At 41.4% G+C, this 144,179-nt stretch overlaps 4 protein-coding genes across 5 annotated transcripts; 2 read left to right on the forward strand and 2 right to left on the reverse strand.

Moving 5' to 3' along the window:
• Positions 1-824: 824 nt before the first annotated feature.
• Positions 825-1,982, forward strand: LOC115217809. Its single transcript, XM_029787492.1, has one exon. The coding sequence runs from the start codon at positions 825-827 to the stop codon at positions 1,980-1,982; it is 1,158 nt and encodes a 385-aa protein (XP_029643352.1).
• A 618-nt stretch (positions 1,983-2,600) lies between these two features.
• On the forward strand, positions 2,601-10,807 carry LOC115217810. Its single transcript, XM_029787493.1, has 2 exons — positions 2,601-3,408; positions 10,701-10,807. The coding sequence occupies exons 1-2, from the start codon at positions 2,601-2,603 to the stop codon at positions 10,805-10,807; spliced, it is 915 nt and encodes a 304-aa protein (XP_029643353.1).
• Positions 10,808-12,810: 2,003 nt separating this feature from the next.
• Positions 12,811-118,341, reverse strand: LOC115218053 (peptidyl-glycine alpha-amidating monooxygenase B). 2 transcript variants are annotated; one of them, XM_029787814.2, is made up of 23 exons: positions 118,195-118,341; positions 107,592-107,846; positions 102,430-102,484; positions 94,279-94,366; positions 90,487-90,572; positions 85,816-85,893; positions 76,697-76,748; positions 74,204-74,271; positions 69,707-69,787; positions 65,866-65,939; positions 59,986-60,036; positions 58,066-58,118; positions 54,462-54,739; positions 50,093-50,219; positions 46,638-46,748; positions 39,639-39,711; positions 37,777-37,916; positions 34,725-34,807; positions 27,513-27,710; positions 24,524-24,636; positions 20,270-20,384; positions 19,186-19,374; positions 12,811-13,099 (listed from the first exon to the last, which is right to left on the reverse strand). In XM_029787814.2, the coding sequence occupies exons 2-23, from the start codon at positions 107,787-107,789 to the stop codon at positions 12,912-12,914; spliced, it is 2,499 nt and encodes an 832-aa protein (XP_029643674.1). In that variant the 5' UTR covers positions 107,790-107,846; positions 118,195-118,341; the 3' UTR covers positions 12,811-12,911. The 2 variants fall into 2 exon arrangements, with proteins under 2 accessions (XP_029643674.1, XP_029643675.1); XM_029787815.2 differs by having other exon boundaries at positions 118,191-118,280.
• Positions 118,342-124,580: 6,239 nt separating this feature from the next.
• LOC115218131 (cytochrome c oxidase assembly factor 5) lies at positions 124,581-136,353 on the reverse strand. The gene is made up of 3 exons (XM_029787928.2): positions 136,209-136,353; positions 127,674-127,792; positions 124,581-124,780 (listed from the first exon to the last, which is right to left on the reverse strand). Exons 2-3 carry the CDS (start codon positions 127,785-127,787, stop codon positions 124,634-124,636), a joined length of 261 nt encoding a protein of 86 aa, XP_029643788.1. The 5' UTR covers positions 127,788-127,792; positions 136,209-136,353; the 3' UTR covers positions 124,581-124,633.
• Between the last annotated feature and the right edge of the window lie 7,826 nt (positions 136,354-144,179).

Genomic DNA, 144,179 nt, shown 5'->3' on the forward strand with positions numbered 1-144,179 from the left:
TGTAAATAAATTCCTTTCTTAAAAATTTCAATTCATTTTCTTTTTCAATTTACCTTTCTATACACTTTACACAAATATTTGATTAAACAACTAAAACACTTGCCATTTCGAACATGTACGTAAACTACTTCCATTCTTACAAATCTAACTTTATTTTCTTGCTTTTAACTCAACTTTCAATACACTTTACACACTCTGTCACTATACTTGCATAAACAATTTCTTTCAGCTGCAAATATTTCTTTCTTTTCCTTCCATGGTCAACATTTTTCCACATTTCATTCACAGTGTCTTGTGTTCTATCTTTAAGTAATTTTCACCCTTTCTTTTTCACATAAAATGCCACCGAAAAAGAGAAGTCGCCTCAGCCGCCATACTGCAGCAGCAGCGGCACAAAAGGCGATTATCGCAAACGAGTCCTCCGACAAAAACGCTTTCAGACTTTCACAGAGCACCTTACGTTCAGAGCAATCACGAGCTGCTGAAAATTTACAACAGCGCAACGCACGCCTAGCAAAAATGGCTTCATACGATGCTGCTTCCAGGGCTTCAGAGGGTCTGGAAACAATGTCGAAGCGCATGGCCATAAAGGCTGCTGCTGTTGCTGCTGCACAAAGGGCTTCAGAGGACCCACAACAAAGGGCCACTCAACTGGCTACTGCTGCTTCAACATTTTCAACACTTCTACATTCCAGCGGAACAGTCGACGGCGCGAGGCTACCTGCAGTCTGACGAGTCCAAGCAGCCCTTACTGGCATCTACGAGCTTTCAAGTATGAGCCCAACTTCAATTACTTGATGCACGCTGACATAAATATTGGGGAAATGTGCTTCAATTGCCAATTCTGCAATGCTAAAAAGTGGGCTGGGGAACCACCTGCGATGTGCTGCTTAAACGGTAAGGTCAGCTTGCCCCCTCTTCGGGAGCTGCCAGACCCTTTGAAGGAATTACTTACTGGTTCCACCTCAAGGTCATCAAAATTCCTTCAACTCATCAGGAAGTACAATTGTGCATTTCAGATGACTTCTTTCGGGGCTAACGTTGTCAGAGAAACTGGTTGGATGCCTACTTTCAAGGTCCAGGGCCAGGTGTACCACCATATTGGGTCACTCCAGCCACTACAAAATTGCAAACCTTTGTTCCTTCAAATTTATTTCATTTCAAATTACAATAGGCAACTTGATGTGCATTTCGGCGTAATTCCACAACCTGCAAACACTGACGCTGACAATTTCGACAGAGACGTGCTGCTCAGTCTGCAAAACATGCTTCATGAGCACAACAGCTACATTCACAGTTTCAAATACGCCTTGGAAACAGCCCCTTCACCAACATTCACCATTGTCATCGATGCTGACAAAAGACCTTCTGGGGAGCACGCACGCCGATATAACGCCCCTTCGTGCAATGAAGTGGCCATAGTTCCCCATGGTGAACAGCACAATAAGCGAGACATAGTTCTTCAAAGTCGCGACAGTGGTCTTCAGCGTATTAATGAGACGCATCAGTCATATGATGCCCTGCAGTATCCCCTTCTTTTTACGTATGGAGAAGACGGGTACCATTTCGGCATTCCTCACCACAAACCAAACGAGCCCTCGGCTGCGACATCTAAAACTGTTTCATGTATGGCTTTTTACTCATACCGCTTCATGACAAGGCATAATAATTTCAACCCCCTGCACAGATCACGGCAACTGTTTCACCAGTTTGCAGTTGACATGGCTGCAAAGATGGAGTCCGAGAGACTGGGCTTCATCAAATTGAATCAGAAGCAGCTGCGCTCAGACTCCTACATCCATTTGCGTGATGGCATCAGGAATGACACTGACGCCCGCAATATCGGCAAAATGTGCATTCTCCCCTCAACCTATACAGGGGGCCCACGGTACATGCACGAGCGAACACAAGACACTATGACTTATGTTCGGCATTATGGGCGACCCGATTTATTCATTACCTTTACATGTAACCCAAAGTAGGTTGAGGTAACGCGAGAACTTTTCCCAGGGCAGTAGTACTGTCATCGCCATGATATTATTGCAAGGGTTTTCAGGTAGAAACTGGCTAAGCTCATTAATTTAAAAGGGCAGGTTTTTGGGCCTGTTAACTGTCACATGTATACTGTTGAGTGGCAGAAAAGAGGGTTGCCACACGCGCACGTTTTGCTTTGGTTGCTCAACAAAATAGACCCAACAGTTCTTGATGATCTCATTGCAGCAGAAATTCCGGACCCAACTGTTGACCGGCAGCTGTACGACATTGTGAAGGCACACATGGTACATGGTCCGTGCAGTACTGGTTTTCAAAAGTTCTCCTCATGCCACAAAGACCACGTGTGCACTAAACGGTACCCAAAGAGGTTCGTGGACGAGACCCAGACCGGCCGCGACGGATACCCACTGTACAGAAGAAGGCACCCTGACAATGGTGGATTCACTATGACGTTACGGGGTCATCAAGTGGATAATAGGTGGGTAGTACCGTACTGTCCATTTCTGATGAAAACTTTTAACGCTCACATAAATGTGGAGTTCTGTCATTCAGTCAAGTCTATAAAGTATATATGTAAATATGTTAACAAGGGTTCTGACACTACCATGTTTGGCCTTCAAAAGGACAATAGCATGAACGAGGTGTCACAGTACTTGGCAGGTCGGTACATAAGCAATGGTGAAGCTTTTTGGCGGATATTCGGGTTTCCACTTCACCAAAGGCACCCCGCCATCATACAACTAGCGGTTCATTTGGAAAATGGCCAGCGAACTTACTTTACTGAACAGACTGCAGCTGAATTGGCAGCAAATCCAAATCAAACAACTTTGACCGGTTTCTTTAGGCTTTGCCAACTTGATACATTTGCTAAAACACTTTTATACCCTCAGGTCCCGTCCTACTACGTGTGGTCAAACAACAATTGGGTGCGTAGGAAGTCGGGTCAGGATGTTGAAGGACATCCTGGTGTCAAGTTTAACAGTTGTCTAGGAAGAGTCTACACTGTACCTCCAAACCAACATGAGTGTTTTCACCTGCGCCTTCTCCTCCATGAGGTTTTAGGCCCACAAAGTTTTCAGGACATCAGAACTGTTGATGGTGTATTATGTGATACTTTCCGCGAAACCTGTTTTCAGCGTCGACTTTTGGAGGATGATTCACAATGGGGCGCCACTATGGCGGAGGGTGTTTCGTTAAAATCTCCTAAAAAAATCAGATCGCTTTTCGCTATTCTACTACTATGGTGTGACTTGGTTGATCCCGCCTGTTTATGGCTTACCTACAAAGATTATATGTCTGAAGATTTCCTGCGTCACGCTCAATCGCTACATCCATCAATGGAGGTCGGGTACACTGACCTCAATTACAACAGGGCGCTGCTTGAAATCAAAGATACTGTACTTGATATGGGCGGTAGTGCCTTGCTGGTCTATGGCCTACCTTCAACAAACCGGGAAGGCACAAACACTCTGTCTTCACATTTGCTGCGTGAGACATGTTTTAATGTTGACGAGCTTGCCGAGTACATAGCCGACAATGAGCCAAAGCTCCTTCCAGAACAGAAGTTCGCTTACAACTCCGTTGTTAATTCAGTCTGGGCCAAAGCTGGGGGATTTTTTTCCTGGACACTCCTGGGGGCACTGGGAAAACTTTTGTCAACAAATTAGTATTGGCTGAGATTAGGTGAACACAAGGCATTGCCCTAGCTGTGGCATCATCTGGAATTGCGGCTACTTTGTTGCCAGGCGGCAGGACAGCTCACTCCACTTTCAAGCTCCTGCTTGACTTAGCGAAGACTGAGACACCAACTTGCAACATCAGTAACAGCTCCGGTCAGGCAGAAATCTTCAGACGATGCAAGCTTATCGTTTGGGATGAATGCACGATGGCCCACAGAGGTGCTCAGAGACATCAAACACTCTTCAGCTCCCATGGGAGGCATAACACTTCTTCTTTCAGGGGACTTCCGACAAACACTTCCCGTTATTCCCATGGGACTAGAGCTGATGTAGTAAGTGCGTGTCTTAAGTCATCCACATTGTGGCCACTGGTGAAGACTCTCAAACTTCACACCAATATGCGTGCTCATATGCGACGTGATATCACATCAGTAGCATTTTCTCACACCCTCCTAGCACTTGGTGAAGGCAAAATACCAGGGGATGAAAATGGTAATATTGCCATCGATTCCATTTGTACCATTGTTAAACGCCTTCTGATCTCAGAGATGCAGTGTTCCCAGATCTACAAGCTAATTATCAGAATATGGATTGGATTGGCCAAAGGGCTATTCTGGCCCCGAGGAATAAAACTATTCACCATATTAATGATGAAATGCTAAATCTCATTCCTGGGGATGTCTATGTATATAAGTCTATCGATACAACTCCTGACCCAGAGGACGTCATCAACTATCCAATAGAGGTACTCAATTCCTTTGAGCCCCCCGGACTACCACCACACATTCTCAAACTTAAAGTTGGTGCCCCTATAATGCTCATTAGAAATTTGGTTCCCCCAAAACAATGCAATGGCACATGTTTGATCGTTAAGTCCTTATCTCCCAATCTGATTGAGGCCACCATTATCACAGGGTGCGGTCGAGGCAACGTTGTGCTCATACCTAGGATGCATCTTTTCCCATCAGGAGCAGACCTACCGTTCATATTTCGGAGGTCCCAGTTCCCAGTAAGGCCGTTTCGCAATGTCAATTAAGAAAGCGCAGGGTCAAACACTGTCTGTGGCGGGAATACATTTGAGAGAGCCATGTTTCTCTCATGGTCAGCTTTATGTTGGCTGCTCGCGTGTCGGCAGCAACAGTGATGCTTTCGCATTCATTCCACAACGAAAAGCATTATGTACAAGGAGGTTTTATAGGATTACTACGTTTCATCATTTTCGAACACGTTAATATTTCACTTACATACGACTCTCTTTTATGATGGCATTTACATTTTTAGGCATTTCATGACATTAATTCACACTTGACCAACACTTGTCCTTCGCTCACCTCTATTTCTATCCATTCATCATCAAACCACCAGCCTCATCTTCTATATCCAATGTACATGACACATCTACCCCCTACATCTACACTCTCACTGTTAAAGTTTACATAAGCGACAACACGATCGTTATACAACAACAAATTTAATCATAACGCCCATCAATGAAAACATCTCCACCATTGTGTTGTGATTCATCTATTCAGCACCACTACAGTCTTGCCGGTCTGACATATGGTGAGTAGATGCTATTGTTCTATATTTTATAAATTACCCATATTTACTTACCCATGCTTCATTCCCCTCTTGCCTACATAGGGCATCTATTCTCTTTTAACACAGCATGAAGTTTTGTAACAGCACATCCGCTGCCGTTCGTGGAAAACGAAGAGATCCTATTCACCTGCGAACGTTTTACACCGCCTTCCATGACTATCAAATTCTTACAATTATGAGAACAATAACATGGCTCTTTTCAAGGCAACCTCACATTCAATTCTTACACCATTCTACGAGGGGGTAGGAACCCTTTTACACGGCTTTCTATACACTTACAAATACATTCATTCGCCGTAAACTTATATCAATATTTGCCTGAATAATCATCATAATTCAGTGCAATCATTAACAGTACTTTCAAGCAATTCAGCCCCGAGCATCGCCGGGCAATTCTGCTAGTATATATATATATATATATATATATATATATATATCAATAATAATAAAGGGTAAAATTAATTAATTAGTAATTAATAATTCCACCAAGTAGTGTTCAGCATATCAAATGGACCATTTACGGTAAACTTAAACATTACTTTTTATAATTAGGAGTATAATTATAATTAGGGTTCAGCAAAAAAATTTGCTTTGCCACATACTCTTAGAAATAGCAGCCAAAGAATTTAGCTATTTCTTCTACAATAAGAAGAATCTCCCAGACAACGTATACTCAAAAACAATTCATGTAGGCATAGAGGAAAAAATAACGAAAATTCACCCGGCATTTGATTACTTGTGGATGCGTTTCGGAGTTAGATAGATACGGAGATGCAAGAATTACATCTTCATTATACCATTCTCTTCATCAGCACAAAGATTTCAAGATTTTAAATTAGAGAGCACTGAAAAAATTGAACATACCTATCTGATTTAAGTAACATCAGACAAACTATTTTCAACATCCAGTACCAACAAATTCAAAACATATGAATGAGGCTTCATATTCTCCCTCACCCACCCACGTGTGTTGTCGAGCAACAAATTCCTACAGTAAAAAACTGTAGTTTATTATCAGGGAGAGAATTATATTATCAATAATAATACTTGGTGGAATTATTAATTACTAATTAATTAATTTTACCCTTTGTATATATATATACATATATAGCATTTTATGTTTATCAATTTGTTTTGCAAGATTCCTGATGTGAAATTGTGTGTTTTAACAGATATTGTTGTATTTTTTTTTTGCCAAATAAACACACGCACTTTTTTCTTTTCTTCTTTTATTTATTTGTTTGTCACTTGACTGCAGCCATGCTGGAGCACCACCTTTAGTTGAACAATTCGACCCCAGGACTTATTCTTTGTAAGCCTAGTACTTATTCTATCGGTAAACCGCTAAGTTATGGGGTCGTAAACACACCAACATCGGTTATCAAGCGATTGTGGGGGGACAAACATACACACACACACATATACGATGGACTTCCATCTACCAAATCCACTCACAAGACTTTGGTTGGCCTGAGGCTATAGTAGAAGACACTTGCTCAAGGTGCCACACAGTGGGACTGAACCCGGAGTTATGTGGTTGGTAAGCTACTTACCACTCCTGTGCCTATATATTCGTTCTTTACTTGTTTATTACTGTTCTTATTTTATTATTTTAACCCATGTCCATGAATGGAGTAAGTGGAGCAGGAACACACACGAAAGCAAAATGTGTCACTGAAGAGGTCACAGATGTGTGACAAAAGATTTCCAAACAATGGACATAAATTAAATTAATAAAATAACATAGTAATAAATGAGTGAAGAATAAAATATATAGTGTGTGTGTTTATTTGGCAAAAAAAAAGACCATCCCAAAATACAACATAGCATTTTAATTATATCTCTATATATATATAAACGACAAAATGTTTGTGTGTGTGCATGTCCTTTATACAAATCCACAATTTTTCAGTTAGAGGGTCATACTTTCTATGGTCATTCAAAACCGCCCAAGAGTGGTCGTGCACATCTTTACATTTCCCCAGTCACCCTGCAAAGCCATTAAAAAATCAATAGAAGTGACTTTTTTGTGAATTTTCTATCCAAATCCCAATCAAAATGCCCGAAACTTGATACACCAATTGAATGCCAGCTAGCTGTATGTGATTGGTTGGAGATTTGGACAGTACTCACGTATATATGTGCACGCACGCAGCTGTATATGCATGCACTAGCACTATGGCCTGGCTTTGCCGAGTCATAGTGCTAGTTCCAAATTAAGAATTTGAGACTTCAGATATAAGTGTGATATGTTGAATTATTTAAGGCAAAGCTATTATAAAATAGCACTGCCCTAATCTTTTATTGTTAAACATGTATTTTTTCTCTCAACACTACATATCAATGAGTTAACTCTCCAGCAGTCCTCAGGTGACAATTTCTTGTTAAACGTTAGTAGAGTCAGGACAGAGTTAGCATATTTGTTTCTTTTGCTCCAAATTTTCTCTAGTTTCCTCTTTTATTCTTCTAATATCTAACAGAAGATGGTACTCAAATGTTATTGATCAAGGCATTGTGATAAACGTTCAAGCAAAACTACACAAGAATAGATTAATGGTCAATAAAAGTCAGAAATTGTTTCATGAGGATTTGTATGCATAAAATATCTGTTACCCATATGAATATTGTTAGGTAAAGTTCTTTAGGTATATGAGATTATATTTGGCTCATAATTTTTTTAATGTTTTTAGATATTGGAATTTTTGCACTTTTAAAAATGTTAATTGAAAATATTGAATTTAAAGACATTTAAAAAAATAACATATATATATAACATTTAAATAATGAGGGAGATAAATTGAATATTAATTTAATTAATATCAATTTAAAACCAGTAGCCTAGCATATAGAAAATTTTTTTTAAATCAGCGAAAATTTCAATACATGTGTATATTAAGGGTGTATATTAGGTGGATAGCCATATGCTAGAAGAAGATCACATAATCTAACTACAAAGAAAGAATGTTCTCCAGAGAAAATTCAGCGAAAACTAGAACATAGGCAGGCAAGACCGATGAAAATTATACAAAAATCAAGAATTAATTGTATAATTTTCATCTGTCTTGCCCACCTATGTTCTGGCGTTTGCTGAATTTTCTCTGGAGAACATTCTTTCTTTGTAGTTAGATTATGTGATCTTCTTCTAGCATATGGCTATCCACCTAGTGGTGTTTTAGCCATTTACATATATATATAACAATTGCAGCGTGGAAGGTGTTTATAAGCCATTTAAGAAACACACAAAAGCCGTTCGATTCACTCCAACATTTAAGTTTAATTTGTCAATTTGACAAATTAAACTTAAAACTTAAATGTTGGAGTGAATCGAACGGCTTTTGTATGTTTCTTAAATGGCTTATAAACACCTTCCACGCTGCAATTGTTTTCGTTTCAGCACACGATCTCAGATCAAATTACTTGCTATGCGAGTACATCTCCGTATCATATATATATATATATATATATATATATAATCAAAATAAGCAACAAGTATATCCAAAGTAGAGTAGTACAATTGTTTCATGCTACTTCATTTTATTAAACACTGTAAGTATTACATCAGTTTTAAAATGTTGAGCAATACTTAATGTTTAATAAAATGAAGTAGCATGAAACAATTGTACTACACTACCTTGGATATCCTTGTTGCTTATTATGATTATAATCACCCCATTTGATTTATATCGATAATACCATACCATATTCATCTGAATCTAAATATACATATTGCAGTTTGATAGTTAGATATATAAATTAGGACTTCATCATAGTCATAGTTTAACGTCCGCTTTCCATGCTGGCATGGGTTGGACGGTTTGACAGGGCTGGTAAGCCAGTAGGCTGCACCAGGCACCAATCTGATCTGGCAAAGTTTCTTCAGCTGGATGCCCTTCCTAACTTATATCTAAATAATCATAGCAACGATAATAATGTCCATAATCGGTACAGGGCTTCAATTGGGGGGGGGGAGGATATTGATTAAGACTGACTCAAGTTTTGTTATCATACCTAGAAGGTGAAGTTGACTCTGGCAGTATTCAAAATCAGAACAGAGGCATGACTAAATATTGGGTTGTCCGGAAAGTTTGTGCCGATTTATAGTACCTTACCATTCAACTTATTTTAGAACATGGTTGAGTCCATAAAATAGGATTTGACTACACCTCCATTTAAAGTACAGTTTAAGCTATCTTTTCGTGGAAGAAGTTTATGTTCCTATAACCTGTGTTAATTCTGTAACCCTTTAATATGGAAAATAAGAAAGTTCCTTTTTGGCACTTGATGCTTTGGGAACCAGCTCGGCTGGGATGTGTTACCCCCACCCTCCATATTCACCAGATATTTCTTTGGATTTCCACTTACCAGGTCTCTGCAGAATAGTCTTAATGGTAAAAATTTCAATTCATTGGATGACTTAAAAAGATAACTTGATGAATTCTTTGCCATGAAACCACCTCAATTCTGGGAAGAGTGTATTTTCAAGTTAAAGGAAAGATGGAGACGCATTGTGCAACAAAATGGTTCATATTTGGTTGATTAAAAATGTAATGGCAAGTATTTATTGACCTTTTTATCTCCTTTCAAAATCGGCATGAATTTTCCGGACAACCAAATCCATGTTTTGTCTCTCCTAACAGAACTGGCTCCACCAATATTGCCAATGCACAGCCCTATCAATAATAATAATAATAGTAACAAATTTTGGCCCAAACCAGCAATTTTGGGGGAAGGGGGAATTACATTGGCCCCAGTTTTCAAATAGTATTTATTTTATCAACTTTGAAAGGATGAAAGTCAGTTCTGCCAGCTCACAGCCTTAGCGTGATCATTACCAGCGTCACCTTACTGGCACTCGAGCCCCGTGCTAGTAGGGTATTAAGAGCACCATCCGAGCGTGATCGTTGCCAGAGTGGCTAACTGGCTTCCGTGCCGGTGGCACATAAAAGACACCATTCGAGCATGATCGTTACCAATGTCGCCTTACTGGCACCTGTGCCGGTGGCATGTGTAAAAGATTCGAACGAGGTCATTGCCAGTACTGCCTGACTGGCCCCATGCCAGTGGCATGTAAAAGGCCACCATTCAAGCGTGATCGTTACCAACATCACCTTACAGGTACCTGTGCCAGTGGCGGAGCCTGGTGCAGCCATCTGGTTCGCCAGCCCTCTGTCAAACCATCCAATCCATGCTAGCATGGAAAGCGGACGTTAAATGATGATGATGATGATATTAATAAAATAATATCTAACTTAAGCACAGGGTTACAATTTTGATAGGAGAGGTTAGTCAAATTAAACCAAACCCAGTTCTTAACTAGTATTTTATTTTACCAATCCCAGGAGGATGAAGTGTAATGGGTGCCAGGTCATAATTTGAACTCAGAACAAAGCTCTCCAATGCTTTAATGATTCTACCAATCCACAGGCATTGTGATTTCTAATATAGGAACAAAGCCACAAATTGACTCTTCAGTTTGTCTTAATGGCAGAATTGGTTCTACCAATATTACTGATGTACAGCTCTATCAGTAATAATAACAATAATATTACTTTGGCACAAGGCCAGCAAGTTCAGGGAAGGGGGCTGATTTCATTGACCCCAGTGTTTAACTGGTACTCACCCTGAAAGAATGAAAGGCCAAATCAACCACAGTGGAACTAAACTCAGAACATGAAGACACACTAAATACTTATTTCTTTACTACCCACAAGGGGCTAAATACAGAGGGGACAAACAAGGACAGACAAACGGATTAAGTCGATTCCATCGACCCCAGTGCGTAACTGGTACTTATTTAATCGACCCCGAAAGGATGAAAGGCAAAGTCGACCTTGGCGGAATTTGAACTCAGAACGTAACCGCAGACAAAATACCTATTTCTTTACTGCCCACAAGGGGCTAAACACAGAGAGGACAAACAAGGACAGACAAACGGATTAAGTCGATTATACCAACCCCAGTGCGAAACTGGTACTTATTTAATTGACCCCGAAAGGATGAAAGGCAAAGTCGACCTCAGAATGTAACGGCAGGCGAAATACTGCTAAGCCTTTTGCCCAGCATGCTAACAATTCCGCCAGTTTATCAATAATGATAATATTGGTTTCTAAACTGAATTATATGAGCCTCAGTACATGGCTGGTACTTTATTCTATTGATCCCCAGAAGGTTAAAAAAATAAAAAGCAGAAAAATTAATATTTATAAAACTGATTTCTAACATAGGCACATAGCCCGTAATTAGGGTCAGAAAATGTAGTCAATTAAAACCAGCCCCAGTACTTGAGTGGTATTTATTATTTTATCAAGCTGAGGAGAAAGAAACAAAGATGGCCTTGATGGGATTTGAACTTAGAGCATAAAGAACCAGAAAATCAATAACAACATTGATAGTTTCTTACCATAGCTCTGATTACATGGATTTACAGGGGAAGAGGAAACAGGAATTTGTGTATTTCATGTATTTCCCAAGGATACTTACAACGTCAGTAACATGGCTCCAAGTTGGAATCAAAACTAGATTTGTCAAGAACTTATAGATGTTTTCGATCTAGTTTGGATTCTTTGCCATCAAATTTGAATTCTTTGCAACCAAATTTGAATTCTTTGCCACCAAATTTGAATTCTTTGCAATCAAATTTGAATTTTTCAATTGGTGCTCAAGCCTTGAAAAAAAAAAGAGTTAAACTACATCAGCCGTAAGGGAATACATGTCTATCTTATCTAACTCGTCCAGTAGAGCCCACCAATTGATATCTGAAAAGTTCGATGAAATAACTCATGAACACTGCCATAGCTTCTACCAAAAGATGTTCTTTTACGACGACCAGTCGGAACGAGGGGAGATAATAGGAAAAGAATCATTCGTATATTATCTCCCCTTGTTCAGACTGGTCGACGACGTAAATATGTTGAAGCATCTTTTGGTAGAAGCTATGGCAGTGTTCATGAGTTATTTCATCAAACTTTTCAGATATCAATTGGTGGGCTCTACTGGACGAGTTAGATAAGATAGACATGTATTCCCTTACGGGTGATGTAGTTTAACTCTTTATTTTTTTTTTCAAGGCTTGAGCAACAATTGAAAAATTCAAATTTGATTGCAAAGAATCCAAACTAGATCAAAAACATCTATATTTGTTACATTATGGCACACAGTAATAGTAATTTCTTACATGGACAAAGGTTACATGTTTGAGGGAATATAACAGTCAATTATATCAATCCCTGTCTTTGACTGAATAATAATAATAATAATAATAACGGTTTCAAATTTTGCCATAAGGGCAGCACTTTTGGGGGAGGGATGAGTTGATTACATTGGTCCCAGTGTTCAACAGGGACTTATTTTATTGACTCCAATAATGATAATAATAATAATAAATGTTGATACTAATAATAATAATAAATGTTGATACTACTACTAATAATAATAGTAATAATAAATGTTTACTAATAATAATAGTAATAAAAAATGTTGATAAAATAATGATTCTTTAAAGAGGAATGAGAATAAATAGTAAAATTTGCTCAACTTTTAAAAATATTGTTTTTCAAATGTCCACAGTTCTCAGTACATATGTTTTTTATTAATTGCTTTTTTTTTTAAATATTTACTTAGTGTCCATAGCGTCAATCAAGTCTTCCTTGTAATTCTGTAGTCGTCTTCATCATCTGAATTATTCAATGGGTCAATCTCATGGTCACTGTCCTCAGTATTTAAAGGGTTGAAGCCTTTGTGTCGGTCAATCAGAAGGTTACCAAAAAAAGACCTGTGTTGATGACCAGCCATGCTTCGCCTGTAGTCGCAACATTTTAACTTGCCTACAAAAGAGAGAAAAAGAAAAAACATTGTCATTGACCAGTCGTTTATATTTCAGATAAGCATAACTTAAAATATCATCATTATTGTTTGACCATGGTCGAGTCAATGGAATTTATTATATTACGCCAGACTTCACGGTCCATCATAGCACTACGGAGGTCCTGTTGCTGGATGCCTGTATCCCTTGAGACGACATCAGAGTAGGAGAGTGTGCACCCTCTGGTATCGCGAGCAGATAGCTTCCAGAGGAGAAGAGTAGAAATTACCTCGTTTTCAGCTCTACAACAATGTCCAGCAAACTGGACTCTTCTACCTTTCACAAGAGATGATACAGGTGGTAATTTCCCATATATTTGTACTTTGGTTGGATGACGCTTCCATGAGAGATTTTGAGCTCTCATAAGGAGGTGAGTGTAAGTTCCATCCAACCGCCTCTCAAGCTTCTTTGATAACGTCCACGTTTCTGAGCCATATAGTAGAATTTACAATCTCTTGAACAAGCATAACACAAGCAGGCCAGGGTTGAGGAAACACCCATGACTGTTGAGTGTTACATAATGGATATTACAAATATTGCAATCTTACAGCTAGAAAAATCAACCTCCCCCCCCCCCACTACGTATATATTTTCAAAGACCTATTGGGGCAAGTGAAATCAAAATTGAACCAAATCCTATGACTGGCACCCAGCCGTTGCAGTGCTGCTGGACTGACTCCTGTGCAGGTAGCAAGTAAAGAAACACCGTTTCGACCCTGTGCTTGAGGAGACCTATTGAGTCAAGTACATCAACATCAAAAATCAATGGAAATTGTAGTTGTGATCCCTGTGCCTGTGGCATGTAAAAAGCACCATTTGAATGTGGCCAATGCCAGTGCCGCTTTGACTGGCTTCCGTGACGGTGGCACGTAAAAAGCACCAAGTGATCGTGGCCTTTTGCAGCCTCCCCTGGCACCTGTGCCGGTGGCATGTAAAAAGCACCATCTGTATGTGGCCGATGCCAGCGCAGCCTTGGCTGGCTTCCGTGCTGGTGGCACGTAAAAAGCACCAACTGATCGTGGAATTTTGCAGCCTCCCCTGGCACCTGTGCCGGTGGCATGTAAAAAGCACCCACTACACTCACGGAGTGGTTGGTGTTAGGAAGGGTATCCAGCTGTAGAAACACTGCCAGATCAGACTGGAGCCTGGCAGCCTCCTGGCTTCCCAGACCCCGGTCGAACTGTCCAACCCATGCTAGCACGGAAAACGGACATTAAATGATGATGATGATGATTCAACTTGTCTCATCTTACTCTCTGCATCCCATACTGCGTTGCTGCAGCCATCTTCCCTTTCATTGAACTACAAAGTTTTCTTTGGCAGAGTCTGCCAGGTCCAGCCTACACATACACAAATAGGGGTAAGGCAAGCCCCGATATTCTAATTAACCCACAAGTGTGTCCTTGAGTGGTGCTATTACTCCAGGTCAGAATAGACCTGGGATCAATAGTGGCTAAGAAAGGGTTCCACACTCCTCAATACCCTGGTACTCCTAAACAAGGACCCCACTTCTGGATGCAGTTTCCTGTCATACCCTGAACATGCATGGACACATACACACTCAAACATAAATACATGCCTACATTCATACATGTGTGGGATGGGGATAAGAGAAAGAAATCAACTAGCTGACACACACACTCCAAATACAATCTATAAGCAAGACTAAAAATATACAAGATTTTTCTCAAGTCCATAATATGAATTTGTTTCTTGTTATCATCATTTAACATCCATTATCCATGCTGACATGGGTTGACCAGAGCTGGCAAACTGCACCAGACTCCATATACATAAATATATATATATATATATATATACTAGCAGTATTGCCCGGCTTTACAAAATGGTCACATTTAATTCAAAGCGTTAAGAATGTTATGAAAACAATTGGTATGTGTTCACAAAGTCCAAATGATTAATACCAAAAAACCCTCCAGGCTACATCCCGAAAATTCATTTCTTTGCCAAATTTCTACAATGTTTATGGCGATTCGTTTTTATATCTTGATTTTTTAAATTTTTCATGCAATTTACGCACGCTTGCACGCGTGGTGAACACAGTTCACGTCAAACAGCTGACTGAGTAAAGTTCACTATTCAATGCATGGGATAAGGCCTAAACAAACACATTATCGATTTTTGCACTTGCGAGATGAATTTCGGAACAGAAATAGTGCAGTTCAATTTTCATTCGCCTAAACTTTAAGTGACCCAATTTTGGTGGTTCTACGATTTGTTGGCTAGGAGGAGATGTGCCGGGAAGTTAAACACACAGACACACACACAAGTTGAGTTTTATATATATAGATATATGCAGTTTGTTCAAACTATTCAGCATTATCGGCCTCACAGTAGTTCCTTGCCTGATGAACAACACTGCAGTAGTGACTTGGTGATCGTCCACTGTAGTAGTGGCAGTTCTCTCTCAGCTGTTATCCACATCCAAAACAATATCAAGGTAATTCTTTCAATAATTTTTTTAAAAAAAGAGAAAAGAAAACAAGAAAAAACTTGAAAAATCTAAAATCAATTGTTTTAAATGTTTTTGTTTGCTTAGAGTTGATCTACGATCAAAAACACTCCAACCATGACCAGCCCGTCTATCACTCAGTCATAATGTATTAAGAAATACATTGTGTTGGTTTTCAGAAACTTTTTCTTTATGATACATTGGACAGCGAAATATATAATTACTGGTACTGCAACATTTCTCATTTAAAGTGAAACGTTATCAAAATAATCTGTTGTACATCCCTTTTAGATCCATGTCTCTGAGGTATATTTAGTTTTTCTGAAGACCAGTGACAGGTGATGTAAGCAAGCCTTGGCTGCTATTCACAGCAGATTGAGCATCTTTATAATGAATGCAGCTATATAGTGAAGGATGAAATTATATTCAAATATCACATTTTTTAACCCTTTTGTTACCAACCCGGCAGGAACCAGCTCTGGCTCTGAGTACAAATGTCTTGTTTTCACAAGTTTTGAATTAAAATCTTCCACCAAACCTTAGTCACAATTTATGTTGCTAATACTAGCTTAATGATAACTAAGTTATTTTACTAAATTCTTTGTTATATTTAAAGTAATTGAAAGAAACACAGAGCATCTCAAAATAAATACAGTAACGAAAGGGTTAAAAATAGGTATAGTTTTTTTCTTTGGTAGCCTTGTGGGTAAAGGTGCTTTATAAGCAGAGGCATATGTTGAGGTGAAGGGTTTCAATCTCTGCCAAGTATTATAAAAGAGTTTTATTAAATATTTACATGTTTTCTATCTAGTTAGATAGGAGGGGAAAAAGAAGGGGGGGTAATTTTTACTTGGATTTAATGGTTCAGTGAAAGAGACTGATAAAATAAGGACCAGCCTTGAAAAAATTAATTCCAGGGATCGATTCATTTAACTAAAACCTTCAAGAAGGTGCCCCAGGTCAGCCCCACTCAAACAACTGCAAAAAACAAAAAAAAAAAACCCTTCAGTGCATGCCAGGGACAAGATTGAACTCTGTATCAGGATGCTTCTATATTGCTTGCTATTGTCTCTACCCACAAGACCATTGAGACAACAGCAATGGCTGGTTTGAAAATGATGTATTTAAACCTATCAGACTAATGTAATCAATAACCAATCATTAGAATAGATTTAAATATCTCATATTTTGTATAAGTAGTATTACTGGCCTAGTGGATAAGGGTGTCTGGTGACAGACAAGACAATGGGGTAGATGGAGGTTTCAGTCTCAGGTAGGGATTAGTGATATGATCTTATTTAGTTTTATTAGAGATGTGTTAAAGGATGGGGGGGGGGGCACAGTCAGTATAGGCTATGGGCCAAGATTGATCCTTTGTCCAAGGGGTATATGTGTTGCTTTGTTTGTATGTCTTTACCCACAGGACCATTGAGGTAATAGCTAGTTTGAAAATGATATATTTAAAATTTATATAGCTATTTGATGTGGTGGTGTTCATGGTTTTCTGTGACTTTAGTAATATTTGAGGGGAGAATATGAAATGCTCCAGAACACAACATGCTACCTGATTCAGGAATTGATCTCACAGCCTTAATGATTATAAGCTGAACACCCTAACCACAAGGCTGTGCACTTTCATGGCAAAGTCAGTAGTATGATGGGTTGATTTCCATTTATATCCTGGGTTCAAGTCCAGCTTAGCTTTTCATTCTTCTGGGGTCAATAAAATAAAGTATGGGCCGTGACTGCTGAGGACATCCATAAGCTCGCAAGGAATGAATCCAGTATAATCCGATGGATGTTTAATGTCAGCGTGCATACTCGACAGAGTGTAAGTACCTTGAGAAAAGTTGGACCTAAGAAGCATCAGATTTGGTGTGCAAGAGAGACGACTGTGCTAGTATGGTCATGTGGCAAGAATGGATGAGGATAGCTGTGTGAAAAAGTGCCGCACCCTAGCGGTTGAGGGAACTTGTGGAAGAGGTAGACCCAAGAAGACCTGGAATGAAGTGGTGAAGCACGACCTTCAAACATTGGGCCTCACCAAGGAAATGACTAGTGACTGAGACTTTTGGAAATATGCTGTGCTTGAGAAGACCCGGCAAGCCAACTGAGACCATAACCTGTGGCCTATGCCAGGGGTGTAACCAGCCCACTTATGCGTACCCTTCCTTCATTGGACACTAAACTCTGCTTGTGAAGACTTGTTGAGGCAAGTGAAATCAAATTCGATGACTGCCATCCGTGCTAGTGGAGTGCGAAGAGCATCATCCAATGAGAGGATACATGACTGGAACTCTGAGTGCACAGTTAATATACTTTATGTACAGAGCAATAAATATTCAAACTAGAAAAAAAAATTAGAAACCCCAGTCCTTCCAAAGTGCCTTGGATTGCAGGACAGCCCACTGTACTTACCTTGGATCATAGGGCAACCTGCTGTGCTTGAAGAGACCTATTGAGTCAAGTACATCAACATCAAAAACTCAAATGGAAATTGTAGATGTAATACCTGTGCCGGTGGCACGTAAAAGGCACCATCCGAACGTGACTGATGCCAGTGCCACCTTGACTGGCTTCTGTACCAGTGGCACATGACCTGCTGTGCTTGAGGAGACCTATTGAGTCAAGTACATAAATATCAAATGGAAATTGTAGTTGTGATACCTGTGCCGGTGGCATGTAAAATGCACCATCCATACGTGGCCGATGCTAGCGCCACCTTGACTGGCTTCTGTGCTAGTGGCACGTAAAAAGCACCAACCGATTGTGGCCGTTGCCAGCCTCCCCTGGCACATAAGGAGCACCCACTACACTCACGGAGTGGTTGGCATTAGGAAGGGCATCCAGCTGTAGAAACACTGCCAGATTAGACTGAAGCCTGGTGCAGCCTCCTGGCATCCCAGACCCCGGTCGAACCGTCCAACCCATGCTAGCATGGAAAAACGGACGTTAAACGAGGATGATGATGATGATGGAGTAAAAATATTAGTCAGTGCCAAATGTAGGAGACAACTGAAAATGTGCTTGTACCTTTTCCTGATTTTGTTAGAAAATAAAATTCCACTAACTTGCTTAGTGAATAGTAAAGAAATAGCGAAGTAAATATACAGAAATGCTTAATTAACCCTTTCGTTACTAACCCGGCTGAAACTGGCTCTGGCTCTGAGGTACAAATGTTTTGTTTTCATAAGTTTTGAATTAAAATCTTCCACCAAACCTTAGTCACAATTTATGTTGCTAATACTAGCTTAATGATAACTAAGTTATTTTACTAAATTCTTTGTTATATTTAAAGTAATTGGAAGAAACACAGAGCATCTCAAAACAAATACAGTAACAAAAGGGTATGGAGTAGAATAAAACACTAGTTTAGAAATGAATCATTTCATAGAGATGAAATACAAGTGAGTCTTTAGATGGTTACTTGACCTGCAAGAAATAGCAAACGGTTTGGAGGCTTTTGATCATAGGTGTGCTCTATCAGGGATTGATTTGGGACAAAACAAAAAACAAGATTATTCTTTATAGAAGAGATAATTTCACGAGGGTCTAACAAAGATGTAAAGTCTCACCTGCATGATAGTAACGCACGAAAACAGTTATGAGTACGATGAAAAACATAGGGGCAACTAAGAGGCTACCAACGATGACCGAAGCCTTGAAATTTGAATCGGAGGTACTTTCCAGCCCGTTGTCAAGCAGTGGAACATTTTCAGCAGTCACCATAGGCTGAGGGATTTCATTCTTTTTAGACAAATATTCTACAAATAAAGTTTTCAAAAATAAAATAAACATTTATAGAAACGTTTATCCATGCATGTATATGCATGGTATACACACATGCACACAAACATACATTTATTCATTTGTTCCAACCAGACAGAAGGTAAGTGTTATCTGTATATATATAAGGCAGGGTGTGTGTGTGTATGTGTGTAAGGATGCAAGTTGCTGCCTGATTGACCCTCATGCCAGTGGCATGTGACAAGCACCCACTACACTCTTGGAGTGGTTGGCATTAGGAAGGGCATCCAGCTGTAGAAACTTTGCCAGATCAGACTGGAGCCTAGTGCGGCCTCTTGGCTTGCCAGTCCTCAGTCAAACCGTCCAACCCATGCCAGCATGGAAAGCAGACATTAAAATGTGATGATATTCTGTTGTGTCTGGGGAGAGTCATTTTCTTTTTGTGCCTTATTATGTAACACACTCACTGGTAAAATTTCCACTTTTTTCTTATTTTTATTGTCCTAAACATTTTCGTTGCATCTTGCAACCTTTTCAATAGTTTTGACTCTGTCCGTTATTTACACCGAGTTCCCTTTTGTTTGTGTGTGTGTGCCCATGCATGCATGTACGTATGTATGTATGTGTGTGTTTGCATGTGTATGTATGTATATATGTGTGTGTATGCATATGTATGTATGTGTGTGCACCTGTATGTACGTATCCTGCACATTTATGTGCTTGCATGTCCGTGTTTGTGTATTTTCTATGTATATGTGTATGAGCATGTGTTTGTATATGTATGCACGTCTGTCTCCTTGTGTGTGCATGTCTGTGTGTGTGTGTGTGTGTGTCATGCAACTATGTACCATGCTTGTACGTATGGATGTGCATCTTTATATGTGTTGATGATGATGATGAAAATGTTCATACCAGAAATATTGGGAGTTGTCATCTGTAGCTTCCAGACTGTTTTCGCCAATAAGTCGCCTACATATACAGCATGGTTCTTATTATCAACACTGATATCGTGAGGAAAGCCTAGACCCTGCAAAAAACAAGAGGATAAATGAAACATAAAAACATTTCGATTGCATTGTCATTTATGTGAATTACCAAACTAATTAACTGTCTCTAATTAAAGAAATGCAACATTAATTGCTTGTTCTGCTGATGTAGGTATCTTTTCAGTTTGAGTAGAGAAATTTTAGAGCTTTATCACAGCAAGCATAACAGTTCTAGAGACTCATGTGATTTTCATTGGAGTCCTGATATACCAGTCATCAAATCTAAGTAGAGATTTCAAACTTAAAACCTTCAAAGCCACAGTCGACCAATTCTACTATATGGCTCAGAAACCTGGACATTATCAAAGAAGCTTGAGAGGCGGTTGGATGGAACTTACACTCACCTCCTTATGAGAGCTCAAAATCTTGTGTGTAAGTGTCATCCAACCAAAGTACAAATATATGGGAAATTACCACCTGTATCATCTCTTGTGAAAGGTAGAAGAGTCCAGTTTGCTGGACATTGTTGTAGAGCTGAAAACGAGGTAACTTCTACTCTTCTCCTCTGGAAGCCATCTGCTCGCAATACCAGAGGGCGCACACTCTCCTACCCTGATGTAATCTCCAGGGATACAGGCATCCAGCAACAGGACCTCTGTAATGCTATGATGCACTGTGAAGTCTGGCGTAACAGTAAATTCCATTGTCTCAACCATGGTCGAACAATGATAATAATATACCGATATACCATACTTGTAAGGACTTCATATTCAAAACAGTTACATACAGTCCAGTGTGCATACAAGCATCCGTTCATCATCGGCAACAGTAATAATTGTTGTCATCATCACCTCTCTCTCTCAGCTGTGTTTAAATTCTATTTTCTCATGCAAGCATGCATTGCTCAGATCTGTCAGAAACCATATCTCAATGTTGATAATGATGGTGGTAGTGATAAAGATGATGATGATAATAATGATGTAGATAATGGCACTAATGATAAGGTTGATGCTGATAATAATGAGGTACAAATGAGTTAAGTTTAATTCTCAACCACATAGCTTTGGTTTCAATCCCACAGTGCCCCTGGGAGCTCCTCTATGCTGATGACCTTGTTCTAAATGCTGAGTCACTATCAGAACTAGAGGAGGAGTTTCAAGTGTGGAAACAAGGATTAGAATTGAAGGGCCTTAGAGTCAACCTAGCTAAAACCAAAGTCCTAATAAGTAGAAAGGCAGGCAAACCACAAATCCCTGCTCGATCTATAGAAAAGGTGTAGGTAGGAACTCTTTAAGATGTACCCAATGTAAGCTATGGCCACATAAGAGGTGCAGCAATATCAAAGGAAGGCTAACTGGGAAGATAGTTTTTGTGTGAAGCAGATGCACAGGGGCAATAAACACTGCAAATGTGCAGAGAACAACTTCCGCCACATTCCAGGGAGAAAACTAGAAGTAATTGATAGCTTCCGTTACCTAGGTGACCAAGTCAGTAGGGGGGGAGGGTGCTCTGAAAGTGTAGCTGCTAGAATAAGAATAACTTGGGCAAAGTTCAGAGAGCTCTTACATCTGCTGGTGACAAAGGGCCTGTTGCTCAGTAAAAGGTAGAGTGTATTACGCATGTGTATGAACAGCCATGCTACATGGTAGTGAAACAAGGGGCCGTGACTGCTGAGGACATGCGTAAGCTCACAAAGAATGAAGCCAGTATGCTCTGCTGGATGTGTAATGTCAGTGTGCATACTCGACAGAGTGTAAGTACCTTGAGAGAAAAGTTGGACCTAAGAAGCCTCAGATGTGGTGTGCAAGAGAGACAACTGCACTGGTATGGCCATGCAGCGAGAATGGATATGGATAGCTGTGTGAAAAAGTGCCACACCCTAGCAATTGAGGGAACCTGTAGAAGAGGTAGACTCAGGAAGACCTGGGATGAGGTGGTGAAGCATGACCTTTGAACATTGGGCCTCACCGAGGCAATGATTAGTGGCCGAGACCTTTGGAAATATGCTGTGCTTGAGAAGACTTGGCAAGCCAACTGAGACCAGAACCTTGTGGCCTATGCCAGGGGTGTAACCAGCCCACTTATGCGTACCTTTCCTTCATTGGACACTAAACTCTGCTTGCGAAGACCTGTTGAGGCAAGTGAAATCGAAACCAAAATCAAATTCGATGACTGGCATCTGTGCTAGTGGAGCACTAAGAGTACCATCTGAGTGTGATCGTTGCCAGAGCAGCAAACTGGCTTCCCTGCCGGTGGCATGTAAAAGCACCATCCAAGCGTGATTGTTACCTGCGTCGCCTTCCTGGCACTTGTGCTGGTGACACATGAAAAAACATTTGAGCGAGGTCGTTGCCAGTGCTGTTGGAAGGCTCCTGTGCAGGTGGCACATAAAAAGCACCATTTGAGCAGGGCCATTGCCAATACCGCCTGACTGGCCCCTGTGCCGGTGGCATGCCAAAGCACCTACTGCTCTCTCGGAGTGGTTGGCGTTAGGAAAGGCATCCAGCTGTAGAAACACTGCCAGATCAGATTCGAGCCTGGTGCAGCCATCTGATTCGCCAGTCCTCAGTCAAAATCGCCCAACCCATGCTAGCATGGAAAGCAGACATTAAACGATGCTGATGATGACAAAATGAACAACCTGCTATAAAAAATCCTGCCTCAACTATTTCTCCTGTCTAACCATTTTGCTGAGACCCCCTTCGGTCATGACTGACCATGGGATTACACCTAGAAGGTTACCCTCCCAGGCACAAGTCCGGGCAAGATTGTTTATGGAAGACCAGCAGTTGCCCATGCATACCGGCCTCCCCTCTCCGCGCCACTGATGTTATCCAAGGGAAAGGCAAAGACCAATACAGTTTGGCACCAGTAACGCCGCAACTGATTTCTACAGCTGAGTGAACTGGAGCAACGTGAAATAAAGTGTCTTGCTCAAGAACACAACGCGCAGCCCAGTCCGAGAATCAAACTCACAACCTCACAATCGTAAGCTCGATGCTCTAACTACTGAGCCATGTGCCTTCACTATATATATATATGGAGGAGGCCCCCTTTGGTCATGACCGACCACGGGATTGCACCTAGAAAGTTACCCTCTAAGGCACAAGTCCGGGCAAGCTTGTTTATGGAAGACCAGTGGTCGCCCATGCATACCAGCCTCCCCTCTCCACGCCACCAGTGTTAACCGAGGGAAAGGCAAAGGGGCCGATACAGCTTGGCACCTGTGACGTCGCAACTCATTTCTGGAGCAATGTGAAATAAAGTGTCTTGCTCAAGAACACAATATGCAGTCTGGTCCGAGAATCGAACTCACGATTGTAAGCTCAACACTCTAACCACTGAACCATGTGCCTTCACTAACCATTTCTAGTATGGAAAACACATGAAACAAATGAAAGAATGGCGATGTAGGTGATGACTGATAGTGTTGCTGATGATGATGGCACAGGTAGAGAAAACAAGGAAACATTCTTTTTAACTAACACTAGCAGTATTGCCTGGCATTGCTCGGGTTTGTTTCGACCCTTTAGAATAGAAATTTTTGAAAAGGAAAAATTTTGCATTATGTAGCTCATTATTCTCTTTAAGTGATCATTTTTCTGGTTGAAATACACCGAAAAATGGCAACACAGCAGTCAAAAAATCGTAAAAAATAGGGATTTTCATAGAAAAAAAGCACCTTTTTGATGTAAATAATTTTTGGTGTTAACATGGTCCGATTTGAATTTTCTCTCCTACGGAAGGAAGAGCAAGCCTTCTTCTATCATACTCTCGATTTTGGCCAACTTCCGCTGCAGGGTCTCGGAGGAGATAGTGTTAGTTGAAGGCTACCAAACCTGCCATACACTGGCAACTTTAGCTTTATATATATATATATATATGTACGGTCAGCACACACATTGCATGCAACTGTTTTGTACGCATAAATGCTTGTGGCGTCACTACAGTGGATTTCTCCGACGTGAAAATTGAAGTTATGGCTCAAAATTATTTACCACTATTCACGGGTGCCTCAGAGGAAAATAATTTGATGAAAATACAGCTATGGTCGTGACAAATGTCCTCCTAAAATTTGAGCGACATGTGTGCTAATTTCTGGATGTGCATAAACTACAATCACGTACACACACACAGATCCTGCCTTATATATATACAGATTATCAAAACCAATACAAACCTTTGGACAGTTCCATGAGGATAGCAATATGCCTGTTTTTATGTCAATGGCAAACACTTTACAAGGTTTCTTGGTGTGGTTTCGTGGACCATTCACAGCAAATAAAATTCCACCTGTAATAAATATAATCTCACAAATAAGGTGCAAATCATAACATATCTAAACAGTTTAAAAGGATCTCGAAAGTTTTATTGAAAAACTAAGTCGATATAAATACATTCTACACTGAGCTGTATACTATTGTAGATGTTTTCGATCTAGTTTGGATTCTTTGCCTTCAAATTCGAATTCTTTGCAATCAAATTTGAATTTTTCAATTGGTGCTCAAGCCTTGGGGAAAAAAAAGAGGTAAACTACATCAGCCGTAAGGGAATGCATGTCTATCTTATCTAACTCGTCCAGTAGAGCCCGCCAATTGATATCTGAAAAGTTCGATGAAATAACTTATGAACACTGCGATAGCTTCTGCAAAAAGATGCTTCAACATATTTACGTCGTCGACCGGTCTGAACAAGGGGAGATAATAAACGAATGAGTCTTTTTCTATTATCTCCCCTTGTTCAGACCGGTCGTTGTGTAACAGAACATCTTTTGTTAGAAGCTATCGCAGTGTTCACGAATTATTTCATCGAACTTTTCAGATATCAATTGGTGGAACGAGTTAGATAAGATAGACTTGTATTCCCTTACGGCTGATGTAGTTTAACTCTTTTTTTTCCCCAAGGCTTGCGGAAATTGTAGTTGTGATACCAGTGCTGGTGGCACGTAAAAAGAACCATCCGAACGTGGCCATTGCCAGCGCCGCGACTGGTTTCCGTGCCGGTGGCACGTAAAAACCTCCCACTACACTCATGGAGTGGTTGGCATTAGGAAGGGCATCCAGCTGTAGAAACACTACCAATCCAGACTGGGGCCTGGTGCAACCTCTTGGCTTCCCAGACCTCGGTTGAACCGTCCAAACCCATGCTAGCATGGAAAACGGACGTTAAACAATGATGACGATCTTTTCAGTATTGATAACAAAGGATCAAACTGGTAGATTAGTGAAGTTCTTTGAATATCATCATCATTGTTTCCATATTATTCTTTGTCCTCCCATAAAGCCACAGTTGAACCAATTCTACTATATGGCTCAGAAACCTGGACATTATCAAAGAAGATTGAGAGGCAGTTGGATGGAACTTACACTCGCCTCCTTATGAGAGCTCAAAATCTCTCGTGGAAGCGTCATCCAACCAAAGTACAAATATATGAGAAATTACCACTTGTATCATCTCTTGTGAAGATCTGATGATAATATCTATTGCAGCTCTGTGCTTTCTGAGTCCATATCCCACCTCCTGTTGCCAGAAATGGTGACACTTTTATCTGACAACCTGACCAGGAGAAAGAAAACTGAGAAATTGCATGCAACTACAACAGTCTAGCAATTTGTGAGGGAAGAGTAATGTCAAATATGAAGCAACTATCAACTAGCATAAAGGGAGAGGGCTTTCATGTGTGTGTGTGTGTGCATGGGCAGTCTGCGAATTTGCAGAGAAAGTGTGTGAGTGTTTGATCCCCATCACCACTTGACAACTAGTGTTGGTGTTTTTAGGTCTCTGTTGCCTGACTGGCCCCTGTGCCGTGGCACGTAAAAGGGCACCATTCGAGCATGATCGTTACCAACGTCGCTTCACTGGCACCTGTGCCGGTGTAGCATGTGTAAAAAGATTCGAGTGAGGTCATTGCCAGTAATGCCTGACTGGCCCCCGTGCCGGTGGCACTTAAAAGGGCACCATTCGAGCGTGATCGTTACCAACGTCGCCTTACTGGCACCTGTGCAGGTGGCATGTGTAAAACGATTCGAGCGTGGTCATTGCCAGTACCGCCTGACCGGCCTCGTGCTGGTGGCACGTAAAAGTACCCACTACATTCTCGGAGTGGTTGGCGTTAAGAAGAGCATCCAGCTGTAGAAACTCTGCCAGATCAAGATTGGAGCCTGGTGCGGCCGTCTGGTTCGCCAGCCCTCAGTCAAAATCGTCCAACCCATGCTAGCATGGAAAGCGGACGTTAAACGGTGATGATCATGATGATAATTTAGCAGTTCAGCAAAAATGACCAACAGAATAAGTATCAAGCTTTAAGGGAAAAAAAAAATCAAAAGAATAGTGGGGTCAATCTGTTTAAGTAAAATAATATCTGTCTCAGCATGGCTGCAGTTTAAGAAGTGAAACAAGTAAAAAGAAAAGATAAAATGTTTATTTCTGATAGATTTGAACTCAGAACCATGAAGTAGCACATAGAAATATATAGTATTCACCTGAATACTCTTATGTCTTTCATTTAAGTCATTTTAATTATTGCAATGTTAATTATTTTGACACTTGCCTTCTTGAAATTGCATCACAATTTTTAAAAGTGTTCACATCTAAATTAAAATTTCCTTCATAATTTCATGCACAAACTTTTGATGAAATTAAATTTCAGACACCAATTTCATAAGAAAAATTTAATTATTTTAAGAAATTCATCAAAATTCTTTAGATATTTCGTTTTTTGATTTGGTTTGCAAGATTCTTTATATGAGTTCATGTGTTGAAGCATATTCTGTTGTGTCTGGGGAGAGTCATTTTCTTTTTATGCCTTATGATTTAACACACTCACTGGTAAAATTTCCATTTTTTTCTTATTTTAATTGTCCTAAAATTTTCGTTGCATCTTGCAACCTTTTCAATAGTTTGGAAAATGCAATGAAAATTTTATGACAATAAAAATAAGAAATATGTGGAAATTTTACTGGTGAGTGTGTTACATATTAAGGCACAAAGAGAAAATGACTCTCCCCAGACACAATAGAATCTTTATATATTATTTACCAAATTAATTAAAACACCCAGATTGAATTGTGTCTCAATAGAAATATTCACAAGCTTTCAATTAAGTAAATATTATGTTCTCTTTTATGCAGTGAGTTTTGTATAAATGTTAAAAAGAAAATTTTTCTTACCGTGCTGATAGCAATAGTCAACGGAATATATTACATAGCCAAACTCTTTCAGATGTATTTGCTTATAGAATTTTCCACTTAAATCAAAGCATTGTATACGTCCATTTCCTCTGTCACTAGCACAAACCAATCCTTTATCTTCAGCAACGGTTACAGAATGAACAATGAAGAATACATATGGTGCTGGGAAGCCATCAGCTGAACAAATAGAAACAATATTCAGATGAAAAGATATGCCATTTCTATTCCATAAAAGCAAACCAAACTCTCTAATAGTGACCTAATTCATCTATTATATAAAATCCATTCTGTCTGTCTGTGTGTGTCTTCTAGGATCTCGGGCATTCTCCATCCAATTGCGCTCAAATTTGATATGTAGATACCGACGGTATCAGGGGTGTATAAGTCTTGAAAAAATTACAAAAATCAATTCCAGGTGAGAATGCGATCAATAAAGCCATGGGAACGTGCATTTGTACGTTCTCTACCTGTAAATCATACATATTAGATCTTCCCAGTACAGTCAAATGTCAAGAAAATACCCTAAATCTCACAATTGTTTATATTTACCATCCTGCCCAAATTTAAGACAGCAGGTTGTCTTAAGTGTAGGTGATTTGAAGGAAATTTGGCTGCTATTTCTAACTGATCCAGTGACCGTGCTCTCTCTGTAAACCTGCAAGTTACTATCATTTGCCATTAGCTCAGTGTTTCTCAACCTTTTTATCCTTGTATAACCCTTAAAATAAATTACGTCTCAAGGAACCCCTGCACAAAAAAAATATATACTATATCTTTCTCATACTATTTTCCTTGTAGTTCACGAGGTAAATATCATAAATATATCTACTAGCAGCTAAGCCCTGTTTCACCTGGTCTGTTTGGATGATGTGGCTGTGATCGTTTTCGGTTAGGCATATGTGAATGAAAATTAAGTTCAGACCTGTACATGGTAGCTAGACCTGGTAGAAATAGCAGCCAAATCTCCCTCAAAACTCCCAACTGTCTTAATCCGACAATTCTGCCTATTATGTAGTTTTAATGAGAAACTTTAACTAAAGATTAAGATTATTAACCCCACAAAGAGGTGAAATAAGAGAGCGAAAGTTTTGGCTGACTGTCATCCTGTACTCCCTTTGCTGCCAGCGAAATGGTATATGCCAGCTGTGTGAGTAACTGGTTGTTTTAATGGTGGAACAAACGGGAATTCCATTAGAAATAGTTTTAATCGATTTTCTCAGCATGGGTTGGACGATTTTGACTGAGGGCTGGCGAACCAGATGGCTGCACCAGGCCTCAATCTTGATCTGGCAGTTTCTACAGCTGGATGCCCTTCCTAATGCCAACCACTCCGAGAGTGTAGTGGGTGCTTTTTACGTGCCACCGGCATGGGGGCCAGTCAGGCGGTAGTGGCAACGACCTCACTCGAATCTTTTTACACATGCCACTGGCACAGGTGCCAGTAAGGCGATGTTGGTAACGATCACGCTCGAATGGTGCTCTTGGCACCCTACTAGCATGGGCACATGTACCAGTAAGGCGACGCTGGTAATGATCACACTCGAATGGTGCCTTTTTATGTGCCACTGGTACAGAAACCAGTTAGCCGCTCTATCAACAATCACCCTCGTATGGTGCTCTTTGCACCCCGCTAGCACAGATGCCAGTCGTCGAATTTGATTTTGATTTCACTTGCCTCAACAGATCTTCGCAATCAGAGTTTAGTGACCAAAGAAGGAGAAGGTATGCATAAGCGGGCTGGTTACGCTCCTGGCATAGGCCACAGGTTAGGGTCTCATTAAAGTTTCTGAGGCTCAAAATGAAAGTAGTTTTGTAAATGTTACATATATGAGCTTGCCATAAGAGAAACCCAGGGAATGTAAGGCAGAGTCTTTGAGAACTTTGTATTATACTTATGTGGGAAGGACATACTGAAATGCAGTTTCCTTGATATACGTATTTGTGCTACTGAAGAAGACTGGGTTGCCATCTCCCCAGTGCAAATTGTTTCAAAGACCTCTCTTCATGAAAGCAATTCAAAACTGGTGTAAAGTATCTAAGTTACAGGATAATACTTGTATCTTAACCTAGTGGTTAGAGTATAAGGGGTCACAATCATACAGTCATGAGCTTGATTCCTAGACCAGGTAATGCATTGTATTCTTGAGTATGGCACTTTATTTTACAACACTTCAGTTTATTCAACTGAAGGGCATACCAGTTAGATAGTGTAGCTCTCTCTCTCTACAGTTGTTACATCTTGAATATTCTGCTACGTCAAAAGTGAGGATGCCAAGAAATTGTCTATGCCTGCAGTTTTCTACAACCCCCACTTGCTTTATACTTGTGCTTTCGTCCCAGTGGCACATAAAAGGGCACCATTCGAGTGTAATCATTACCAGCATCGCCTTACTGGCACTTGTGCCTGTGCTAGTAGGGTGCCAAGAGCACCATCCAAGTGTGATCGTTGCCAGAGCAAACAACTGGCTTCCATGCCGGTGGCATGTAAAAGGGCATCATTTGTGCGTGATCGTTACCAACGTTGCCTTACTGGCACTTGTGCCGGTGGCATGTGTAAAAAGATTCGAGTGGGGTCATTGCCAGTACCGCCTGACTGGCCCCCGTGCCGTGGCACATAAAATGGCACCATTCGAGTGTGATCGTTACCAACGTAGCCTTACTGGCACCTGTGTTGGTGGTATGTGTAAAAAGATTCGAGCGAGGTCATTGCCAGTACCGCCTGACTGGCCCCCGTGCCGGTGGCATGTAAAAAGCACCCACTACACTCTTAGAGTGGTTGGCGTTAGGATAGGCATCCCGCTGTAGAATCTCTGCCAGATCAAGATTGGAGCCTTGTGCAGCTGTTTGGTTTGCCAGCCCTCAGTCAAAATCATCTAACCTATGCTAGCATGGAAAGCAGACATTAAACGATGATGATGATGATGAATGTAAACAAAAAATTATGAACAAAGAAACAAATTATACATTAATACCTATTTTTGTAAGCAGTTGTATTCATAAAAATTTATGTGAAGAGAGCAGAAATTGAAAGAAGAGTAAGCGAAAAGGACAGAAAGGAAGCGAAAGATGTTTGTACGTCTATATGAAATGGGTGTGTGTGTGTGTGAAAGTGAGAAAGAGAGATAGAGTGAGTGAAGGTGTGTGTCATGATGATTGATGTCTTTTAAGGTACACACACATATAAAAAATGTGATGTCATGGTATAAAATTTTTATGATAGTTGATTTGTGGAAAAGATTATAATGTTAAATTTTTGAAATACAAATATGTGAATGGAAATTAAGTGTTTAATTTGTAGCCGAAAAAGTACTGAATCAAAATCTGTAACTTGGTTTTGGAATGCTTGTGGAATATATATATAAATATCGTGTACATTAAAACACATTAAGAGGCTTAAAGAATTCTTAAAACACATTAAGAGGCGAAAGAATTCTCAAAAGAATTTATCCCTAATTAGTGGTTTGAGTTTTCTACTGCTCTTTCTAGCACAAGGCTTTCCTATTTGGAAGCCTCTTAATGTGCTTTAATGTACATGATATTTTTATGTGAATAATATATAGTCTATTGACTAATTTTTTTTGTGCTAGGCCACTGGTAATAATAATTTCTATAATTCTTATTACCCTAATATTATTTATATATATGTATATACGACAGACATCTTTCAAACTGAAAGTATTATCTCACATTACAATAGAGATGTAATACTGAAATAATGTAAGATTTAAGAGATTGCTCTGGGCTCGCATTAGGCAAGAAGTCTGCGTTGGCTGGGTCATGCCCTCCGTCGTCAACCAGGAGAATTCATCTATGAAGCAATTGCCCCAGTTCCCCTTCAGGGTTGGCGAAAGGGATGTGGTGGACAACGAAAAACTTGGCTGATGACAGTCAAGGCTGATCTGGAACCCAACCTAGGCCCCCATATCTATGGCGTTCACTGCTGGAATAAGGAGTGGTTGGAGATCATGCGGTCGTTAATCTCAAATTGCCAGGCCTGCTCAGGGTTTGTGAGAGATGCAGCATTGAGGACGAATGAAGCCAGCTCAACCACCCCGGGTGAATACTGTCTCAAGTCAAGTCAAGAAATTTCCACTGCATAGACCTTGGCTTTTGTATTTGACACCTGTTGGTTTAAGTATTTTATTTCGATTTTATGTCTATCTGCATGTATATATGTCTGTATGAGCCAACGAGGGAGACCTCTATAGCCAGACCTTGTAGAAATAGCAGCCAAATATCCCTCAAAACACCCTACAGTCTTAATCCAATAATTCTGCCTATTATGTAGTTTGAATCAGAAACTGTAACTAAGCGTTAAGATTGTTAACCCCCAAATTTTACGCATTTTAATAGCAATCAAATTTTTTCTCTTTTTTGCTTAATTAAAACAGTTGCTTTTTTTGTTGTAGTTTCTCATGTCAGCTGTAAAGGTAAAGAGGGTTAACTTGGATGGTGTTAAGCAGTGGAGATGTTCGGTGATTGTATGTGGTGGTTACTTTTGACTGTTTCTTCTCGATAAGGATAATTGATTGATAACGAATTTTAACAGAAAATATATGATGAAAGACCGAGACCTCTGAGATATGCTGTGACTGTGAAGACCCAACAAATGAAGTGAGTCTATGGCTCACAGGATGGCCTACTCGTAGAGTGACCTGCTGGATCGTAGAGTGACCTGCTGTTCTTGAGGAGACCTATTGAGTCAAGTACGTTAATACCAACATCAAAATGAAAATCAAATGGAAATTGTAGTTAAGATACCTGTGCCAGTGACACGTTAAAAGCACCGTCTGAACGTGGCAGATGCCAGATAAAAATCAAATGGAAATTGTAGTTAAGACACCTGTGCCAGTGACACGTAAAAAGCACCATCCAAACATGGTAGTTGCAAGGGCTGCCCGCCTGGCGTCCGTGTCGGTGACACGTAAAAGCACCAACTAATCGTGACTTTTTGCCAGCCTCCTCTGGCCTGTACCAGTGACCCGTAAAAAGCACCCACTACACTCATGGAGTGGTTGGCGTTAGGAAGGGTATCCAGCTGTAGAAACACTGCCAGATCAGACTGGAGCCTGGTGCAGCCTCCTGGCTTCCCAGACCCCAGTCAAACCATCCAACCCATGCTAGCATGGAAAACGGATGTTAAACGATGATGATGATGATATACAACTTCAAGTGGAATCGGACATCATAAGAGAGACACAGAGAGGAAAGAAGAGAGAGCATAGTGACGGTTTTGCCTGACTGTCATCCTGCACTCCTCTTGTTGCTAGCAAAATGGTATGTGGCTTTTAATGGCAAAAAGATTATAAAATAGTGATTTTCACTTTGAAACTCACAATTTTGAAAATCTTTTTAGATTTCGGAATGCCCTGCTCTCTCATGTATCCATGTTTAAAATTTCAGCGTGATTGGATGAACAATACTCTAGTTATAAGTGCACTAACAGACAGACAGACAGAATGGATTTTATATATTAGAAGACATATATAATATATACCATATTTTAACATGTATAAGGAACCCCACAATTTTGGGGGCTTCAAATTTGGAAAAATGGTTTTGTAAGGGATTATAATACTATCATGGTATAAGAAACTCCCATATTTTTTAAACCTAATTTTTGACAAAAAAGGGTTTCTTATACATGTTAAAATACAGTATATTCTTCCTAATACAACCATGTTAGCTATTGTATGGATAAAGTTCATTTTTTTAATACTAATTCAGAAATACTACATTATTGTTTGTTGGGGTTTTTCAGAAAACTGTTTGTAATTGTTCTCATTATGACTGAGAGTATGTGCCCCAGGAGAGCATTTCATGTACTAAATACAAATGTGATGGGGTTTCACTTATGGAGAAGGGAGCAGGGTTTAAGTTAAGATCTGAAAAACAAGAAGTAAAGGCAATAACCCGGAAAAGAACAGCCAAAGGAAATTTTTGGAAAATAAAAACAATGCTGATGGGAGTGGATCATCATCATCATCGTTTAATGTCCGTTTTCCGTGCTAGCATGGGTTGGACGGTTCGACCGGGATCTGAGAAGCCAGGAAGCTGCACCAGGCTCTAGTCTGATCTGGCAGTGTTTCTACAGCTGGATGCCCTTCCTAATGCCAACCACTCTATGAGTGTAGTGGGTGCTTTTACGTGCCACTGGCACAAGGGCCAGGGGAGGCTGGCAGTGGCCACAATCGGTTGGTGCTTTTTACGTGTCACTGGCACAGAAGCCAGTCAAGGCGGCGCTGGCATCGGCCACATTCGGATGGTGCTTTTTACGTGCCACCAGTACAGATATCACAACTACAATTTCTATTTGATATTTATTTTGATGTTGATGATAGGTCTCCTCAAGCACAGCAGGTCATTCTGCAATCCAAGGTACTTTGGATGGGCTGGGGCTATGCGAAAACTGGTGCAGGAAGCAGCCATGAACTCACATTATTTGTTGGGTCTTTGCAGTCACAACATATCTCCAGAGATCTCGGACTTGGATCTGCTATTTAAAGCCAACTGGTGAAAGCCAGACACTTGTAAAATTGTAGTCATGGCTGGTGCTGGTGCCATGCCACTGGCACTCAAGCCAGTGGCATGTAAAAAGCACCTTTCGAGTATTGGACCTCACGGAGGCAATGTGCTTGACGCTGGTGTTGCATAACTAGCACCTTTCGAGCATTGGGTCTCACAGAGGCAATTCGGTCAATGCTGGTGTTATGTAACTGGTACTTGTGCTGGTGGCATGTAGAATGCAGTGCTTGTGTAGAAGGCCCATCAAGCCAAGTGAAATCGTAGTCATGGCAGATACTGGTGTTACATAATTGGCACATAAAAGCACTCATTACACTTTTGGAGTGGTTGGCATTAGGAAGGGCATCCAGCTGTAGAAACACTGCCAGATCAGACTGGAGCCTGGTGCAGCCTCCTGGCTTCTCAGACCCCAGTCGAACCGTCCAACCCATGCCAACATGGACAACAGATGTTAAATGATGATGATCTCTCTCAATAAAGCCACATTATCCAACCCATGCTAGCATGGAAAGCGGACGTTAAACGATGATGATGATGATGATAGAAATTTGCTCAAACTCAGAAATAATTGCAGTTAAGAAAAGTAGGCATAAAAAGAGTTGAATTTCAAGACAAACTACAGCGGTCATTTGTAAACAGGGGCTGGATATAATATTTAATACTCACATTGTAGAGCTGAATCACTGTGACCCCACTCATCAAGGAACATACCTTCTTTTGAGAATTTCATTATTCTTGAATTGCAATAGCTGTAAAAACAGAAAAATTAATCGTTTCACATAGTGATTGTGATGAAAAATTTAAACAGAGGTGGGGATAGGGCTAAAGATCGGATATAAAAGACTGCTATTGGACACATCCCACAGAATATAAGTAGGATTTTGGCAGTACAGTTAATTTACTCTTTTACTTGTTTCAGTCATTTGACTGTGGCCATGCTGGAGCACTGCCTTTACTCGAGCAAATCAACCCCAGGACTTATTCTTTGTAAGCCTAGTACTTATTCTATCGGTCTCTTTTGCCAAACCGCTAAATTACAGGGACCTAAACACGCTAACATCGGTTGTCAAGCGATGTTGGAGGGACAAACACAGACACACAAACATACACATATATATACATAAATATGTATACATGACAGGCTTCTTTCAGTTTCCATCTACCAAATCCACTCACAAGGCTTTGGTCGGCCCGAGGCTATAGTAGAAGACACTTGCCCAAGGTGCCACGCAGTGGGACTGAACACGGAACCATGTGGTTGGTGAGCAACCTACTTACCACAAAGCCACTCCTATGCCTACACTTCATCACTAACTTGACACTGACTAGGTATTCTGTTTGTCTTTAATACAAATTTTACCAGCCGAATGACACAATACACCTCCCGTATTGGCAATTGAACCCATAACCTCACAATCAAGAGTCTCACAGTCGGTAACTATGACAAACAACTTCACCATAATTCTATAATGTGTATCACACTCTTAGGTGCCTTTAGCAGAGTTCATTCTTTCCAACAATTCTGGCCAGCTCAGAAGATACTTCCACCCTTCCTCCGATCACTATATAATGAAAAAAAAATGTATTTTTGATATTTTGTTTTAATTGTCATCTTTTCTTTATCTCGATTCATCTTCTTCACTTTATGTACTCATTCATCATCATCATCATCATTTAACGTCCGTTTTCCATGCTGGCATGGGTTGGACAGTTTGACCGGGGTCTGGGAAGCCAGATGGCTGCACAAGGCTCCAGTCTGATCTGGCAGTGTTTCTACAGCTGGATGCCCTTCCTAATGCCAACCACTCCGAGAGTGTAGTGGGTGCTTTTTACATGCCACCGGCATGGGGTCCAGTCATGCGCTACTGGCAATGACCTCGCTCGAATCTTTTTACACATGCCACCGGCACACGTGCCAGTAAGGTGATGTTGGTAACGATCATGCTCAAATGGTGCCCTTTTATGTGCCACTGGCACGGAAGCCAGTCAAATAATAATTCGGTATACTGTGTCCTAGTGCTGCAAGTCTAGAAGTAGCACAACCAACTACTTTGTGTGGAATGCGTTACAATATGTTGTCGTTAAAGACAATGTCTGATGGTGCAGCAAACAAAGTCTGTATACCAGATATTCTAGGAAAGGATTTGTACAAAATGTTCGAAAGTAGTCTCCTTCCATCTTCTCTGAATAAGCATAAAATCCAAGAGTAGAATCAAATGAACAGGCTCTGTAGACAACGACAGAGAATCAAACATGACCAAATTTTTTATAATACTAAGCTAGATCATTGCTAGTGCCACTGGACTGGCTCCTGTGCAGGTGGCACATGAAAAGCACCATTTGAGCGTGGCCGTTGCCAGTACCGCCTGACTGGCCCTCGTGCCGGTGGCATGTAAAAGCACCTACTACACTCTCAGAGTGGTTGGCGTTAGGAAGGGCATCCAACTGTAGAAACTCTGCCAGATCAGATTGGAGTCTGGTGCAGCCATCTGGTTCGCCAGACCTCAGTCAAATTGTCCAACCCATGCTAGCATGGAAAGCAGATGTTAAACAGTGATGCTGATGATGAAGCTACCGGTCAAAAGACCAACAACTCCTATGCTGTATAACTAACAAATATTACAGTAACTTGTTTAACCCTTTCGTTACTGTATTTCTGTTAAGATGCTCTGTGTTTCTTTCAATTAATTTTAAATATAACAAAGAATTTAGTAAAATAACTTAGTTATCATTCAGCTAGTGTTAGCAACATAAGTTGAGACTAAGGTTTGGTGGAAGATTTTAATTCTAAACTTATGAAAACAAGACATTTGTACTCAGAGCCTGAGGCGGTTTTAGCCGGGTTGGTATCAAAAGGGTTAATGCTAACAAATTCCATAGTGTATATAAGTGTGTTGTAAAATTAAGATTTTGACACTGTGTTATTGCCACTTCCCCACACTTACAGAAGCATCTTCAACATATTCCCTCAATTACAAGATCCCTCATTTCCTGAGTGGCTATGGATGTTTGTTATCAGAGGTTTATTTTTCTTCCTCCCCATCAAGAAAGATGAAAGGTCAATTCCTCTCTCAGAACAATGCATTCAGTAAAGGCTATTGTTCACAAATATCTTGGGTCATACATATCATCATCTGAATAAGATTTTCTAACTGGAAAGTGTATGGCCTGGTCAGCCTGTAATGATATGCATAAGATCTGGTCATCAAATCTGTTGGACAGGCACTTGTTTATATACTGAAAGCTACAGACGAACCAATTCTACTAAATGGCTCAGAAACCTGGACGTTATCAAAGAAGCTTGAAAGGCAGTTGGATGGAACTTACACTCATTATTAGAGCTCAAAATCTCTCGTGGAAGCATCATCCAACCAAAGTACAAATATATGGGAAATTATTACCTGTATCATCTCTTGTGAAAGGTAGAAGAGTCCAGTTTGCTGGACATTGCTGTAGAGCTGAAAACGAGGTAATTTCTACTCTTCTCCCCTGGAAGCCATCTGCTCCTACCCTGATGTAACCTCCTGGGATACAGGCATCCAGCAACAGAACCTCCGTAATGCTATGATGGACCATGAAGTCTGGCGTAACATAGTAAACTCCATTATATCGACCACGGTCGAACAATGAATGAAATTGTTCACAACTGTATCTAATACTTCAAAAGAAACACAAGATGACAAATACGTGAAGAGAAATGATGCAGAGAAAAACTTACCCATCTGCTACAAAGAACTGACCATCAGACATAACAGCAACACTTGAGGGTTGACAGAAATGCTGTTTATCATTACCAGGACGGAAGCGTTCTCCTAATTCTAAGTCAAGCTTTCTCTCTCCAGCAGAGAAACGGAAAACCTCAAAGTGAAAAAAAGTTCCATTGAAAATTAAAACTAGTTAAACTAGAAAGAGTTTCTGCATGAAAGGAAAACTGCAAAAATATTAACACAAAGTATTGTTATTTAATGTCAGTAGTTTATTAATATTTGATGCTCTTCCATTCTAGTTTGTTAGCCACAGTCAAATGACTGAAACAAGTAACAGAATAAAAGAATACCATTCTAGGAAAAGCAAATGGTCAGGTGTTCAAAAAAGATTCAGTGGTATTAAGCAAGGGAGATAAATCTCTTGGATTACTTAATAATAATAAAAGGGCACCATTCGAGTGTGATCGTTACCAGCGTCGCCTTACTGGCACTTGTGCCCGTGCTAGTAGGATGCCAAGAGCACCATCCGAGCGTGATCGTTGCCAGAGCAGCCAACTGGCTTCCGTGCTGGTGGCACGTAAAAGGGCACCATTTGAGCGTGATCGTTACCAAAGTCACCTTAGTGGCCCTCGTGCCGGTGGCACATAAAAAGCACCCATTACACCCTCGGAGTGGTTGGCGTTAGGAAGGGCATCCAGCTGTAGAAACTCTGCCAGATCAGATTGGAGTCTGGTGCAGCCATCTGGTTCGCCAGACCTCAGTCAAATCGTCCAACCCATGCTAGCATGGAAAGCGGATGTTAAACGATGATGATGATGACAACTATTCATGCACCTATATTCTTCTTTGTTAAAATAAATCTGAAGAAATATGTCTCCACTCTGATTTATTTATTCTATTACTCAGATTTGATTAAGGTATTATATTTAATTATCAAACCATCGAGTGTTGGGCCTCACAGAGGCAATGACCAAGACATTTGGAATTATGTCAAGCTTGAGAAGACCCATCAAGCTGAGCAAAATCACAGTTATGCCAGATACTGGTGTCGTGCCAGTGGCACGTAGAAAGCACCCATTACACTCTCGGAGAGGTTGGCATTAGGAAGGGCATCCAGCTGTAGAAAACCATGCCAAATCAGAGTGGAGACTGGTGCAACCTTCCAGGTTACCTATGCCAGCATGGACATCACGATGATCATCATCATCGTTTAACGTCCGTGTTCCATGCTAGCATGGGTTGGACGGTTTGACTGGGGTCTGGGAAGCCAGGAGGCTGCACCAGGCTCCAGTTTGGTTTGGCAGTGTTTCTACAGCTGGATGCCTTTCTAACGCCAACCACTCTGAGTGTAGTGGGTGCTTTTTACGGGCCACCAGCATGGGGCCACTGGAGGCTGGCAAATGGCCACGATCGGTTGGTGCTTTTACATGTCACCGACACGGACGCCAGTCAGGCGGCACTGGCATCAGACACGTTCGGACGGTGCTTTTTACATGTCACTGGCATGGGTGTCTTAGCTACAATTTCCATTTGATTTTTATTTTGATGTTGACATACTTGACTCAATAGGTCCCCTCGAGAACAGCGGGTCACTCTACGATCCAAGGTTAGCACAGCAGGCCGTCCTGGGAGCCATGAACTCACTTCATTTGTCGGGTCTTCACAGTCATAGCATATCTCAGGTGTCTCAGTCTTCGTCATTTCCTCTATGAGGCCCTATGTGCCACCGGCACGGGTATCACAACTACAATATCCATATGATTTTTATTTTGATGTTGATGAACTTGACACAATAGTTCTCCTCAAGCGCAGCAGGCCGTCCTGCAATGGACATTAAATGATGATAATGATAATGAATGAGCTTAATATTTACCTGGTGTAAAGCAACATCAGTCAACCAAACAGAGCCATTTTTATCAACTGTTATTCCATGGGGCATAAAAAACCTGCAAGAGAAGAAATCAGAGAAGTATTTCTGTAAATAGAGCTTGCTCCAATTATTATTCATGGGAACAGAATGAGCTGGGTGAAAGATATATTTCTTTACTACCCACAAGGGGCTAAACATAGATGGGAGAAACAAGGACAGACAAACGGATTAAGTCAGTTACATCGACCCCAGTGCGAAACTGGTACTTAATTTATCGACCCCGAAAGGATGAAAGGCAAAGTTGAACTCAGAATGTAACGGCAGACGAAATTACGCTCCGCATTACTCCCGGCGTGCTAACGTTTCTGCCAGACAAAAAGCTTATTTTGAAACTTAGCTGTGTAAAGCTCTGTATGAATTTTGGTAAATTACATGTAGCGGTCAAAAGTTGAATAATAAAGGGATATGGGTATCAGATCATAGATCATGTGTTTATACAGTGAATATGGAAAAGAAGGGGTGTTTCTACGTGGTTACTTGAAAGTTACTACACCTGCCAAAATAGCAGCCAAATTTCTCTAAAATTACTTCCTGAAGTCTTAAAAATAGAAGTATACACAGTGCTGTCTTAAGGCACATGCAGTTGCTGGGGGCCTCTAGTGGCCCCAATTCTGATCATTGTATGTTGTGGTTTACAGTCAGTAAATATATATTATAGGGCCCAATACATTGAATTTCCTGGGGACATACAATGTTACTAAGATGGTTCCGAGTATACTATGGACAATGTAGTCCTAGATAAACATTAATACAGTTAGGCTGGAACACTGCTTATCATAGCTCTAATTAATGAACATTGCCAACTCCAGATGTCTTATAACTCTAAATAAGACATTGTTGAGATGCTTGAACAGAGACATGTAGATTTGTGCTGCATCTAAGAAGTAAGGTGGAGAGGAAATTCTGCTAGGTTCCTCACAGGAAAAGAACATAGGTAAAAGATTTTCTCAGTGTCGCCTTACTGGCACTCGAGCCCTGTGCAAGTAGGGTATTAAGAGCACCATCCAAGCATGATCGTTGCCAGAGCAGCTATCTGGCCTCCGTGCCAGTGGCACGAAAAGACACCATTTGAGCGTGATCGTTACCAGCATCACCTTACTGGTACCTGTGCCGGTGGCATGTGTAAAAGATTCAAGTGATATCGTTGCCAGTACCACCTGACTGGCACGTAAAAGCACCCACTACACTCTTGGAGTGGTTGGCGTTAGGAAGGGCATCAAGCTGTAGAAACTCTGCCAGATCAAGATTGAAGCCTGGTGCAGCCATCTGATTTTCCAGCCCTCAGTCATTTGTCCAACCTACGCTAGCATGGAAAGCGGATGTTAAACGATGATGATGATGATGATGGAACACTGATGGGGTCAGGAGCGCAGGTATACTTCTTGTGGAGAAATGGGTTAATTGAGATAGTCAGAGTCTGTGATAGAATACTTAAGCTTAGATTAGTGCTGCAACATGGATTAGCAACCATTATCTCAGCTTATGCCCCTCAGTCAGGGCTACCTCATTATCGGAAATACCGATTTTATGACATCCTCTTGCAGACTACCTCATTGATGAATGGCAAGGACCTTCTCTTTGTGGTTGGCAACTTCAATGGGCATGTTGAACAACATGCAGCGGACTTCCATGGTGTACATGGTGGCTATGGTTTTGGTTCCTGCAATGAGGAGGGAACCAGGCTGCTGGAGTTCTGTGATGCAAATGATTTTGTAGTTTGTAATACTAACTTCAGTAAACCTGCCAGTCACCTATTCACTTACCGGTCTGGTGGACATACTAGTTAGATTGATTATATCCTCACCAGGAAACAGGAAAGATGGCTAATCATAAATGTCAAAACCTTCCCAGGTGAAGAATGCAACCCACAACGTAGGTTAGTAGTTAGTGACTTCAGGATCAGGGCTAAATGGCCGTTCAGAAGATAACAAGCATAAAAAAGAAGGGTCTGGAAACTTAAGGATCCTGCAAATGGACAGAGATTTAGAGACGTATTACCTGAAGCTTTTGGCAAAAGAGAGGAGGATATAGCATCACATAATGTGAAAGACAACTGGAGGTTCCAACAACATACTGAGGGCTACCGACTAGATCTGTGGCTGGTGCAAAATCCCCTCCTGACTTAAGGTATCATGGTGGTGGAACAATGTAGCTGATAGAGCCAATAAGGAAAAGAAACAGGCATGGAAGAATGGTGGTAGCAGAGAATTGTATCAGATTGCCAAAAGGGTAGCTAGGAGACAGGTTTACTTAGCCAGAGAGATAAGAAAAAAATTGCCCATGTTCTGTGTTATGAGGACCAAAGACTTGAAGTGTTTTGTTTTGCAAGACAGTGTGTGAAAGATAATCGGGATGACAAAGGAGAGAGAAATGTGTCTGCATGGATGATGGCTCACTTGTATTTAATGATGCTGCAAAGAGAGAGAGACTTGGAGACACCATTATGAAAGGTTGCTAAATGAAGAGAATGAATGGGAAAAAGTGAGTCTGCCAAATGTCAACCCAACAGAGAGACCAGCTATTCAAATTGACAGTAGATCATCATCGTTTAACATCCGTTTTCCATGCTAGCATGGGTTGGATGGTTCGACCAAGGTCTGGGAAGCCAGGAGGCTGCACCAGGCTCCAGTCTTATCTGGCAGTGTTTCTACAGCTGGATGCCCTACCTAACGCCAACCACTCCGAGTGTAGTGGGTGCTTTTTACGTGCCACTGGCACTGGTATCACAACTACAATTTCCATTGATTTTTTGATCGATTTCGATTTCACTTGCCTCAACAGGTCTTTGCAACCAGAGTTTTGTGTCCAAAGAAGAAAAAGTATGCATAAGTGGACTGGCTACATCCCAGGTAAAGGCCACGGGTTATGGTATCACTTGTCCTGCCGGGTCTTCTCACGCACAGCATATTTTCAAAAGTCTTGGTCACTAGTCATTGGCTCGGTGAGACCTAATGTTCGAAGGTCGTGCTTCACCACCTCGTCCCAGGTTTTCCTGGGTCTACCTCTTCCACAGGTTCCCTCAACCGCTAGGGTATGGCACTTTTTCACACAGCTATCCTCATCCATTCTCGCCACATGACCATACCAGTGCAGTCATCTCTCTTGCACACCACATCTGATGCTTCTTAGGTCCAACTTTTCTCTCAAGGTACTTACATTCTGTCGAGTATGAACACTGACATTACACATCCAGCGGAGCATACTGGCTTCATCCCTTGCGAGCTTACGCATGTCCTCAGCAGTCACGGCCCATGTTTCACTGCCATGTAGCATGGCTGTTTGTACACATGCATCATACAGTCTGCCTTTTACTCTGAGCGAGAGGCCTTTTATCACCAGCAGAGGTAAGAGCTCTCTGAACTTTGCCCAGGCTAAGATAAAGCTCTGTACTTGGCTTTCGTTGACATGGAGAAAGCCTTTGACATGGTCCCCCGGTCCCTTACCTGGTGGCCATCATCATCGTTTAATGTCCGTTTTCTGTGCTTGCATGGGTTGGACAGTTCGACTGGGGTCTGGGAAGACAAGAGGTTTCACCAGGCTCCAGTCAGATCTGGCAGTGTTTCTACAGCTGGATGCCCTTCCTAACATCAACCACTCTGTGAGTGTAGTGGGTGCTTTTTACGGGCCACCAGCATGGAAGCCAGTCAAGGTGGCGCAGGCATCGGCCACGTACAGTTGGTGCTTTTTACATGCCACCAGCACAGGTGCCAGGGGAGGCTGGCAACAGCCAGGATCGGTTGGTGCTTTTTACGTGCCACCGGCACGGAAGCCAGTGAAGGCAGCGCTGGCATTGGCCACGTATGGATGGTGCATTTTACATGCCATTGGCATGATTAAAATGTTTGATGCCAAATTCATTATCAATATTTTATAATCCATGTTACATGACATTGATTTCTAACATTGGAAAAGGGTTACACATTTTGGTAGAGGCTAAAGTTAATAAAACTGATCCCAATCCTTAACAGGTATTTTATTTTATAGATCCCTAGGGGATGGAAAGCAAGGCTGACTTCAGTTGGAAGTGATACCACATTGTAAAAGGCCATAGTTAAATATATCTCCAGGCATTTTTGTCCGCTGGTCATATGATTCTGCCCATACACTGCATTTCTGATATGTAGCATGTTGTCTATTGATTTGTTTTGTAGGCACGAGTCTTCTTATCTGGTGGTCAATGCGGTAACTAGGGATAGATAAGTGGTTGGTGACAGCTGTACAAACCATGTACAGGGATGCTGTCAGTACAGTAAGGTGAGGGTTGGCAATGAGTTTAGTGAAAAATTCCAGGTAGGAGTAGGGGCTCACCAAGGATCAGTCCTCAGCCTCTCTTATTCATCATAGACCTCCAGGCAATAACAAAGAAATTCAAGACAGGGTGTCCCTGGGAGATCCTCTATGTTGATGAACTTGCTCTAATAGCTGAGACTATCAGAACTAGAGAAGTTTCAAGTGTGAAAGCAAGGTCTAGAATCGAAGGGCCTTAGAGGTTATCAATGAAAAACCAAAGTGTTGATAAGTAGGAAGGCAGGCAAATCACAAATCCCTGCTTGATCTATAAAAAAGGTATAAGATGTACCTGGTGTAAACTAGGGACACATAAGAGGTATAGTAATATCAAAGAAGGCTACCACAGGGGCAATAAAATATGCAGCTTTAGTTACATGTCAGGGGGAAAAACTAGAAGTAGTCCATAGCTTCCGTTACCTAGGTGACCAAGTCAGTAGTGGGTGTGGATGCTCTGAGAGTGTAGCTGCTAGAATAAGAATATGAGCAAAGTTCAGAGAGCCCCTACCTCTGCTGGTAACAAAGGGCTTCTCACTCAGAGTGAAAAGTAGACTGTATGACACGTGTGCAAACCAAAGTCCTAATAAGTAGGAAGGTAGGCAAACCACAAATCCCTTCAGGTATATGGCCCTGCTTGATCTGTAGAAAAGGCGTAGGTAGAAACTCTATAAGATGTACCTTGTGTAAGCTATGGACACATAAGAGGTGCAGCAATATCAAAGGAAGGCTAACTGGGAAGATAGTTTTTGTATGTGGCAGATGCTCAGGAGCAATAAACACTGAAAATGCGCAGAGAACAACTTCCGCCACATTCCAGGGAGAAAAACTAGAAGTAGTTGACAGATTCCGTTACCTACGTGACCAAGTCAGTAGCGGGGGAGGGTGCGCTGAAAGTGTAGCTGATAGAATAAGAATAGGCTGGGCAAAGTTCAGAGAGATCCTACCTCTGCTGGTGACAAAAGGCCGTTCACTCAGAGTAAAAGGTAGACGGTATGGCGCATGTGTACGAACAGCCATGCTACATAGAAGTGAAACATGGGTCGTGACTGCTGAGGACATGCGTAAGCTTGCAAGAAATGAAGCCAGTATGCTCCGCTGGATGTGTAATGTCAGAGTGTAAGCACCCTGAGAGAAACGTTGGACTGAAGAAGCATCAGATGTGGTGTGCAAGAGAGACAACTGTGCTGGTATGATTATGTGTTGTGTATGGATGAGGGCAGCTGTGTGAAAAAGCGTCACACCCTAACAGTGAAGAGGTAGACCCAGAAGACCTGGGATGCGATGGTGAAGCACAATCTTCGAATGTCGGGCCTCACAGAGGCAATGACAAGTGACTGAGGCCTTTGGAGATATGCTCTGCTAGAGAAGACCCAGCAAACCAAGTGAGACCATAACTGTGGCGTATACCAGTGTAGCATAACTGGCTCATTTGAAGAGAACCCTTCAATCATTGGACAATAAATTGTGCTTGAGAAGACCTGGTGAGTCAAGTTGCCTTTGCCAGTGCCAGCTGTCTGGCCCTAGTGCCAGTGGCATGTAAAAAGCACCTACTACACTTTCAGAGTAGTTGGCATTAGGAAAGGCATCCAGCTGTAGAAACCTTGCCTGTTCAAACTGGGGCCTGATGCAGTGGTTTGCCAGTCCTCAGTCAAACCCTCCAACCCATGCCAACATGGAAAGCAGATGTTAAACGATGATGATAAAAGATTTTTTTTAGTTTCTATATTGCAGGTGGATGTTGAAAAAACGATGTAATCCAAACTTGGATGTCTGTTATTCTTTATCAGATTTGGATTAAGACCTTTTATTAATGTCAGCCGATGAGAAAAATTGGGGGGAAAAATGCATTGCAGTCTAGAAATTTCATGATTTTGTGGAGGAATTTGAAGGGATTTAAACTGGGTGCTCCAGCTAGAATTGACCACAAGTATATATAAAAGCGGAGTTGTTTTGATTATTAGTGATAAGAGCTATTGGATAGATATAGGGACTATAACAGAGTGGATATAGTAAGCTAAGGAATTTTTGGTAATTTAAATTTATACTCTCGAAATCGAACCACATCCAACGACTGGCAGCCATGCCAACCTCCCTTCATTGGACACTAAACTCTGCTTGCGAAGACCTGTTGGGCAAGTGAAATCGAAATTGAACCAAATCCTATGACTGGCACCCGGCCGTTGCCAGTGCAGGTGGCAAGTAAAGAAACACTGTTTCGACCCTATGCTTGCGGAGACCTATTGAGTCAAGTACATCAACATCAAAAATCAATGGAAATTGTTGTTGTAATCCCTGTGCTGGTGGCTCGTAAAAAGCACCATCCGAACGTGGCCGATGCCAGCGCCACCATGACTGGCTTCCGTGCCGGTGGCACGTATAAAGCACCAACCGATCGTGGCTGTTGCCAGCCTCCCCTGGCACCTGCACCGGTGGCACATAAAAAGCACCCACTACACTCTCGGAGTGGTTGGCGTTAGGAAGGGCATCTAGCTGTAGAAACACTGCCAGATCAGACTGGAGCCTGGTGCAACCTCCTGGCTTCCCAGACCCGGTTGAACCATCCAACCCATGCTAGCATGCTAAATGGACGTTAAACGATGATGATGATTATTTGTTGAAGGCAATAAAAATAATATACTGAGAATTATAACTTACGTATTGTTACCCCATTGGTTTAGTAATTTCCCTTCTTTGCTGAAGACTACGATTGTTGGAACTAAAATTGGTTTGTTTTGATCCTGGAAAATGTTGCTTTTATTGAAGGATCTGGAATGGAAATATATAACAGAAAAATAAAGAAATAGAAAAACAAAAATGATATTTAACATGAAACAAAAATTTGATAAAAAGAAAATAAGGAACATTTAAGTTTAATTAAATTGCAGTTTAGATCTTTGGGTGGGGGTGGGGGGTAATAATAAAAAGTATTTTTAAAAGGCGCAGGAGTGGCTGTGTAGTAAGTAGCTTGCTTACGAACCACATGGTTCTGGGTTCAGTCCCACTGTGTGGCACCTTGGGCAAGTGCCTTCTACTATAGTCTCGGGCCGAGCAAAGCCTTGTGAGTGGATTTGGTAGACGGAAACTGAAAGAAGCCCGTCGTATATACATATGTATGTGTGTGTGTGTGTGTGTATGTGTGTCTGTGTTCGTCCCCTCAACATCGCTTGACAACCGATGCTGGTGTGTTTACGTCCCTGTAACTTAGCGGTTCGGCAAAAGAGACCAATAGAATAAGTACTAGGCTTACAAAGAATAAGTCCTGGGGTTGATTTGCTTGACTAAAGGCGGTGCTCCAGCATGGCCACAGTCAAAATGACTGAAACAAGTAAAAGGGTAAAAGAGTTAAAAGAGAGTATCCCCAGATACTCCCCACCCTTATTTAAATGCAGGGCAACCATGTATCTTTTCTCTACTGCAAGACACTTCTTACCCACAGCATAAAAACACTTCTCTACCCTTTCAAATACAACCCCACACTTAGTTAAAGCTTTTGCATGAAAATAGCACCCAGTACACACTGTAAAGTGGTTGGCATTAAGAAATGCATCCAGCTGCAGAAACCATGCCAAAGCTGACATGGAACATGATTGTCATGAATTATAATATCCTATCATTAATTCCTTTCTACAATAGTAAATAATAGATAAAAATACAAATATCTTATTTTGTAGTGAGTATGAAAATGCAGCATAGTGTTGAATGAGGTTGATAGATACTTTATATAAAACAATGTGTCTGTAGCGATATTGATATCCTCACTCTTTGAGAGACACAATATGAATGATCTCGTTGGAGATTGCAACCATGTATTTGGCCTCTGTATTATGTTAGGTGCGACTGTGCAGCATTCAAAAGGAGACATTTGTCACCAACTCCTTACGTACGGTCGTATATTCCTACATGTCTTAACGTGATTAACGGATTAAACGGTGAGCAGGATTAAAGTTTGAATAAAAGCCTTTTTGAAGTAGTTTATGACAATGATACAGCCCTGTGACTCATTGGATCCTTACAGCCCGTCCAACCCATGCCAGTATGGAAAACAGGTGTTGTTAGATGATGATGAAGACGAAGAATTTAACTGGGAAAGAGAAGTTCCCATAACTAGAACAAACTCCTTCCCCAAACAGGAACTCACCCCGAACATCTGCAAATCAACGACTGCAGGAAAATGTGGGTAGAAAGGAAATGAAGAGAGCCTGGAAATTGTAGTTATGATACTGTGCCGGCGGCACATAAAGAGCACCATTGGAACGTGGTCGATGCCAGCGCTGCCTTGACTGGCTTCTGTGCCAGTGTCACGTAAAAGTACCAACCGATTGTGGCCGCTGCCAGCCTACCCTGGCACCTGTGCCGGTGACATGTAAAAAGCACCCACTACACTCACAAAGCGGTTGGCGTTAGGAAGGGCATCCAGCTGTAGAAACACTGCCAGATCAGACTGGAGCCTGGTGCAGCCTCCTAGCTTCCTAGATCCCGGTCGAACCGTCCAAGCCGTGCTAGCACGGAAAACGGACATTAAACGATGACGATGATGAATAGAAAAAACATACAAGGAAGATGAGTGAGTGAGTGCCTTACTCCATATGCTAAAGTGACACCATGGAATGAATCCAAAGTAATTCCAGTAGGATTCATTCTTTTCCCAAGTAATACTAATGAAAATGTTTTTGAACATAACACTGCAAGCTGGCCAAGCATTCCTCACTCACTGCACTTTGCAACAGTAACAACAAAGAATTTGCTCATATATTAATGTTGCTGTGGTTTTGACTATTCCATCTTTTTAATTGAGACAAAGTGTAACTAGGACTACATCATCATTGTTCGACTGTGGTCGAGACAATGGAATTTACCATGCTACGCCAGACTTCACAGTCCATCATAGCATTACGGAGGTCCTGTTGCTGGATGCCTGTATCCCTGGAGATTACATCAGGGTAGGAGAGTGTGCGCCCTCTGGTATCGCGAGCAGATGGCTTCCAGAGGAGATGAGTAGAAATTACCTCGTTTTCAGCTCTACAACAATGTCCAGCAAACTGGACTCTTCTATCTTTCACAAGAGATGATACAGGTGGTAATTTCCCATATATTTTTACTTTGGTTGGATGACGTTTCCTCGAGAGATTTTGAGCTCTCATAAGGAGGCGAGTGTAAGATCCATCCAACCGCCTCTCGAGCTTTTTTGATAACGTTCAGGTTTCTGAGCCATATAGTAGAATTGGTCCGACTGTGGCACCAGTACAACCTATATCAGTGGAGTAGAAAGGGCTCCTTAGCCTTAGTGAAGGCAATCTGTCTAGGGAGATAACCTTACAACAAATCACTCAGTCCGTAGCTTAGAAATACTGGGTTGACATCTAGCGGGAACAGCTTTATTCATGGAGGAGGAACTAGGACTACATCATCCAATTTCTATCACAATAAATTGTTAACTTGAGGAAGATTTTGGTTGCTGTTTCTAGCAGATCCAGTGACTATACAGAAGCTAGGCTCCTCATTGGCTCAGATTACAAAAAGTAGAATTGCCCAGTACTATCCAACACTTTGTATTTACGTCCAAATTCACATTGTTTATCTACAGAGAGGAGAGAACATCAGAGTGGTAAGACTGACTTACTTTGACCCTTTTAGCATTTAAACTAACCATATCCAGCCCAAATATTCTACCTGTTTTATGTTCAAACCAACCAAATTTAGCTTTTCATACCTACCCTGCAATGTTATCCTAAAAATAAACAATCACATCATTGAAATCTCAATGCTGCAAGATAATGCATGATTAGTTCAAAACAATGTAAATAAGCGAGGTCATTGCCAGTACCGCCTGACTGGCCCCTGTGCCGGTGGCACGTAAAAAGCACCCACTACACTCTTGGAGTGGTTGGCATTAGGAAGGTCATCCAGCTGTAGAAACTCTGCCAGATCAAGATTGGAGCTTGGTGCAGCCATTTGGTTCGCCAGCCCTCAGTCAAAATCGTCCAACCCATGCCAGCATGCAAAGCGGACGTTAAACGATGATGATGATGATACATTTGACAGAGAAATCTGATTCCTAAAGTGTTAATTATCAAGATTTAAACACAAAAGGGGGAGAAAAAAAACCTCACCTTGTATTCCAGATTTGAGGTCCCCGATGAAAAACATGCACACTGCCATCAGGTCCTACACTAACACCACTGACATGGCCAAGGGTCAATCCATTCTTAGCTGGCCAATCAGGTACATAAGTCATATCTACAAGAACCAAATAACATAGAACAGTGTATTAAGTCTAATTCTCCAAGAGAATCATGCATTACAAACACTCACATTTCTGTCAAGACAGCAACCACAAAAATTTATATATGAAGAGGATAAACTAGTAAGATACATATACACAGCTAATTCAGTACAACCATATTAGGTCTAGAAAAATTCTTGGAAAGAAAAAAATAGACTCATTAATTTGATCAGGCAGCATGAAAACAGTAAAAAAATACTTCATTTACAGACATATACACATGCACACGTGTGCAGATAAGGTTCAGTTATTAAGAGGTTTACTTTACAACTTCATGATTACAGGTTCAATCCCAAATCACAGCACTTTTAGTCAATACTTTATGAAATATATATATATATATATATATATATATTTCTGCGCCGTGAGGATGAAAGACTTGAGGTATTTCGTGTTGCAAGACAGTGTGTGAGAGAGAATCGTGACGTGGTAGGAGAGAAATGTGTTCGCAAGGATGACGGTTCACTTGCGCTAAATGAGGATGCAACTATGAGACGCCACTATGAAAGGTTGCTGAATGAGGAAAATGAATGGGATAAAGAGAGTCTGCCGAATGTCGACCCAACAGAGGGACCAGCAATCCGAGTTGACAGTTCCTTAGTAGTTAAGGCAATTACAAGCATGAAAACAGGGAAAGCCCCAGGCCCATCAGGAATTACTGCAGAGATGCTCAAAATGTCTGGTAGTGTTGGCTATAGCCTAGTCACCCGTATAGTTAACCAGGTGATACACGAAGGAGTCATACCCAATGACTGGTGTAGCAGCATAATAGTCAACTGCTACAAAGGTAAAGGTGACGCCCTAGATACAAATAACTACAGGGGTATCAAGCTGCTGGATCAGGTAATGAAGGTTACGGAGAGGGTTATAGCCCAACTAATTAGAGAGAGAGTTAGCTTAGATGAGATGCAATTTGGGTTCGTGCCAGGGAAAAGTACTACTGATGCTATATTCCTGGTAAGACAGCTGCAGGAGAAATACCTAGCCAAAGATAAGCCCCTGTACCTGGCTTTTGTTGACATGGAGAAAGCCTTCGACAGGGTCCCCCAATCCCTTATCTGGTGGTCAATGAGGAAACTAGGGATAGATGAATGGTTAGTGAGAGTTGTGCAAGCCATGTACAGAGACGCTGCTAGTAAGGTGAGGGTTGGCAACGAGTACAGTGAAGAATTCCGGGTAGAGGTTGGGGTCCACCAAGGTTCAGTCCTCAGTCCCCTCCTATTTATCATAGTCCTCCAGGCAATAATGGAGGAATTCAAGACAGGATGCCCTGGGAGCTCCTCTATGCTGATGACCTTGCTCTAATTGCTGAGTCACTATCAGAACTGGAGGAGAAGTTTCAGGTGTGGAAGCAAGGATTAGAATCGAAGGGCCTTAGAATCAACCTAGCCAAAACCAAAGTCCTAATAAGTAGGAAGGTAGACCAATCACAAACGCCTTCAGGTAGATGGCCCTGCTCGATCTGTAAAAAAGGTGTAAGTAGAAACTATAAGGTGCACCAAGTGTAAGCTATGGACACATAAGAGGTGCAGCAATGTCAAAGGAAGGCTAACTAGGAAAATAGTTTTTGTCTGTGGCAAATGCTCAGGAGCAATAAACACTGGAAATGTGCAGAGACCAACTTCTGCCACGTTCCAGGGAGAAAAACTAGAAGTAGTTGATAGCTTCTGCTACCTAGGTGACCAAGTCAGTAGCGGGGGTGGGTGTGCTGAAAGTGTAACTGCTAGAGTAAGAATAGCTTGGGCAAAGTTTAGAGAGCTCTTACCCCTGCTGGTGACAAAAAGCCTCTCGCTCAGAGTAAAAGGCAGACTGTATGATGCATGTGTACGTACAGCCATGCTACATGGTAGTGAAACATGGGCTGTGACTGCTGAGGATATGCGTAAGCTCGCAAGAAATGAAGCCAGTATGCTCCGATGGATGTGTAATGTCAGTGTTCATAATCGACAGAGTATAAGTACCTTGAGAGAAAAGTTGGACCTAAGAAGCATCAGTTGTGGTGTGCAAGAGAGACGTTTGCGCTGGTATGGTCATGTGACAAGAATGGCTGAAGATAGTTGTGTGCAAAAGTGCCACACCCTAGCAGTTGAGGGAACCTGTGGAAGAGGTAGACCCAGGAAAACCTGGGATGAGGTGGTGAAGCACGACCTTCAAACTTTAGGTCTCACTAAGGAAATGACTAGAGACCGAGACCTATGGAAGTATGTGTGCGTGAGAAGACCCGGCAAGACTAGTGAGACCATAACCCGTGGCCTCTACCTGGTATGTAGCCAGTCAACTTATACATACCTTTCCTTCTTGGGACACAAAACTCCACATGTGAAGACCCGTTGAGGCAAGTGAAAATCAAGATCAAACCAAATCAAATCAAATCAGATATCAGAACCAAAATCGAAGTCGATCAACATCAATGGAAATTGCAGCTGTGATACCAGTGCCGGTGACAAGTAAGCGAACCATCAGATCATGGCCGTTGCCAGCGCCACCCCGACTGGCCTCCGTGCCGGTGGCACGTAAAAAGCACCATCCGTCCGTGGCCGTTTGCCAGCTCCGTCTGGCACCTGTGTGGGTGGCACGTAAAAAGCACCCACTACACTCACGGAGTGGTTGGCGTTAGGAAGGGCATCCAGCCATAGAAACACTGCCAGATCAGACTGGGCCTGATGCAGCCTTCTGGCTTCACAGACCCCAGTTGAACTGTCCAACCCATGCTAGCATGGAAAGCGGACGCTAAATGATGATGATGATGATGATTATATATATATATATATATATATATATATATATATATACACATACATACATCATCATGATGTCCCTTGCAATGTCTGCTGGTGGGGGGGGGTATAGTCAATTATACTAACTGCAGCACATGATTTTGAAGGGGTAATGCTCAATGACTGTGGATTTGAACTAGTTGATCAGCCTCCCCATCAGACTAGCATGTGTTCTTCAATATGAAAAGACACTTGGGATGAGGATGATGATGTCATATATGCTGTCGATCACTCCTTTGACCAATTAGATGAAAGCTTCTTCACCAATGGGATCCAAGCACCGCAATACCAAAGGACTACATTGAAAAATAAACTCCATTTGGTCACATTCAATGAGAGTATCTTGGTCAGCCTATGAACTTTTCACCTGACCCTTGTGGTTAATTAAATTCACTCTAGTATCTAATCAGTATTTACTTTATTAAACCCAAAAGAATGAATGAAAAACTTAATCATCATCATCATTTAAAGTTCGTTTTCCATTCTGGTATAGGTTGGATGGTTTGACATGGGGCTGACCAGCTGGGTAGCTGTTCGTACTCAAACTGTCTGCTGTGGTATGGTGTCTATGACTGGATGTCCCTCCTAACACCAACCACTTTATAAAGTGTATTAGGTGCTTCTTTTTACGGGCATGGGTGCATTTATGCAGCAATGGCACAAGTGCATTTTATGCGGCACCAACACCTGTAAAAGACAAGTCTATCTGTATGGATGACAGCAATTTTACTTCACTTGGGATGACTTCTGAAGTACAGCAAATTGCCACAACTCTTGGTCCCTTGTCATTCCCCCAGTCAAGCTGGTGGAATAATATTGATGGGATTTGAAATTAGAATGTAAAGGGACACAAGTAAGTATAAGATTTGACCATGCTTCTGCCATGCTACAACTAAGACGATAAAATTACTTTAAAACTTTGTAGCACCGCCTGACTGGCATCTGTGTCAGTGACATGTAAAAGCACCAACCAATCGTGGCTATTTGCCAGCCTCGTCTGGCCCCTTTGCCGGTGGCACGTAAAAAACACCCACTACACTCACGGAGTGGTTGGTGTTAGGAAGGGCATCCAGCTGTAGAAACACTGCCAGATCAAACTGGAGCTTGGTGCAGCCTCCTGGCTTCCCAGACCCCAGTCAAACCGTCCAACTCATGCTAGCATGGAAAACGGACGTCAAACGATGATAAGAATCTGGAACGCTTTATTTCTATTGCAATACTTTGGTTTTTGGTGCTGAATATGCAGCCAGTGATCCCCAAAATATCCTGGTACCTTGTTATCATAAGAATCAAACTGTTGATTAAAACGTTTGTACTGATTGGTTATTTTATAATGATCAGAATTCTGCTGTGACAAAAACTTATAACTTTTATGAAAAACTGGATAATTATAATTTTTCTCATTGCTATATTGCCTACCTTGGAACTGTTGTTGAGAATCACTTTTCTCTCTTGTTATCTGAGAATTTTTATTTAACCGCTGGTGAACGGCATTTTCACTGGGGTGTGTCTTTGACTGCAATGCTTTCTGTTCCAAATATGGATTATAAGGCAACTGCTCGACGGATGACGCTGGGATGTATTTAGTGAAATCTGGAAATTTATTATTAATGCATTCTATAAAGTTTGGTATATGGTCTTCACTGTGGGAGTAGTACATCATGTAAAAGTTGCACATCTCGTCTTCATGGGTTGGTCTGCAATGGGAATAAACATTGGAGTTAATTATTAAGGTTTCAGATAATGAACACAATTGATTATATGAGGGGGGGGCAGAGAAAGAGTAGTTACATATGATTACGATCTTAGAAAGCAAACCCAACAATATGGTTGGAGTTATTTCAGATCACTTATCTACCTATCTACCTATATAAAAGAGGAAAAAAACTTGCACACTTTGGCTTTGGTAAGGATTCAATGGCACAAGACGTGCTAGGATTGAGCTGAAAGTTTACACACCTATAGAAGGCGTGGTGCGTGGTGTAGTTACAGCCAGAGTAGGTTTCAAGTCTCTATCTCAATAACAAAGGCCCGAAACAATGCATTTTCTGCGAGTGAGTGGATGTTATACAATATTGCCTTGAGTTGTGTTCATGCAACATGTTGGATTCTACATGTGACAGTGCGCGTGTTTGTGTGTATGCAACAGAAAAATGGGGCGAAAACACGTTCAATTTTTGAATTTTTCGAAAAATATATATGAGCATATACATAGAAAAATTTCCTGAATCAATTGGAGCAAGTTTGAATTCTCTAGCTTGAAAGATGCAAATTCTAGCAGTTTTGAGTGTGCCTTTTTAAGGAGTTCTCAGTTGAAAATGGTGTCAAAAAATAGCTCAAAATGAGAGAATTATTTTGCAGACCGAATCGCCTCAAAAATCAAACGGGAAGTGCTCTTAATCTATATATATAAAGCTGAAGTTGTCTGTGTGTGGAAGGTTTGTTAGCCTTCAACTAACACTATCTCCTCCGAGACCCTGCAGCGCAAGTTGACCAAAATTGAGAGTATGATAGAAGAAGGCTTGCTCTTCCTTCCGTAGAAGATATAATTCAAATCGGACCATGTTAACACCAAAAATTATTTACATAAAATACGATTTTTGTACTGCTATATCGCCATTTTTCAGTGTATTTCAACCAGAAAAATGTTCACTTAAAGAGAATAACAAGCTACATAATGCAAAATTTTTCCTTTTCAAAAATTCCAATTCTAAAGGATCGAAACAAACCCAAGCAACACCAGGCGATACTGCTAGTCACTAACAAATAAAACTATTTGGAAATAATGAACAAACAAATCTTATTCTCCCCTCTAAAAATTCTATATCTCATGTCAAGGCATTGTTCAGCAAAAGGCAATAATAGGTGCCATGCAATGGGACTTAACCTAATACCAATCTTGTTAACTACACAGTCATGTCTGTGCATTTGTATTTACTTATAAGTTTTGAATGAATTCTTCAAATGAAATAAGAGAGTAACGGTATAGATTATAGCACACTGTACTTTTGACCCATTAGAGCTATACCATAAGCTTTCTCTCTTTAGCATAGACAACTCAAAATTGAACCAAATTCAATGACTGGCACCCGGTCGTTGCCAGTGCCGCTGGACTGACTCTTGTGCAGGTGGCAAGTAAAGAAACACCATTTTGACCCTGTGCTTGAGGAGACCTATTGAGTCAAGTACATCAACATCAAAAATCAATGAAAATTGTAGCTATGATCCCTGTGCCGGTGGCACGTAAAAAGCACCATCCGCACGTGGCTGATGCCAGCGCGGCCTTGACTGGCTTCCATGCCGGTGACACGTAAAAAGCAACAACCGATCGTGGCCGTTACTAGCCTCCACTGGCACCTGTGCCAGTGGCATGTAAAAAGCACCATCTGTATGTGGCCGATGCCAGCGCAGCCTTGACTGGCTTCCGTGCCGGTGGCACATAAAAGGCAACAACCAATTGTGGCCATTGCCAGCCTCACCTGGAACCTGTGCCAGTGGCACATAAAAAGCACCAACTGATTGTGGCCGTTGCCAGCCTCGCCTGGCACGTAAAAAGCACCCACTACACTCACGAATTGGTTGGCGAAGGGCATCCAGCTGTAGAAACACTGCCAGATCAGACTGGAGCCTGGTGCAGCCTTCTGGCTTCCCAGACCCCGGTCGAGCTGTCCAATCCATGCTAGCATGGAAAACGGACATTTTCTGTCTACGTTTTCTGTGCTGGTGTATGTTGAATGAGATGGTATTCTATGTCCAGATGTTCTTCCTGTTGCCAAAGGTATTTTATTCGATGATTTCACACAAACTACCAAAATTTTATTCATGTGATCACAGACAATGTCAGTAGCTGAATGGTGTCAGTGCAAAAACATGTTGATACACACACACACAATATGCTTCTGTGGAGTTTCTATCTTCCAAATTCCTCTCACAGTGCATTGGTCATCTTGAGGTTAAAGTATATCATGCTTGTGTACGACTTACTGTGTCACTTAGGAGAACGAAAGCATGAACATTCACTCGGAAAGATGAGGATATGCTGTATTAATGTGGATGGGTAGTTGTGATACCTGTGCTGGTGGCACGTAAAAAGCACCAACCAATTGTGGCCACTACACTCACGAAGTGGTTGGCGTTAGGAAGGGCATCCAGCTGTAGAAACACTGCCAGATCAGACTGGAGCCTGGTGCAGCCTTCTGGCTTCCCAGACCCCGGTCGAACCATCCAACCCATGCTAGCATGGAAAACGGACGTTAAACGATGATGATGATGATGATATATATGCATTTATATACACACACACAGACACAAACACATACTTTATTAAAAAGCAGCAAAAATATCACAAAAACTGTTTCACATTCCCATTCGGCAGACAGTTTTGTTTAGAATGGAACTAAAATAAGGTTATAACCAAAAATATACAACTAGTTTGATAGATGCACATTTGTAAATGTTTTTGTTGCATTGGTGCTTTCAACTAATGGTCTTTACAATAACTGGTTGCATGCAATAACAAAGTGTGGAATAAAATCATATTATAAAAATCGAAGAAAACCTTAAATCAAAAATAGCTTATAAAGAAGGACAGAGCCTGAATACCCAGGGTAAATAATTAGCTATAAAATATTAATCAATTATTCTGTTGTGTCTGGGGAGAGTCATTTTCTTTTTGTGCCTTATTATTAATCAATTAATAAATTAAAAGAAATATCCATTAAAAAAACTTTTAACGTCTTGCTATAAATGGAGGGGGTGATCCAAGGTTAGACTGTGACAGAAAAGTAGGGAGGCAGAAATGCATGACTTGCTATAGAGGAGGTACATGGTAAGCCAGGGAGAGAGAGAGAGATGGTCAAGTGTGCCATAACAAAATGCACTGAGCACACCTTGTGAAGTGATTGCTGTTAAGGATCTACAGCCATAGATAACAAACCATGTCAGACTGTGGTAACCAATCCTACCCAAGACAGCATGAAAAGCAGTTACATAATAATGAGGATGAGTTCAATGCAATACATACCCAATCTTTGTGTCGCTATTTCGACCGGTTGAATTATAGGTACAGCGTGCAACCTAGCAAAATGAGACACTATTAATTGATTTATTTAATTAAATTTTTCATATGACACAACAAATAATATGCTAATGTAAAAGAACCACTTAGTCCAATAGTAATTTGGGTGCTGGCATCGTTATGAGGTTTACTTTGCAATTACATAGTTCTAAGTTCAATTCCAGAATGTACCACCTTAGGCAAGTGTTTTCTCTCCTAGTTATGTGTCAGCCCAAGCCTGGTGTGTGAGATCAGATAGATGGAAACTGTTCAAAATGCCTGTTAGGTTAGCTTTAGTAGTTCTTGTGTGGTAGACTTAATCAGTTATCAACTTGAACCCCACCACCTGGTCCTTCATTGGCCTTATCAGAGTTCATGTTGTTGCAAGTATTTGAAGAAGGTTTCCTGTCTGAAGCTAATCTATTTATGGCGGTTTCTTCTTTTACTCTATCACCGGTCTGGAACCCCTATCTTGCCCAGGATATTAATCGTCTGGAAGCCGTTCAGCGACGTGCAACCAAGAGAATACCCTCCATCAGGCATTTGCCATATTCTGAACGCCTTACTTCCCTGGGCATGGATACATTGAAACTCCGACGTCTGGCAGCTGACTCGGTAGACACCCATAAAATTATTAACCATCTTACAAACAATAACTCTGAGCACCTTTTCAAACTCCACCCATCTAACACCCGTGGACATATTTACAAAGTCAGAAAACAGCACAGCTCCCATGACTTTCGGAAACATTTTTCCACGCTAAGAGTTGCTGAAGCATGGAACAGACTGCCGGCATCAGTTGTTAGTTGTCAGAGTACTGCATCCTTCAAAACTTCCATGCTTCCTGAGATTCGCCAACACAACACCTGATTTTCTCCCCTCCATACACACGCAAACATGTATCCGACTCATACACTGTTCCCTTTCCAGACATTTGTACATTACTGCATATGCTTTATACGCACTTTTTGACAAGTTGTGATGCACCTGAGCACTGTATACAATAAATTTCACTATTATTATTTTATCCTTCTGAAAGGGCTGGGAAAGGTCATAGTCAGAGACGAAGAGCTGAGCTTGAGTCCTGAAAACTTTACTCTTTTAAATTGTTTTCATCTAGATGGGTTTTCAAATTGTTACAACTAATTTCTTTTCTCTGTTCTAGTTCCTACTTTGATTTATCAAACAAAAGTTCTGGAAGGCACGCCTCACCAAGGCAATGACCAGTGACCGGGACCTCTGGAAATATGCAGTGCTGCAGAAGACTCGGCAAGCGCAAGTGTGACCATAACCTTGTGGCCTATGCTAGGGGTGTAACCAATCCACTTATGCGTGCCTTTCTTCAATGGACACTAAACTCTGCTTGCGAAGACCAGCTGAGGTAAGTGAAATTGAAGTCGAAATCAAACTCGGTGACTGGCATCCGTTGCTAGTGGAGCGCTAAGAGTACCATACGAGTGAGATCATTGCCAGAGCAACAAGCTGGCCTTCGTGCCGATAGCACGTTAAACACACCATTCGAGTGTGATCGTTACCGTGTCGCCTTACTAGCCCTTTTGCTGGTGGCATGTGAAACATTCGAGCGAGGACGTCGCCAGTACTGCTGGACTGGCTCCTGTGCAGGTGGCACATAAAAAGCACCATTTGGGCGTGGCTGTTGCCAGTACCACCAAACTGGCCCTCGTGCCGGTGGCATGTAAAAGCACCCAGTACACGCTCAGAGTTGTTGGCATTAGGAAGGGCATCCAGCTGTAGAAACTCTGCCAGATCAGATTGGAGTCTGATTCGCCCAACCTCAGTCAAATCGTCCAGCCCATGCTAGCATGGAAAGCGGACGTTAAATGATGATGATGATGATGATTGTTTCAAAGAGAGAGCTATAATTACCACAGTGTCATTTCTTTCGATTTTGATTCTTCTCTCAATGGGATAAAAGGCCTGTAAAATAATAAATGACAGTTTTTAGCTGACTGAAACAGAATCAAGACATTGTGTTTGTGTTTACATTGAAATAATCCATCTCTTGGCAACAAGATAAAAGTGTGTTAAAATCCAAAAAATATTGGCACTAGGTTGCTAAGTAGTGAATCATTTAGCAAATCATTAGCAAATACTGCACCTGGTTCAGCAGGAGATAACGAATAAGACCATTAAAAAGCAACATTTACCTGTACACACTTTCCTCCTTTCTCTATTTCTTTCACACATACACACAAAAAATTTCATCCGATTACAAGAAATAATCTATGTATAAACCATATAAGACAATACACTGGACAATGAATAAGAGTTATAAGGAGTAACTTGCTAATTATATTCCAGAGGAGGCTTATAACAAACAATGTATAACCAATAACCAATATTATACACCCAATTTATGTATAATTAATTATGTATAATTAAAAAATGGATTCTTTCTAGGAGCTCTTACTAGACATGGTTTCATTTCAAGAATTTGCTAAAAGTAATTATAAGCTAGATTAATGAATTATTTTTCTGTGAAATCCTAGTCACTGGTATTCAGAAAACTATATTGCAGTTAAAAAAAAAATTAAACTGTTCATGATTATCATCATTGAACGTCCGCTTTCGAATCTTTTCACACATGCCACCAGCACAGGTGCCAGTAAGGCGACGTTGGTAACGATCACACTCGAATGGTGCCCTTTTACGTGCCACTGGCACCGAGCCAGTTGGCTACTCTGGCAATGATTACACTCAGATGGTGCTCTTGGCACCCTACTAGCACGGGCACAAGTGCCAGTAAGGCGACGCTGGTAATGATCACACTCGAATGGTGCTCTTTTATGTTGTATTTATTTAATTCATTTTTTTAAAAATTAGTCTTATGTAATGCCGTATTTTCTTGCATACAAGTTGAATTTTTCAAACCAAAACTTAAAGCCAAGCAAGGTAGGTTGACCTACATACCAAAACAACTTTGGAAGGCCAAAGGGATGAGGCCATTAACAGACACTGGACCTTCAATAACATCGACATAAACATCAAATTTGAAATTGAACATCCACATAAATCTGGAACCCTCTCCCTACTCAACTTTCAACTCAGGATCACAGAGGAAAGTTCCATATTTACCAACATCTACAGAAAAGCCGCTAGCAGAAAACGTTTCATTCACTACCAATCAGCCTTACCCACCAGAGCCAAAGCCGCATACATGAGAAACGAGACTGCGTGTATAAACAACAATTGCAGCGAAGTGACCAACAAAGTTGTCGACACCAAGCAGTTCTTCAGAGACCTAACCCTAAACAGCTCCCCACCATCTTTAGCCAAACAATGGCACCTAAAAAACCCTGGAAGAACCCTCATACTTCCAAGTCTGGCACATGCTTCCTAAAGCTACCACATTTTGACAACAGAATTACTGCAGCGATACAACACACAGTCCACAAAGAAGGGCTCAACATACAGATAGTGCACACTGGCCCATCCCTGAGAAAAGCTCTGTCCACAAACAACACCTTTCACTACTCCGAAGAGTGTACGTTATCAAACTGCTCCATCAATGACCCTGAAATGTGTTAGAGGACCAATGATGTATACGAGATCATCTGTGGCAAATGTGGCACGTTCCACATAGGAAGTACAAGAAAACTGCATGCATGCATAACAGAACATATGCAGGCTGACACCTCTGTGAAGAAACATCTGTAGAAATGCCAGACCCAAGAATTCACATTGCACATCAGGGCAACACAACGCAACAGGGGCAACCTTAGAATCTCCGAGGCCATCCTCATTCACCAAAGGAAACCAACCATCAACAGCAGAAGAGAGTTACAAGAGGCTAGCTGGTAGCTATAGCAAATACTTTCTGTGCATGTCCACTCCACACACACACACATCTGCAACATTCGTTAATTTCTTAAGGATGGGGTCATAACCCTGAAATATTGAATGCAAGGTAAGCCTACATTAATTCATATATTTGTTTTCTTGGGATTTGCCTTGCTTTTACCTTTACCTTGCATTGTTTTGGCCTTACTCATGGTCCTTTATACAATATGTATATATACATAACCGTGCTAGCAGGGTGCAAAGAGCTCCATACGAGCGTGTTCATTGACAGAACGGCTAACTGGCTTCCATGCCTGTGGCACATAAAAGGTACCATTTGAGTGTGATCGTTACCAGCGTCGCCTTACCGGCACTTGTGCCCGTGCTAGTAGGGTGCCAAGAGCACCACTTGAGCGTGATCGTTACCAGCATCGCCTTACTGGCACCTGTGCCGGTGGCATGTGTAAAAAGATTCGAGCGAGGTCATTGCCAGTACCGCCTGACTGGCCCCCGTGCCAGTGGCACGTAAAAGCACCCACTACACTCTCGGAGTGGTTGGCGTTAGGAAGGGTATCCAGCTGTAGAAACTCTGCCAGATCAAGACTGGAGCCTGGTGCAGCCATCTGGTTCACCAGCCCTCAGTCAAACCATCCAATCCATGCTAGCATGGAAAGCGTACATTAAACGATGATGATGATGATACGTATGTATGTACGTACATACATACGTACATATATATCATGAACTAACTGTTACTTTCTCAGATGCAGCATGGAATTTTGTCAGTGAAATGGCTGCGGTCTCAAAACAATGGAAATATTTTGGCAAATTAAATTTAAATGTTCAAGCAAATCTAACGGTTTTTTTGTGTTTCTTTAATGGCTTATAAACACCTTCCACGCTGCAATTGCTTTCATGGATCTTTTCCCTTTGAACAGCAGATCGAGAAATTAATTTTTTGTAACTAAACACTTTCACACTTTGGACACTGGTAGAATGTGTCATATGAAACATCTTTTACTCTTAGCGGTTTTGAGAAAAGTTTATATTTACGAAGTTATTTCGTGTTAAAGTTGTCACATTTCGGTAATTTCAACCAATCAATGACGTGTATTCAGCTGAATAAAATTACTGCCATTGTTTGTCAACAACAACTTCTGATGGTGTATATTTCATTTGTCACTGTTATTTATGATATCGTTTGTGCATTTGCACTGGTTTTAGCTTTTAGGTTTTAGGGTTAGGATTAGGGTTTTATGGTTAGGATTGAAGTTTTAGGGTTAGGGTTGGTGTTTTAGGGTTAGAGTTACGGAAAAAAATGAAAAATGAAGGTAGGAGTGGAGGGGTAGGAGTGGCAAAAAAGTCTTTCCACAAATAGTAGCTGAAAAACAGGAAAACAAAAACTAAAAGCTGTAGAAATGCACAAACGATTATGATGGTGCCATGAAGTAAACAGGCTTCAGATACACTCATTTATTCATACGAACATAACTGAGATGAAATATGTCGTAAATTACAGTGACAATAAAATTGAATAAAATTACTGCTGTTGTTGACAAACAACAGCAGTAATTTTATTCAGCTGAATACACGTCATTGATTGGTTGAAATTACCAAAATACAACTTTAACACGAAATAACTTCATAAATATAAACTTTTCTCAAAAACGCTAAGAGTAAAAGAAGTTTTATATGATACATTCTACCTGTATACGAAGTTTGAAAGGGTTTAGTTGCAAAAAATTGTTTTTTAAATCTGCCGGTCAAAAAGTTAAAGATCCGTTTTCGTTCCAGCACACAATCTCAGATCAGGTCACTTGCTATGCAAGTACATATCTGTAATATATATATATTTTTTATGCCAAACTTGGTCCATGGGGTTGTAGATTCACAAGTTTGTGTATGTATGTATGTATTCTGTGAATCATGTGGCACCATAACTAAGTACAATACACATATATCTGTGTAATGAGGGACTGCAATATAAGTTTATGAGGGCATATGTCCTTTATGCATAATGTTGTTATAATGCATATAATTGATGTTCAGAGAAAACAACTTATCAAAGTGGAGGGATGGCAGAGTGGTAGGTGAATAGGAGTCAGGCTTGAAATTTGGAGTATGAATTGTTGCTTGTGCATGCAGGGGGAGATTTCCTTCCTAATGTTTAAAATGTTCACTGTTGGTGTTATGATAGTTAGTGTTACAGTGGTAACAATTAGGATTTTCTTATAAGTTATCTCCCATGATCTGTATGTTTATTTATCCCAAAATCTAGTACACTCTGAAGTAGTTTCATGTATTCTCATCTAATATGGAGACAAGTACCAACATTCCATATAGCAGGCTTGATAATTGGTGAGAGGTTTCTCTCAACATGAAACCAACAGTAGCCTTGTTAACCTACCAGCCAAGTTCCTAGACTGGGTGATGCATTGTGTTCTTGTGCAAAACACTTCACCTCACATTTATGCAGGTCATTTGGCAAAAGCTGAACACTCGTACATCATCTTCAACAGGAGAGAGTCCGTCATATATATTTGTGTGTCTGTGTAAATGTATATTATATATACATGGATGGATGAGGAGAGATGTGTGAAGAAGTGCCAGTCCCAAACCGTTGAAGGAATCCGGGGTAGAGGTAGACCCAGAAAGACATGGGATGAGGTGGTCAAGCATGACCTTTGAATGTTGGGCCTCACAGAGGCAATGACAAAAGACCGAGACCTCTGGAGATATGCTGTGACTGCAAAAACCCGACAAATAACGTGAGTTCATGGCTGTTCCTGCACGAGCTTCACATAGAAGCCCCAGCCCATCCAAAGTACCTTGGATCACAGGGCGGCCTGCTGTGCTTGAGGAGACTTATTGAGTCAAGTACATCAACATCAAAAAATCAAATGGAAATTGCAGTTGTGATACCTGTGCCGGTGACACGTAAAAAGCACCATCTGAACGTGGCCGATGCCAGCGTCGCCTTGACTGGCTTCCGTGCTGGTGGCACGTAAAAAGCACCAATCGATTGTGAGCATTGCCAGCCTCCCCTGGCACATAGCAAGCACCCATTACACTCTCAGAGTGATTGGCATTAGGAAGGGCATCCAGCTGTAGAAACACTGACTGGAGCCTGGTGTAGCCTCCTGGATTTCCAGACCCCGGTTGAACCGTCCAACCCGTGCTAGCATGAAAAACAAACGATGATGATGATGATGATGATATATATATATAGATTCAGATGAATATGGTACTTAAGTTAAAGGCACCAGAATTTGGTATGGTATTATCCATATAAATCAAATGGGGTGATTATAATCAAAATAAGCAACAAGGATATCCAAGGTAGTGTAGTACAATCGTTTCATGCTACTTCATTTTATTAAACAATGTAAGTATTACATCAATTTTAAAATGTAGAGCAATCTCCAGCCACATATAGAATAAAAATGTGCATTGTCTATTTAATTTTTAAAATTCTATGTGGCCGAAGATTGCTCTACATTTTAAAATTGATGTAAAACTTACATTGTTTAATAAAATGAAGTAGCATGAAATGATTGTACTACACTACCTTGGATATCCTTGTTGCTTATATTAATTATATATATATATATATATATATATATATATTTTTTTTTTTTCAATGATGGCAACGGGGTCAGAAGGATATTTTCCAGTACTGCATCACTTTTGTCATCTAATAAACACGCATACACACACCAAATTAACAATCAGTGGAGGTGAATGTCATGTTTTAGGAGGGGAGGGGCTGCAGAAGAAGGTTTATATTTTATGAATGAATATCTTTCCTATCTTGAACCATTTTACAGCATTGATAGCAAGCATTTCGTCCCATTACCAACACATGCATATCAAATATAAACATGAATTCAGAAGTTATTTTGAGGTTTCTATAAAAACACTTTTCCTTGGTAATAATGAAAGAGTTAAAAGAAGAATTAGACTTACTTGAGGCCAATGTGGATTACTTTTCCCGATCAATGTCCAGCTGCCATTGAACTTATAAGCACTTACCACTCTTGCTGAAACAGTGAAAAAGATGTCAATTTTACTATGAACCCTTTCATTATAATAATAATAATGAAATTATTGTATATAGTGCTCAGGTGCATCACAACTTGTCAAAAGTGCGTATAAAGAATATGCAGTAATGTACAAATGTCTGGAAAGGGAACAGTGTATGAGTCAGATACATTCTTGCGTGTGTATGGAGGGGAGAAAATCAGGTGTAGTGTTGGCAAATCTCAGGAATCATGGAAGTTTTGAAGGATGCAGTGGTCCGACAACTACCAACTGATGCCGGCAGTTTGTTCCATGCTTCAGCAACTCTTAGTGTGAAAACATGTTTCCGAAAGTCATGGGAGCTGTGCTGTTTTCTGACTTTGTAAACATGTACACGGGTGTTAGACAGATGGTATTTCTAATGAGATACGCTGCCTTTATTTTAATTGATTTGGAGAATAATGACAAATTTAGTAAAATAATTGTCATTATTAACACTTTTGATACTAACCTACCCGAGACTACCCCTGGATTCCATTGATAATCACAAAGTTATTTTATCTGCACTCGGTCTGCTTAGGAGGTTGTTGTGTCCTAGCATATGCGCTGCTTCTTTCAGTTTTCGCATTTTCCAGTGGTGTTCTCTGTCTATTATTTTCACTTCATCCCACAGGGGGAGGTGGTTTCCATTTTCCCTTACATGATCAGCTATACCCGATTTATCAATATCTCCTTGTGTCACAGCTTTGCGATGTTTGTCAACGTTAAATGTTGTGTTCAACAACATTAAACGTTGTGTTAACAACAAACAAGATGAGGACAAATATCTGTCGAATGTAAATAATGTACATAATTCATCTCTTAAATATAGAACTGCTTGGAAATGTTTGTACATGCCCAGTGTCAGATTGGGAAGAAATTGGCAACAAAGTTTGCAGCTTTATTTGCAGAAGTGTTGCTTGCAAAAACATCTTGGTTGGATCTTCAAAGTTAGTAAACATGTTCCTACATGGCACAAGAAAGCCAAGTTGTAATTTAACTGAGAAGGTGAGTGCTTGCACAGCAATAGGGAGGAGGAGGTTGCCTCAAGGCTGATGATGGAATAAAGGCAGAATATTTTAGCACAGTTAGAGTAAAAAAAGGGCTAAGCTGATGCTTAGAACACAAATCAAACAGAAATTCTGAGGAAAGATTGTAATTTCGACCAATGTAAAATTGGAAGATTGAAACACAAAACTAAAGGCAGTATCAGATTGGTTGATATCAAGAGGTTAAAAGGACAGACAAGCATCAATATTATTGATTTAATATACTTTTACTGGCTTCAGTCCATGAACTGCAACCACGCTGGAACAGTTGTCTTAAAAGGTTTTAGTTGCTTTGTCTCTAACCATACGAGTGTGATCGTTGACAGAGCGGCTAACCGGCTTCCGTGCCGGTGGCACATAAAAGGGCGCCATTCGAGTGTGATCGTTACCAGCGTCGCCTTACTGGCACTTGTGCCCGTGCTAGTAGGGTGCCAAGAGCACCATCCGAGCATGATCATTTCCAGAGCAGCCAACTGGCTTCCATGCCGGTGGCATGTAAAAGGGCACCATTCGAGCATGATCGTTACCAACGTCGCCTTACTGGCACCTGTGCTGGTGGCATGTGTAAAAAGATTCGAGCGAGATCATTGCCAGTATCGTCTGACTGGCCCCCATGCTGCTGGCACGTAAAAACCACCCACTACACTCTCGGAGTGGTTGGCGTTAGGAAGGGCATCCAGCTGTAGAAACTCTGCCAGATCAAGATTGGAGCCTGATGTGGCCATCTGGTTCTCCAGCCCTCAGTCAAAATCGTCCAACCCATGCTAGCATGGAAAGCGGACGTTAAACGATGATGATGATGTACTAAAAAAACAAAGCTAACTGTGCCATAAAGGACATAACTTGTATGGACAAAACAACAAGAGATTTGTTTGATGCACCAATTTTGTCACCCTCACCAATACCTATACACACACACACACACACATGAACATGTGTGTGTGCGTGTGCTTCTTTTATTTAGTTGCCAATTATCAAATTTCACTTGCAAGGTTTTGGTTAATCCAAGGATAAAGTATATTTCTTTACTACCCACAAGGAGCTAAACACAGAGGGAACAAACAAGGACAGACAAATGGATTTAGTCGATTATATCGACCCCAGTGTGTAACTGGTACTTAATTTATCGACCTCGAAAGGATGAAAGGCAAAGCCAACCTTGGTGGAATTTGAACTCAGAACGTAACGGCAGACGAAATACGGCTACGCATTTCACCCGGCGTGCTAACATTTCTGCCAGCTCACGCAATCAGATTGAACCCATAACCACATAGTTGTGAAATGAACTGCTTAATAACACCTATACCTGCACTCATGTCTTATTAAAAACCAAAAAAAAGAGTTATTGAATATTAAATTACTATTGTGTTTGGTTCATTTGTAATCCATCTTCAAAAGAAGTTTTCATTTTAAGAGATTCAGAGAAATTCATCTTTTCGCAGTTTAACATTACTGAAATTTTAAGCTTAAAACTAGTCTTTGCTACAATGTCCAAATCCACCAGTTTTAAAACTCTTTCACTTGTTTCAGCCATTTGACTGCGGCCATGCTAGAGCACTGCCTTTAGTCGAGCAAATCGACCCCAGGACTTATTCTTTGTAAGCCTAATACTTATTCTATTTGCCAAACCGCTAAGTTACAGGGACATAAACACACCAGCATCGGTTGTCAAGTGATGTTGAGGGGACAAACACACACCTATATATACATATACATATATACAACGGGTTTCTTTCAGTTTCCATCTACCAAATCCACTCACAAGGCTTTGGTCGGCTCAAGGCTATAGTAGAAGACACTTGCCCAAGGTGCCACACAGTGGGACTGAACCCGGAACCATATGGTCGGTAAGCAAGCCACTTACCACACAGCCACTCCTGCGCCTATGTCATTTACATTAAAAATATCCAGTATTTTTATTAAAACCTTCATAATTCTTGATTATTTCATAATTAACTGAGACACAGAACATTTCAATAGAAATATGGTTAGAAAAGAGTTGAACCTTTTCAAACCAACCAACCTATTAGTCTATTAGACTGCCATTAGTCTAATTATACAAAATCATAAGTTTTAAAGTTTTCAATATTTCAATTAAAACCTGCCATCATGATTTTATGTAAAAACTCTTAATGCAATCTTACAAAACACAATATTTATTGCAACAAATTAAACCATTTCCCTAAAACTTTTCAAAGTTTTGCTTTCTCTCAAAATCAGTTGAATAGCTTACATATGGAAGGGTAAAATGATTAATGGAAACATCTAGATTTTTATCTAGACAAACTAAATTTGTTGAAGATTTAAAGACAGTAACCCATTCATCTACAACTACAATTCCTTAATAATCTCAATTTCCTTCCTGAGGGAAAATGCAGGATCCTAGTGGGGAAGGGGATTTGAATGATTCTGATTACGATGGTGTTAATGTGAAATAAATATAAAGCTGTTAATGTAATGCAACAAATTTAGTTGTGAATGAGAATATTTTTTCTTATTGTATGTGTATGTGTGCGACAGGTGGAATCTGGATGATGATCTGAAAGAGGAGAGAAATATAGTAAAATGGTAAAGAAACACTACTGAAGAATTCACAAAACATTTATTCTTTTACTGAAATATCTGAATAAAAACCCTTACAAACTCTTTATTTCATTTTGTTTGCTTTAATAAGAAAAGACTGTAAAATGTCTACTTGCCAAGATTGTGTGCATGGGTCCGAAATGCAAATGGATAAATGACTCTCCTTGGAAATTTGCAGCTGACATCAATGTTGCTTACTGCAAAGAACAAATGAGTTGAGTTAATAGAATAACTAAAGTATAGTAATTACAGTTTGTGTTCACTAACTATCGTTGATTAATTCAATGATTATAATTAATTGATTCTCAATACTTATTTGGTACTGTCTGAAGGAATATTAAAATAACAATATTGATATCTGACAAGGGCACAAAGTCACAAATTTGGAAAGAAGGATATAATATTGACCCTCAATGTAAAAGGATATATCGATAAATACTAAGCACATTTAGTTCATTGCTCTACCAATTCTGCCATCCACTGATCTGGATTAGTAAAATATTAAGGATTTATAAAATATGGATTTATTGAATATGAGCACCATACAAGTGTGATCGTTGACAGAGCAGCTATTCGAGTATGATCATTACCAGCGTCACCTTACTGGCACTTATGCCTGTGCTAGTAGAGTGTCAAGAGCACCATCCGAGTGTGATTGTTGCCAGAACAGCCAACTGGCTTCTGTACCCGTGACATGTAAAAGGGCACCATTCGAGCATGCTCGTTACCAACGTCGCTTCACTGACACGTGTAAAAAGATTCGAGTGAGGTTGTTGCCAGTGCTGCCTGACTGGCCCCCATGCCGGTGACACGTAAAAAGCACCCACTACACTCTCGGAGTGGTTGGCGTTAGGAAGGGCATCCAGCTGTTGAAACTCTGCCAGATCAAGATTGGAGCCTGGTGCAGCCATCTGGCTCGCCAGCCCTCAGTCAAAATCGTCCAACCCATGCTAGCATGGAAAGCGGACGTTAAATGATGATGATGATGATGGATAAAACCCTCAAAAGACAGATGATAAAGATGAATAGCATTACCATGGCTACACTGATACCATTTGAGAAATTTGTTCTATTTCACTAATACACCTTCCTAAAATCAATGATTCTTTGCAGGAGGACAATGTTTTGGATTTATAAGAGAATAGAAATAAGACTGCAAGACATTCGTGCTTTTAATGCTGAAATTGGTAGTACAAGTGAAATGAAAATGGCTGAAGGCAAGGATTAGAAATTTAACTCATGAAATGAATAGCTTTATTTCCAAACACAAAAGCCTACTTGAAGACAGTCACATAATTAAAATAATTCTATTTTTGTTCTCTTTAGTGAGTGTCTTTACTACAACCCTACTCAGTCAAGTATCTTTTCATTGTCTTGCAAGTTACTTGGCAACCTCACTAATGTCAGTGTCATGAAAAAAACACCCAACATACTTTGTATGGCTAGATACCCTTGCATTAGAAAGGGTATCCAGCCACAGAAACCATATCAAAACAGACATAGGAGATCAACAGTCCTCCAGGTCATTGGATTCTGTCAAACTATCCAACTCATGCCAGCAATGAGGCATTAAATTATGATGATGATGATGAGTTGACCAGCCAGAACTTTCCACTTCCTCAGCTGTACATTGTTTTTCTCCTTTTTCACTCAACTCCTATATTACATGTACATGTCTTAATGCATATTTGTTTGTATATGTGTATTTATATATCTGTATAAATTACCGATAAATTAAGCAGTGTTTCTATTTTGTACTTTAGAGTAAATCTTACAACATCCAACACTCTGTGTTTGCATGTGTGTGTTTAATTTACACTGAATTAAGCACACAATTGAAAATAACTACCTATTATACACTCTCTTCATAGACACTAAAAGATTGTATGAAAAAATATAATCTGTATATGTATTTGTTTACATATATGTACAGATACTTCTAACCTTTCCTATCTGTGGCATGCCTCTGTTTTTAATATTTTGTTACTTAGACCAATTGACCTATTACCTTCTTAATATCTAAACATTTCCTCTTCCTTCTACATTGCATCTGGCCATTTCCTCCTTCTCTTTTCACTATTGGCTTACATTCCCAAACTTCCCTAATGTTGCCACACATTTTGTTTTATTACTGTAATATTAACTGATTTCTTTGCCATCATAACTACCACTCGTCTCCTCTATCTCTAGATTGTTTTTTTTGTTTGTTTTTCTTTCCCCTTCTGTATTTCTGAATTACAGACAAGACCACAAGTTCAAATTTTGCTACAGACATTAACCTAGCTGAGAGTAGATGCAAAAATGTAATGGTTAAAACATACATAAGGCTTTGGACAACCCAAAGCTATAGTAGAAGACACTTGCCCAAGGCAACGTGCAGTGGGATTGAATTAGAAACTGCATAGTTACAAAACAAACTTCTTAACCACTCTGCCATATCTATGTGCATTACATGCATGCACATCTGATGGTGAGTATATATTCTAGATCCATGAAACTCTAAGTATTGTGGAGCTGAATCAAACTATTTTATATGTACATGCATAAATGATAGGTAGACTCAATCAAAAATCTCTTCAGATTCGACAGCAATAGAAATTGTATCATTTTGCAAAAATAAAAATGCACAAAATTTCATTCCATCTATGCCAGCACAAGATAAGAAAAGTAAAAAGAAAGGAAAAGAGAAAAGAAACCAAAATAGTGTATATTGTTATATTTCATGATGGTAATTAAAAAAAAAAATGTTTTTATGCCAAATAAACACACGCACTCTATATTTGTTCTCCACTTGTTTATTACTGTTTTTATTTTAGCTCATGTCTATTGTCCAGAAATCTTTCATTACACATCTGTGATCTCTTCAGTGACACTTTCCATCCTTATGTGTGCTCTTGCTCTGCTCAGTCCATTCAGTTCTTTCATGATGTGTATCCTTATATGCCCATGCGTTTGCATGTGTCATTGTTCTTAGTAGCACTATAACTCTCCCCTCAATCCTGTCCCATAAAAACATATGATAAAGACAAAGCCTTTACATAGTTGTTCGATCTGCTAAATGCAATAGCCGACCAACTTGATCACGGATCACCTGGGACTAAGCAACATTACAGACATTCCCAAACTCTGGCATTACAGAAAAAAAAAAGATTTTTTAAAACTTAATATAATCTATTTTTAATCTTCCGTAAATTTACATTAAACATTCAGCTTACACACTAGTGTAATAAAATAATTTTGGAATTTTTCACATTTAGCACCAGAATCTCTACCCATTTCTTCAACTGTTTATTCTTTTATTTTTTCCTGGTTTCAGCCATTGGCCTGTGGCCATGCTGGAACACTACCTATAAAACTTTTAATCATATCAACCCTCAGTACATATTTCAGACAAGTACTTATTCTGTTGATTTCTATTTGCCAATCCCCTGGCACCTGTGCCGGTAGCACATAAAAAGCACCAACCAATCATGGCCGTTGCCAGCCTCTTCTGGCCCCTTTGCCGGTGGCACGTAAAAAGCACCCAATACACTCACGGAGTGGTTGGCGTTAGGAAGGGCATCCAGCTGTAGAAACACTGCCAGATCAGACTGGAGCCTGGTGCAGCCTCCTGGCTTCCCAGACCCTGGTTGAACTGTTCAACCCATGCTAGCATGGAAAATGGAGGTTAAACGATGATGATGATGATGAAATTGCTAGTTTAAGGGACATAAAGAGACTTGACATAAGAAATATTAGTTTTTATAAACACACATACATATCTTTCACCTTTTACTTGTTTCAGACATTAAACTGTGGCCATGCTGGGGCACTTCCTTGAAGAATTTTAGTCGAATGCATTGATCCCAGTACTTATTCTACTTGTCTTGTTTTCCAGGGACATAAACACACCAACATTGGCAGTCTCGTCCCTTTTGTTGAACCTTTGCTCCGAAAGAATCAAAATGGATTCAGATATGGGCGCTCAACGTTGAGCCAAATACTATGCCTACGCAGACTCACTGAAGAATCAAAAGCATTTAATCACGATCTTGCAATGGTGTTTGTAGACTTTTCTAAAGCGTTCGACTGCCCTTAATATTACAATAATGATTTCAAGGATATGTAGTTATAAAGGATGGACTCTGATGAGATTTGAATTATGAACATAAAGAACCATAATTAAATATGTCAAACCATTTTATCCAAAACTCCCCTCAATTCTGTCATCCCTCAACTTTGTCTTAACAGTAATAGAAATATGGTACTAATCACAATAATAATCCTCAAGAATATAGAATTATCTGATCTGATTAAAATATAGAAAGTTTGAACATTAGATTTTTGAACAGTACACTTGTTTCTTATAATATCTTAAATATATATATATATATATATATATATATATATATGCCGGATTAGGCAACACCTGGTTTGAAGCTACATACAACAGCTGTTTTTTATTATCCTCATAAAGAAGGAAAATTTCAACTGCTCTTTCATAAAACCTGCTACATTCTAGACAGAAAATACGTATAAATGTTTGTTCTAGAAGAAACTATCTCAACAATATGTAGAGTAGAAAGGCTGTTCGCATGTGATAAACAATGCTGTAATATATAATTTAACCTTACGCGGAGTAGATTTGGGAATAAAACCATCATCAGAATCTAAAATAAAGATTCCTGCAGCATACTTCTGTCTGAAAATACGAAAAAAAAAACATGTAATTAAAATAAAATAATAATGAAATTATTGTATACAGTGCTCAGGTGCACAACAACTTGTCAAAAGTGCGTATAAAGAATATGCAGTAATGTACAAATATCTGGAAAGCGAACAGTGTATGAGTCAGATACATGCTTACGTGTGTATGGAGGGAAGAAAATCAGGTGTAGTGTTGGCGAATCTCAGGAAGCATGGAAGTTTTGAAGGATGCAGTGCTCCGACAACTAACAACTGATGCTGGCAGTTTGTTCCATATTTCAGCAACTCTTAGCATGAAAAAATGTTTCCGAAAGTCATAGGAGCTGTGCTGTTTTCTGACTTAGTAAACATGTCCACAGGTGTTAGACAGGTGGAGTTTGATAAGGTGCTCAGAATTATTGTTTGTAGGATGGTTAATAATTTTATGGGTGTCTGCCAAGTCAGCTGCCAGACGTCGGAGTTTCAATGTATCCATGCCCGGGGAAGTAAGGCGTTCAGAATATGGCAAATGCCTGATGGAGAGTATTCTCTTAACTAGTCTTTATATTAAATTAGGTAGCTGTAAAACTTTCAACTTAAAACAACATATGACTAAGTAGTCTTCATATGAAATTGAAAGTTATACAGCTACCAAGAACTAGTGTCAGCTTACAAGTGTGTTTATGTTTGAAGTACAGTATAATGTCAAACATCAGGTGAAGCCATCAACTACCATATTCGTTTAATGACAAATTAGAAGATATCCAGCACTTAACTATCAATAACAACAAAATAGTTTCATGTTCATGAACAATTGTTTCTTAATATAAACTGTTAATAAGCGTCTTTTTTCTTAGGCTGGAAAAATGGATTGAATAACTAGATACAGACAACATAATGATGATTGAAGATTGCTATTTCAAGAAAACAGACAAGAGTGATAATCTGTCAATTGGTTTAATATAATCATTTATCCCCTTGGTCCCTTTAGTAAAATCCACTTTGTTATCAAGCATTTAGGCTCAACCACCACTCTGTGGATAACTTTTTCCCCTCCAGTCATAAAAGCACTGAAAAAGGGTTGTAAAAATAGCCCTTCCACCTCTAACTAAGCCATAAAAAAGAGTGCAGAAAAGTGTTCTGTAGTCAAGCCTTTGTCAGGGACCAAATTTATATTCTTTAGTGAGGCAGTCCTCAGGAATATGTTTGAGTATGGTGAGGAGTTTAGGAAGGGAAAAAAAGGTACACCTCTTAAGCAATAATGACTAAAGATCCAAATACATAACAGTTTATTTGTTGTAAAGAAAAGGTAAGCAATTTGAATTAGCAGGTACACAAAATATATACTGCCAAATAATTGGGCATAAGAAGCATCGGATGCAGCGTGCAGGAGAGACGTTTGCGTTGGTATGGTCATGTACTATGGATGGATGAGGAGAGATGTGTAAAGTGCCACTCCCAACCTGTTGAAGGAATCCGGGGTAGAGGTAGACCCAGGAAGACATGGGACAAGGTGGTCAAGCATGACCTTCATACATTGAGCCTCACAGAGGCTATAACGAAAGACCGAGACCTCTGGAGATATGCTGTGACTTCGAAGACCTGACAAATGGAGTCCATGGCTTGCAGGACGGCCTGCTGTGCTAACCTTGGATCGTAGAGTGACCTGCTGTTCTTGAGGAGACCTATTGAGTCAAGTACGTTAACACCAACATCAAAATGAAAATCAAATGGAAATTGTAGTTAAGATATCCGTGCCGGTGACACGTTAAAAGCACCATCCGAACGTGGCAGTTGCCAGTGCTGCCTGACTGGCATCCGTGTCGGTGACACGTAAAAAGCACCAACCGATTGTGGCCATTTGCCAGCCTCATCTGGGCACGTAAAAAGCACCCACTACACTCTCAGAGTGGTTGTCATTAGGAAGGGCATCCAGCTGTAGAAACTCTGCCAGATCAGACTGGAGCCTGGTGCAGCCTCCTGGCTTCCCAGACCCCGGTCGAACCATCCAACCTATGCTAGCATGGAAAACGGACGTTAAACGATGATAATGATGATGAATGTTGCTTTGCACAAAGATAATTCTGTTCCAATCCAAAATGCACAGTAACTGGGCTAACCTCATCCAGTATTCCTCCTGTCCACTAACCTAGGTTATGAAGTTATGAACCTAAAATAGCCATTTCTTTCTCTTTTTCAGCCAACATATTAAGATAAATCCTGTCTTAAACATAAAATTCTGTTTTGGAGAGAACTCACATCAATCTGGTTGATTTACTTTTGTTTACTGGCAAAAGAAAAGACATATTGCCACTTCACAGCTTAGTTGTTGGAGATAAAGCTGTTGGTACTTCACATTAAGTACAGTTGTATGATTTAGTGAGTCTGTCCTATAAAATGAAAATAAGATAGAGAAATATGTTTTAGAATTTCAAACTCACTTATGCTTTGTTACATATAGAGATAATCCAGAATTATCTGCAGGCTGTGCATCTGTAATATACAAATAAGAAAATAAGGAAGCAAAAATTTTTAAAAAGAGCATTTTTATTTTATCAATAAATACGACAGTCAAATATCGAACATTTCACATCTGGAATATCATTTTCACATTTTGTCTGAAAAAAAGAAAGGAATCTTAGTTTCCCTAAGGTTTCATTGTAATCAAATCAATGTAATTAGGAAACAGACAGTTGTTAGACAGAAACGTGTCATATGCAAATCCAAAGAATCAGTTTTCAACAGTCTCTTGACATATGCCATCTTTCATCATCATCATCATCGTTTAACATCCGCTTTCCATGCTAGCATGGGTTGGACGGTTCGACCGCGGTCTGGGAAGCCAGGAGGCTGCACCAGTCTGATCTGGCAGTGTTTCTACAGCTGGATGCCCTTACTAACGCCAACCACTCTGTGAGTGTAGTGGGTGCTTTTTACATGCCACCGGCACGGAGGCCAGTTGAGGCGGCACTGGCAATGGCCACGTTCGGATGGATCATTTTACGTGCCACCGGCACTGGTATCACAGCTACAATTTCCATTGATTTTTTGATCGATTTCGATTTCACTTGTCTTTGCAAGCAGAGTTTTGTGTCCCAAGAAGGAAAGGTATGCATAAGTGGACTGGCTATATCCCAAGTAAAGGTCATGGGCTCACTTGTCCTGCCGGATCTTCTCACACACAGCATATTTCCAAAGGTCTCGGTCACTAGTCATTGCCTCAGTGAGACCTAAAGTTCGAAGGTCATGCTTCACCACCTCGACCCAGGTTTTCCTGGGTCTACCACTTCCACAGGTTCCTTCAACTGCTAGGGTGTGGCATTTTTTCACACTCCATCACAATTAATGTAAAACCTCATTCTTCTACTCTGTTAGACACTCTCATCTCTCTTTCATTAATAATACAGATCCTCCCTTTTTTTTTTGTTTTCCTCTTCTATGGTAGTCCCTCACATAAATCCCTTGCATTTAAAAAAAGAAAGAAAATGTAGTATTGGCTACCCAAGGGCTTAAAAAAATAGAAAGAGAAAATAGATGGGACGGCCATGTCTATTTGATTGGGACTGACAATAACAACATACCTGACCTATTGAGTCGAGTACGTTAACACCAACATCAAAATGAAAATCAAATAGAAATTGTAGTTAAGATATCCGTGCCGGTGACACGTTAAAAGCACCATCCGAACGTGGCAGTTGACAGCGCCGCCTGACTGGCGCCCATGTCAGTGACACGTAAAAGCACCAACCGATCGTGCCATTTGCCAGCCTCCTCTGGCCCCTATGCCGGTGGCACGTAAAAAGCACCCACTACACTCACAGAGTGGTTGGCATTAGGAAGGGCATCCAGCTGTAGAAACACTGCCAAACCAGACTGGAGCCTGGTGCAGCCTCCTGGCTTCCCAGACCCAGGTCGAACCATCCAACCCATGCTAGCATGGAAAACGGACATTAAACGATGAAGATGATGATGATGATGATGAACTAAGTAAGATTTTTAAGAAGTTAATGAGAGGTTCACTTTTACCCCAGTCCTCTATACTAGTCTCTTGCCATTATAGCCGACACAATAAAGAGGTTTCCACAATGAAATTAGCTGATAGCCACATTCATTTAACACTTGATAGTCCCACTTGATAATTATACAGGCAAGTGAATTGAACTGGGTTCACTGAACAAAAGTAGTGTATGGAATACAATAATCTTACTCTCCCTAAATCTGGGAGTTGTCTGCCTGACAGCACCCATATCTATGAAACTTATCCTGAGCTAATAGTGCTTTCTAGTAATCCCAAGCCAATAATCTTATAACCCTATACTCCCTTTTAACTTTTAGACAAAAGGCAAGGCAGTGCCTATTACATTTTAGAGCCTCTGAGATCGGTTGGGGGAAAGGAGAAAGGTCCCTCCAAACTGGAGACTTAGCCTGAACACATGCAGTGAAATAGACTCTGCTGCTGAAGGCACTCAAGATGCCAGGGGTGGTCTTAAGCCAGTTAACATTAAGTCTATCATCCAAGCAGGCCACTGTAGGATTTGAACTCAGAATGCAAAGAACTTGAAAATCTTTCAGAAAAGCCACTTTCCTCAACTCTGAAAGAACTGTCAGTCATCATCATCATCATGATTGTTTAATGTCTGCTTTCCGTGCTAGCACGGGTTGGACGGTTCGACCGGGGTGTGGGAAGCCAAGAGGCTGCACCAGGCTCCAGTCTGATCTAGCAGTGTTTCTACAGCTTGATGCCCTTCCTAATGCCAACCACTCCGTGAGTGTAATGGGTGCTATTTAGGTGCCAGGCGAGGCTGGCAGTGGCCACGATCAGTTGGTGCTTTTTACGTGCCACTGGCACGGAGGCCAGTCGGGGCGGCACTGGCAACGGCCATGTTCGGACGGTTCTTTTTACGTGCCACCGACACTGGTATCACAGCTACCATTTCCATTGATATTTTGATTGATTTCGATCAATAGCTATTCATATAGAGGTTAATTTCTGACCAAAGGAATCTGTTCCTTCCATGAAAAGTTAAAGAGCAGCTATTGTAATCTGGTTATAGTGACCAGCTGGTTCACAAAATACTAAATGTCATATGCCATGGAATTGGATAACTATTCTTATACTGTATAATGCAACAGTCCAAACTCTGAAGACAAAAGTGGATCATGCTGCAATTAGGAGAGACATCAAGCATCAGTGGCCATCCCTCATCATTATCATCATCATCGTTTAACGTCTGCTTTCCATGCTTGCATGGGTTGGACAATTTGACTCTGAGGGCTGGTGAACCAGATGGCTGCACCAGGCTCCAATCTTGATCTGGCAGAGTTTCTACAGCTGGATGCACTTCCTAATGTCAACCACTCCGAGAGTGTAGTGGGTGCTTTTTACGTGCCACCGGCATGGGGGCCAGTCAGGTGGTAGTGGCAATGACCCCACCATAATCTTTTTAAACATGCCACTGGTACAAGTGCCAATAAGGCGATGTTGGTAACGATCACGCTCGAATGGTGCCCTTTTACATGCCACGGCACAGGAGCCAGTCGGGCGGTACTGGCAATGACCTCACTTGAATCTTTTTACATATGCCACCGGCATAGGTGCCAGTAAGGCAACGTTGGTAACGATCACGCTCGAATGGTGCCCTTTTATGTGCCACCAGCACCGAGCGAGTTGGCTGCTCTGGCAACGATCACACTACTACTAGCTCTGTCAATGATCACCCTCGTATGGTGCTCTTTGCACCCTGCTAGCACGGATGCCAGTCATCAAATTTGATTTTGATTTCACAAAACACTATTGATTCAAATAAGTCAAAGCCTCCCCTGAAACTGAATCATCTTCCTAGACTCTCTAAGGAGTCCTATGTAAAGGTTCAGGTTGTTTTGAATAGACCTTTCTGAAATTTCATGAGTTTATGCAGGGTTGGCTACAAAGACAATTACCAACATCTTGACTAACATCTTAGAAAGTTATGAACCTAAGAAATTATCCACAACATTATCTACAATAGGTACAGGAGTGGCTGTGTGGTAAGAAGCTTGCTTCCCAACAACATGGTTCCGAGTTCAGTTCCACTGCGTGGCACATTGGGCAAGTGTCTTCTACTATAGCCTCAGGCTGACCAAAGCCTTGTGAGTGGATTTGATAGATGGAAACTGAAAGAAGCCTGTTGTATACACACACACATATATATGTATGTATGTGTTTGTTGTTTGTGTCTGCCACCCCACCATCACTTGACAAGCGATGTTAGTGTGTTTACGTACCCGTCACTTAGCTGTTTGGCAAAAATAGACCAATAGAATAAGTACTAGACTTACAAAGAATAAGTCTTTCAGAAACATTTTTTCACGCTGAGAGTTGCTGAAGCATGGAACAAACTGCCAGCATCAGTTGTTAGTTGTCGGGGCACTGCATCTTTCAAAACTTCCGTGCTTCCTGAGATTCACCAACACTACACCTGATTTTCTCCCCTCCATACACACGCAAGCATGTATCTGACTCATACACTGTTCACTTTCCAGACATTTGTACATTACTGCATATGCTTTATACGCACTTTTGACAAGTTGTGATGCACCTGAGCACTGTATACAATAATTTCATTATTATTATAAGTCCTGGGGTCGATCTATTCAACTAAAGGTGGTGCTCCAGTATGGCTGCAGTCAAATGACTGAAACAAGTAAAAGAGAACATATCTTTCTTCAGCAGCACAATCATTTGTTAATACTTCCAGTCAGTTGATAATTGCAGTGCAGATGTACCAAGACAAGAATGAACAGGTCTGATATAGAGTAGACTAGACAATCCAAATAGTTACCACTTCACAGCTTCCCAGCATCATCCATACTTCAGATGACATAAGTATGACAAAATCAAATTCGATGACTGGCATCCGTGCTAGCGGGGTGCAAAGAGCACCATACAAATGTGATCGTTGACAGAGCAGCCAACTGGATTCCGTATCGGTGGCACATAAAAGTGCACCATTCGAGCGTGATCATTACCAGCATCGCCTTACTGGCACCCGTGCTGGTGGCATGTATAAAAAGATTTGAGCGAGGTCGTTGCCAGTATCGTCTGACTGGTCCCGTGCCGGTGGCACGTCAAAACCACCCACTACACTCTCAGAGTGGTTGATGTTAGGAAGGGCATCCAGCTGTAGAAACTCTGCCAGATCAAGATTGGAGCCTGGTGCGGCCGTCTTATTCGCCAGCCCTCAGTCAAAATCATCCAACCCATGCTAGCATGGAAAGCGGACAAATGATGATGATGATTTTACATAACTTCATCAGATGAGATATGCAGTAAATTGCCAAAGTCCTAAAGACTACTACATCTAATCTACTCATTCTCCACAAACAGTTGGAAGACAATTTAAATCTTTTAGAGATCATACCATGACTTTGTTGCCATAACCTAATTTTGCTATTAATGTCCACTGACGAGCTTTCATACCCTGATGCCTTAAAGCCATGTGGCTAGCAAAAACATATCACTTTTAAATCTTTCTGTTGAAGTGTTTCCAACCTCACTAATTCAAAATTGACTTTTTCAGCCTCAAACTTTTAAAAGTAAACTTAAACATACAACTAAATGTTTTATCACTAATAGTACTTGAAATCAGTAAAACCCAAACATGTTCTTTCACTAATAAAAATAATTTTATAAATTGATAGATAACAATTTTCCAATTTACAAAGTAATTGAACTAACTATTCAAGGTCTTAATAAAATATTCCAATTTGTTAGCTTGCGAAGACTTGTTGAGGCAAGTGAATCAAAATCGAAATCAAAATCGATGACTGGCACCCATGCCAGTGGAGCTCTAAGAGTACCATACAAGTGAGATCGTTCCCAGAGCAACAAGCTGGCCTCCGTGCCAATGACACGTTAAAAAACACAATTTGAGCATGATCGTTTCCTGCGTCGCCTTACTAGCAATTGTGCTGGTGGCACATGAAAGCAGCCACTACACTCTCAGAGTGGTTGGTGTTAGGAAGGGCATCAAGCTGTAGAAACTCTGCCAGATCAGATTGGAGTCTGGTGCAGCCATCTGGTTCGCCAGACCTCAGTCAAATCGCCCAACCCATGCCAGCATGGAAAGTGGACGTTAAACGATGATGTATCTAAGATAAACCTATATATGTTTGATGCCAAATTCATTATCAATGTTTTATAATCCATGTTACATGACATTGATTTCTAACATTGGAAGAGGGTTACACATTTTAATAATAAATAATAATGAAATTATTGTATACAGTGCTCAGGTGCACCACAACTTGTCAAAAGTGCATATAGAGCATATGCAGTACAAATGTCTGGAAAGTGAACAGTGTATGAGTCAGATACATGTTTGCGTGTGTATGGAGGGGAGAAAATCAGGTGTAGTGTTGGCGAATCTCAGGAAGCATGAAAGTTTTGAAGGATGCAGTGCTCTGACAACTAACAACTGATGCTGGCAGTTTGTTCCATGCTTCAGCAACTCTCAGCGTGAAAAAATGTTTCTGAAAGTCATGGGAGCTGTGCTGTTTTCTGACTTTGTAAATATGTCCACGGGTGTTAGACAGGTGGAGTTTGTAAAGGTGCTCAGAGTTATTGTTTGTAAGATGGTTAATAATTTTATGGGTGTCTGCCAAGTCAGCTGCCAGATGTCGGAGTTTCAATGTGTCCATGCTCAGGGAAGTAGGGCGTTCAGAATATGGCAAATGCCTGATGGAAAGTATTCTTTTGGTTGCACGTCGCTGAACGGCTTCCAGACAATTAATATCCTGGGCAAGATAGGGGTTCCAGACTGGTGATGCAAATTCCAGGTGAGGTATTACCATAGCTATATAAAGCCGCAGATAGATAGCTGGAGAGTGGCTCACAAAGGAGTTGGTGAGTGATGCCAAGACACCCTCAGCCTTCTTGGCAATTTTAGCAATGTGTTTTTTCCAACGCAAATCGCTCTCGACAATAACACACAGGTCACGTTCACATGAAGACTTTTTGAGAATAAGAGGCTAAAGTTAATAAAACTGACCTCAATCCTTAACAGGTATTTTATTTTATAGATCTGTAGCGAATCTTGCATGCATGAAGCAGATTCGATCCACCATAGCCAAATTTAAATCAACACTGCTACAGAACTTTTCCCACGATAGAACAATGGTTTTTCTCTGACAGCAGATTTATATTTCCCAGATGCCATTAGCTAGGTCGAAATAATGTCTTCACCACTTGACCCTTTCTAACCTCTTCTACTTCACTAAAGGCTAGAATAGAGATAACAAGACCACCAACTAAATCTATTGTTCTCAATGATATATATCTATCCTTCTGGATCTTAAAATAAGCAAGCACATCCCAAGCAAAAATCAGTTAGTCACCAGCTGGTGACAACTCTACGAGGTCTGGCTGAGAAAGCAACTGTGAGACAAAACCCTACCGTTCTCTCTAGCTCTAATTCTATTCTCTTACAACATCATTCTATCGCTATCTGTAAATTACTACTAACTATTCGTATATGCCAAACTATGTAATGAAGAGAACCCAAACGCATCTAACTTTCACATATTTTTGGATTTATCAACCCGCCCTTAAACTTCAATATATTGTCTATCTTTGACATCTTACAACTTGCTGTTTTAATAACAAACTCTTATCGTCACAACTGCTGACTTCGACATTTCCTCATTAATAATGTTTACCTAATCAAATATCTACTGACCGCTACAGATCCCTTGGGGATGGAAAGCAAGGCTGACTTCAGTTGGAAGTGATACCACATTGTAAAAGGCCATAGTTAAATATATCTCCAGACATTTTTGTCCGCTGGTCATATGATTCTGCCCATACACTGCATTTCTGATATGTAGCATGTTGTCTATTGATTTGTTTTGTAGGCATGAGTCTTCTTATTTTTATATCAGTGAGAAAATTAGCATAATGTTCAAGAATATTAATGACATAAAATGAAATGGTCACACGTTGGCATTGAAAGCAGATCACTGACAAAGGTACTCAACAGGTTTCACTCTAATTTTCTCACAAATTCTGAACTTCAAGTTTCAGGTTTATTGCAGACTAGCAGTATAGCCTGGCGTTGCTCGGGTTTGTTTTCTTTTCGACCCTTTAGAATTGGAATTTTTGAAAAGTAAAAATTTTGCATTATGAGAACTCTTTAAAAAGGCACGCTCAAAACTGCTAGAATTTGCATTTTTCAAGCTAGAGAATTCAGACTTGCTCCAATCGATTCAGGAAATTTTTCTACGTATATGCTCATATTTTTTTTTCGAAAAACTCAAAAATTGAACATGTTTTCGCCCCATTTTTCCATTGCATTCGTGCAAACATGCGCATAGTCATGCGTAGAATCCAACATGTTGCTTGAACACAACTCAAGGCAATACTGTATGACATCCACTCACTCGCAGAAAATGTATTGTTTCGGGCCTTTGTTATCGAGATAGAGACTTGAAACCTACTCTGGCCGTAACTACACCAAGCCTTCTATAGGTGTGTAAATTTTCAGCTCAATCCTAGCACGTCTAGTGCCATTGAATCCTTACGAAAGCCAAGTTTTTTTTCCTCTTTTATATAGGTAGAATAAGAAGTGAGGTTATGTAGCATTCACATCTAAATTATAGACAATAATAAAGTGAAGTGTTGCAATCCATAATTTCAAGGAGTCAATAATCAATTATAGACATATTACACACTTCAAAAATGTCAGCGGAGAGGGTCATTTATCTTCCTTTTGTAGTAAATGGCAAGCTATTCCATTAAAATCCAGTAGGCATGAGCACGGAAATTTTATGATCTCACATAATTCTACTGTTACTAATTAACATCTATATCTATAAAAGGTAGGATGTGTGTGTATGTGAATGTACTTTATGCACGCCCACAAATTAGCATGCATGTCCCTCCAATTTTAGGACATTGGTCAAGATCATTGCTGTGTTTTTGTCAATTTATTTTTCCCGAGGCACCCCAGGATAGCGGTAAAAATAGCTTTTCAACCATAACTTTTACCAATTTTTACGTCAGTGAAATCTCCAAGTTTGCTAACATGAGTTAAGTCCCCCTACAATGCCTCCAAAAAAAATTACCTAAGCAATCTCAGCGTAGGAAAAGAGAAAGAATAGAAGAGACTGACTATCAGCAGACCCATTAGTAAAATATTATAACTTTTGGGGCCGAAACCTGACAATATTCCGCTACAAGACATTCAATAGTATCGAAGCATTAACTTTCATAAATCAGAGTATAATTTTTGAAGACTCTTTCTGAATCCAGTCAACGACATGTATTTCTGCTAGTAAGACTATAAAACAATTATATCTAAAACAATATGAAATGACATGAAACAGGTACAGCTATGAACTGAAATCAAACCAGTTCTCTCTTACCCCATGAAATGAAAAACATTGTGAAGATAAATACATGCATCAATCATTAATCTTGTGTGTTTACTTTCTATGCTCTATCAGGAAGTAATTAAAGCAAAACATAACAGGGCCAGAAACAGATCCCATAATAAGCTGATAAAAAACTGAAAAGTTGCATCACCTGTAAATTTGTTTTTGTAATGTACTTGCATGACCAAAGATGAAATATTTGATCCTTTACCAATATGGAAACCAACATCTGTAAAGAGAAGAAAAACAGAAACAGACCAGTTTATTTGAGTATTAATTTAAAGCATTGGTGTATTTATATAATGAAATTATAATAAGTGTATCCATATGATTAAATCAAAATCATGTATCTATATGATTGAATTAATATAAATTTTTAGAAATGAGAAAATATTCTTTACTATACCATTTCACATGGATTAAATAGGTACATGCTGTGCTTGAGGAGACCTATTGAGTCAAGTACATCAACATGAAAATAAATATCAAATGGAAATTGTAGTTATGATACCTGTGCCGGCGGCATGTAAAAAGAACCATCCGAATGTGGCCGTTGCAAGCGCTGCCTCGACTGGCCTCCATGCCACTGGCACGTAAAAAGCACCAACCAATCGTGGCTGTTGCCAGCCTCCCCTGGCACCTGTGCCAGTGGTACGTAAAAAGCACCCACTACACTCTCGGAGTGGTTGGCGTTAGAAAGGGCATCCAGCTGTAGAAACTCTGCCAGATCAGATTGGAGTTTGGTTCACCAGACCTCAGCCAAATCGTCCAACCCATGCTAGCATGGAAAGCGGACGCTAAACGATGATGGTGGTGATCTGGCTATGATAGATCAGATATAGCAGCAGTGGGTATCAGACCCACTAAGCAAGGACAACCAACAAGCAATAAATTACCAACTCAAATACAGCTTTTACAAGGCAACTCAGATCAGCACCAGCAGCCCACACTAAAATACAAACATAAGTGCAACACTGATACTTATCATATTGAGACCTAAGAACCATCAGTGTTAGCTAGACATTGATGCCTTGCTCTGGAATGCTTGAATATCGCCCTGGTATAGTTCAGCATAATTTTGTTATCCTGTACTAACTGGTTGTTGCCATTACGTCTGGTTTCTATAAAGATACAGGGTAACATCATTACTCAAACTGCTCATCATTTGCTCAATGAGCATACCTCCAAAGGGCAGGGCTGTGGTTAAACTCATGCAGTTTGTGAGCTGAATACTAGAGTGCCTTACACTGAACACACACCCACATTTGCATGCTATAATATCTGTCTATTAAGAAAACATTAGCTCAATTATTAATATTATTTCAGTCAAACCTTGGCAAGTAAGAGTGACAACTTTGGACATGTTTTGATACTATTCGTGATAACAGAAGCGATGTAATGCTGTACAATAATGTTCATATGTACGTGTGAAACATTTTCATAATGAGTGAAGACCCGACAAATGAAGTGAGTTCATGGCTCGCAGGACGGCCTGCTGTGCTAACCTTGGATTGTAGAGTGACTCACTGTTCTTGAGGAGACCTATTGAGTCAAGTACATCAAAATAAAAATCAATTGAAAATTGTAGTTAAGATATCAATTCGGTGACACGTAAAAAGCACCGCCCGTACATGGCCGGTGCCAGCGCCACCTGACTGGCGTCCGTGTCGGTGACACGTAAAAGCACCAACCGATCAATGCCGTTTGCCAGCCTCCTCTGGCCCCTGTACCGGTGGCACGTAAAAAGCACCCATTGCACTCATGGAGTGGTTGGCGTTAGGAAGGGCATCCAGCTGTCATCATCATTGTTTGACCGTGGTCGAGACAATGGAATTTACCATGCTACGCCAGACTTCATGGTCCATCATAGCATTATGGAGGTCCTGTTGCTGGATGCCTGTATCCCTGGAGATTACATCAGGGTAGGAGAGAGTGCACCCTCTGGTATATCCAGCTGTAGAAACACTGCCAAACTAGACTGGAGCCTGTTGCAGCCTCCATGGCTTACCAGACCCCAGTCAAACCGTCCAACCCATGCTAGCATGGAAAACGGACGTTAAATGATGATGATGATAATGATGACAGAAATTACTTAGAGATGCCTTAAAACACTTAACAGCCATAACACAACCATTGGCTCACCAAAATTAGCATTAGAACCTGCCAACATAGTAAACAAATGTCTCTTAACAATTTCTCCATAGTCTTTAAAAATGGAATTAAAGCATGATTTTAAATTCTTAACTCACCATGTTCACTATAAAAATAGACAGACCACAACTTCAATACTAAAAAGTTTCACTCACATAATTCCACTGCATCATGACATGCGAAGTCATCATCATCATCGTTTAACATCCGTTTTCCATGCTAGCATGGGCTGGACGGTTCGACCAGGGTCTGGAAAGCCAGGAGGCTGCACCAGGCTCCATCCTGATCTGGCAGTGTTTCTACAGCTGGATGCCCTTCCAAATGCCAACCACTCTGTGAGTGTAGTGGCTGCTTTTTACGTGCCACCAGCACAGGGGCCAGAGGAGGCTGGCAGCGGCCACGATCAGTTGGTGCTTTTTACGTGCCATCGGTACGGAAGTCAGTCAAGGCAGCACTGGCATTGGCCACATTCAGATGGTGCTTTTTACGTGCCACCGGCACAGGGATCAGGACAAAACAACAACCTGGCCAGGAATATCAATTCACAATATCATCATCGTTTAGCATCCGTTTTCCATGCTAGCATGGGTTGGACGGTTTGACCGGGGTCTGGGAAGCCATGGAGGCTGCACCAGGCTTCAGTCTGGTTTGGCAGTGTTTCTACAGCTTGATGCCCTTCCTAACGCCAACCACTTCGTGAGTGTAGTGGGTGCTTTTTACATGCCACTGGCATAGGGGCCAGAGGAGGCTGGCAAACGGCCACGATCGGTTGGTGCCTTTACATGTCACCGACACGGACGCCAGTCAGGCGGCGCTGACATCTGCCACATTCGGACGGTGCTTTTACATGTCACCGGCACAGGTGTCTTAATTGAACATACAATTTTTCCAGACTACAATCAAAATACATAGGACCAGGGGGCAGTGCTTTCCCAGAGTTAGAATCAGTACATGATCTGGGAATCCATATGAATAATGATGCAACATTCCATGTGCCTATTACCAGGATGGCAACACTGTGCAGGTGAGTAGCTGGATATATCCTTAGAAAAGTGTAAATTCCACCTGTGTGATGACTGCTAGCATGGAAATGACAGTGCAAGCTAATGCTTCTAACATCCAAAACCATGCCACAAGCAGAACAAAAGCAAAAGTCACACATCACCTGCACCAAAACTAAAATATGCCAATGTAGTGTGCACTACCTGTAAAAGCCAGCCCTATCCAGAAAGCATCATAAGGGCTGCAACTGAGCAACAATCAGAGATCGAATGAGATCGAAAATTGTTTATGAAGTAGAGATTGAGTATATTGCTTGCCCTGGCTGGTTGGAGTATTACTTGCTCTATATCTAACTTATTTGTGAAGTTGTGCAGGGATTCCACATGTCTTTTTTCACATCGCATTATTCCTGAGAGGGAAAAGCCCTCAAGCCATCCTATATTGGGCTGGTTGGAGTCTCGCATGAGAAGTACACTGATGAATTGTTCATGTTCTTGTGAACGTGACTTGGGTGTTATTGTCGACAGCGATTTACATCGGAAAAAACACATTGCTAAAATTGCCAAGAAGGCTGAGGGTGTCTTGGCATCACTCACCAACTCCTTTGTGAGCCACTCTCCAGCTATTTATCTGCGGCTTTATAAAGCTATGGTAAGACCTCACCTGGAATTTGCATCACCGGTCTGGAACCCCTATCTTGTCCAGGATATTAATAGTCTGGAAGCCATTCAGCGACGTGCAACCAAGAGAATACCCTCCATTAGGCATTTGCCATATTCTGAACGCCTTACTTCCCTGGGCATGGATACATTGAAACGCCGACATCTGGCAACTGACTTGGCAAACACCCATAAAATTATTAACCATCTTACAAACAATAACTCTGAGCACCTTTACAAACTCCACCTGTCTAACACCCGCGGACATGTTTACAAAGTCAGAAAACAGCACAGCTCCCATGACTTTCGGAAACATTTTTTCATGCTAAGAGTTGCTGAAGTATGGAACAAACTGCCAGCATCAGTTGTTAGTTGTCGGAGTACTGCATCCTTCAAAACTTCCATGCTTCCTGAGATTCGCCAACACTACACCTGATTTTTCTCCCCTCCATACACACACAAGCATGTATCTGACACATACACTGTTCACTTCCCAGACATTTGTACATTACTGCATATACTTTATACGCACTTTCGGCAAATTGTGGTGCACCTGAGCACTGTATACAATAATTTCATTATCATTATATTATCAAGAAGTCTTTGAATAGGCCTGTGTGATTTGGATCATCTGGTGGGCAATAAGCAGTACATATAACTATATTGAGTTATCCTATATGTACAGATTAGTGCATCACACACCGAGTTTGGGTGTGACAAAACAATCTGGTGCATGAGATCTTCATGCTGGTAGATTCTAATCCACATGACTCCCTATCTTTTCTGTTGCTTTGCAATATAACATAGCTTGGTACATGTATCTCTACATCTGCAATGTTAGCCTTTAGGTGCATTTCAGTAGGTTCCATATCCTGGAAATACATATTTCAAATCATCTTTTCCTAAGACTTTTATTAACTGGCACTTAGTAAAAATTAAAACAGTTTCTGATCTGAGAGGTAGTTGATGATTAATAAAATAAACAATTAAGCATAGAAATTAATACTTACTACAAGGTAATTTAGCTGGATCAGCATTCTTTGCCCATGCATAAAGGATTTTGGCTTCATTTCTTTTACATATAGTCCCACATGACCTAAAAGGAAAAAAAACTCTAATTGTTTAAAACTCTAATTGTCATATTTTTGTTTAACCCTTTTGTTATCATATTTCTGTCAGGATGATGTGTAACTTTCAATTAATTTTAAATATAACAAAGAATTTAGTAAAATAACTTAAGCTAGTGTTAGGAACATAAATTGTGACTAAGGTTTGGTGGAAGATTTTAATTCAGAACTTTTGAAAACAAGTCATTTGTACTACAGAACCAGAGGTGGTTTCAGCCAGTTTGGTATCAAAAGGGCTGAATACACTGCACACACACACACAAATACATACATAAAAACATAGATTGATGAGAATGTTACATACATTGGTGCAGTGACTAAAGCCAGAATAACAAAAGAGTACTTCTGCAGACTCCAGAAAATATTGAATTCAGAACTGTCTGCATTTAACAAGATGTTATCTCACAATAGTTTTACTAGGCCTCACCAAGGAAATGACTAGCGACCGAGACTTTTGGAAATATGCTGTGCGTGAGAAGACTCAGCAAGCCAAATGAGACCATAACCTGTGGGCTATGCCAGGAGCGTAACCAGCCCGCTTATGCGTACCTTTTCCTTCTTTGGTCACTAAACTCTGCTTGCAAAAACCTGTTGAGACAAGTGAAATCAAAATCAAATTCGACGACTGGCATCCGTGCTAGCGGGGTGCAAAGAGCACCATACGAGGGTGATCGTTGGCAGAATGACTAATTCGCTTCCATGCCAGTGGCACATAAAAGTGCACCTTTCGAGTGTGATCGTTACCAGCGCTGTCTTACTGGCACTTGTGCCTGTGCTAGTAGGGTGCCAAGAGCACCATCTGAGTGTGATAGTTGCCAGAGCAGCCAACTGGCTTCCATGCCGGTGGCACATAAAAGGGCACCATTCGAGCTTGATCGTTACCAACGTCGTCTTACTAGCACCTGTGCCGGTGGCATGTGTAAAAAGATTCGAGCAAGGTCGTTGCCAGTACTGCCTGACTGGCCCACGTGCCGGTGGCACGTAAAAGCACCCACTACACTCTCGGAGTGGTTGGCGTTAGGAAGGGCATCCAGCTGTAGAAACTCTGCCAGATCAAGACTGGAGCCTGGTGCAGCCATCTGGTTCGCCATCCCTCAGTCAAACCGCATGCAAAGCGGACATTAAACGATGATGATGATGAGTGTTAGTACCAACATTTGGGATACTGGACTGGACACTTGATGAGATACGTAGCCAGGACATCAAAACCAGAAATGTACTGACCACCACATTAATAGTAACACTGATAGGATTTATAGTCCACTTATGTGTGCCTTTCCTTTATTGGACACTAAACTCTGCTTGCGAAGACCTGTTGAGGCAAGTAAAATCAAAATAAATTCGAAATCAAACTTGATTGCGAAGACCTGTTGAGGCACATGAAATCAATCAAACTCGGTGACTGGCATCCGTTGCTAGTGGAGCGCTAAGAGTACCATACGAGTGAGATCGTTGCCAGAGCAACAAGCTGGCCTTCGTGCCGATGGCACGTTAAACACACCATTCGAGTGTGATCGTTACCGCCTTGCCTTACCAGCACTTGTGCCGGTGACACGTGAAACATTTGAGCGAGGTTGTCGCCAGTGACGCTGGACTGACTCCTGTGCAGGTGGCACATAAAAAGCACTATTTGGGCGTGGCCGTTACCAGTACCACCAAACTGGCCTCCATGCCGGTGGCACGTAAAAGCACCCACTGCACTCACGGAGTGGTTGGCGTTAGGAAGGGCATCCAGCTTTAGAAACTCTGCCAGATCAGACTGGAGCCTGGTGCAGTCTCCTGGCTTCTCAGACCCCGGTCAAACTGTCCAATCCATGCTAGCACAGAAAACGATGATGATGATGATGATCCAGCTTGCATAAACCATGCCAAAACTGACATCACCTAAGCTGGTGCCATGTAAAAGCACTCAGGCCACTCTGCAGGGTGGTTGGTATCAGGAAGGTCTTCCAGCCATAAAAACCATACCATAACAGACACTGAAGTTCAGTGAAGTCTTCTACCCAGTCAGTTCCTGTCAAAGTGTCCAAAGTATGCCAGCATAGAAAGCAGAGGTTAAATGATGACGATGGTAATGATGATGATGAGGTTTCTTTCAGTTTTTTCCACCAAATCCACTCAAGATAATAGTAGAAAATGCTAACCCAAGGTGTCACGCAATGACACTGAACCTGAAATCATGTGGTTAGGAAACAAACGTCTTACCAAACAGCGTTGCCTGCATCAATATCATCATTGTTTAACGTCCACTTTCCATGCTAGCATGGGTTGGACGATTTTGACTGAGGGCTAGCAAACCAGATGGCTGTACCGGGCACCAATCTTGATCTGGCAGAGTTTCTACAGCTGGATGCCCTTCCTAACGCCAACCACTCCGTGAGTGTAGTGGGTGCTTTTATGTGCCACCGGCACGGGGCCAGTCAGGCGGTACTGGCAATGACCTTGCTCGAATCTTTTTACACATGCCACCAGCACAGGTGCCAGTAAGGTGACGTTGGTAATGATCACGCTCGAATTGTGCCCTTTTACGTTCCACCGCACGGGGGTCAGTCAGGTAGTACTGGCAATGACCTCGCTCAAATCTTTTTACACATGCCACCGGTGGCACAGGTGCTTTAGTGGAGATACTTCGTTACCTGTTCATCATCATCATCATTTAACATCCGCTTTCCATGCTAGCATGGGTTGGACGATCTGACTGAGGGCTGGCAAACCAGATGGCTGCACCAGGCTTCAATCTTAATCTGGCAGAGTTTCTACAGCTGGATGCCCTTCCTAATGCCAACCACTCCAAGAGTGTAGTGGGTACTTTTTACGTGCCACCGGCACAGGGGCCAGTCTGGCGGTACTGGCAACGACCTAGCTCGAATCTTTTTATACATTCCACCGGCACAGGTGCTAGTAAGGCGACGTTGGTAACGATCACGATCACGCATGACTGCATCAATGTCTTACCACACAGTCATGTTCCAAAAATCAGCTTCATATAAATGGTAAAGAAGGTGCTATTTTACTAAATTCCTCAAAAATAATTTTAGCTAATTAAAAGGCCAGCAATATAATTTATTAGAAATACCAGTAAAGTAGCTGAATGCTGTTCTTCAAATTCCTTACTATCTTTCAATGAGATTCACAAGTTTAATATCTAAATCTTAGGACTTCACATTGTCAGCAGATATTGAATGAATTAGATCATCTGTTTAGTGAAATATTCTCTGCACTTTTTTTGTTCTTTTACTCAAGCAGAGTTGACTGAACATAAAACAGTAGCAACAAGTCTTAACTCTTAAGATAGCAAGCCTTTGTAGAGGATCTTTTCGCTTTGACCGGCAGATTTTAAAAATAATTTCTTTGTAACTAAACACTTTTAAACTTCATATACTTGTAGAATATGATATATAAAACATCTTTTTCTCTTGGTTTTCTTGAGAAAATTCTGTGGTTTGTAAACTATTTCTTGTTAAATTTCTTGCATTTCGGCAATTTCAACCAATCAATGACGTCTATTGAGGTGAATACAATTTCTCCGGTTGTTTGTCAACAACATTTTCTGGCGGTGTCATATCAAAAAATCTGCCGGTAAAAGTGAAAAGATCCTTCATAGAAAACACTATAGCCATGGCTACAAGACATTAGATTTGATTTGACCCAAAAACTTTACACAAAACAACTCACCAAATACCACCAACTGTTAATGGCTCCGGGCAACCAAATAAAATGATATGATGAGCAATGACGGCATCTGATAGTGACTCAAATTTAACTGAAAGAAATATGGAAAATAAGATCAAATATAAATTGGTTGAAAATATATAAACTATGTAAATTTCACAATTATTCTAATTACATTCAACAAATTTTGTTTGCTTTATATATATGTAAAGTAAACCTTTAATGCTACGACTTCCGCCACATTCCAGGGAGAAAAACTAGTAGTTGTTAGCTTCTGTTACCTAGGTGACCAAGTTAGTAGCAGGGGTGGGTGTGCTGAAAGTGTAGCTACTAGAATAAGAATAGCCTGGGCAAAGTTCAGAGTGCTCTTACCTCTGCTGGTGACAAAGGGCCTCTCGCTCAGAGTAAAAGGTAGACTGTATGACGCATGTGTACGAACAGCCATGCTACATGGCAGGCAAACATGTGCCGTGACTGCTGAAGACATGCGCAAGCTCGCAAGGAATGAAGCTAATATGCTCTGATGGATGTGTAATGGCAGTGTGCATACTCGACAGAGTGTAAGTACCTTGAGAGAAAAGTTGGACCTAAGAAGTATCAGATGTGGTGTGCAAGAGAGATGACTGCACTGGTATGGTCATGTGGCGAGAATGGGTGAGGATAGCTGTGTGAAAAAGTGCCACACCCTAGCGGTTGAGGGAACCTGTGGAAGAGGTAGACCCAGGAAAACCTGGGACAAGGTGGTGAAGCACGACCTTCGAACATTAGGTCTCACCAAGGCAATGACTAGTGACCGAGACCTTTGGAAATATGCTGTGCGTGAGAAGACCCGGCAGGACAAGTGAGACCCTAACCCGTGGCCTTTACCTGGGATGTAGCCAGCCCACTTATGTGTACCTTTCTTTCATTGGACACAAAACTCTGCTTGCGAAGACCTGTTAAGGCAAGTGAAATCAAAACCGATCAAAAAAATCAATGAAATTGTAGTTGTGATCCCTGTGCCGGTGGCACCTAAAAAGAACCATCCGAACGTGGCTGTTGCCAGCGCCGCCATGACTGGCCTCCATGCTGGTGACACGTAAAAAGCACCAACCAATCGTGGCCATTGCCAGCCTCGCCTGGCACCTGTGCCGGTGGCATGTAGAAAGCATCCACTACACTCACGGAGTGGTTGGTGTTAGGAAGGGCATCCAGCTGTAGAAACACTGCCATATCAGACTGGAGTCTGGTGTAGCCTCCTGGCTTCCCAGACCCTGGTTGAACCGTCCAACCCATGCTAGTATGGAAAACAGATGTTAAATGATGATGATGATGATAAAACCTTTAATGCTACATACAATCATGATGATCATCATCATTCAACATCCTCCTTTCATACTGGCATGGGTTGGATGGTTTAACACAAGACTGAACCTTAAATCATGAGGTTAGGAGACAAACATCTTACTAGACAGCTATGCCTGTGTATTTTGGCAAGGGTTTTATGGCTGGATGCCTTTCCTAACACCAGCCACTCAGCAGAATGGATAGAGTGCATTTTACATTGCACAAGCACAGGCGAGGTCAGTTTCAGCAAGGTTTTTACAGCTGGATGCCCTTCCAAATGCCAACCCTTTACTGTGTGGACTGGATGCTTTTTAAGTGGGACCAGCACTGGCAGGGTCACCAAGTAACTTCCTAGATAAGCATCCTTTGAGAGCTGGAAGGGGAGCATTGGAGGAGGGGATCCTGTGCCAGATGATGAAAGGTTATAGTAAAACAGAGAGACAAAAACAGGTATCAATATATATCGCATTATTTTTATATAGGGCATTTAAACATACAAGGAATGGATAGAATTAAATGCTGAAGCATTATACTGCAAATAAAAGATGTTTAAACAATGCACTAGGATCTCTATCATTTGATAAAAGAAAAAAAAAACAACAGGTCTTTGTGTATCATCATCATCATCGTTTAACGTCCGCTTTCCATGCTAGCATGGGTTGGACGATTTTGACTGAGGGCTGGCGAACCAGATGGCTGCACCAGGCTCCAATCTTGATCTGGCAGAGTTTCTACAGCTGGATGCCCTTCTTAACGTCACCCACCCACTCCGAGAGTGTAGTGGGTGCTTTTACGTGCCACCGGCACAAGGCCAGTCAGGCGGTACTGGCAACGACCTCACTTGAATCTTTTACACATGCCACCGGCATAGATGCCAGTAAGGCGATGCTGGTAACGATCACGCTCAAATGGTGTCTTTTATGTACCACCAGCACGGAAGCCAGATAGCCACTCTGGCAATGATCACACTCGGATGGTGCTCTTGGCACCCTATTAGCATAGGGCTCGAGTGCCAGTAAAGTGATGCTGGTAACGATCACGCACACATGGTGTATAATTATCCTTTATCTTTTACTTGCTTCAGTCATTAAACTGCAGCCATGCAGAGTACCACCTAGAAGTATTTTAGTCAAATGAATCAATCCCGGTACTTATTTTTTAAGCCTGGTACTTATTCTACTGGTCTCTTGTCAAACCACTAAATTACAGGGATATAAACACACCAACGCCGGTTGTCAAGCAGTGGGGGGGGGGACAAATACAAACAAAAAAGACACAACACACACACACACACACATAAAGGTGGTGTGCTTCAGCCAGACTCCTCACAGGTATAAAATCTTTTGGGGAAGGTAACAGTGATGGGGTAGGTGGTGTGGGCATAATCACAGAGAAATGGGTTGATAAGGTCAGAGTGTGCAATAGAATACTTAAGCTTAGGCTGGTTTTGCAAAGTAGTACAGCAGCAGTTATCTCTGCCTATGCCCTTCAGGCGGGTCTGCCAAATGAACAAAAGGACCACTTTTATGATATTCTTCTGCAGGTTACCTCAAAGACAAATGAGAATGACCTCATCTTCATGGCTAGTGATTTCAATGGATATGTTGGGTAGTACCCAAATATCATCCATGGTGCACATGGGGGCCATAGAATTGGTTCCCAAAACGAAGAACAAACAAGGCTACTGGAGTTCTGTGATATCATCATCATCATCATCGTTTAACGTCCGCTTTCCATGCTAGCATGGGTTGGACGATTTTGACTGAGGGCTAGCAAACCAGATGGCTGCACAAGGCTCCAATCTTGATCTGGCAGAGTTTCTACAGCTGGATGCCCTTCCTAACGCCAACCACTCCGAGAGTGTAGTGGGTGCTTTTTACGTGCCACCGGCACAGGGGCCTGGTGAGGCGGTACTGGCAATGACCTCGCTTGAATCTTTTTACACATTCAGGGAATCTAATTCAATTAGATTGACCCCAGTATTCAGCGAGCACTTATTTTATCAACCCTAAAAGGATGAAAGACAAAGTTGACCCCAGTGGAATTTGAACTCAGAAGTATAATAATAATAATCCTTTCTAAAGGCACAAAATCTGAAATTTTGGGGGAAAGGACCAGTTGATTACATCAAACCCAGTGTTTCACTAGTACTTAATTTATTGACCCCTGCAAAAGGATGAATGGCAAAGTCAACCTTGGCAGAACTTGGACACTGAACATAAAGATAGGTGAAAGGCCACCAAACAGTTTGCCCAATGGGCTAATGTTTCTGCTACCTCGCTACTGTAGCGTGTAGCCATTTTTAAATAATAGTGCCAATTTGTGGTAGCTGGCAATATGACGTAATGTCGTATTGCCAAAGAAATATGATTGTCGATTTTCCATTGGTTAATATAACTGCTCATATAGGAATTCTAAAAGTTAGTTAAAGAATATTTTTGTGATTTTGATTCTTGACGTAATGTCGTATTGCCGAAGAAATATGATTGTCGATTTTCCCATTGGTTAATATTACTGCTCATATAGGAATTCTAAAAGTTAGTTAAAGAATATTTTTATGTGATTTTGATACTTTAAAGTCAAGTTGAGCAGTTATAAAAACCCTGGATTTTGGGAAAAATTTCAGTGTTTGTTGGATGTAACTAAACTCCACGACACTCACTCCTTTGAGATATTGGTTATTTTTTATGCCATGCCCAAGAAAAATCCAACAAGTCTTGTTTGAACTGTTGAGATTTAATATAGCTACAATGAGGAATTAGTTAGCTAAAATATATAGTCGTAATTCTCTACGACAAAATTTACTTTTCTTCAAAATGTATATAATGTAAAAATGCTATATGTATATAATAAAAATTAATGTAGAAAATGTTTTCTCTTTCTTCACGTTCTTCAACTTATATATAAAATGTATTTCTGTAATTATTAAACTGTATTTTTTTATAGTGGTTAAAAGAACACAAAATAATATTTAACATACATGCACGCTAATGTTCGTTAGTGTTCCAGAAAGTATATTTCTCACTATGGCGTTTATATAGCTGTAGTAAGTTAGAAGTGACGGTTTTATCATTATATACATCCTTACTTTAAGAGCTAAATAATTTTATCTATTTCCAAATAGGAAACATAATAAGTAGCATTGCATTAACAGTAAACAAACTAACTAGAAAATATTCGCTATACTATCTAATATAAGAAAAACTGGGTAGTCCGCTATACTACCTTAATAATAACAATGATGATGATGATGGTTTCGAATTTTGGTACAAGGCCAGCAAGTTCAGGGGAGAGGATTATATTAATCCCAGTGCTCAACCTACTACTTGTTTTATTGACAGTAAATGGATGAAAGGCAAAGTCATCATCATCATCATCATTGTTTAACGTTCGCTTACCAGGCTAGCATGGGTTGGACGGTTTGACTGAAAACTGGCAAGCCAGGAGGCTGCACCAGGCTCCAGTCTGATCTGGAAGTGTTTCTACAGCTGGATGCCCTTCCTAACGCCAACCACTCCGTGAGTGTAGTGGGTGCTTTTTACGTGCCACTGGCACAGGTGCCAGGCGAGGCTGGCAATGACCAAGATCGGTTGGTGCTTTTTACGTGCCACCGGCACAGGGGCCAGTCAAGGCGGTGCTGGCATCGGCCACATCCGGATGGTGCTTTTTACGTGCCACCAGCACAGGGATCGCAACTACAGTTTCCATTTGATAGAGAAATTTGAACTCAGAAATATAATAATAATAAGAAGAAGCAGAAGAAACCCGTTGTACATGTGTGTGTGTGTGTGTGTGTATCTGTTTCCTCCTGCCCCCATCATTGCTTGTTGGTGGTTACATCCTCATAACAGTGGTTCAGCAAAAGAGATGATAGAATAAGTATTAGGTTTACTAAGAATAAGTCCTGAGGTTGATTTGACTAAAGGCGGTGCTCCAGCATGACTGAAACAAGTAAAAGAATACAGACAGACACACACACGTGTGTGTGCGTGCATCTATGTGATTGTGTTTGTTCCTCAGTAACTTGACTTAACATGACACTGCATGATAGTAAAAGAGTAACAAAATATTTGCAGTGGAACTGAACTCAAGCGTTATAAAGCCACTAGGGTGTCTCAGTTCAATTTAAATCATACAAAACACCACACTTTCCAATTTCCCATCCTCTAAAAAATTCGAAGTACTTGTAATAAGGATGAAGGTCTCTGGAACACTTGAAGGGTGTCGGTCTTATCCTGTTACATTCAATTATGTCGAAAGGAAAACCAAAACTTCGACTATCTTCAACAGCAATAAATAATACTTTATTTTTGTCTGGATTCGCAAATAAAATATATACACATATATTTTCTTCAGGGCGAACCAGTAGCCAAGGCCATAAAACTATTCACAATAGTTAACTTGTGTGAGCCAAAATGCTGTCTCCGTTCCCGCGTAGAAGGGGGCTTCTTTATGTGTTGGGTTTTCCTTGAGAGAAGGTTGAGTTGTGTCCACTCGATAGGGCTGCAGCTTCAAAAAGACCGATCTAGCGGAAAAACTTTCTGTTGGCAGTTCTCTGTGCATACGCAAGAGGGAACTTCCGGTGGCCTACCGGAAGTAATGCAACTCTGCGCATGCACACTAAAAACTTCCAAAATAGCGTCACTACATACTTTTTTTTAAAATAACAAAAACATGAAGCCATATTTTCTGTTTACCTTATCTCTTATCTTTTACTTGTTTCAGTCACTGCACTGTAACCATGCTAGGACACTGCCTTGAAGGGGTTTAATTGAACAAATCAACCTCAGTATTAATCTTTTTTAAACCTGCTTTTATTCTATCAGTTTTTTTTTTGTCAAACCACTAAGTTATGGGGACATAAACAAACCAGCACCAGTTGTCAAGCAGTAGTGAAGGACAAATACAAAGATACACACACACAATATATATCAATGGGCTTCTTTTGGTTTCCATCTCTCAAGGCTTAGGTCAACCTGGGGCTATAGTAGAAGCTTGCCCATAGTGCCACATAGTGGGACTGTACCTGGAACCATGTGGTTGGGAAGCAAACTTCTTACCACACAGCTACACTTACACCTTAATCTAAAATTTTTTTTAATATTTTTAAAAAACCATGGCCATCACTTGCAAATGATTGTCTTAGTAGCATGTACCATACTGTTACAAAGTGTTTTAGATGCTTATGTAAACATAGACACCATTTCAGCCCTCCCGTCCTTCAGCTAACAAAACATCAAAGATGAAATAGTTTGCTTAATGGTTAATCCAGCTAAGTACATGCTGAGAGCTTCAAGGGAAGGAGGGACCACAGACATTCTAAATGGTTTACAGCACAGACGAAATCACTTTAACCCTTTAGTGTTTAAACCGGCCACATCCGGCCCAATATATTCTACATGTTTTATATTTGAACTAGCCATATCTAGCCTCTCACACCTAACCTACATTGACAGTCTAAAAATAAACAATCACATCATTGAAACCTCAAAGCTATGAGATAATGCATGATTAATTCAAAACAATTTGAGTGAAAAAGCATTACATTTAACAGAGTAATCTGAACATTAAAGGGTTAAACTTGCTAAAATAATATTCAAAGTGGTTTATATGATTGAAAATATAACTTTGAAGTGCTCGTAGTGTCAAAATGAGAATCTGATCAAAGACTGCAATTAAGAAAAGTAGGTGAAAACTTTTCAAATATAAAGAGAATGTTTACAAAAATAAACATTATTTTTCCATCTTACCATTAGTTTTGTTTCATTTTGAAAAATAAAAATTTATTTTATGGTTTATTATAGTTTATATTTTGAATCATATATATATATATATATATATAAATGGATGAATGAATTATCCTTTGTTTACCGTTAACATGGAAAATTCAATAAACAGTTACCAGGGTAGTAAAATTCACGCAAGTAACAAGGATGTAGCGACCTATTCAAAGGTAGAAACTCCGGGTTAATGTGCAGTAATTTGTGTAGTATAAGTAAATAAATGGGGTTGAATGCAGTTAACACACTTATAGAGCGATCTTACAAATGTAAGCACTGGCAGAAACATACCTTTAGCTCATATAAGTGATTTTACCAGACTTTATAGTTTGAACATTTAGTTCAACTTGCACTTTACTTCAATAGAGAAATCTATTTCTAAGCCTTTGAACATTTTTTCAACCAATATATCCCTCTTTATTTGTTCTCTACTTATTATTTCTTTACCTCTTCTCTTCCTAGTGCCTGCCTTTGACGTCGAATCTATTAACGTTTTTTTTTTAATACTTAATAGCGTTTTGTTTATCATTTATGCAGTCATCAAAATTGTTATAATGTCTTTTTGTTGAGATAGGTTCTCTTTCTTTCCTGATGAGAAGATTGCATTTTACACCGTTTATTCCTTTGGAATAAAACCAATGTTGTCTTCGAAACATATGTCAAAAGTAAAAGAATTTGAATAGCATCTGCATTCAACTCCATTTATTTACTTATATATATATATATATAAGGGCGGGGGCACCAAAATCTTTTAAGTGCTTATGGCCTCTATATGTATTTATCTAGCCCTGTTCCCAATATACATAAAGATGGAATGGTATGAGCTGGAATGTCTTAGATCATAGGTTTGCTCAGCCAGGCCTACATCAGATACAGGTTAAACAGCAACAGCAACAAAATACTACTTCAACTTTGTGTTCAAGTACCCAGCATTGGAAATGGCATCTAGTTTACAAACAAAAGCAAATTTGTTCCAACAACATGCAAAATGCTATTTTGTGAAAACCCATCCCAACTATAGATAAAGTGGATTATAAAACAATTTTACCAATATAATTGGTTTCCTTGGACAGCTTTTTACTGGTGCATAAGTATTCGTCATCCTAAAACAAAAGAGCAAATATCATTAGTGGCTTCCCCACCAAATAAAAAAAAATCAGATTCATTGACAATTCTTAAAACAATAAAATTAATCTTTATTATATATATAAAACTGAGAATGTGTGTCTGTCTGTCTGTCTGTGTGTTTCCCTAAAACTTGAGAACTACACAACCAATTTTTTAACTTTTTGCCTAGGGCGAGCCCACAGCAATATCACATCTTCTCCACTACGATTTCCTAAAACTTCAGAACTACACAACCAATTTCATTCAAATTTTACACATGCCTTACTTAGGGTCCATGTAGTTTCATGGGCAAAAAAAATGTTCAACTTCTTGCCTAGAGCGAGCCCATAGCAATATCATATCTCCACTATTTCAGTATTACGTGTTAAAAGTGAAACAAAAACATTTCTCTATTTTATGTCAGATACTTTCACTTTAACAATAAAAATAATAATAACAATTGAATTATATGTAGTAAGTAATAATTAAAATCAAACTAAAGTATAATATAATCGTAACATAACAAAAGTAAAAATAGCAATTGGTATAAAATTGCATCAATGACTTGAACTTGAATAAGTGGTTTCACATGAATGGGAATAAATTAACAATAAAATTAGCGTGCAGAAATGGAATAGTCCAGATGGATAATAAAAAATTAAATTAAAGAAAAGACTATTGCCTATAAAGTATACAATGTAGAGAAAAAAGAAGATTTGAACACATGGAGGAAAGCACCTTCGAAAAGTGTCTTGGTGTGACTATGAAAGATATCTAATCAGAGGCGGTAAATTTGCCACAACTGAAGCAAGGTTCGAGTCAACGGAGCGTGCAAGGGAGTACTCGACTCGAACTTGCAAAGTGGAAATATTTTATTTTTACCTTTATATCTGGGACGTAGGACGTCCTGGAAAAAAATTTTAAATGCCCCCCATCCCCAAAGTAGAGGTAGGCTGGATTGTAGCCACACTTCTATACAAGAGGGAGGACAAGATACAATTGATCGAAATTACAAGAGACGGGCTAACAATTCCAGTCTGTTATATATTTTGAGCATTGTTGTCACTAGCGCTATCAAGATATAACTTTGTATTTTGTATTTTATGTGTAGATGTATATATATATATAGATGTACATGTAATATGTATACATATATATACACATATATACATGCACTAGCACTATGACCCGGCAACGCCAGGTCTTTAATGCTAGTAGAAAATAAAATTCTGAAAGTATAATTCCAAAACACAGGCAATCCTAAACTTTGACATTGTAGCCTCAGGAACTATAATGAATAGGCTGGTTCCGATGACAGAGCTCTGGAAAGGTTCTTATGTAGTCCCTTGACCAGCTAGAAATAGCAGCCAAATCTTCAAATCACACCCTATCACTTAAAATAAAAAAGGACACATTGAATAATATTGTTCTAGATACACTGTCTGCAATAAAAGAGAAAAAAAGGCTGGATGGACATAGCTGGAATGTATTTGATAACAACTCTCCTGATTCAGGGTTGACCTTAATATATAGATTGGTTGTTGATGTTCTTTATCCTAAATTGATCAGGGATCCCACTAGTAACCCTAACTTTTCTGACAATACCAACTGTCTCACTCATTCTGTTCCCCCTCCTATAATCATCATCATTATTTAACGTCCACTTTCCATGCTAGCATGGGTTGGACGATTAGACTGAGGTCTGGCGAACCAGACTCCAATCTAATCTGGCAGAGTTTCTACAGCTGGATGCCCTTCCTAACGTCACCCACACTGAGAGTGTAATGGGTGCTTTTACGTGCCACCAGCACGAGGGCCAGTTTGGTGGTACTGGCAATGGCCATGCCCAAATGGTGCTTTTTACGTGCCACCTGCACAGGAGCCAGTCCAGTGGCACTGGCGACGACCTCACTCAAATGTTTCACATGCCACCAGCACAAGTTTTAGTAAGGCGATGCTGTATCGATCACGCTTGAATGGTGTGTTTGATGTGCCATCAGCACGAAGGCCGGCTTGTTGCTCTGGTAACACCTTAACCCTCCTATAATGTAATAATGAAATTATTGTATGCAGTGCTCAGGTGCATCACAACTTGTCGAAAGTGCGTATAAAGTATATGCAGTAATGTACAAATGTCTGGAAAGGGAACAGTCAGATACATGCTTGTGTGTATGGAGGGAAGAAAATCAGGTGTAGTGTTGGCGAATCTCAGGAAGCATGGAAGTTTTGAAAGATGCAGTGCTCCGACAACTAACAACTGATGCCGGCAGTTTGTTCCATGCTTCAGCAACTCTTAGCGTGAAAAAATGTTTCCGAAAGTCATGGGAGCTGTGCTGTTTTTGACTTTATAAACATGTACACGGGTATTAGACAGGTGGAGTTTGAAAAGGTGCTCAGAGTTATTGTTTGTAAGATGGTTAATAATTTTATGGGTGTCTGCCAAGTCAGTTGCCAGACATCGGAGTTTCAATGCATCCTCACGCCTCACTCACAAACCTCTCATAATATCACTTCCTTGCATCATCCATTTTACTTATTTAAGAGAATCTGCATCACTTTTGATACACTTTTCTGCAAGAATATTCTGGCATCCATGCTAGCGGGGTGCAAAGAGCACCATACGAGTGTGATCGTTTGACAGAGCAGCTAACCGGCTTCCATGCCAGTGGCATATAAAAGGGCACCATTTGAGTGTGATCGTTACCAGCGTGGCCTTACTGGCACTTGTGTCCATGCTAGTAGGGTGCCAAGAGCACCGTCCGAGCGTGATTGTTGCCAGAGCAGCTGACTGGCTCCGTGCCAGTGACACGTAAAAGGGCACCATTCAAGCCTGATCGTTACCAACATCGCCTTACTGGCACCTGTGCCGGTGGCATGTGTAAAGAGATTCGAGCGTGGTCATTGCTAGTACTGCCTGACTGGCCCCCCATGCAGTGGCACGTAAAAAGGCACCATTTGAGTGTGATCGTTACCAACATGGCCTTACTGGCACCTGTGCCGGTGTCATGTGTAAAAAGATTCGAGCGAGGTCATTGCCAGAACCACCTGACTGGCCCCTGTGCTGGTGGCACGTAAAAAGCACCCACTACACTCTCGGAGTAGTTATCGTTAGGAAGGGCATCCAGCTGTAGAAACTCTGCCAGATCAAGATTGGAACCTGGTGCAGCCATCTGGTTCGCCAGCCCTCAGTCAAAATCGTCCAACCCATGCTAGCATGGAAAGCATACATTAAACGATGATGATGATTCCAATTTGGAATACTTCATAACATATCTCTCATCCTTATGGTACAAAATATTAGGAAATCTACAATCAGCTGTTCTATGGTGAGGTATACCTGATGTATTCCCTTCTTCTTTAGTTTCTTGATATCATTTCATTTTTCAACTCCTCCCAGGTTTGTTATTTAGCATTTATAAACCTAATCATAATTTACTATCACCCACTTCTCTCTTCTTCTTAAAATGGGTTATTTTTTATACTCAAAATATTAAGCTAAAATGAATTACATGTCAGTTCTTTTGTAATGCCTGTCTCAGTTTTCATTTCAGATTTCACACTTGTTCACACAAATTTTCTCAAACAAAATTCTACACACACACACACACACATTAGGCCTCACCAAGGCAATGACTAGTGACTGAGACCTTTGGAAATATGCTGTGCGTGAGAAAAGCCGGCAGGACAAGCAAGTCCATAACCCGTGGCTTTTGCCAGGGATGTAGCCAGCCCACTTATGCATACCTTTCCTTCTTTGGACACAAAACTCTGCTTGCAAAGTCCTGTTGAGGCAAGTGAAATCGAAATTGAATTCGAAATCGAACCACATCCGACGACTGGCACCCATGCCAACCTCCCTTCATTGGACACTAAACTCTGCTTGCAAAGACTTGTCGGGGCAAGTGAAATCAAAATTGAACCAAATCCTATGACTGGCACCCAGCCATTGCCAGTGCCGCTGGACTGACTCCTGTGCAGGTGGAAAGTAAAGAAACACCATTTCGACCCTGTGCTTGAGGAGACCTATTGAGTCAAGTACATCAACATCAAAAATTAATAGAAATTGTAGCTGTGATCCCTGTGCCGGTGGCACGTAAAAGGCACCATCCGAACGTGGCCAATGCCAGCGCCACCATGACTGGCTTCCGTGCCGGTGGCACGTAAAAAGCACCAACCGATCATGGCCGTTTGCCAGCCTCATCTGGCACGTAAAAAGCACCATCCGAACATGGCCGATGCCAGCGCTGCCTTGACTGGCCCCTGTGTCAGTGACACGTAAAAAGCACCCACTACACTCACGGAGTGGTTGGCATTAGGAAGGGCATCCAGCTGCAGAAACTCTGCCAGATCAGACTGGGGCCTGGTGCAGCATCTTAGCTTCCCAGACCCTGGTCAAACCATCCAACCCATACTAGCATGGAAAACGGACGTTAAATGATGGTGGTGATGACACACATAAAACAGATGAAATTTGCAGAACTATTACTGTTTCCTTCTCTGAAGGATACATTAGTCAGAGGAAGGGAGAACTTATGATCTTAAGAAGCCCCCACAAACAATAAGACTGATGCTGTTGTGCTTAGTTTGAATATTTGTAGGTTAATGTCAGCAGATAATTGTAACAGGATGACAAATCTGCTTAGTGAAAAACAAAAGGGATTATAAAAAGAAAACAAGACAGATGTGTCTAGTAGGCCTGGATAGAGGAGATATATAGTTAAATTCAGAGCTGTAGAGCCTACAGTTGTAGTGAAAGAAGTTATATAAAGGGGAAACAGTTTGTGTTGCTATAAGTGTTGCTAATGTACAGAAAGAAGAATGTGTGAGGTCTAACAAAATCTTGAAGTAGAATAGAATTGATAGAGTGTAGGATGGGAAGAGCTGTGTCCTCACATGATGCAATGGAACCATCTACCAACCATCTTTGTATCTTGGAAAGAACAGGTGGCCACTACTCTGCTGCTGCTGCTGCGGCGGCGGCGGCGGCAGCAGCAGTAGCAGTAGTAGTAGTTGCTGTTGTTGTTTCAGTGTTCCCCTTAAAACATAATGACAATAAATAGATATCAAGAAAATTAAGAGATCAGGCTGAGAAATCATACTCACCTTAGACGGTCTTGCTCCAGGCATAGAGATTGTTATTTTCTGTAGATCTAAATCCTCAAGGTTCTTCACCTTCCTCGTCACTGGATCTAAACAAGTATTTTTCTCTGAGACCACATGAGTAGTAATGGTACTTAGGAAAGTGCAGACCAGCAGCAACAAAGCCAACAGCCAGGAGGCATGCGGCAGAACTGAGATCATAGTGACTGTGGAAAGGGTCCTTCCAGCTGGGCAGCTAAAGGAATTTTAATTCAGTACCTGTGAAAGTAAATCATTTACAAAGTTGAATTATATAAGGAGGCGGTAATACAAGCATACAAACATACATATCATCATCATCGTTTAACGTTCGTTTTTCATGCTAGCATGGGTTGGACGGTTCGACCGGGGTCTAGGAAGCCAGAAGGCTGCACCAGGCTCCAGTCTGATCTGGCAGTGTTTCTACAGCTGGATGCCCTTCCTAACGCCAACCATTCTGTGAGTGTAGTGGGTACTTTTTAAGTGCCACCGGCACAGGTGCCAGGGGAGGCTGGCAGCAGCACGATCGGCTGGTACTTTTTACATGCCTCTGGTACAGAAGCCAGTCAAGGGGGCGCTGGCATCGACCACGTTCAGATGGTGCTTTTTACGTGCCGCCGGCACAGGTATCATAACTACAATTTCCATTTGATATTTATTTTGATGTTGATGTACTTCACTCAATAGGTCTCCTCAAGCACAGCAGGTCGTTCTGCAATACAAGGTACTTTGGATGGGCTGGGGCTATGCAAAACTGGGGCAGGAAACATCCATGAACTCACATTATTTGTCAGGTCTTTGCAGTCACAGCATATCTCCAGAGATCTCTGTCTTTCATCATTGCCTCTGTGAGGCCCAACGTTCGAAGGCCATGCTTGACTACCTCATCCCATGTCTTCCCAGGTCTACCTCTCCCCTGATACCTTCAACTGTTTGGGAGTGGCACTTCTTCACACATCTTTCCTCATCCATCTGCAGTACATGTCCATACCAGCGCTAACGTCTCTCTTGCATACCACATCTGATAGAAAAACACAGATGTTTTGTTTCAAACGAGAAAAAGAAAGTAACCATGTTGCTATCCTCACCAGTTTAATATTTGTTGGTTTGGGTTTTTATTCTTTGATTTCTCTCCCTCTGTGAATAACTCACTTCCTTGAAGACAATCTGTTGAACCCCAACCAGTATGGTTTTCCATGATGGCAGAGACTACTTGTCACAGCTTTTGCACTGTTTTGATGACATTTTAAAATCCCAGACCAACCTCTACACCTGGATATGTCTCCAACAATAATAACTCTTTGTTAGAGTGGACCGTGGTGCCCCCCCCCCCCATCATCATCATCATCACCACCACCATCATCATCAGCATCAGCATTGTTTAACATCCATTTTCCATGCTAGAATGGATTGGACGGTTCGACCGGGGTCTGGGAAGCCAGGAGGCTGCACCAGGCTCCAGTCTGATCTGGCAGTGTTTCTACAGCTGGATGCCCTTCCTAACACCAACCACTCCGTGAGTATAGCGCCAACCACTCCGTGGTCCCCATATATGACTAAAAGACTTCACCAGGTGGTGCTATTAAGTTGACATGGCTTTGGCCTATACTGGCTCAAAGTTATTGAAGTTATATGTTTTGATTCTCCATACAACGTTTCAAAGATTTTAATGGCTAGGCAATGTTCCTAAATCCCTAAATCAACAAACTATCAAAATTCAACAAGCATGTTCGTCATAAGCTTTCTAATGCTTGGCCCAGTCATTCCTCTTATTGGCTCAAAATGGGTGGGGGGGACACCATCAATTTTGGTAAGTATTTAATCAACAAAATAACATACACACAGAATTATAGAGTGGGTAGCAATGTCTTCCATAGATACTTTGTACCCTTAACACAAAACTAAAGGATAATCAGCATGACAAAGGGCTAAAGTAGGGATGATCCCTTTTAATTGTAATTACAACCCATCCAATGAGCTTTCCATACTGGTAACCCAATTTCACTCACAAGGCTCAAGTCAACTAAAGACCAAAAAGAACACATTATACTTAAGATGGCATACAGTGAGATCAAAGCTGGCAAGCTTCTAACTATCCAGCCATACTTTCATGTCATCATCATCATCATCATTTAACGTCCGCTTTCCATGCTAGCATGGGTTGGACGATTTTGACTGATGGCTGCACCAGGCTCCAATCTCAATCTGGAAGATTTTCTACAGCTGGATGCCCTTCCTAACACCAACCACTCCGAGGTGGTACTGGCAACGGACACGCTCAAATGGTGCTTTTTATGTGCCACCTGCACAGAAGCCAGTTTATTGCACAGGCAACGATCACGCTCTGATGGTACTCTTAGCGCTCCACTAGCATGTATGCCAGTCATCAAATTTGATTTCGATTTCACTTGCCTCAACAGGTCTTCGCAAGCAGAGTTTAGTGTCCAATGAAGAAAAGGTACACATAAGTGGGCTGGTTACACCCCTGGCATAGGCCACGAGATTCTGGTCTCACTTGGCTTGCTGGGTTTTCTCAAGCACAGCATATTTCCAAAGGTCCCAGTCACTAGTCATTGCCTTGGTGAGGCTCAATGTTCGAAGGTCATGCTTCACCACCTCATTACAGGTCTTCCTGGATCTACCTCTTCCACAGGTTCCCTCAACTGCTAGGGTGTGGCACTTTTTCACACAGCTATCCACATCCATTCTCACCACATGGCCATATCAGTGCAGTTGTCTCTCTTGCACACCACATCTGAGGCTTCTTAGGTTCAACTTTTCTCTCAAGGTACTTACACTCTGTCGAGTATGCACACTGCCATTACACATCCATCAGAGCATATTAGCTTCATTCCTTGCGAGCTTGCGCATGTCTTCAGCAGTCACGGCACATGTTTGCCTGCCATGTAGCATGGCTGTTCGCACACATGCGTCATACAATCTACATTTTACTCTGAGCGAGAGGCCCTTTGTTACCAGCAGAGGTAAGAGCACTCTGAACTTTGCCCCGGCTATTCTTATTCTAGCAGCTACACTTTCAGTGCACCCTCCCCCGCTACTGACTTGGTCACCTAGGTAACGGAAGCTATCAACTACTTCTAGTTTTACTCCCTGGAATGTGGTGGAAGTTGTTCTCTACACATTTTCAGTGTTCATTGCTCCTGAGCATCTTGCCACATACAAAAACTATCTTCCCAGTTAGCCTTGCTTTGATATTGCTGCACCTCTTATGTGTCCATAGCTTACACTGGATACACTGGATACATCTTATAGAGTTTCTACCTACGCCTTTTCTACAGATCAAGCAGGGAAATCTACCTGAAGGGATTTGTGGTTTGCCTGCCTTCCTACTTATTAGGAAAGCTTGCTGAGTGCCACATACCAAGTCTGTGGTTGGTGAAAAGTCCCTTCCAGACCTAGAGTTATGTGTTGGTGGAATAGTACAGTAGACAAAGCCATTGGAGCAAAGAAACAGGCCTGGAAAGCCTGGAAGGATCGGGGTAGCAGGGAACTGTACCATGTAGCCAAAAGGGAGGCTGGGCGGCAGGTATACATAGCCAAGAGTGAAGCAGAAAAGAAGACGTTTGCCAATGTCCAGTGAGTTGAGGACCAAAGAACTGAGGTATTTCGGATTGCAAGACAGTGAGTAAGAGAAAATTGTGATGTCACAGGAGAGAAATGTGTCCGCATTGATGATGTTGTACTTGCTTTTAATGATTCTGAAAAGAAAAAGGCTTGGAGAAACCATTATGAAAGACTGCTGAATTTGGAGAATGAATGGGAGGAGGAGAGCCTGCCAAATGTTGACCCAGTAAACGGACCAGCTATCCCAATTGACAGCTCCCTAGTGCTGAGATGCTTAAAACATCTGGTGGTGTGGGCTATGGCCTAGTCACCCACACTGTCATACCCAATGACTGGCGTAGCAGCACATACGAGGTGCAGCAACATCAAAGGAAAATTAACCGAGAAGATAGCTTTCATGTGCGGCAGATGCACAGGGACAATAGACATCACAGATACTCAGAAAACAGATTCCATCACACTCCAGGGGAAGAAACTGGAAGTAGTTGATAGTTTCCACTACCTAGGTGACCAAGTTAGTAGTGGGCGCCCTGAGAGAAATGCTGGACATAAGAAGCATTAGATGTAGTGTGCAAGAGAGATGTTTGCACTGGTATGATCATGTATTATGGATGGATGAGGAGAGATGTGTGAAGAAGTGCCACTCCCAAACAGTTGAAGGAATCTGGGGTAGGGGTAGACCCAGGAAGACATGGGATGAGGTGGTCAAGCATGACCTTCGAACATTGGGCCTCACAGAGGCAATGACGAAAGACCGAGATCTCCGGAGATATGCTGTGACTGCGAAGACCCGACAAATAATGTGAGTTCATGGCTGTTTCCTGCACCAGCTTCACATAGCAGCCCCAGCCCATCCAAAGTACCTTGGATTGCAGGATGGCCTGCTGTGCTTACCTTGGATCATAAGCAACCTGCTGTGCATGAGGAGACCTATTGAGTCAAGTACATCAACATCAAAATAAAGATCAAATGGAAATTGTAGTTGTGATACCTGTGCCAGTGGCACGTAAAAAGCACCAACTGATCGTGGCCATTGCCAGTATCCCCTGGCACCTGTGCTGGTGGCACATAAAAAGCACCCACTACACTCACGGAGTGGTTGGCATTAGGAAGGGCATCCAGCTGTAGAAACACTGCCAGATCAGACTGGTACCTGGTGCAGCCTCCTGGCTTCCCAGACTCCAGTTGAACCGTCCAACCCATGCTAACATGGAAAACAGACGTTAAACGATGATGATGATATATAAATATTCTGTTGTATCTGGGGAGAGTCATTTTCTTTTTGTGCCTTATAATTTAACACACTCACTGATAAAATTTCCACTTATTCCTTATTTTTATTTTCCTAAAATTTTCGTTGCGTCTTGCAACCTTTTCAATAGTCTTCACTTAAATATACAATAAAACATATACCAATAATTAAGTACAAAATAATAAATAAAAAGTATATAATAAGAATATAATTGATAAAAAGACTACATGTGTTTTATGGCTATATTTTCAAACTGATAACAGTAAAATCAATTCAATTTAAATTTAGTCACTCTTCAGGTCCAAGATAAAAACAATAAAATAATTAAATAAATAAATATATGTTTATAATCTTGTAAGAAAATATAAATATATATAAAAATCGAACAAAATACAATAATATATCATAAAATACAAACACGAAATATCTTAATATATTCTGCTAACTAAATCTTTATCCTTAATACATAGAACTTATTATTTATAAAATTTATTTCGTTAAAAATGTGGTATAAATAAAACTAGAAGAAATAGATACAAATATTTATTACATCTATGAAAATAAATTTTAACTTATACAAGAAAAAAATAACAAACTATAATATATCGTTACTAGAAAATTCAAAAGCAAGTAATTAAAACAAAATAAATATATATATAAAAAATACAAAATATACATTAAGTGAAACTAAAATACTATAATCTAATCTATATACATTAAATTAAATTATTTATTTATTTAATAAACATCTATGTTAAATCATATTCTAATTAAATGATATATACTAAAAAAACTTCATGCTAACTTATATACATAATAATGCTACTACAAACTATGACTACAAGAATTAAAAATAGAAAATGGTTCAAATATATACACACCTATTAGTTAAACTTACAATATTATTAATTTATATATAGTATATATAGAGAGTTAAATTTACACTCACATACAGAATTAACCAAAATATCAATTAATATTAAAAGTATTTACTTAAATGTAATAATACGTAACAAATAAAACTCCTAACTATTAGATAAAATTTTGTCTTACAAAACTACTTCAGAAAGTAAATTATATGTAATAATAATAAATGTATGTATCGTAATTAATAATTATATATATATATGTATATATACACACACACACGTAATACGTGCTGTGCGTCAGAAGACCCGGCAAGACTAGTGAGACCATAACCCGTGGCCTCTACCTGGTATGTAGCCAGTCGACTTACACATACCTTTCCTTCCGTTGAGGCAAGTGAAAATCAAAATAAAAATCAAACCAAATCAAATCAGATGTCAGAAAGCAGAACCAATATCGAAGTCGATCAGCATCAATGGAAATTGCAGCTGTGATACCAGTGCCGGTGACAAGTAAGCGAAACATCCGATCGTGGCCGTGGCCAGCGCCGCCCCGACTGGCCTCTGTGCCGGTGGCACGTAAAAAGCACCATCCGTTCGTGGCCGTTACCAGCCTTGCCTGGCCCCAGTGCCGGTGGCACGTAAAAGCACCATCCGTCCGTGGCCGTTTGCCAGCTGCGGGTGGCACGTAAAAAGCACCCACTACACTCGCGGGGTGGTTGGCGTTAGGAAGGGCATCCAGCCGTAGAAACACTGCCAGATCAGACTGGGCCTGATGCAGCCTTCTGGCTTCACAGACCCCAGTTGAACCGCCCAACCCATGCTAGCATGGAAAGCGGACGCTAAATGATGATGATGATATATATATATATACACATGTAGACACATACATACCTATATATGCATACGTATACACAAACACTCCTACACGTATATGTAGACATATACGTACGTATATAGACACACATAAGCGTACGTACGTACATACACACGTGCGTACATACACACACATGTGCGTACGTACATACACACACATGTGCGTACGTAAATACACACACATGTGCGTACGTACATACAAACACAAGCACGTACGTACATACACACACATGCACGTACGTACATACACACACATGCATGTACGTACATACACACACATGCATGTACGTACATACACACACATGTACGTACGTACATACATATGTGCGTACGTACGTACACACAAGTACGTACGTACATACACACATGTACGAACGTACATAGATACACACACACATACGTACGTATATACACATACGTACGTACGCATATACACACACGTACGTACGTAGACACACACATATGTACGTACATACACACACACATACGTACAAACGTATACACACACATACGTACGTATACACACAAACACATACATACGTATACACACAAACACATACATACGTACATATTTGCAAACACATACACTCACATATGTACATAAATGTTCACACATGTATGTATATATTCACACATATGTACGTATATATTTACAAATACGTACGTACACATTCACACATACGTACCGACGTGCACATTCATACATACATACGTATATACTCACACATACGTACGTATATACTCACACGAACGTACGTATATACTCACACGTACGTACTTATATACTCACACGTACGTACGTATATACTCACACGTACGTACGTATATACTCACACATACGTACGTATATATATTCACACATATGTACGTATATATATTCACACATACGCACGTATATATATTCACACATACGCATGTACTCACACATACGTACGTATATACTCACACATACGTACGTATATATATATTCACACATACGTACGTATATACTCACACATACGTACGTATATACTCACACGTACGTACGTATATACTCACACGTACGTACGTATATACTCACACGTACGTACGTATATACTCACACGTACGTACGTATATACTCACACATACGTACGTAAATATTCACACATACGTACGCATAGACATACGTAGTTATACACATACACGTACGCATATACACACATATACATACGTACGCATACACACACGCATATACACACACATATACATACGTACGCATATGCACACACATATACGTACGCATATACACACACATATACGTACGCATATACACACATATATACGTACGTATATGTGTGTGTATATATATATACACACACATACATATATATACGTACGTATATACACACACACAAACGTGCGTATATCGTGTGTATATGTGCTTTTACGCACACATATGTTCGTATATGAACACAGATATACGTGCGTATAGACACACAGATATAGGGGCGTATAGACACACATATACGTATAAACACACATATACATACGTATAGACACAAGTACCCAAACACATATTCTTACATACGTATACACACACACATACGTTCGTAAATACAAATATGAATACAGTATAGTGGAACAACATTATTCGACCAGGTAAGGAGGAACTATGATTGAAGTAGTGGAGTTCATTCATTCACACTGACTTCCAAATACACTTTTCATTATTTCTTCAAGCTCTGATTCAAAGAGATAAAACTCGCTTTTCCTTCCTCTACAAAGTCGAATTTTTATCAACTCTTTCTACTTTTCGTTTAAATTTTACCCGACTTTCATGATACGAGCCAACGAAGAGAGACTGTACGTGATAGATCATCCCGCAAGAAACAACATCTAAATTTCCCTCAAATCAACCCTACAGTCTTATAACAAGGAATAGAACACGTTAGATAACGTAATAATCTACATACCTATTTCTTTACTGCCCACAAAAGGCTAAACACAGCCAAACGGATTAAGTCGATTATATCGACCCCAGTGCGTAAATGGTACTTATTTAATCGAGTAATAATCTACATACCGCCAAAAAAGACGATGGACACATATGGAATGTCCTTAAATCACAGGGCTATTCCAGATGGGAGCCAAACAACTTTACTCGATTTCTAGTATATTTTTCTTCGGTACTACTTGAGAACAGTGGTCCCGGTGCGCGCACTCGCGTTGTCGCGCATCCGCGCTAGCTAGTCGTGACTAGTCGATCCTTACTTTGTGTTTTTGAGCGTTATTTAGTTTGTTTAACAAAAATGATTTACTTTGTGTAAAAATATTATTTATTTTGTGTTTTATTTACTTCGCTAGGTAGTCGTTGTAGGATCGACTAGTCACGACTAGCTAGCGCGGATGCGCGACCACGCGAGTGCGCGCACCGGGGCCACTGTTCTCAAGTAGTACCCAGTAATATATATATATATATATATATACGAATTATGAATGGATTCGTAGGCGGGTATGTGACGTCAGGACTCCAGTTGAATGAAAGCCCGACAGAGACGTTTGACGTGCTAAAAACTGCAGCCAAATTTCCCCTCTTATCACATCCTACCATCTTTCAAAACGCACACACACATAATCGATAATGTGGTGCAGAGGAACGTAATACTGGGGGAAAAATTTTAATTAAAAACAGGTTGGTCACGACAGGATTACAGGTCTGCCTGATATGGCTAACCTCGGCTGAAGGGAAAACTTAATCAGGACCCCCACATTGTTTACAACCGTACCTCGAACTCTATTGTGTAAACATATGTGTGTGAAATTTATGTATAAGCAGTACTATATATATATAAATATATATATATACATCTATGTACTGTGTATATATATATATGTGTGACCTCGTGAGTACCGCTGGCGATTTTTTTCCTCTATCTTCCCTTCTCCTATGTTTCCGACGAAGAGCTCCGCTCGAGACGTTAAATCCTCCTTCTTCCCTTCTTTCCTGAGCGTCCAATAATACTTTATTTGTTCCACGTCCTCGCGTTGTTTTTTTTTTTTTTTGTGTGTTTTCTTGTTTGGATTAACTATATATATATATACATATATATATATGTGGGGGGGGGTATATGTTTGTGTGTGTCTGTGTTTGTCCCCCCAACATCGCTTGACAACCGATGCTGGTGTGTTTATGTCCCCGTAACTTAGCAGTTCGGCAAAAGAGACCGATAGAATAAGTACTAGGCTTACAAAGAATAAGTCCTGGAGTCGATTTGCTCGAGTAAAGGCTCCAGCATGGACACAGTCAAATGACTGAAACAAGTAAAAGAGTAAAAGGGTATATATATATGTATATATATATATATATATATATATATATATATATATAATATATATATATCACCTAGCACTACACATATATATACACACACACACAAACATAGCTGCATACATGTATTATACACATATACACAACTAAAATTATAATTTAGGGTATCTAAGAGATAGCACCACGCTGGAAATAGCAGCCAAAATTTGACTTGGTGTATCTCTTAGATCCCTACCCTAAATTATCGTTTTAATAATAATTATTAGCTTTGAAAGTTTTTATTCCCATGCTGGCCTCCTGATAAGATCGGAATTTAAATAAAGATCTGATCCTTATTAATATAAACATATACACAACCATATATTATTCTTTTATTTGTTTCAGTCATTTGACTGCGGCCATGCTGGAGCACCAATATATATATATATATATATATATATATATATATATATATATATATATATATATAGTTATATATGCACATACACTCACGTATAAACACATATATACACACACGTGTATACATTATATATGACAGTTGTGCCAAGATAAACATGACCATAAAGATACGAAGAAAACACATAACACTGAAAGTTGAGGGAAATTATTTCAACATACGACTTAATAATACTAATAACGATAAATTAATGTCAACAATATGGTTTTAAACCTTCCAAGACTCTAACAGTATGTTACTAAATATAACGGCGACATACTTACGACAGTCAACCATGTTCTGGGCCGGACCTGTGTTGTTGTTGAATCTGGAAGAAGGCAGACGACTCGGTCACGTGGTGGCGGTATATGAATATTCATGAGCTTTAAGAGGCGGCGACGGGGACGGGAAAGACGGTAAGGAAATAAGGAGATGCTGGAGGCGGAGGTGAAAGAAAATAAGGAGATGCTGGAGGCGGAGGTGAGAGCAATGAAGGAAATGATGGAGGTGAAAGTGAAAGGCAAGAAGGAAATGTCGGAAGTGGAGGTAAAAGGAAATAAGGTGGCGGTGAAAGAAAAAGGAATGAAGAAAATGTCGGAGGTAGAGGTGAAGGCGATGTCGGAGGTGAAATGGAGGAAGGTGCTGGAGGTGGCGATGAAGAAAATATAGAACTGTTGAGAAGGGAGTTGATATAAGGAAGAAAACTGATAATAATATGGAAGATGGAATGAGTGAAATTTTTTTTAAATAATTGAGAGTTGGGAGGCAGTTAATGAACTTGAAAGAAATGAAGGAAGTTGGTAAGAATGACAAAATGAATACCTGAGTGAGGTGAATGGAATTGAAAGAGATAAAGAAAGAAGATGGAAATAAAGGAATTAATGTGGAGGAGGGGTAGAGTGAATGAAATTGAAAGAAATAAAGGGTGATAGGAATGAAATAATGTGGGCTGGAAGAAGAATCAAAAGAGATAAGAGGTGATGGGAATTAAAGAAATACCAGGAGGAATAAATGGAATTGAAAGAGATAAGAGAGAGTGATGAGAAATAATGCAAGAGGTGAATGAGACTGAAAGAAGTAAGAGAGAGAGCAGTGATAATGAATGAACTAATGGCAGATGATAGGAACTAAGGTAGCGAGTTGGCAGAATCGTTAGCACGTCGGGCGAAATGCTTAGCGGTATTTTGTCTGCCTCTACGTTCTGAGTTCAAATTTCGCCGAGGTCAACTTTGCCTTTCATCCTTTCGATTAAATAAGTACCAGTTACGCACTGAGGTCGATGTAATCGACTTAATACCCATGTCTGTCTATGCTTAGCCCCTTGTGGGTAATAAAGAAATAGGTATTTCGTCTGTCATTACATTCTGAGTTCAAATTCCGCCGAGGTCGACTTTGCCTTTTATCCTTTCGGGGTCGATTAAATAAGTACCAGTTACGCACTGGGGTTGATGTAATCGACTTAATCCGTTTGACTGTCCTTGTTTGTCCCCTCTGTGTTTAGCCCCTTGTGGGTAGTAAAGAAATAGGTAGATGAAAGGAACTAAAAAAAAGAAGATAAGGTAATGGAAGTGGGGCGAAAAGAAGGAAAGTAGCAGAGTGGGAGTGATGAAAGAAACATAGAGATGAGAAAGAAAGAGATAATAAAAATGGTGGAGAAACAAGTAAAGGAAAGAAAGTAAAGGAGTGAAAGGAATGAATAAAAGACATGTAGATGGGAGAATGCCTTGATTATTAAACCTTTTGTTTTTCCAAAGCATTTTCGTATTTTTTTCTAAATATCTATTCTTATTTTTGATTCTCAGCAGTGCATTGTGCAAGACACTTTATTTCATGTTGCCCCAGTCTACTCAGCTGGCAAAAATGAGTTGTAACTGTGATTCAAAGGTCAAGCCTTGTCATATTTTGTGTCATGCTGAATCTCCCTGAGAACTATGTTACGGGTATGTGTGTCTTAGTGGTTAGGGTGCCAGCACCATGATCGTGAGATTGTGGTTTCGATTCCTGGACCGGGCGACGCGTTGTGTTCTTGAGCAAAACACTTCATTTCACGTTGCTCCAGTCCACTCAGCTGGCACAAATGAGTAACGCTGCGATGGACTGGTGTCGCGTCCAGCTGGTGAAAAAAGGCGGCGAGCTGGCAGAAACGTTAGCACGCTGGGCAAAATGCGTAGCTGTATTTCGTCTGTCTTTACGTTCTGAGTTCAAATTCCGCCGAGGTCGACTTTGCCTTTTATCCTTTCGGGGTCGATAAATTAAGTACCAGTTAAGCACTGGGGTCGATGTAATCGACAATCCGTTTGTCTGTCCTTGTTTGTCCCCTCTGTGTTTAGCCCCTTGTGGGTAGTAAAGAAATAAGTATTTCGTCTGCCGTTACGTTCTGAGCTCAAATTCTGCCGAGGTCGACTTTGCCTTTCATCCTTTCAGGGTCGATTAAATAAGTACCAGTTATGCACTGGGGTCAATGTAATCGACTTAATTCGTTTGTCTGTCCTTGTTTGTCCTCTCTGTGTTTAGCCCCTTATGGGTAGTAAAGAAATAGGTATATGTGTCTGTGGAGCGCTCAGCCACTTGCACATTAATTTCTTGAGCAAGCCGTTCCATTGATTGGATGAGCCGGAACCCTTGCCATCATAACCGATGTAATGCCAATTATTTTTTCTCTCCATGTTTTTGGTTACTCCTTTTTCATAAGTTCTGGGTAATATAAAACTTTCCTTTGATAAGTCCCAAAATATTCTGTACTCAGTTCAAAAACAAAATTGGGAATGAGTACTATATATGATGCGTAGACACTAAGAAAATATACCTTGTGTATCACATGTGATAGAGAGGACAAGCGAATGGTTAACTAAGGTAGCTGGTGGGGTTCATTAGAAGAAATCTCGATATATATAAAGCTGAAGTTGTCTGTGTATGGCAGGTTTGGTAGCCTTCAACTAACACTATCTCCTCCGAGACCCTGCGGCGTAAATTGACCAAAATTGAGAGTATGATGGAAGAAGGCTTGCTCTTCCTTCCGCAGAAGAAGAAATTCAAGTCGGACCGTGTTAACACCAAAAATTATTTACATCAAAAAGGTGCATATTTTCTATGAAAATCCCTAGTGAACAGTGTATGTGTCAGATACATGCTTGCGTGTGTAGTGTTGGCGAATCTCAGGAAGCATGGAGGTTTTGAAGGATGCAGTGCTCCGACAACTACCAACTGATGCCGGCATTTTGTTCCATGCTTCAGCAACTCTCAGCGTGAAAAAATGTTTCCGAAAGTCATGGGAGCTGTGCTGTTTTCTGACTTTGTAAACATGTCCACGGGTGTTAGACAAATGGAGTTTGAAAAGGTGCTCAGAGTTATTGTTTGTAAGATGGTTAATAATTTTATGGGTGTCTACCAAGTCAGCTGCCAGGCGTCGGAGTTTTAATGTGTCCATGCCCAGGGAAGTAAGGCGTTCAGGATATGGCAAATGCCTGATGGAGGGTATTCTTTTGGTTGCACATCGCTGAACGGCTTCCAGACGATTGATATCCTGGGCAAGATAGGGGTTCCAGACCGGTGATGCAAATTCCAGGTGAGGTCTTACCATAGCTATATAAAGCCGCAATAGATAGTCGGAGAGCGGCTTACAAAGGACTTGGTGGGTGATGCCAAAACATCCTCAGCCTTCTTGGCAATTTTAGCAATGTGTCTTGTCCAACGCAAATCGCTGTCAACAATAATGCCCAGGTCACGTTCACAAGAAGACTTTTGGGGATTAGTGTTGTGGAGGGAGTAAGCAGACGCTGGGTTTTTCCTCCCAAAAGGCATGGTGGTACATTTGTTTTGATTAAGTGACATATATTGTGTTCAATTCCCAGTAAAGTTAACCTCCACCTTTCATTCATCTGGGGTTGGTAAAATAAGGACCTATCAAGTACTGAGATTGATAAATTAAAAGTACCAGTCAAGTACTGGGCTTGATATAACTCATCATACTCATTCCCCGAAACAACAGCCTTGTACTTAAAGGCTGCAAAGATTATTATTCGACAAATGAAGCGAGTTCATGGCTTGCAGGACGGCCTGCTGCACTTGAGGAGACCTATTGTGTCAAGTTCATCAACATCAAAATAAAAGTCGTATGGATATTGTAGTTGTGATACCCGTGCCGGTAGCACGTAGGGCCTCACAGAGAAAATGATCAAGACCGAGACCCCTGAGATATGCTGTGACTGTGAAGACCCGACAAATGAAGTGAGTTCATGGCTCCCAGGACGGCCTGCTGTGCTAACCTTGGATCGTAGAGTGACCCGCTGTTCTCGAGGGGACCTATTGAGTCAAATACGCAAGCACCAGCATCAAAATAAAAATCAAATGGAAATTGTAGTTAAGACACCTGTGCCGGTGACACGTAAAAGGCACCGTCCGAACGTGTCAGATGCCAGCGCCGCCTGATTGGCGTCCGTGTCAGTGACACGTAAAAGCACCAACCGATCGTAGCCGTTTGACAGTCTCCTCTGACCCCTGTGCCAGTGGTACGTAAAAAATACCTACTACACTCACGGTATATATATATATATGTTTTCGATCTAGTTTGGATTCTTTGCAATCAAATTTGAATTTTTCAATTGGTGCTCAAGCCTTGAAAAAAAAAAGAGTTAAACTACATCAGCCGTAAGGGAATACATGTCTATCTTATCTAACTCGTCCAGTAGAGCCCACCAATTGATATCTGAAAAGTTCGATGAAATAACTCATGAACACTGCCATAGCTTCTACCAAAGAATGCTTCAACATATTTACGTCGTCGACCAGTCTGAACAAAGGGAGATAATAAACAAATGATTGTTTTTTTCTATTATCTCCCCTTGTTCAGACTGGTCGTCGTAAAAGAACATCTTTTGGTAGAAGCTATGGCAGTGTTCATGAGTTATTTCATCGAACTTTTCAGATATCAATTGGTGGGCTCTACTGGACGAGTTAGATAAGATAGACATGTATTCCCTTACGGCTGATGTAGTTTAACTCTTAATTCAAATTTGATAGCAAAAGATCGAAATTAGATCGAAAACATCTAGATTTGAGACAGGGGAAGTAACTACACTTATCTTGTAGGGTATGGCCTTTTGGGGAGAATAAATATATATAAACTCATGAGTTAAAGTAGTGAAATATATACAGTGGTAGTCATGCATTCATGAATTAAAATGTTTACAAAAAACAAATTTGTTTATGTGTTTATAGTCATGTGAGGTTTCTATTTTTCAATAAATATATTTTGGTTATTTCACTGATATAATAATGAAATTTTTGTATACAGTGCTCAGGTGCACCACAACTTGTCAGAAAGTGCATATAAAGTATATGCAGTAATGTGTAAAAATGTCTGGAAAGCGAACAATGTATGAGTCAGATACATGCTTGTGTGTGTATGGAGGGGAGAAAATCAGGTGTAGTGTTGGCGAATCTCAGAAAGCATGGAAGTTTTGAAGGATGCAGTGCTCCGACAACTAACAACTGATGCCGGCAGTTTGTTCCATGCTTCAGCAACTCTCAGCGTAAAAAAATGTTTCCGAAAGTCATGGGAGCTGTGCTGTTTTCTGACTTTGTAAATATGTCCACGGGTGTTAGATGGGTGGAGTTTGAAAAGGTGCTCAGAGTTATTGTTTGTAAGATGGTTAATAATTTTATGGGTGTCTGCCAAGTCAGCTGCCAGACGTCGGAGTTTCAATGTGTCCATGCCCAGGGAAGTAAGGCGTTCAGGATATGGCAAATGCCTGATGGAGGGTATTCTTTTGGTTGCACATCGCTGAATGGCTTCCAGACGATTGATATCCTGGGCAAGATAGGGGTTCCAGACCGGTGATGCAAATTCCAGGTGAGGTCTTACTATAGCTATATAAAGCCGCAGATAGATAGCCGGAGAGCGGCTCACAAAGGATTTGGTGAGTTATGCCAAGAAACCCTCAGCCTTCTTGACAATTTTAGTGATGTGTTTTGTCCAACGCAAATCACTGTCGACAATAACACCCAGATCACGTTCACATGAAGACTTTTTGAGACTAGTGTTGTGGAGGGAGTAGGTGGACACTGGGTTCCTCCCAAAATGCATGGTGGTACATTTTCCCACAGCCAGCTTGAGTTGCCAGTCCATGATCCACTGCTGCATTGTCTCCAGGTCTGCTTGCAATAGGGATCTATAGTGTACAGGATTTGACCTCTTTATTTCGAGGTACAGCTTGATGTCATCTGCATATTTCAGCACTGTGGCATACTTTAAGTTGGCATCTATGTCATTAACATATGCAACAAATAAAAGGGGGCCAAGAACAGATCCCTGTGGTACACCAGATGTCATCTCATAGGGCGAAGAGTGCTGGTACAAAGTAAAAAGCATCCAGTATATAGAGTTTGGTACAGTCCTCTGGCTTGCCATAGCTTGCCAAACCATCCAACCACCCACAAAAGCATGGAAAACAGATGTTAAATAATGATAATAATGAGGACGATCAGTGGTAATTGATTGATTAAATTAAAGTTACACACCAAGTATCTGTTGTTCTCTGATATCTACAAATCACCCTAAGATAGATTTGTAGATATCAGAGAACAACAAATACTTGGTGTGTAACTTTAATTTAATCAATTCATTTGAAGACTGTGAAGTATATAAAAAAATAAAACAATAAATACCATGAAGTATTAAAATATTAAACATTTATTTAAATTACATAATTAATATAACATATGTTAATAACCCTTCCGGCCCCGGAACCGTGTTCGCATGTCTAGTAAAGATCTCTTGCACTCAAAAAAAGAATTCCTCAAAACATTACACTCATTAGGGATAGATGGATGATTTCCAAGGGCTACACATTCTCTAATTGTGTGGCCATCCTAAAGAAAAGAACAGGAAAAAAATGGAATTAAAATAATGGTAATGAATATGAAAATAGCATTAATACATAGTTTGGAAATACATTAAACAAAGCAAAGTCATGTGTGTATATCAGATATTGCTACACATCGCTGGTCACAATGCGCTTCACATTGTTTTAGCCTTCAAATGACGCCACCCCGCTGGCTAAGCAGGCAGGCCAACAGAAGAAAGAATGAGAGAAAGTTGCGGCAAAAGAGTACAGCAGGGATCGCCACCCCACTTCTTTTTTGACACAAGGTCATTGCCAGTACCGCCTGACAGGCCCCCTGCCATGGCATGTAAAAGGGCACCATTCGAGCGTGATCGTTACCAATGTTGCCTTACTAGCACTTGTGCCGGTGGCATGTGTAAAAGATTCGAGTGTGTTCATTGCCAGTATCGCCTGACTGGCCCCATGCTGGTGGCATGTAAAAAGCACCCACTACACTTTCGGAGTGGTTGGCATTAGGAAGGGCATCAAGCTGTAGAAACTCTGCCAGATCAAGATTGGAGCCTGGTCTGGTTCGCCGGGCCTCAGTCAAAATCGTTCAACCCATGCTAGCATGGAAAGTGGACGTTAAACGATGATGATGATGATGTTGATAAATACTACCTACAAATACATGCGATGTACTTTTGTTACCAGCAGAGTTAGGAGCTCTCTGAACTTCGCCCAGGCTATTTGTATTCTGGCAGGAATGCTCTCAGAGCATCCACACCCACTACTGACTTGATCACCTAGGTAACAGAAGCTATCAACTAATTCTAGTTTTGTCGTTGACATGTGATGGAAGCTGTTTTCTGCACATTTTCGGTGTTTATTGCCCCTATGCATAGGGTGTGAGACTTTTTAGCACAGCTGTACCCATCCATTCGTAACACATGACCACACCAGCATAGTCGTCTCTTGCATACCACATCTGATGCTTCTTAAGTCCAACTTTTCTCTCAGGGCACTTAGACTCTGTCGTGTATGCACACTGGCAACACATCCAAAGAAGCATACTGGCTTCATTCCTTGCAAGCTTACACATGTCCTCAGCAGGCACAGCCCATGTTTCACTGCCATGTAGCATGGCTGTTAGCACACGTGTCATACAATCTACCTTTTACTCTGAGTGAGAGGCCCTTTGTCACCAGCAGAGGTAGGAGCTCTTTGAACTTCACCCAGGTTATTCTTATTCTAGCAGCTACACTTTCAGAGCATCCACCCCCGCTACTGACTTGATCACTTAGGTAACAGAAGCTATCAACTACTTCTAGTTTTTCCCCCTGGGATGTGACAGAAGCTGTTTCCTGCACATTTTCAGTGTTTCTTGCCCTTGAGCATTTGCCACACACAAAAACTGTCCTCCCAGTTAACCTTGCTTTGATTTTCTTTTCAACTCTAGACACAAGGCCTGAAATTTTGGGAGAGGGGACCAGTCGATTAGATCAAACCCAGTACGCAACTGGTACATAATTTATCGACCCCGAAAGGATGAAAGGCAAAGTTGACCTCGGCGGAATTTGAACTCAGAACATAAAGACAGATGAAATACTGCTAAGCATTTCGTCTGGCGTGCTAACGTTTCTGCCAGCTTGGCACCTTAAGCTTCCTTTGATATTGCTGCACCTCTTATGTGCCCATAGTTTACCCTGGGTATATCATATGGAGTTTCTACCTACACCTTTTCTACAGATCAAGCAGGGCCATCTATCTGAAGGGATTTGTGATTTGTCAGCCTTCCTACTTACTAAGGCTTTTTCCTAGACTGACTCTAAGGCCTTTCGATTCTAGACCTTGCTTACACACCTGAAACTTCTCCTGTAGTTCTGATAGTGATTCAGTTATTAGAGCAAGGTCATCAGCATAGAGGAGCTCCAAGGGGCAACCTGTCTTAAATTCTTCTGTTATTGCCCGGAGGACTATGATGAATAAGACAGGGATGAGGACTGATCCTTGATAGACCCCTACCCCTACCTGGAATTCTTCACTGTACTCGTAGCCAACCCTCACCTTACTGACAGCATCCTTGTACATGGCTTTTACAACTCTTACTAACCACTCATCTATCCCTAGTTTCCGCATTGACCACCAGATAAGGGATCAAAGGCTTTCTCCATGTCAACAAAAGTGAAGTACAGAGGTTTATCTTTGGTTAGGTATTTCTCCTGCAGCTGTCTTACCAGAAATATAGCATCAGTGGTGCTTTTCCCTGGCACAAACCCAAACTGCATCTCATCTAGACTGACTCACTCCCTAATTAGTTGGGCTATGGCCCTCTCCATGACTTTCATTACCTGATCCAACAACTCGATACCTCTGTAATTATTCGTATCTAATGTGTCACCTTCACCTTTGTAGTAGTTGAAGATTGGTGCTGCTACACCAGTCATTGTGTATGACTCCATTTATTATCTGATTGACTATATGGGTGACTAAACTATAGCCTACACCACCAGATATTTTAAGTATCTCTGCAGTGATTCCTGATGGACCGGGGGCTTTCCCTGTCTTCATACCCTTAATTTTCGTTGTGTCATGCAAACTTTTCAATAGTTAGAGTCAAAACTACTGAAAAGGTTGCAAGACGCAACGAAAATTTTAGGAAAATAAAAATAAGAAAAAAGTGGAAAATTTACCGGTGAGTGTGTTACATAATAAGGCACAAAAATAAAATGACTCTCCCCAGACACGACAGAATCTTCAGAAATATTTACTGTAAATTATCTGACAAAGAAATTGTTTCCCTTGTAAATTATAAGTCACTGAAGTATTTCTAGAGGGATGCAGCTGTTTTAGGTAACAAGAGCCAAATTAATATATTTTATATTGTAAAGAAACTGTGCAAATCACAAACATTCTTTTGTAATGGAAAAAATTACCACCTTTTTGTAACAATCACTTTCAGCTAGACATTCCTGTAACTCCACACGCAAGCCAGAACATGCAGGTTTCCAGATACTAGAACTTTCTTCTTCAGCTTCATAATAGCGAGGCATAAGGACTGAAAGTAGAGATATAAGAAATATAAGAATTGGAAGTAGATATATAAGTGCTGAAAGTATAGATATACAAACAGCAAGTGAGATATACAAACTGGAAGAAGATATGTAAAGAAAGTGAAGATATAAGGACTGGATTGTGTCTGAAAGGTTTGGATTAGAGAATATTGGAGTGCAGGAAAGTGTTACACTTGTTGCCTGGAAGAATTTCGGACTAAGACCATTAGTGGCAAAAAGGAGGCAAAATAGTTAAAAGGGAAGTTGTTGATGAAGCAATACCTGCTGGTGAACTTGAGGTCTGAGAAGTAAAAGGTTGAGAAAGAAATGAAGGGAGACCTTTTGAAGTTGTATGAGGATGTGAAGAAAATGTGCAGAGACATCAAAATGAAATTCGATAACTGGCATCCATGCTAGTAGGGTGCCAAGAGCACCGTACGAGTGTGATCGTTTGACAGAATGGCTAAGCAGCTTACGTGCCAGTGGCACATAAAAGGGCACCATTCGAGTGTGATTGTTACCAGCGTCGCCTTACTGGCACTTGTGCCTGTGCTAGTAGGGTGCCTAGAGCACCATCCGAGTGTGATCATTGCCAGAGCAGCCAACTGGCTTCCGTGCCGATAGCATGTAAAAGGGCACCATTAGAGCGTGATCGTTACCAATGTTGCCTTACTGGCACCTGTGCCGGTGGCATGTGTAAAAAGATTCGAGCGAGGTCATTGCCAGTACCGCCTGACTGGCACGTAAAAAGCACCCACTACACTCTCGGAGTGGTTGACGTTAGGAAGTGCATCCAGCTGTAGAAACTCTGCCAGATCAAGATTGGAGCCTGGTGCAGCCGTCTAGTTCACCAGTCCTTAGTCACTCATCCAACACATGCTAGCATGGAAAACGGACGTTAAACAATGATGATTATGATGATGATGATCTCTTTCAGACTATGAGATGAGATGAAGGGGGACTATTTAACTGGAAGATGCAGTGGGGTCTATTTAAATCTTAGGCAGTAGAATTGGTTTACGTGACAACAAGGCATGTCCACACACTGGTGAGCCAGTGTGATCACATTTAGGGATCAGAACACCTGAGTCCTGTATGTCTAAGCCACAGAGTCACTTTCTGCTATTTGATCCATAGCTGGGGGCCTTAACGGGTCCTACCATTCCAAGCTCGAAGATATCTAGGAGTAGTGGTGATAAATAAGTGATTCCATACTCCCCAAAACTCCTGATTTCCAAGGATAAAACCTCACCACTCGATGTAGCATCTTAAATGTCACTGGCACAGATGTATTTAATAATAATAATGAAATTTTATTGTATACAGTGCTCAGGTGCACCACAACTTGTCAAAAGTGCATATAAAGAATATGCAGTAATGTACAAATATCTGGAAAGCGAACAGTGTATGAGTCAGATACATGCTTGCGTGTGTATGGAGGGGAGAAAATCAGGTGTAGTGTTGGCGAATCTCAGGAAGCATGGAGGTTTTGAAGGATGCAGTACTCCGACAACTAACAACTGATGCCGGCAGTTTGTTCCGTGCTTCAGCAACTCTTAGCGTAAAAAAATTTTTCCGAAAGTCATGGGAGCTGTGCTGTTTTCTGACTTTGTAAACATGTCTACGGGTGTTAGACAGATGGAGTTTGAAAAGGTGCTCAGAGTTATTGTTTGTAAGATGGTTAATAATTTTATGGGTGTCTACCAAGTCAGCTGCTAGGCGATGGAGTTTCAATGTATCCATGCCCAGGGAAGTAAGGCGATCAGAATATGGCAAATGCCTGATGGAGGGTATTCTCTTGGTTGCACGTCGCTGAATGGCTTCCAGACGATTAATATCCTGTGCAAGATAGGGGTTCCAGGCCGGTGATGCAAATTCCAGGTGAGGTCATACCATAGCTATATAAAGCCGCAGATAGATAGCTGGAGAGTGGCATGGGTGCATTTTACGTGGCACCGGCACCTGACAAGACAAACCTGTATGGATGGAAGGCAGCCATCTTACTTAGCTTGAAGTGTCTTTCCAAGCACAGCAAATCCCCGCATCTCCCAGTCCCTTGTCATTTCCTTTCTGACGATGAAACCGTTCAGCATGCTTTTGTACATTGTCGGGAGCTGTCAAGCTTGATAAGTTACACAGAACACGTGTTATCACATCTGGGATGAGTAGAGCTGTTGGCTGGATCTATAATAAAGATGATACCTATTTCTTTACTACCCACAAGGGGCTAAACACAGAGAGGACAAACAAGGACAGACAAACGGACTAAGTCGATTACATCAACCCCAGTGTGTAACTGGTACTTATTTAATCGATCCTGAAAGGATGAAAGGCAAAGTCTACTTCAGCGGAATTTGAACTCAGAACGTAGCGGCAGACGAAATACCTATTTCTTTACTACCCACAAGGGGCTAAACACAGAGGAGACAAACAAGGACAGACATGCAGATTAATCCGATTATATCGACCCCAGTGCTTATCTGGTACTTAATTTATCGACCCCGAAAGGATGAAAGGCAAAGTCGACCTCGGCGGAATCTGAACTCAGAATGTAACAGCAGACGAAATACCGCTAAGCATTTCGCCCAGCGTGCTAACCTGTCTGCCAGCTCACTGCCTTAAAATAAAGATGATACCACCAACTGGACTCTCAAAGGAAGTTGAGGTTTGTTTTTACTGTATGGTGACCGTGCTGAAAGAGTGTGTGTGGAGAACCAGAATGGAAAGTTTTGTGACAGGGTCCTTTTTCTCTGGCCCTGGTCTGTTAAACTACTTCAGATATCAACTGAAGAGCAAGATGGGGTTGGAGAGTAGGAACCTGCCACAGAAAGAGTATGTGAAACGTTGGAAGGATGTGATGAGAAAGGTGGGTGTAACCCAGCTTAATCATCAATGAAAGGAGAAAATAGTTGCTGGGCCTTTCAGGCTGCTGGGTAAAACTCTGTACTGTTCTATTTATAATTTAAAAAAAAAAAGGATAAATTTAAAGTCTAGTGTTATATTTCATCATCATCATCATCGTTTAACGCCCATTTTCCATGCTAGCATGTGTTGGACGGTTCGACTGGGGTCTGGGAAGCCAATAGGCTGCACCAGGCTCCAATCTGATCTGGCAGTGTTTCTACAGCTGGATGCCCTTCCTAACGCCAACCACTCCATGAGTGTAGTGGGTGATTTTTACGTGCCAGGCAAGGCTGGCAACGGCCACGATCGGTTGGTGCCTTTTAATGTTATATTTATTATTCTAAATTTTTAAATACCATACGAACTACATAACTTTTGTGTAATTGTGTTTTGTCCTATAGTGTCCTATCTTTGTATCGATTTTTATGATCATAATAAAGAATCATCACCACTTTGTGCCACACATCTTCCTGGGTCTTTCCCTTCTACAGGTCCCGCCTCAATTAGAGCTCAGCACTTCTTTACACAGCTGTCCTTATCATTACGCATCACATTCGAGCGTGATCATTACCAGCGTCGCCATACTGGCACTCGAGCCCCATGCTAGTAGGGTATTAAGAGCACCATCCGAGCGTGATTGTTGCCAGAGCGGCTATCTGGCCTCCGTGCCGGTGGCACGTAAACAACACCATTCGAGCATGATTGTTACCAGCAACACCTTACTGGCACCTGTGCCGGTGGCATGTGTAAAAGATTCAAGCAAGGTCGTTGCCAGTACCGCCTGACTGGCCCCCGTACCGTTGGCACGTAAAAGCACCCACAACACTCTCAGAGTGGTTGGCATTAGGAAGGGCATCCAGCCATACCAACTCTGCCAAATCAAAACTGGAGCCTGGTGCAGCCATCTGGTTCGCCAATCCTCAAGTCATTCGTCCAACCCATGCTAGCATGGAAAGCGGACCTTAAACGATGATAATGATGATGATGACCAAACCAGTGCAGTCTTCTCTCTTGCACACAACATCTGATGCTTCTTATACAGTTTTCTTCTTAAATCATTTATACTCTGTTGTGCGTGCACACTGACATTACCCATCCAGCAGAGCTTGCTAGCTTCATTTCTTTCAAGCCTATGCAAGACCTTTGTAGGCAAAGCCCATGATATATATATATGAGATGCAGTTTGGTTTTGTGCCGGGTAGAAGCACCACTGATGCTATATTCCTGGTCCGACAACTGCAGGAGAAGTACCTAGCTAAAGATAAACCCCTCTACATAGCTTTTGTGGACTTGGAGAAAGCCTTTGACAGGGTCCCCCGATCCCTTATCTGGTGGTCGATGCGGAAACTGGAGATTGACGAATGGCTAATAAGGGATGTACAGGCCCTATACAGAGAGGTTATCAGCAAGGTTAGGAATGGCAACGAATATAGTGAAGAATTCCGGGTAGAAGTAGGTGTACACAAAGGCTCAGCCCTCAGTCCCCTTTTATTCATCATAGTCCTCCAGGCAATAATGGAGGAATTCAAAACAGGTTGCCCCTGGGAGCTCCTCTATGCTGATGACCTGGCTCTCATAGCAGAATCACTACCGGAACTAGAAAAGAAATTTTGGGTGTGGAAACAAGGGTTAGAATCAAAGGGCCTTAGAGTAAATGTAGCAAAGACCAAAGTTATAGTAAGTAGAAAGGCAAACTCAGACACACCCCATCGGGCAGGTGGCCCTGCTCGATCTGTAGGAAAGGTGTAGGTAGAAACTCCATAAGATGCACCCAGTGTAAGCTATGGACGCGTAAGAGGTGCAGCAACATCAAAGGGAAATTAACTGATAAGATAGCTTTCATGTACAGCAGATGCACAGGGACAATAGATACCACAGATACTCAGAAAACAGATTCCATCACACTCCAGGGGAAGAAACTAGAAGTAGTTGATAGTTTCCGCTACCTAGGTGACCAAGTTAGTAGTGGAGGTGGATGCTCAGAGAGTGTTACCACTAGAATACGAATAGCCTGGGTAAAGTTTAGAAAGCTCCTACCCCTACTGGCGACAAAGGGTCTCTCACTCAGAGTGAAAGGTAGATTGTATGATGCATGTGTGCGAACTGCCATGCTTCACGGTAGTGAAACATGGACCGTGACTGCAGAGGACATGCGTAGACTTGAAAGAAATGAAGCTAGCATGATCCGCTGGATGTGTAATGTCAGTGTGCATGCATGACAGAGTGTAAGCACCCTAAGAGAAATGCTGGACATAAGAAGCATCAGATGTGGTGTGCAAGAGCGACGCTTGCGATGGTATGGTCATGTACTGCGGATGGATGAGGAGAGATGTGTGAAGAAGTGCCGCTCCCAAACAGTTGAAGGAATCAGGGGGAGAGGTAGACCCAGGAAGACATGGGATGAGGTAGTCAAACATGACCTTAGAGCGTTGGGCCTCACTGAGGCAATGGCGAAGGACCAAGATCTCTGGAGATGTGCTGTGACTGCAAAGACCCGGGCTGCTTCCGGCACCAGTTCCGCATAGCCCCTGCCCATTCAAAGTACCTTGGATCCCAGAACATCTCGCTGTGCTTGAGGAGACCTGTTGAGTCAAGTGCATGTACATGAACATCGAAACAAATATCAATGGAAATAGTAGTTGTGATACCTGTGCCGGTGGCACATAAAAAGCACCATCCGAACGTGGCCGATGCCAGCGCCACCTCGACTGGCTTCTGTGCCGGTGGCACATAAAAAGCACCATCCGAACGTGACCGATGCCAGCGCTGCCTCGACTGGCTTCTGTGCCGGTGGCACATAAAAAGCACCATCCAAACGTGGCCGATGCCAGCGCCACCTTGGCTGGCTTCCGTACCGGTGGCACGTTAAAAGCACCAACCGATCGTGGCTGATATCAGACACCCCTGGCACCTGTGCTGGTGGCACGTAAAAAGCACCCACTACACTCGCAGAGTGGTTGGCGTTAGGAAGGGCATCCAGCTGTAGAAACACTGCCAGATCAAGATTGGAGCTTGGTGCAGCCCCTGGCTTCCCAGACCCCGGTCGAACCGTCCAACCCGTGCTAGCACGGAAAATGGACGTTAAACGATGATGATGATGTATGTATATCATCATCATTTAATGTCCATGATCCATACTGGCATGGGTTGGACAGTTTGACAAAGATCTGATGGGTCCAAGACCTGCATCTTGCTCCAGTGTCGGCTTTAGCATAGTTTCTATGGTTGGATACCTTTCCTAACACCAACCACTTTACAGTGTATATATGTATATATCACAGTACTGACCAGGCCACCATTTGCTGTTACACACCACTGGTCACAATGCACTTCTAATTTTGTCTTGATTGCACCATTCTTTTCCATCTTAACCCAAATTGCTTGTCTAAGTCGTCTTCCCTTCATCGTGGAGACCTTCCAAATGGCCTTTTTTGATATCCTGGATACCACTCGGCAACTGTATGCATCCACCTGTTGTTTGTGAACCTTGGGTAACCGTCGTTAATTTTTAGTTGTAACAGATTTAAATTGATTTGTTGACAATATTATGTGATGATGTTGGTGTCTGCGGTAGTAACGATCAAAAGTTTGTTATTAAAACGACTAAGTTGTAAAATGTGTAAGATGAACAATATTCGAAGTTTTATGGAAATTGTTTATTTACCGTTACGTTACAATACCTTATCTCGACGGACAGGTTGATAAATCCAAAAACATGCGAAAGTTAAGTTTGCTGCGGTAGACTGTTTTCTTTACATAGTTTTACGTATACGAATAGATAGTAGTAATTCACACATAGCGATAGAATAATGTAGGAGAACAGAATTAGAGCTAAAGAGAATTGTATGGGCTGTCTCACAGTTGCTTTCTCCCTCTGACCAAGGTTGGTCAGCCAGACCTCGTTGAGTCGTCACCGGTTGGTGACTAACTGGTTTTTGCTTGGGATGAGCTTGCTTATACTAAGATCCAGAAGGATAGATATATATCATTGTGAACAATAGATTTAGTTGGTGATCTCGTTATCTATTCCAGCCCTTGGTGAAGTAGAAGAGGTTAGAAAGGGTCAAGTGGTGAAGACATTGTTTTGGCCTAGGTGAAGGCATCTGGAAAATGTAAAAACTGCTGTCAGAGAAAAACCATTGTTCCACCATGGGAAAAGTTCTGTAGCAGTGTTAGTTTAAATTTGGCTATGGTGGATCAAATCCACTTCATGCTTGCAGGATTCGCTACACACGCAACATGTCCAGCCCAAAAGAACTTGTGTCTAAGTGAAATATTAATATCAATATATAAATGTGTGTGTGTGTAAACCGTCTAAAAGTCCATAAGTCAAGCAAAAATGCACTCATATCTGTCAGTAGGGTGGGTATATTACTCAAAGTGTACAATAAATCCGTTACGGCTGATCTTACCAATCAGATTCTCACTAGGGGTTCAACGGAGTTTTAGGTAACAGCCCAGTTATATAACCTGTTATGTATTAGGTATGAAGTGAAATGTGGCGACTGCTATCTATTGTTGAAAGTGAAGATACATCCGGTTTGTGGATGCTGTGAAAAAGATGAAGCTAATCGAACAGGGGATTAAGTTAAGAGTTCCCTTGGTCAAAAAAAGAAAAAAAACTTCGTCACAGGTGGTTTTGCAAGTCCGCGAGAGTTTTCTGGACAAGAGTTTATGGGAAGTGTGTGTCTTTATGGTTATCACAAGCAAGGATCATAAACCAAACTTTGCCCCTAACCCCAAGTTTAAGCTGATAAATCCTGCGAAATCTGAGATTGGACAGGTGAACAAACATCTCATCGGGAAGGTGAATAAGTGCTTCTAGGCTAGCCCTATGGCGTAACACAACGAGGTCATAACACGGTTTAAAACCAATAACCGATCGAAATCGATCAAAAATCAATGGAAATCGTAGTTGTGATACCAGTGCCGGTGGCACGTAAAAAGCACCAACCGATCGTGGCCGTTGCAAGCCTCGCCTGGCACCGTTGCCAGCCTCCCCTGGCACCGTTGCCAGCCTCCCCTGGCACCTGTGCCGGTAGCACGTATAAAGCACCCACTACACTCACGGAGTGGTTGGCGTTAGGAAGGGCATCCAGCTGTAGAAACACTGCCAGATCAGACTGGGCCTGGTGCAGCCTCCTGGCTTCCCAGACCAAGGTTGAACCGTCCAACACATGCTAGCATGGAAAACGGACGTTAAACGATGATGATGATGAACAGAAGGGGTTTAGCTAGGTTTACCCAATTCGATATAGTGGACTTCACTATAGTACTATAGTGTACCATAGTACAATAGTTTACTATAGTGTACAATAGTACTATAGTTTACTATAGTGTACTATAGTTTACTATAGTGTACCATAGTTTACTATAGTGTACTATAGTACTAGGTCCGTACGTTGTCCTTAATTACATATAACAACAAAGTCACCTTAAACAACAATAAAGTAGAAAATTTTGAAACTATTAAGCTTTTAAAGCAGAGTTTTAAAGAATATAAAAAAAAACACATACTGTTTATGTGAAGTTCCCAATCGTTTGTTGATTGTCGATTATTTCGTGATCGAAATCCTCAATAAAAGCGATTTGGTTTTGATTTCGTAAATAATGGCTGACAAATGTAAGGGAGGTAAGCAGGTACTCTTGATCGGAATGGCCGAATGAATGAATGAATGAATGAATGAATGAATGAATAATAATAATAATAATAATAATAATAATAATAATAATAATAATAATAATAATAATAATAATAATAATAATAATCAATTCTTTTTTATTGGCCACAAGGGCTGACACGCATGATTACATAAAGGGACAAAACAGGACGAAAGGTTACAAAGGGTTTTGTCCGTTTTTGAAAAACATCGAGTAAAAATCTTTATAACAATTTTAAAAATTCAACAATGAAAAACTCCCAAAAGGGGGAGACGTTTCGAAAGGTTCCTGGTGGAAAAAACCCTACAAAAGCCAACGGGAACCTGGTCAAAAAAAAGGGGTGTAGAGAGTCCCCTTTTTTTTCTCCTTTTGTATTACCTTTTTGAAATCACAGGCGAAACCTGAGAACTGGTCCATTTATACAGGCCAGTCTCGCACAATTCACCCACCTTTCATAAAACTTGCTATCGGACAGCACTTTCCTCTCTAACCTCATCTTCCTTTTCAAGTGAAACTTGAAAAAGTTGATGAGGCCTTGACCAAAGAGGAAAGTGTCTGTCTTTAGCCCTTTCAAACGAGTCCACCACACGACCTCTTTCGCCACAGCCACTAGGCACAAGAAAACGGCCTCGTCCTCCTTGTTAAAGGAGGTCGGTGGGGCAATCTTCACTATGGATTCGGCCGATAGTCGGATCCGTCCTACACGTGACAGTAGCTGTTCGACATAAACCCATATTTCAGCAATACTCGGGCACTGAACGAGTGCGTGCAGAACGGTTTCGTCGTCCTGGCAACACCTCGGGCAGGCCCGGCTGACGGCACTTCCGTGCCGGTAGAGTTTATCTCGAACAGGCAGAGCCCCTCGGTAGCACTGCCAGGCGAGAGACCTCTGGAAATTATCCATCGGCCCCGGCCCGAAAGTCCTCCCGAACAGACCGCACAGTTCGTCATCTTCAACGCCTAGAGTTTCCCCGAGAACGTCGTCGCATTTTTCCTCCACTAACCCTCTATAGAACGCTAGAGTGGAGCTGTAACCGATCGCATTGCCCGCCTGACGGAGGGCGGAGAGGGCTTGACGGCACTCGAGGTGCCAAGCGCCTTTCTCGGTCTACGTTTGATCCAGGTCTGCAGCTCCGTCAAAGAGACGAGCTGCGGAAAATCGCGTCTGACAAAAGACGACCACACCTGTTCACCGTCTAGGAAGCGCTTGAGATGCCGCAGCCTGAGCGCATGTCTGCGCAACAGCAACCACGGCATTCCAAGGCCTCCGTTCAGCGGTCGTTGACAGCAGATGGATCGCCTGACCAGTGGCACCTGACCCTTCCACAAAAAGTCGAAGAGCAGGCGTACCAGCTTGGCCAACCAGCGGTCGGGACAAGGGACGACGGTCAAGCGGTAATAGATGACGGATGCGATGTACGCATTCGCCACCTCCGCTCGACCTTTCAGGGACAGCTTCCTCTCGGCCCATTTCTGGGTGAGACGTTCCACCCTGCTCGTCACCTCTTCCCAGTTCTTATCCACCTGGAGGTCCGGACCGAACCAGACCCCGAGCAGTTTAACGGGTCCGTCTGTCCAGCGCCCTACGACGCTGTTGGACGGCATGGGCTTGCCTCTCCAGGTGCCCAGCTGCAAGCCCACAGACTTTTCCGCGTTAATCTTTGCCCCTGTCACCGCTTCGTACTGGTTTAGCGTCTCGCCAATCAGGCCAATGTGCCTGTGGCTCGACACCACCACGGTGACGTCGTCGGCATAAGCAGACACGCTGTTTCCGCCTCCTAGATCGCGCGGGATACCCCTCAAAGCCTCCAACTTGCGCAGTAATGGCTCGAGAGTCAAAATGTATAAGAGGGAGGAGAGAGGGCATCCTTGGCGGACCGAACGCGAGATGTCGAACGGTTCCGAAAGGTGACCGTTCACCCGTATCACCGAGCAGATGTTGCTGTATAAAGCAGCGATCCACCCGCGGAAGACTGGACCGAAGCCGGCTGCCCTGAGGACAGCTGCCAGGTACCGATGGTCGACCCTATCGAAGGCTTTACTCTGATCCAAGTTGATCAAAGCCCCACCCGCGCCAGCGTCGTTACCCACCCTCTCTATGATGTAGCGCATGAGATGGAGGTTGTCGTGTATCGACCTGGTCGGCACGGCGCATGTCTGCGTCTTGCCGACCAGCTTGTCCACGACAAGCGCCAATCTCTTGGCTAGCACCTTGGCCAAAATCTTCAACTCTGCATTGAGCAGAGTGATGGCCCGGAAATTCCCTATAACGTCTCCCTTGTTTGGGTCCTTCTTTAGCAAAGCCACCACCCCTCGACAGACAAAAGCAGGAATTCTCCCGTTTTGCTGCCAGTTGCAGTAGACGTTTGCCAACAGGTCCGCAAACAAGTCTGGCATTGAAAAGTAAAGCTCGTAGGGCAGACCATCCAAACCCGGCGATCTACCTCTCGTGCAACTCTTCATCGCTTCCCGTACTTCCCAGGCAGATATCGGTCCTTCGCAGCACTCTGCCTCGCTGTCCGAGAGTTGCGGTAGGCCGTCCAGGTACACACCGAAGTCTGCACCGTTGTCCGTTCCACCGCTCGTCCCAAACAGTTGAGCAAAGTGCCGCTGAAGCACCGTACACATCTGCTTCGGTTCGGTAACCTCGCGCCCGTTCTGGTCCACCAAAGACCGAATGGTTGCTCTGTTGCCTCGCTTCGCCTCCGCCACGCGGGCCCATCGAGCGGCTCTAGTCCCCTCCCCGCTTAGCGAACATGCCTTAGCTCTGACAACGCAGCCTTCGTGTTTGGCGTCGAAGTGTTGGTCGAGGGCCAACCTTGCCGCCAACACGTCGGTCGCGATGCCAGTGTCAAGAGCCTCGTCTAGTTTCTTAACTAAATCCCGCTCTCTCTTCCTACGTTCAATAGCTAGAGTCTTACTATACCTAATCGACTCTACTCTAATTGCTCTCTTGAGGGCAAACCACCAGTTGTTGTTGATGATTGCCCCCGTGAGCGCCCGCTTAACTAGTAAACTAATCCGGTCTCTGTAAGATTTGCACGCCGTTAACGACGCGTTCAGCTTCCAGTAGCCGGGTCCCTGTCTATGTAGCCTATCTAAGTCGACCGTACAGATCACTAATTTGTGGTCCGTATATTCGACTAGGTGGAATTGTGGACACCCTACGCTGTCCTTATCCGCTGGCCTACAAAACACTCTATCTAAGTACGATCTAGACGACCCGATGCGGTTGGTCCAAGTCCACATTGGCACATTCGGGTTGTTTAGTCGAAACCTGTCGGACAGCTGAAAGCGGCCGAGTAGGTTGGCGAGGCTCTTGCACCCTCCCCCTCTCCTATCAGACGCTCCCCTGCCCACCCGATCGAAACGTTCGTCTAAGACAGCGTTCCAATCCCCAACTAGCACTAGAGTGCGTGACGTTCCCAGGAAAACTTCCAGACGTTTGAAATAATCCGACTGCCCTGCTCCTGTCGGAGCGTAGGCAGCCAGCAGTCTGAAAGCACCGCCGTCACTACCGTCGACGTCGAGGACCACCAACTTACCTTCCGGATCCAAGAAGACTGTCCTTATTTTCAGGTCCAGGCCCTTCCGAAACAACACCGCAGTACCACCACCGCCCGCTCCCGGCCGACACGGAGATAGAAATATCTCGTATCCGCCGAAAAGGGTTGCGAGTTCCTGCGGGTCGGAGAGCCTGGTTTCACTGATGGCTGCTACATCCACATCATGAAACCTCAGGTCGTTTAACAGGTGACCCTGTTTCCAAGGTGACCCGAGGCCTCTCACATTCAAGCAACCGATTCTAAGATTTGCCATGTCTCAAAAGTAGGGGGGAAAAAAGGAGAAAAAAGGCTCTACTTACTGTTGTTGGTGGTGGGGGTGGCTCCCTTGTGCTTTTGCACGGGTGCTTCCACAATGTTTTTATAAAGTTTCTTCGAGAAACTTTTCCCTAGCGATCCCACATCGTTATGGAATATTTGTTTGATTTCATCATATGTTTTTGCATTTATTTTTATTGTGAGAATGTGTGCTGGTGGTGTGTTTTGTGTTGGTATGATGAAATCGGTTATATTTGTACTAGTTTTGTTTTTTAAGTACTCCACTAGTTTTTGGTTCTTTGTGTTTATTGATGTAATTGTGTCTGTGTGGGTTTGTGTCTGTGGCAGTGGCAGTAGTGGTGTCGAAAGTGTTGTTGTTGTTTGTTGTTGTGAATGTGTGTTGTCGTTGATGTTGTTGTTGATGTTTGGAAGCACTATTTGTTCGTGCTTCCCCTGTAAATCTTTTTGTTTTTTCCTCCTTTCTTCTTTGGAGGCACTATACTCCATTCTCCTTTGTTGGAATCAGAGCTCGCACAATCCGACTCTTCATCCGGCAAAGGAATGGTTGAGGGGTCTGCTTCAGTAGCAGGACGAAAGGTTTTTGGTTCCGCCGGTATCGGTGGTGCCGCTGCTCCTGTTGCTGTTGATGTTGCTGCTGTTGACCTTCGAGGTACTGGTGTCGGTGTTGGTTTGGTGGTGGTTGTTGTTGTTGGAGGTGGTGTTGTTCGTCTTGGTGCTGGTGATGGTGTTGGTGGTGTGGCAGCTTTTGGTGTTTCGTGCTGTTTCTGTTGTTGTTGTTGTTGCTTCCTCTTGTTGTACTCCTCCATCCTCTTTTTTTGAATGGGGCAGTCCCTCTTTAAGTGGCTTTCGCTGCTGCAGATGAAACATTTTGGCTTTCGCCCCTCCACAGCAACGTTTAGCCTGGTGCCGTCCGGCAAACTTACGAAATCAGGGACTTTACTGATATTTTCTTGCTGAATTTGCGCAAGAAGCAGCACTCCCATCCCCAACCAGTTTTTCGCCCTCACTCTCCTGACATCTAGTGTCCTCTATATCATAGAGGACAGCTGCCACCAGCCATGACATATCTAACTCAGGGGTGGGGGGGGGGGGCAAGGTCGATCTTTATTTTCGTTACTCTTCGCCCGAGGTGGGTCGGGACTAGTAACAAATTCTCAGTTTGCAAGGGCGAAATGGCGTTCGCCCTTGCAAGCTCCTCTGTTGGGAAGCGAACCTCCACGGTTCCGAAACGCTTCCCCTTGGTTACGTAGCTCTTTTGGGCCCAAATGGGCTTTAAAGCTATCTCTAACTGTTGGGGTGTGGCATTTGTCATTTTTTTCAGTTTCCTATCGAAAACTTTGTATGTGATTGTTTTTTTGTTTGTGTCTTCAATCACCTCTTGTGGAGTATTGAGGAAGATGCTGTTGCCATTCTTTCTCAATAATTCTTTAGCTTTTTTTATTTCTTCTAAAGTTATCTTAACTTCCTCCGAAATTTGCTTCGCAGCAGAAGCAAAATTGTTGGAAACCTTTTCATTTCTCTCCGTGTTCCTGTCTGTGTTTGTGTCCGTTATAACCTTCCTCTCCTTCCCCTTCGGTACAATATCACTTGTTGAAGGCAGAGGGGGAAAATCAGGAGTGACGTCGAACGCGACGTCCTGGCTAGCATTCACCTTTCGAACGGTGCGCGTGCTTTCCGTTTCGGAAGGAGGAGCTCTGTTGCCTTTTACGGCGCGAAGTGGGTGTTTTTTTGGTGATAATGTGTGTGTTTGCGGAGGGAATGTAAATGGAAGGAAGGAACAGCTAACTGCTCGCTTCATAGCCATTTTTTTTTGTTCAAAAGTTTGTTATTTTGACAAAGTTCAAAATTTCAAAAACGTAATTTCACCCCGAATGGGGCAAAATTTCGCCCAATCGACGAGCTCCGCAAGAAGCTGGTCGGTTTGGCTACAAAAATATTAAAAAATATTAAAACTTATCGATAAATTTCCAATGAAATTGGTGTCAAATTCACGGAGCCTTTTCAGACACGTCCATCGGCGTCGGAAGGAATAATAATAATAATAATTGTGTACAGTGCTCAGGTGCACTACAACTCATCTAAAGTGTATATATAATCAGGTGTAGTTTCGGCGGATTTCGGAAAGCATGAGGGCCTTAAAGGATGCAGTGTCATGGCAGTCAACAACTGACGCAGGCAGTTTATTCCATGCTTCAGCAACTCTGAGCGTGAAAAAATGTTTCCGAAAGTCATGGGAGCTGTGTTGTTTTCTGACTTTGTAGGCATGTCCACGTGTGTTAGACACATGGAGATCAAAAAGGTGTTCAGTGTTGTTGTTGGTGAGGTGGTTGATAACTTTGTGGGTGTTTACCAAGTCCGTCGCCAGACGCCGGAGCTTCAGTGAATCCATGCCCAGAGAAACAAGGCGCTCAGAATATGGTAGGTGTCTGATGGAGGGTATGCGTTTGGTTGCACGTCTCTGGACAGATTCCAGGAGGTCAATGTTCTGAGCAAGATAGGGGTTCCAAACTGATGATGCGAATTCCAAGTGTGGTCGTACCATAGCTGTATACAGTTTTAAATAGATGGCTGGAGAGCGGCTAACAAAAGTCTTGCTGAGTGATGCCAAGACACCCTCGGCCTTCTTGACAATTTTAGAGATATGCTTTGTCCAACGCAAATCACTGCTGACAGTGATGCCTAGGTCACGCTCGCAAGAGGATTTCTTGATATCAGTGTTGTGGAGGGAGTATGTAGACGCAGGGTTTTTTCTCTCAAAATGCATGGTGGTACACTTGTCCACAGCCAGTTTCAGTTGCCAGTCTGTGATCCATTGCTGCATTGTGTCTAGGTCTGATTGCAGGAAAGAGTTGTAGACATCAGGATCTGTCCTCTTGATTTCAAGGTACAGCTTGATGTCGTCTGCATATTTCAATACTGTGGCATTCTTTAAATTGGCATCTATGTCATTAATGTATGCCACAAACAAGAGGGGACCAAGGACAGATCCCTGTGGTACACCCGATGACATCTCATATGGTGTAGAATGCTGTCCTAGAACTGTGACTACCTCCTTTCGGCTGAGAATGAAGGATTTCAACCAGTTAAAAAGGTCTTCCCTCACACCCATTGCAGAGAGTTTCACCATAAGCCTTTTGTGTGGCACAGAGTTGAAAGCCTTAGCAAAGTCAAGGTAGACAACATCCACCCATGAGCCACTGTCAGTGATCTGAGTAATGTCCTCAAGGAACTCGACAAGCTGATCACTGCAGCTGGAGTTAGGGACAAATCCATATTGTGAGGGTCGGATGAGACTGTGAGAGCTCCAGAAGTTCCAGAGTGTTTCTCTGACACACGATTCCATCAGTTTTGCAATACAGCTAGTGAGACTGACTGGGCGATAGTTGACAGGTGATGTGCAGTCGCCCTTTTTGAACAGAGGAATGACACTGGCAGTTTTCCACTGCTCCGGAGTAGCACCATTGTTGAGACAGTATTGGAAGAAAATAGAAAGCTGGTGTAAAAGGAAGTACCTGCCACGTTTGAGAAGCTGGTATGTAACTCCATCGAGACCAGGGGAGGCATAGTTGCGCTTATTTTGAAGGTGACGTCGCAGCATTGCAGGTGTAAATTCCAAAGTTGTTATGGAATTTGCTGTTAGTGATGGTGAAGATGGTACATTTTGACTTTCAACAGTGAATATGTTTGCATAGCACTCGGCAATGAGTTCTGCGCATTCCTTGGGGTCGTCAGTGATCTGGTTTGTGTGAGGGTTGCGAAGAGGGCCCACTGGAGAGTGAGGTCTCTGCTTTGAATGCACATATTTCCAGAAAACCTTGCTGTCAGGATTGGCTGCTATGCACTGTTCAAATTCAAGCACTGCTTTTTTTGTCACTTGCTTGAGATGGTTGGAAGATTTATTCCGCTTCTTCCTGTTGGTGCCTGATTTATGCAACTTGTATTCCCGTTCAGCAGTCCGACGTTCCTTCCTGGCAAGTCGGACTGC

The sequence above is a fragment of the Octopus sinensis genome, linkage group LG12 (assembly GCF_006345805.1).
Source record: "Octopus sinensis linkage group LG12, ASM634580v1, whole genome shotgun sequence".
NCBI classification, from domain to species: Eukaryota; Metazoa; Mollusca; class Cephalopoda; order Octopoda; family Octopodidae; genus Octopus; species Octopus sinensis.

What these genes read in the sequence shown, in the direction of transcription:
- LOC115217809 (XM_029787492.1), top strand. Translation starts at nt 825, where the DNA reads ATGTGCTTCAATTGCCAATTCTGCAATGCTAAAAAGTGGGCTGGGGAA.
- LOC115217810 (XM_029787493.1), top strand. Translation starts at nt 2,601, where the DNA reads ATGTTTGGCCTTCAAAAGGACAATAGCATGAACGAGGTGTCACAGTAC. An exon ending in TACTGTACTTGATATGGGCG is followed by an intron (nt 3,409 to 10,700) that starts GTAGTGCCTTGC and finishes ACCAATCCACAG; the next exon opens with GCATTGTGATTTCTAATATA.
- LOC115218053 (XM_029787814.2), bottom strand. Translation starts at nt 107,789, where the DNA reads ATGATCTCAGTTCTGCCGCATGCCTCCTGGCTGTTGGCTTTGTTGCTG. An exon ending in TCCAGCTAAATTACCTTGTA is followed by an intron (nt 85,894 to 90,486) that starts GTAAGTATTAAT and finishes TTCTCTTTACAG; the next exon opens with ATGTTGGTTTCCATATTGGT. An exon ending in CAGTTCTTTGTAGCAGATGG is followed by an intron (nt 34,808 to 37,776) that starts GTAAGTTTTTCT and finishes CTGTTTTTACAG; the next exon opens with CTATTGCAATTCAAGAATAA.
- LOC115218131 (XM_029787928.2), bottom strand. Translation starts at nt 127,787, where the DNA reads ATGCCTCGCTATTATGAAGCTGAAGAAGAAAGTTCTAGTATCTGGAAA. An exon ending in AAAGTGATTGTTACAAAAAG is followed by an intron (nt 124,781 to 127,673) that starts GTGGTAATTTTT and finishes TCTTTTCTTTAG; the next exon opens with GATGGCCACACAATTAGAGA.